General features: G+C 45.2%; 4 protein-coding genes, 1 long non-coding RNA gene and 1 other non-coding gene across 8 annotated transcripts; 4 read left to right on the top strand and 2 right to left on the bottom strand.

Moving 5' to 3' along the window:
- The first annotated feature begins 11,080 nt into the window (after positions 1-11,080).
- ITCH (itchy E3 ubiquitin protein ligase) lies at positions 11,081-54,728 on the top strand. Of its 2 annotated transcripts, none has more exons than XM_069953912.1 (24): positions 11,081-11,199; positions 28,005-28,092; positions 29,774-29,915; positions 31,206-31,330; positions 33,375-33,503; positions 34,458-34,503; positions 36,534-36,685; positions 37,386-37,554; positions 37,802-37,897; positions 38,516-38,690; positions 39,054-39,114; positions 39,231-39,315; positions 46,125-46,253; positions 46,808-46,880; positions 47,057-47,128; positions 48,266-48,354; positions 48,441-48,600; positions 49,598-49,731; positions 50,320-50,460; positions 50,602-50,722; positions 50,815-50,919; positions 51,610-51,706; positions 52,124-52,196; positions 53,178-54,728. In XM_069953912.1, the coding sequence occupies exons 2-24, from the start codon at positions 28,026-28,028 to the stop codon at positions 53,275-53,277; spliced, it is 2,541 nt and encodes an 846-aa protein (XP_069810013.1). In that variant the 5' UTR covers positions 11,081-11,199; positions 28,005-28,025; the 3' UTR covers positions 53,278-54,728. The 2 variants fall into 2 exon arrangements, with proteins under 2 accessions (XP_069810013.1, XP_069810014.1); XM_069953913.1 differs by lacking the exon at positions 11,081-11,199 and adding an exon at positions 16,786-16,885.
- A 5,921-nt stretch (positions 54,729-60,649) lies between these two features.
- Positions 60,650-64,581, top strand: DYNLRB1 (dynein light chain roadblock-type 1). The gene is made up of 4 exons (XM_069951764.1): positions 60,650-60,753; positions 61,244-61,319; positions 62,830-62,997; positions 63,944-64,581. The coding sequence occupies exons 1-4, from the start codon at positions 60,751-60,753 to the stop codon at positions 63,985-63,987; spliced, it is 291 nt and encodes a 96-aa protein (XP_069807865.1). The 5' UTR covers positions 60,650-60,750; the 3' UTR covers positions 63,988-64,581.
- A 14,135-nt stretch (positions 64,582-78,716) lies between these two features.
- On the bottom strand, positions 78,717-78,789 carry TRNAM-CAU (transfer RNA methionine (anticodon CAU)). The gene has a single exon. It is a non-coding gene; the product is annotated as a tRNA-Met (tRNA).
- A 259-nt stretch (positions 78,790-79,048) lies between these two features.
- MAP1LC3A (microtubule associated protein 1 light chain 3 alpha) lies at positions 79,049-87,961 on the top strand. Its single transcript, XM_069952856.1, has 4 exons — positions 79,049-79,279; positions 83,555-83,610; positions 85,769-85,875; positions 86,029-87,961. Exons 1-4 carry the CDS (start codon positions 79,240-79,242, stop codon positions 86,186-86,188), a joined length of 363 nt encoding a protein of 120 aa, XP_069808957.1. The 5' UTR covers positions 79,049-79,239; the 3' UTR covers positions 86,189-87,961.
- Positions 87,962-94,834: 6,873 nt separating this feature from the next.
- Positions 94,835-107,638, bottom strand: PIGU (phosphatidylinositol glycan anchor biosynthesis class U). Its single transcript, XM_069951968.1, has 12 exons — positions 107,468-107,638; positions 106,258-106,322; positions 105,218-105,277; positions 104,333-104,395; positions 102,852-102,961; positions 101,940-102,040; positions 100,878-100,975; positions 100,637-100,791; positions 99,710-99,853; positions 97,655-97,779; positions 97,159-97,301; positions 94,835-96,118 (listed from the first exon to the last, which is right to left on the bottom strand). The coding sequence occupies exons 1-12, from the start codon at positions 107,634-107,636 to the stop codon at positions 96,005-96,007; spliced, it is 1,347 nt and encodes a 448-aa protein (XP_069808069.1). The 5' UTR covers positions 107,637-107,638; the 3' UTR covers positions 94,835-96,004.
- LOC138771949 (uncharacterized) lies at positions 107,406-130,578 on the top strand. 2 transcript variants are annotated; one of them, XR_011359687.1, is made up of 4 exons: positions 107,406-107,755; positions 108,895-109,010; positions 115,975-116,055; positions 130,461-130,578. It is a non-coding gene; the product is annotated as an uncharacterized lncRNA (long non-coding RNA). The 2 variants fall into 2 exon arrangements; XR_011359686.1 differs by lacking the exon at positions 130,461-130,578 and having other exon boundaries at positions 115,975-116,569.
- Positions 130,579-141,893: the final 11,315 nt, after the last annotated feature.

Genomic DNA, 141,893 nt, shown 5'->3' with positions numbered 1-141,893 from the left:
CCTTGAATCCTGCTTTTATTCTGCCAGAGCTGAATAGGCGACGAATTTCAAGCAGAAAACTTTCCTTTTCAATGCCTCGCCTCAAGAGAGACTGTTCTAACGTGTACTGTGCCTTTAAGAAGTTAAAAGATTTGCACCTGTTTAAGTTTATGTGGGACTCTGTGGTTACTCGCACTACACCAGCCTTTAAGGGACGTTTGTTGGTATATCCAGGGGTGGGCACATACTACACCACCGTGACAAGTGCCGCAGCCGCGTTACCTACACCTGGCCTAGCCTCAACACCTGGCTCCGCTGGGTCACCGCATATCAGCAGTCACATTAATATAATAGTCCAGCAATTAAAGGGATAGAGTCATCAGCTGTAATTACACACCAGCTCACAGTTATACAGATTGACTCCATCCGTTATCCTTCCTCTCATCACAATGTACGGCCGCCTATGTACGATGTGAAAAGATTTCTGGAATGTAGTCTGAAGAGAAGGCATGAGCTCGGAAAGAAGTGGAAAGCCAACAGAACAGGAGTGCAGAGGGTTTACGCAGGCCTCCGCCCTCGCCATACTAAGCAGTTCTTCTCCTTCCTTACACGGTGAGTGCCCCTGATTTTTCTCCTCTTTAGTGGATGAAACAAGAGAAAAATATTCTGGACACTCACGTTGCCACACCGCGTCCTGTCTGGAAGGAGACGGCTTTGAAGAAAGACGAATACAGTAACTAACTGGAGCGGGTACAAAGGGGGGGGGGGGCAAAAGAAAGGCACTATTATAATATGGGGGCACAGAGAGGGATGCATTACTTAATGGGGACAAAAAGGGGGCAGTCTCACTTTGTGTGGTAGGCTCAGTGGGGTAATTATTATTGTGGAAGGGCCGATTTGGCCGATTATCGCTTAGTGTAATAGAGACAACGATCAGTCGATGAAACAATCAATTGTTGCTTTAGGCCCGAACCTAAAATCATCGGGCGCCGACCGCGCATGACTACCTGTAATAGTGATGCGCGGCGAGGCCAATTCTGCAAACAGTAGACATGACCTATCCACGCTCCAGGGCTCCTCCTGCGGTCTTCTTCTTCCCGGACTTCCCGGAATAAGCAGACCACAAGAGGAGTCCTGCAGCGTGGATAGGTCATGTCTACTGTTTAAAGGGGTACTCCAGCGGGGGGAATTTTTTTTCTGGGACCGGGGAGGAGGTGGCTGAGGGAAAAAACGTCCACTCATCTTCCCGGTTCCAGCGGCGGGTCCCGCATCGCGGCGCTCCGGTCCCTGGCCGCTTCCTTGGGTCTGACGCGGGCCCGAGACGTGATGTCTCAGGTCCGCTCAGCCAGTCAGTGACGAGGAGGGATCCGTTTCAAGTCCGGACTTCACTGGAGAGGTGAGTGGACGTCGTTTCCTTCAGCCACCTCCTCCCCGGTCCCAGGAAAAAAAGCCCCCCCCCCCAGCTGGAGTACCCCTTTAAGCAAGGACTGCAAGGACATCGGTAACGATGTCCGTGCATCCCTTGCTAAATGATTATCAGGCCGTGTAATAAGCCCAGTAAATCTCGTAGATCAGTGCTCGTTTACCGTATTCATCGGCCCCCATAGGCCCATCTAACAGGACCCTAAGACACAAAAGGGGGCATTAGTACTGTATGAGGCACAAAGGGGTCCCTAGTGGAGATGAGTACTGGAGCATGCCCAAGTCCGATTGTGTGGGATTTGATTACTGGTGACCGAAGAAGTTGGATGCAGCCATAGACCATAGGCTGTATCCATGTTTTCCAGGACTCTCCAGGGCTGCATCCAACTTTTTTCAGCCACCGGTAACCAAATGCCGCACGATCCGACTCCAACATGCTCCAGTTTCTCTCATCTCTATCGTCTTATTCTAAGATGCTGTATATGAATGTGGATTTGTGTGCTGACAGGCGTCTTAGATGTCCTTCATATGTGGTATAATTGCGGTATGGCAGGAAGTGGCCGTAAGTTCAGCACAGAGAGGAACAGGTGGTGCATGAGAGCGGCTTCTTGTGAACTGCACTGTAATCACTTTCCATGATGGTAACTGATCATTATAGGCGACTGCATTATTTATAACATCTATTTATCTAAGTTATTCTATAGATATGCTGTCCCTGATGTGCTGCTAGCTCTGAATCAATAGATCACTTAAAAGACCCAGCAAGTTAGCTGAGAGACATAGATGAGACATAGATGGTCTGAAGCTGGAGGTTTGCATCAGGTCCCCTGACCTCACCATAATGCCGCCCTATGCCATAACTTTCCAAATGTCCTTTACTCTGCCATCCAACACACAACACTATAGCTATCCGACTTAGGCTATGTTCACATAGCGTAAGAGGCCGGCTGTTTCGTGCAGTACTGGCCGGATGATCTTTCGGGCCGCAGTTGATCACAACTTTACACTGCACGCTATGGAGCGAGCGGCTGGATGCGCTCGCTCCATAATGTGCACTGACATGGTTTTCTGCAGCCACAGAAAACTGACATGTCAGTTGTTTGCGGCGCTGCGAGGGATCCCGGACGGAGCGTATACTGTGTTTATGTATATATGTACTATGTGTATACGACGGGATCCCATAGACAGAAAGGTAATGTTTATATTCGTAACAATCACGACCGTTCTATAACGCCCGTGGTTTTACGAAAATATACGTTGTGTGAACTTAGCCTTATATACCATTGTATATACATTCAATGGGCATCAATTCCCAGTTCTGTCTGTATAGGCTGTGCTTAAAGGGGTTCACCAGCATTTTTATTTATTTATTTATTTATTTTTATCTTCCAGTACTTATCAACTGCTGTATGTCCTGCAGGAAGTGGTGTATTCTTTCTAGTCAGACACACTGCTCTCTGCTGCCACCTCTGTCCATGTCAGGAACTGACCAGAGCAGGAGAGGTTTTCTATGGGGATTTGCTGCTGCTCTGGACAGTTCCTGACATGGACAGAGGTGGCAGCAGAGAGCACTGTGTCAGACTGGAAAGAATACACCACTTTCTACAAGACATACAGCAGCTGATAAGTACTGGAAGACTGTAGATTTTTAAATAGAAGTCATTTACAAACCTGTATAACTTTCTGACACCAGTTGATTTAAAAACATTTTTTTCCCCTCCGGATTATCCTTTAACCTTCATGCATCATGGTTGCTACTAACCCATAAAGGTACAATGGTTGGGAAAGCAACAATTGGGTCATTAATCTGAATCTGACCTGAAGCAATATCTCCTTAGAGGAGAGGTGGGGAACCTTGGCTCTCCAGCTGTTGCAAAACTACAACTCCCATCATGCCCGGACAGCCAAAACTAAAGCTTTGGCTGTCCAGGCATGATGGGAGTTGTAGTTTTGCAATAGCTGGAGAGCCAAGGTTCCCTGCCTTAGAGATTGTATGCTATTATGTTCTCCCCACATTCCAAAAACCTATATGAGGATGACTGGCTCCTTATGAAGCTGATGTGCTTCTGCACTACTACCTCTAAATAGGATGATGTTCTATTAGGCCGCAGTACAGAAATCCACAATTCTAAGGGTAAAACAAACAGCCTGCCAACACTGCTTTGAGCTGATAATATGGGAGCATTGCACATTCCTGCCAGAATAGAAAACCCAGCGGAATGAGTGACACCAGTTATCCTGAAGTAACCTGGGATCCTCCACCAATCAGGCCCAGGGGAGTCCTGTCAGCTGTATACTCCCCCTGCAACGTGCCCTGTCCTCGCCTCCTCAACAGCACATGGGGCTTTCTGTGGAAAATCATGGAAACATTGTTTCTTGATAGTTAATATTTGCTTTTCTTCCTTTACTCTCTGGTATCAGCCCTTACAGTAGAGATAGAGGCCTAGTCCCAGGATAGGCATGATAGGATCACCTGACTTCTAAGACCCCTCCGAGCCTAATGGCTGTCTATGCATGATGGGAGTTGTGGTTTTACAACAGCTACAGAACCAAGGTTCCCGATCCCTGCATGCAGTATATGGTAGACGAGGGACCCCTACAACATATATATATATATATATATATATATATATATATATATATACACTGTATAATATCCATACATATGTATACTAAAGCTTTATTTATCAGCCAGACCACTGCTTTTAGATCAGAGAGGTGGTCGGTAACCTAGACAACGAGCTGTCAACAATAGCATGGAAAGATCAGCATATCAGGAGAAGAAGACAAGTTTGCTATATGAATCAATGCTGAAACATATAACTTACTTATATAACTTACAAGTATAACTATGTTAGTTTAGATGGAAATACCTCTTTAGGGTGCGTTCACACCTACAGGATCTGCAGCAGATCTGCAGCAGATTTGATGGTGCAGATTTGATGCTGTGTTCAGTTATTTAAAGGAAATCTGCTGCAGATCTGCAGCAGAAAATCAGCTGCAGATCCTGTAGGTGTGAACGCACCATTAAAGGGGTAACCCAGTAAAAAAAAAAGTTTTCAAATCAATTGGTGTGAGAAAGTTATGTAGATTTGTGAATTACTTCTATTTAAAAAAAATCCCCAATCTTCAGTACTTATCAGCTGCTGTATGTCCTGCAGGAAGTGGTGTATTCTCTCCAGTCTGACACAGTGCTCTCTCCTGCCACCTCTGTCCATGTCAGGAACTGCCCAGAACAGGGGAGGTTTTCTATGGGGATTTGCTACTGCTCTGGACAATTCCTGACATGGACAGAGGTGGCAGCAGAGAGCACTGTGTCAGACTGGACAGAATACACCACTTCCTGCAGGACATACAGCAGCTGATATTTACTGGAAGACTGGAGATTTTTAAATAGAAGTCAATTACAAATCTGTAAAACTTTCTGACACCGGTTGATTTAAAAGAGAAAAAAAAGTCACCAAAGTAACCTTTTAAGTCTTTGTCCATCCTGCAAGTTGCCTGAGTAAATTTTTCATCCTTTTCCTGTAAATGCTGGAGTTGTTCTTGTATTCTGCATTGCTGTTTGCAGTTGTGGTCCATGGATTTCCTCATTCCTCGCCTCCTGGTTCGGTGGCGTTTTGCCAATTGGGTTTGCAGGCATGAAGACATGTATGTTCACGTCTATAGTAGCTGTGACTGTGTTTAATATGCTATGAGATGCCATGCCCAGGGGCTGCTTAATTGTCAGCAGATTCCATTAAAAAAAAAACAAAAAAAAAAAAACAACAGGATAAGCTGGCCTTGAGGGTTGACATACGCCACCATATGTTCAACCTGTGTAATTGCAATGAGGCACAATAGACCTTGAAAAAGGTTCCAACCATTAGATTGTATGTAAGGGACTCTAATTCAAGGGGGATACTGTAATTACTATTGAATTAATAGAGCGGCTACACCCCCATCCAGACTCTGATAATTACCAATTACAGTTCAAGCCGTGTAAAAGAGATTTTCAATACCCCATTCACATACAGAAGGAAAGGCCTAGGCAGAATCCTGGCCATGTTGTGGAATGTTTGTAGATTTTCAACCTTTGCAATAAAGTTTAATGGACAAATATCTATGTGTATCCAGCTTGCTGTTTCATGCTGCTGGAACCACGGGCAGTATGGGATGAACATAGGCGGCCTCACTACAATGCAGAATAGAAAGCAAGGTTTTAAAGGCATATTTCCATCTCCATAACAGATGTAAAGTTATACACTACGTTAGTGCCTATGGCGGCTTACACATCTGGACGCTGAACAGTATATAGAATGTTTAAGAACAACATATGATCCAATTTATTTCAGCAGGACAATGCTAAACCCCATACTGCAGGGGAAAAAACATGGTACACTCTCTTTGATCAAATGGTTTGCTAAGGGTGGAGTATGTACAGTAAGCCCTTGCACCTGCAGGTTGCTGTTGCACTTTTTTTTGTCTTGACTTCCACCCCATAGTGCATCCATCACACAGCATGGCTTCACACAGGCCCTGAACTGACTTGCTTGCTATCCAGACCTTTTTCCAATAGAAAACATAGAAGACATGATAAAAATGAAGAAATATCCAGCAAAGACCACCAAGGTTTGTTGGCAGCCTGTGTTCTGGGAACTTAATGCAAAGGTCAGTGCTCAGGCTGCCAATCTGGCTGGGAAGTGGGCGGAGACAGCATTACTATATTTGTTGCTGTGGCTCCACCCCCATGACTAATTACCCGGTGCTAGGATGGAGGAATAAACATGGATTATTTTTTTTTGGGACACTCAAAATCTGCAGCATGTCTTTTGCCCGTGTGAACATATTCTAAGAGTCCCATTAGATGAAGCGATTTTTAACGATTAACGATGGCAACCGAGATTGTTTATCACTAAGAGTCCTATTACATGGAACCGAAATCGGCCAAATCGTCCTTTTCCAGCCGATTATCGCTCCGTGTAATAAACACAATATTCAGCCAATGACAACGATCATTGTTGATATACAGTAGGTTTGGACCTATAATTGTCAGGCTACGTGTAATAACAGTGCACGGCAGGCAGCTGAAGATTTCCAAACTCTCTAACACACTCTAAACTATACATTACCAATCCATGTTGCAGGGCTCCTGGCCGCGGCCGGTAATTGGCTGAGCGGCCTGTCAGCTGGCCGCTCTGGAGCTGCAGCGCATGGGACCCGGTGAGAAGACAGCAAAAGGAGCCCTGCAGCATGGATAGGTAATATATACAGTTTAAGCAAGGGCTGCAAGGACGTAGGTAACGGGATGTGTAATAGGTCCAGTAAATGAGTGCCGATCTAGCAGATCGGTGGTCGTTTACAGTTATTATCGGGCCCCCATCGGCCCCTGTAATAGGACCCTAACCTGAAATTGTTCACTATATCACACAAAGCGCTAGTTGTTAGTTACGATTGGTACAACAATTGTTTACTCCATCTGATCCCAGCAAAGGAAGGAATTATTTGGAAATACACTGAACGATAAGTGAACGATTAACAATAATTTTAGGGTCAGATATAAGTCAACGATCAACAACACGCAAATGATTTTTCGATCGTTGCCTGCAATTACACAGGACAATTATTGTTTAAATTTGAATGATATAATGATTTTCCGCACAATAATCGTTCCTAAGGAGGTGTCTCTCCACCACAGCTCTCTGCCTTGCTGAGCTTGACCGACAGGTTTCTTCTATTGAAGTGTCGGGTGTTGTGCAACCATTGAATAGACCATCAATAAAAAAAAGGTCCTGGTAATCCCCCCTAGTGATAAAATCTCCCCCCCCCAAAAAATACAAACACACCCCATCCCTGGATCTTAGAGTAAAATATTGTAATTTTAATGTCAGAATAATCTGCTCCCAGATATAAAGTGAGCTGTATTATGAAATATATTCTACCCCTCCCCCCCAAAAAAAATTTCACCATTTTATGTCATTACATGTAACAGTTCCATATATCTTACTTACGGTCGTGTCCCTTCACATAAACACATTATCTAAGCCGTCTGCTTATCTGACTACTACATAACAGATAAGGATTCCACAGATGACATGAGATGTAATGCGGAGCTACCTGCTCTTCCACTTTAGGGTGCGTTCACACGTACAGGATCTGCAGCAGATTTGATGGTGCAGATTTGAAGCTGCAGATTCAAAGCAAATCAATTCTAGGCCATCGAATCTGCTGCAGATCTGCTGCAGATCCTGTACGTGTGAACGCACCCATAGGCTTGGTTCACACTACGTATATTTCAGGCAGTATTTGGTCCTCATGTCAGGTCCTCATAGCAACCAAAACCAGGAGTGGATTGAAAGCACAGAAAGGCTTTGTTCACACAATGTTGTAGTTGAGAGGACGGCCGTCATTTAATGGCAAATATTTGCTGTTATCCTAAAACAGCGTCCGTTGTATTGAAATAATGGCCGTTATTTACTGTTATATGACGGCCATCCACTCAATTTCAACATTGTGTGAACAGAGCCTTTCTGTGTTTTTAATCCACTTCTGGTTTTGGTAGCTATGAGGACCACTATACTGCCTGAAATATACTGTGTGTGAACCCACCCTTAGGGTCCTATTACACGGGCTGATAGGGGCCCAATAACAACTGTAAATGAGCGCCGATCTGCTAGATCGGCGCTCGTTTACTGGGCCTATTACACGGCCCGATAATCATTTAATAAGGGCTGCAAGAACATTGTTACCGATTTCCTTGCAGCCCTATCCACGCTCCAGGGCTGCTGCTGCGGTCCGCTTCTCCCCGGGTCCCGCGCGCTCTAGCTTCAGAACAGTCCCGGCCTGTGATTGGCTGAGCGGCCTGTCAGTTTACACAGAACGCTCTGAAGCTAGAGCGCGTGGGACCGGGGAGAAGCGGACTGCAGCAGCAGCCCTGGAGTGTGGAGAGGTAGTGTATATCGTCAGTCGCTGGCCGCGAACCGCTATTACACGTAGCGGTTCGCGGTCAGCGTCCGACAATTATAGGTTCTAACCTATATCAACGATCAGCCGATGATAACAAACATCGGCTGATCGTTGTCTTTATTACACGGAGCGATAATTGGACGAATTATCGTTCCGTGTGATAGTACTCTTACACTGTGATATGCAAGATATAGAGCACAAGGGCGGTATCTTCCAACAACCACAAAAGAACTGTGAAAGTGGAGGAACACTGCCCTGTCACAGCCCCATCTTATGCATCATGCACACCATATTTCAGCTCCATACAAATTTCAAGCCTTAAAGGGCATGTTACATCAAAGCACCTCTACAGTATTATGGCTCAGTTCATAGGATTTACTGCTCCCAATTCTCTAGCATATATGCAGAACTCCACTTTTATGGTTATCTAGGACTATCCTAAGGATAGGCCATCAATACTGTAGTCCTGTATAATAACCCTTAAGGGTACTCCAGCGAAGATATTTTTCTTTCAAATCAACTTTTGTCAGAAAGTTATACAGAATTGTAAGTCTTCCAGTACTTATCAGCTGGTTGTGGTCACTGAATATAGCTGGGAAGCTGAAAATCGCTTAAGTCCCATTGATGTTAATTCCCATTGATGTTAATGGTAGTTGCAGAGAGAGCATGCTGCCATGAGCACAGCTTTTTAAATAACTCCCCACTAACCTCTTAATCTTTTAAAATCTACAGAAAGATGAATAACCTGGAAGAAATCAACACCCCTTTCTTTACTATAGTCTCCTATATTATAATATATAGTCCACATGATGTCAGGGACTAGGATAATGTACTATGTGCTTTATAGTCATATATAGATTTAGTGGTTGTGGTGGTCTTAATTTTATGGCTTTTCCTCCCCCTTAACTGATTATGGTTGTATTATTATCTTTTGACGAATTGTATTATCTATTATATTATAGTAATCGCAAACACTTATACTAGCAACCATGATTGTTGTTGGTTTATGAACTTGGTAAGCCGTTTGTGATTTGTTTGTGATTGTATTTGTTACCTTTATTTTGCCCTTAAAGTTTATGGATGTATTGTAAGAATCTGCACATTCTATAAAAAGCCGCTCTGTGTAGCTGCCAGATGTGTGGGGGATGCAGGAGACATCTTGTTATCAGGCAAAGGAGGTTCTATTCCCAGGACATTCTCTGATATAGTCTGTAACTTTTAGAACAGACCTTTTCCTTATTGTTTGTTTGACCATATGCCCTTAGTTTACATGTGTAGCGGCTTGTAATGTATGTATACATAGATACCTCTGCCTTTTACCTGATTTTACACTATATGGATACCTCCCAACAGTCCTGGATCCGGTGAGACATTCCCACTTTTGGGGTGATGTCCCACCATCCCTCATGTGTTCTGCTCCCTTGTGTCGGCATGATGCATGATGGTAAATCCTAGCAATAAACCTCATCAAAAGAGAACAACCCTTCTATTTCCCTATGTTAAGGTTTAAAGGGGTACTCTGGCGGGGACCTTTTTTTCACAATCACCAGGGAGGGGGTGGGTGAAAACAATAAAGGCTGGACACCGTTACAGGTCCTGAATGGCTAAGCGGGCCTGCCAACTTTATGTCAAAGACCAAGAAGAAGCTGGAGACCAGAAACCGAAGCAGCAGGATGTGAGTGGCAGCGCTGGAGCCAGGGAGGTAAGTGGATTTTATTGTTTTCACCCACACCTTCTCTGGCGATTCTGAAAAAAGGGGTCCAGGCTGGAATACCCCTTAAGGGTGCGTTCACCTGTACAGGATCTGCAGCAGATTTGATGGCGATATGATTTGCTTTGAATCTGCGCCATCAAATCTGCTGCAGATCCTGTACGTAATGCACCCTTAATGTAAAAACTGACACAAAAATACAGACAATTGTATTTTCTTTGTGAATGTGGCTACTTAAAGAGGAACATTTCCCCGTCTCCGGACGGATCGTCGTTATGGGGGTAGGCAGTGCTCCTAATGGTGCCCCAGTGCTCAAAACGGTCTTACTGGACCATGAAGTAAATGACTAAGTGCACGGGAATGGTGCTGGGGATGAAGGTAAGCGACACACTATCATCCTTGGCGCCTCCTGCAGACTCCTCTAACCTGTTTATAGTTCCCCTTTAAGGAGAAGATTCACCAAGCTGTCTTATAGCATGGGTCTTTGTTGTCCATAGCAACCAGTCCCAGCTTTCATTTCTCATATTGCTCTGGCAAATTAAAAGCTGAGCTCTGTTGGTTGCTATTATCTTACTATAAGAAAGGCAATTAATCTCCCCTTTAAGGGGGGAGATTTATCAAACATGATATAAAGTGAAACTGGCTCAGTTGCCCCTAGCAACCAATCAGATTCCACATTTCATTTTCCAAAGAGCCTGTGAGGAATGAAAAGTGGAATCTGATTGGTTGCTAGGGGCAACTGAGCCAGTCTTACTTTAAACCATGTTTGATAAATCTCCCCCTAAGTGTTTCCTTTCCATTTTACTATTATGACATATTTCTTAACTCCCCCCCCCCCCCCTGCCCCTTTAATTTTCTGAACAAACTTTATTTACATAATTAAGCTCAATAGCTGACGTGACTCCGCATGCGCGGGACTGTACGCCGCGCACGCCTCTTTTCAACAAAAGCTTTATTGCTCCTGGACATTTTAGTGTTGTGAGTATCGGCCCCTTGCGCATGCGCATTACATCATTGTCGTTTCCTCCTTTACACCGGCCGCTGCCATCTTCACCGGGGCGGAAGAGGAGAGTGAAGCGAGTGTCGTCTTGACAGCGCCTCCGGGCCCCGGCTGTGTTGTGTCAGGCGGATTCCCTGGCTTGGTGAGTGTGGCTGGGCACGGAGGTGACGTTTTATCGTGTGGTTATCTGGTTGTGGCTTCGTCTTGTCATGTGGTGGTGTCTGCTGTTATGGTGCTGGGTGTCGTACTACGCAGTGGTGGATTGGCCTCGGATATTGGGAGTCTGGTGATGATACACAGTGCAGCAAGTCGTAAAGTAATTCACCCTATCTGGGAGTTGTAGTTTTGCAGCAGCAGAGGAGTCTTAGGTTGAATATCATTGGTGTAGTGAAGGTCTACCTGTCTATAGTGACATGGAAGTTTACCAGTATAACTTTCCATTCCCAGTATATCCGTATGTACACCAGTGATCGTACTGGTTCTTCTCTCACCCGGGCGGTGGACACTGATAATAAGCCGCCATCAGCTATCGGGGCCCCTCCGCACCCAAATCTGCTGACGCCCATCATTCTGTATCTGTCAAAGCCCAAGGGTTAACCCCTTCATGACAGTAGCCTCGCAATCCTAAAAGGACTGGGTTTGTTTGTCATTTCCCATTCGCCTCCCATGTAGCGGTTCAATGTCTTTCCCTTTTTTTTTTTTATATCATTATTGTGATTTGTTAGGCGCGGTTCACTCTGCGTTTAACGTTCAAATGGTTACTTTTAATGTACACAAAAAAGGTGGCCGCGTTTTTGTGTATGTGGGAAAAAAAATCCATTTTGAATATATATATATATATATATATATATATATATATATATATAGTAAATGGAAAAACAGACCCATATGGATTGCATACAATTGCATCCGTTTTTTTCCCCCCCATACGTTAAACGGACTGCAAAGACGTAGCAGAATAATTTGTTGTGAAAGCTGTGTGAACCTAGTCTTAGGGCCCTAATCCACCGGACGATTATCGTTAAACCGTTTGAATCTAAACGATAATCGTTCGGTTGAAATGCAGTTAACGATTATAGACCGAACGAGAAATCGTTGATCGCTTTATGAGACCTGGACCTATTTTTATCGTTGCTTGTTCGCAAAACGTTCGCATTGAATAAGACGTCGTTCGCAGTAGATACGAACGCAATAGCGAAGAAAAAACGATCGCAAATACGATCATAAGTAACGATTATCGTTCCATGGAAATGAGTGAACGTTTTCAGGTCTTTCGCAATAGCGGCCGTTTGAGATCGTTAATCGTTAACGATTATGCGAACGATAATCGTCCGGTGGAATATGGCCCTTACATCATGTGCCGTACTGCAATCTAATTGTCTCGCTGCCGTAGGGCCGTATTACACAGACAGATTAATCTGACAGATTGAAGCCAAAGCCTGTAATGGATTTGAAAAGAGGAGAAATATCAGTCTTTCCTTTATGATCTGTTTATAGTCTGTTCCTGGCTTTGGCTTCAGAAATCTGTCAGATAAATCTCTCTGTGTAAACACACCCTTAGAGCCCTATTACACGGTACGATTTTCGTGCGAAAAATCAATAATTGTTCTGTTTAATTGCAGGGAACGATCAAAAAAATAGTTCGTATGTCGTTGATCGTTGATTTAGATCTGAACCTAAAATTATCGTTAATCATTCGCTGTAATTCCACATTTTTTCACTAATCGTTCAGTGTAATTGCCCATTGTTTTCCTTAGATCAGAAGGAATAAACGATCGCAATAACGATCGTGTCTAACGACCATCGTTCTGTGTAATATGGTGAACGATTTCAGGTTAACCATAAACAATCTCGTTTGCGATCGTTTATCGTTAGTCGTTAAGCTTTAAAAATCGCTCCGTATAATAGGACCCTTAGTGTAAGTAATAGGTGAAAATGTAAAAAAAAAAAAATATGTATTTCTTTTATTAGTTTTTATTTGCAACTTTCCAGTGCAATAAACAATACATGTAGGTGCCCTAGTTTGTGTTGGCTGCTCAGATACATAATGCGTATAATCCTGGGTGAATGGCGGCTGCGGTGATGGTTTGTTCCTTGTTAGGCTATGTTCTCACTCGGAACGGCCGCAGAAATGATCATCCCGGCCGGTACTGCAGTACCGGCCGGATGATCTTTTCTGCCACTGAATTCGGATGCCGACGCATCAGTGTGCACCCGCATCCGAATTCCCCGCTGCTCACAATGGAGCGTGCGGCCAGAGCCGCATGCTCCATTGTGTGAACTGACAGGGTTTTCAGTGAATAGCAGCTGCAGAAAACTGATAGGATCCCATCTGGAGTGTATACTATGTGTATACACTCCGGCTGCAATTCCCTCAGTGCCAGCACTAGATAAGTTCGGTAGTAATCACAACGTAGCTACAACGGCCGTGATTATTACAAAACTGTTAATTTGTATTTTATTATGTACATTATTTTACTGTTTATTTTGAATTCTCTTTGACTTGTTTTTGTGTTTTATTGACTATTTTATAATGAGGTTTATTTTTTGCTGTGTAGTATATGTTTATGTAGTGTCCTTGGCTGCAGAACATGTTTTGATGCATTTTGCATTATTTGTTTTCTTGTATCCTGTTGTGTAACATAAAACACAAATGCACTGTGAACATACCCGTACGTTGTGTTCAGTAACAGGGGCAGCCGTAACACTAGATAGATTTCTTATGGGAAAAAGTCCACATCCAATCTACATTAAAGAAGCAGTGCAGTGAGCAAAAAAAAAAAAAAAAAAGTGCAACAATTCCATGTAGTGTCTATTCCCCCTTACAGATAAAACCGACCCCCTGTGTTGGCCTGTGAGGCCTGTACTGAGTGGCCCCCTGTACGGCTGCCTCTGATCACCAAGATGAAAACAGAATCTGTCTGTAACCGCCTCTATCTACTCCTATCCGACCTGTTCCTGCTAGATTATATCACCGCCAAACACTCTATGACAACCCCAGTCTGTGGTCCCTATTATTGTGACCGTACACATAAGAGCAAAGGCAGCCAGACGCACCTGGACTGGCGACTATCTTATGGGTGTATGGGGTATGCTAACGCTGGCATCACGTTAGATATCAGCATGCCCCATCCTTTGTTTTCATAGATGATGAGCTGCCACTAGAGCTGTCCAGCAGCAGTTTAGTATATGTCAATGGTTTTTTTTCTTCCCAAGAATATTCCATGTCCCATCGATTTAAATAGGACTCTGTGGTGCAGTGTATATGGCACAGATTTGCACATTATACTAAACAGATGATCCAGCAATTCAGTAAAATAAATATCTTTATTCCAAATTAAAATACAGGCAAATTCAGATTTGCACATACATAGAGATAACTGAACTTGCTAAAAGTCCGAACCCGAACGTTTAGCATTTGTAGCCCGCTGACTGCAGAAGTTGGACGCAGCCCAAGGATTGCCTGGAAATCATGTATATAGTCATAGGCCGTATCCATGTTTCTTAGGACTTCCTGGCGCTGCATACAACTTCTCCATCAAATGCCGAACGTTCGGTTTCACACTTTCGGCAAGTTCATTCATCTCTGTATATTGTTATCATGTATTGGCTAGTGGACGCAGAATATTGGCTGTAAAATAGTGCAGCTATCGGCGATCAAATACGGTGGAGGCTCTGTCTGCATGCAGCAGGAGCAATGGGGGAAACGTACTTGTAACCTATTTAGGAATATATTTATTAAAGTGACCCTCCGGTTTAGGGTAACGTTTATGACCCTATGACACCTTGACTTGAAATTCTCAGAAAGTGGATTTCTGGTGAGTTTGTCTAGGAAAATTTTGCCTTTGAAAAAGAACACGCATCAGAAATATTGTATTGGGAGTCCTGGGCAGTGTTGCTCTGGAAAATCTATAGTATAATATATATCTATATCTTTTCTTTTTTTTTTTTTATTTATAATTTTTTCCTTTTTATTGAATTTGTGCAAATACTTTGCATAACCTGTCAGTCTCGCTGCTTTTGTGGCTTGGGTTTGTAGCAAATGTATGCAAACTCGCAGTGTCTGAGATTGTGGGCAGATTTTGGAGGCAGATAACTAGACCTTTGGTATGTGTACTTTCCTGAATACCGTCACACTGTGTACATACTGTAAGCCGGGGTTACTGTATATAGTTCACTGTACAAGGTGTAACAGTATTGTGTAGAGGCGCGGAGAAGGTGGCAGCCCTGTCGCCTCAATAGTCATCCCATGCAAATCAGATTTGTGTGATTATTTAATATAATAATGTTTATTATTATTATTGTTTTTATTAATATTTATTATTGTTTTTATTAATAATATCTTCATTATTATTATTAATATATATATATATATATATATATATATATATATATATATTTTAATATATATAAATTATTAATTATTTTTTAAATTTTTTTTTTTTTTTTTTTTTTTAAAGAAAGAAAGCTTGAGCTACAAATGTAGATCAAGTGGTGGCGTAGCTTCCTTTTAATAATTGTGTGTGTTATTTGCAGATCTGTTGCATTGGCAGATAACATTAGATCAGACCCAGCACCAGTTTCGGGGGTTTTATTGCTTTCATTACTTTGAACTTTGGAGCGTCTGTACCGGATGATATAAGAGATTTGCCTAAGCAGCAGTTCTGATGACTGTATTGATCCTCCCTGTAGATGGACGACTGTGGAGACCTTTAACCTCCCGGATCACTTCAAGGCTTATATGGAGATTCAAAGAAATTTTTTTTATTTATTTTTTATTTTGCTTTCTCATGTAGTCATCATTACTAGAGAAGAGCAGGGCTCGAGTCCGATCATTCAGCATTTGGTTACCGGTGGCTGAAGAAGTTGGATGCCGCCCAAGGGTAATCCTGAAAAACATGGATACATTCATAGGCCGTAGGTTGTATGCATATTTCCAGGACTCCCTAGGGCGGCATCCAACTTCCTCAGCCCCCGGTAATCAAATGCTGAATGATCGGAAAGTCTGTGACCCCCGCCGGAAGGCACTTTCACCCGAGTTCATGGGGGGGGGGGGGGGGTTAGTAGGGGATTTGGGGAATGGCGAATGTCCGACCCAGCTAATGGGGTGTCCTGCTGGGTGGGGCATCCATCAACTGAGAGCTGGAAGATGCCACTGGGTGCCCCTTGAGCAGGAGACGGTACAGCGCTGGGAGCGATAAATATTCGCCATTTATTATGTCCCCCCCCCCCCCCCTGCCGAACTGAATTTTTGTTGCCCAGCCAGACTTCGATCAACGACACGTGAACGATTTTTCGATGGTCGTCTGAGGTCACACGGAAAGATTATCATCCTGTGTCATAGGGCCCTTAGCCTGGAATATAATCTACTACCAATGGGGGGGGGGGGGGTCACAGTGGTTAGGCATGATGGGAGTTGTAGTTTTGCATATTGTAGCATAGTCTGACGACCGTCATGTTTGTTTGCGGCTGGAATGAATGACATTTTTTTCCTTCCTTGTTACCCGATGGTCTCTTCTATAAGACAAGAATGCAGCTTTTAGCCCGGAGCGGTTGTTTTGTGCCACATAGTTGAGTGAACAGGCAGGAGCCTGCGTGAGGTCTATAAGATCGTCTTTCCAGGGCGTGATCTGCGGCGCTTACCTCATGAGAGCTGCTGGGTTATAGCCATGACAGCAGCGAGGTTTCACTTGTGTCACAGACTCTCGCTCCTTCCTCTCGCTCACAGGTGGAGGGGGGGTTACAGGAATGAAACCAGCAGAGTTTTAGTCCCTTCCGGTATCTTCCTTGTCAGGACGGGGCGTCTTTTAGGAAATGTGCAGCGGCAGGTACGTAGATGAAATGCTCATATTGTGACTCATCGTTGAACTTTGTCAACTTGATAGATCATAAATGTCTGATCCCTGGGGCGGGGGACTCCTCCTGATCACGTGTTCGGAGGTCACATGCTTCTTATTTGAAATGAGAGGTGGTCGAGCATGTGACTAGCATTGTATTCTGCTGTCAATACCATAGAGTTCAATGGTACGGCACCCGACCCTCGGTTATGTTTCCTCAAAGGATTTAATGCAAGGAAGCCATCGAACCTTCAAAATGGTAACTTTTCGAGTAGCTCTCTACTAAAGCAGTATCTGTCCCTTTAAAAAATATTCTTTATATATTGCTGCACTTGTATAGAAAATAATAAAGATGCTATCCACACCACATTCCCCTGGGGTTTCCATATCCTCCACTATACCTACCACTACTTCCAGGTCGTCTCAGTGGTGACAGCACATTCAGCCAATCACTGACTGATACAGGACAGCGCCGCGGTCAGTGACTGGCTAAGGCGAGTTTGTCAGAACTGGCAGCAGGAGCAGAAGACACTGCAGGATGACACTGGGGGAGCGCGCCGAGGTAGGAATAGCATCTTTATTAATGAGTAAAAAAATGGTAAAGGGCTGGAGTACCCCTTTAATGTCTTAGGAGTGATTGGGGGGGGGGGGGGAATATCTGTCTTCTAAAGTCTGTACAGTAGTATTTGAATTATCCCTGTATGATAGGGGTTCTCCTGCTATAATATGGGACTGGTGCCCGCATAGTACCAGGAGGGTGCAGGGAAAAGTCTTTCTCCATCATTGCTTGTGCATGTCAGCAATTATGACACACAGTGTGTATGTGTGTATGTATATATGTATGTATATATGCGCAATACAGGAGAGAAAAGAGCGCTGCACCTCACACCTGTGGCTGATACTAGTGCCTCTCGGCTGCATAAAACATCAGAATTTTGTGTATGAATTGATCAAGCCACACTGCCCCATGTACCGCGTGCAGGTATCTCATACACATGGGTCCACACTGTGCCGGTCAGTGACCACCACCCCCGCAGGTGTGCACAGTCAGGGAAGGGAGGCCATGGAACGGCCCTGCGACCCCCATATCACAGGACCAGACCCAAAAATGCTATGCCATAACCCGGCCAGCACCGCCGGCGGAGAAGGTCACCCCCAAACAGCACGAGTCTGGATGAGGTATTGCGCTCACCATAGCTACTGCAGATAGAATGGGAAAAGACAGGAGGGATTAAAAGCATGTGCACTCAGGTGTCTCCTGCTGGTTGCGGTCATGTGGGTCTCACCAGGAGGAGTGAAAAACACAGAGAAAGAAAGAAAGCAAAATGCAATACAGGAGAGAAAAGAGTGCTGCACCTCACACCTATGGCTGACACTAGTGCCTCTCGGCTGCATAAAAAACATCAGAATTTTGTGTATGTGTAATTTGTGTATTTTGTGTATCAGAAGACCTGCACGTGGTACATGAGGCAATATGGTTTGGCCAAATTATATACTAACTTCTGATGTTGGTTTTAAATGTAGCTGAATAAGCTTTCGTGTCAGCCATGGGTGCGAATATATATAATGACTATTAAAATATATATCTAGTATATTCTCCAGGCAGTACCGCTGTCCACCGGCTCTCTGTACCAGGTAGTGATGGGAGATATTTCCTCTCATTATGAGGCTGCTAGGAAGATGAGAGTGAAGAGCGGTGACCTGGTAACAGGAGCGGCCGGGGCCGATGTCTCTGAGAGACATGCGGAGAGCAAACAGCTGAGCCCTCAGGAACAATATCATATAATACTACTACTACATACTATATACAAGAGACTTAATCCCTGGATAGTTCAGTGGATTTGTGGTTGGCGAAGGATAGATGTCAGGGGGTTGTAGTTAAAGGAGAAGTCCGGCAAAATTTTTTCTTTAAGTATTGTATTCTCCCCCCCCCCCCCCCCCCCCCCCAAAAGTTATACAAATCCCCAATATACACTTATTACGGGAAATGCTTATAAAGTGCTTTTTTTCTCTGCACTTACTACTGCATCAAGGCTTCACTTCCTGGATAACATGATGATGTCACTTCCTGGATAACATGGTGATGTCACGACCCGACTCCCAGTGCTGTGCGGCTGTGGCTGCTGGAGAGGATGATGGCAGAGGGATGCTCAGTGTCCCTCCAGTGCCCTGTGTCCCTCTGCCATCATCCTCTCCAGCAGCCAAAGCCCGCACAGCTCTGGGAGTCGAGTCGTGACATCACCATGTTATCCAGGAAGTGGCGTCACCATGTTATCCAGGAAGTGGCGTCACCATGTTATCCAGGAAGTGGCGTCACCATGTTATCCAGGAAGTGACATCATCATGTTATCCAGGAAGTGAAGCCTTGTTAAGCACCAGTAGTAAGTGCAGGGGAAAAAAAAAAAAGCATTTCCCTTAAGAAGTGTATATCAGTAATTTTTATAACTTTTAGGGGGCAATACAATACTTAAATAAAAACTTTTGCCAGACTTCTCCTTTAATGGTGTATATTCCGAGCAGAGATTAGTTACAAGTGGTGTGCCACAAGGGTCTGTTCTGGGTCCTATTCCTTTTAATATATTTGTAAGTGACATAGGAGAAGGTTTGGTAGGTAAAGTTTGTCTGTTTGCTGACAACACAAAAGTGTGCAATAGGGTTGATATTCCTGGAGGTGTCAGTAATATGGAAAATTATTTAGCTTCGCTAGATACGTGGTCCAAACATTGGAGATTCAAGTTCAGTGTTTCCAAATGTAAAATAATGCACTTGGGGAGGAGGAATCCTATATCCGAGTATCACATCGGCAGTACTGTGTTTGAAAAGACTTCAGAAGAGAAGGATTTAGGAGTAGTGATTTCTGACAGCCTTAAAATGAGTCACCAGTGTAACCAGGCGGTGGGGAAAGCAAATTGTATGGTTGGCTGTATATATATTATGGCATGCTGGGCTGTATATATAATGATATGCTGGGCTGTATGTGTATGTGTGTGTGTGTGTATATATATATATATATATATATATATATATATACACACACACATACACATACAGCCCAGCATATATATATATATATATATATATATATATATATATATTGTATATATCTCTGGAGATCTCACCTAAAAAGGACATTGATAAAATTGAACAGGTCAAAAGACTGCTACAAAAATGATGGAGGGTGTCAGGCATAAACCATACCAAGAAAGACTTAAAGAGGATGTACCATCATTCTCTTTAATTTGACCCACCGATAGAATGCATGGGTACCGGCCGGTGCTCAACCACTGGAGGGGCCCCAATTCCCTCCCCTCTATGACACTGCTCCATTGTTTCTAAAGGAGCCGTGTCATAGAGGGGAGGGAATTCCCTCCCACTGGGGGCGGGCGGGCCCCCCTCCAGTGGTTGAGCACCGGCCAGTACCCAGGCATAGAATGGCGCCGTATATGGGAACCGGGCCGCGGATCGAAAAACGCACAGCGGCACCGGCTTCGCCATGACTGCGCCGTTTTATCGGTGGGTCAAATTAAAGAGGATGTACCTGATAGTACATCCTCTTTAAGGATTTGAATCTGTATAGTCTGGAGGAAAGAAGGTAGAGGGGACATGATTGAAACCTTTATATATGTTACAGGGGGAAGAAGGGAAAGGAGGGACATGATGGAAACCTTTATATATGTTACAGGGGGAAGAAGGGAAAGGAGGGACATGATGGAAACCTTTATATATGTTACTGGGGGAAGAAGGGAAAGGAGGACATGATGGAAACCTTAATATATGTTACAGAAGGAAGAAGGGAAAGGGAGGACATGATGGAAACCTTTATATATGTTACAGAAGGAAGAAGGGAAAGGGAAGACATGAGGAAAACCTTTATATATGTTACAGGAGAAAGAAGGGAAAGGAGGACATGATGGAAACCTTTATATATGTTACAGGGGGAAGAATGGAAAGGAGGGACATGATGGAAACCTTTATATATGTTACAGGGGGAAGAAGGGAAAGGAGGACATGATGGAAACCTTAATATATGTTACAGAAGGAAGAAGGGAAAGGGGGACATGATGGAAACCTTTATATATGTTACAGGAGAAAGAAGGGAAAGGAGGACATGATGGAAACCTTTATATATGTTACAGGGGAAGAAGGGAAAGGAGGGACATGATTGAAACCTTTTAAGTATGTTAAAGGGGACTAAATAAGGGTCAGGAGGGAAGTGTTTTTAGTAAATAAAAACTGAGCTGAAGAACAAGAGGACACAGTGAGAGGTTATCTGGGGGAAAAATCATAAGCAACTTGAGAAAATATTATTTTACTGAAAGAGTAGTAGATACTTGGAACAAACTTCCAGCAGATGTGGTTGGTAAATCGACAATTACAGAATGTAATCCTGCCTGGTATTTATATATATATGTATCCTAAGGTAAGAAAGGAAATACTAAAAGGGCCGACTAGATGGACAATCTTCTATGTTTCTATGTGCTGCCCAAATCCTATCATTTATAATGTATAAAGGACACGTTACCTGTGCTGCCTGCAGCTACTGGGATTAGGTCATCTCTCTGCTTTGTTTTTTATGGGACAAAAAAAATTGTTTGTCCACAGAGAAGACTTATAAAAACTTTCCTCTATTTGCTGTTCTCTTTACTTTATGTGGTGACTTTTCTCCTACTCCTTATAAAGAGGATCAGTCATAGATCAGCCTCATCTGCTGTAATGCCTGACCCCGGCCTCACCCCTAATCCTATTATGCTGATTGTGGACATGTTTGTTTTTCTGTCTTTTTTTATTTATTTATTTTTTTATTTGTGGATACAATTTATTCCTTTATTATATATTTACTACTATCCTGGGTCTATCATGGATCTTGCTCTTTGCTTTAGTTATACTTGTCTGTGACGTGACCCGGCGCTCCGCTGTCACATTGCTATTGGTATCTACACAGATAGCTGATTGATTTTTATTCTTTTTGCAGACGTGCAGCTGTCTATGTATCTGTTTAGACTTTGTACCTGAGATGATTGCGATCCTTAGTTTTGGTACATGGTGCGGTATTGGTAGCAGAGAGGAAATAATGGTGATAGAATGAGTAACTATGGGTTGATTAAAGGGGTACTCCAGAAAGAAAATGTTTTTTTCACATCCACTGGTGTCAAAAAGTTATACAGATTTGTAATTTACTTCCATTTAAAAATCTCCAGTACTTATCAGCGGCTGTATGTCCTGCAGCAAGTGGCGTATTCTTTCCAGTCAGACACAGTGCTCTCTGCTGCCACCTCTGTCCATGTGAGGAACTGTCCAGAGCAGGAGGAGACAGTTGGTGGCAGCAGAGAGCACTGTGTCAGACTGGAAAGAATACACCACTTCCTGCAGGGCATACAGCAGCTAATAAGTACTGGAAGACTGGACATTTTTAAATATGAGAAAATCTATATAAATGACACCAGTTCATTTGACATTTTTGAAGAGTTTCCCTTTAATATTACATATGTGCTACTCTGATCAATTCTGTCCATGTTACTATACCATTCTTATAGCAGAATACACAATTGTGAAGAATAATTCCAGATTTTCTGTCCTCGCCGTAATGGATTGTCTGCTGGGGTTGTACGATTCTGTTCCTTTCCTCTTTATACGTCCACATCCTTCCTGTAGGACATTCCGGTCCCATCTGAAGTCTCTGCCAGTAACTGGAGGACTGGGACCAGTGTGTCTATAGTATTACTCCATAATGGTGATCTGCGTCATTCTCCCATGCATGAGCACAGCATTGCACATGGTACATTGCAGAACTACAATTCCCATCATGCCTGGACAGCCTTTGGCTGTCCAGGCATGATGGGAGTTGTAGTTTTGCAATAGCTGAAAGGTCGCCACTTCCTTCTCCCTGTTCTAACATATGACATCATGGACTGTGTGTATAGTTTGTGTTCTAGATCACCATCACGTTCCTCTGCTCTAGCACCGATTACACCGTCCACGCATGGGACCCGGAGTCACGTTGTGCTTCAAGGGCATTGTTCACCTTCAATTAACATGCCAGGAGCGGGATGGCAGTGCCCATGAGTGTCCTGTTGTCACACCCGCGCCTCTGGATTTTCTGGTTCTCCGTGCTGGCAGAGATGACTTTGCTTTATGGCTTTTAATAACCACAACAGCGCTCCACAGGAAGAGATCTGCGGCTGAGGACGTTGTATAGAAAGTGAAGACCAGCTTTATGGTTACTATTAATATAGAGATATATTAGAGCAAGTATCAGCAAGGCGTACGGCGTATATACTTGTATCACTTCCACATTGCTATTGGGTTCACGTTATTAATTTGCATAAGAAGTTTACTTTTTTCTTAGCCCTTTTTAGGATCCTTCTAGCTTTTCTTTCAGATCCACTGGTCCTTGCAAGTGCCAGAGATTTGTAATTTACTTCTATTAAAAATATCTCTAGTTTTCCACTACTTATCAGCCGCTGTATGTCCTGCAGGAAGTGGTGTATTCTCTCCAGTCTGACACAGTGCTCTCTGCTGCCACCTCTGTCCATGTCAGGAACTGTCCAGAGCAGCAGCAAATCACTATAGAAAACCTCTCCTGCTCTGGACAGAGGTGGCAGCAGAGAGTACTGTGTCAGATTAACACAAATACAGCAGGACATACAGCAGCTGATAAGTAATATAGAAAACTGGAAATTAAGAGGGTGGGGGAAATTGCTAAAAATTCTTTAGAAATATGTTTTACATAAAAACTTGATGTAAACAATACATCATTGATTGGTAACCTGTCCCCATTAAAGGGGTTATCCAGCGCTACAAAAACATGGCCACTTTCCCCCTCTCTTGCCTCCAGGTCAGGTGTGGTTTGCAGTTAAGCTCCATTTACTTCAATGGAACTGAGTTCCAAACCCCACCCAATCTGCAAACAAGAGAGGGGGAAAGTGGCCATGTTTTTGTAGCACTGGATCACCCCTTTAAGGATAAGAATCTATCTTGGTCATGTAGCCCTGCAGCTGTGTGTCACCCTCATCACATGACCAGGACAGGTTCTTATCTACTGGAAGGAAACTATTAAAGTTCCTTTTGATGACTGGAAGCAGAGATCTTGAAATGCAACTTTCGGATTAAAAATAAAAACTACAATTCCCATCATTCCTGGACAGCCAAAACTTTGGCATGATGGGAATCGTAGTTATGAAAGAGCTTTAGAGCCGCACTTTGACATCCCTGGCCTCGATCTATACTCCTCTTTGGCTGGGTGTTGTAGGCTTTGAGAAGTACCCTGGAAGGCCATGTGGTGTGGCGTATCTCCGTCCTTCTGTACATGTGACTCACGCTGGTGTTTTGACAACACTGCGAGTATCCATTTCCATATAGTCTGACATACTTTCCCTGTTGTTACACAAACCTAATGAGAATGAACATCTCAACAGGAAGGCATTCCGACCAGATTCCATCTCCTCCCGGACAGGCCCAGTCACCAGGGAAGGAGTCTGTGTCACCTGTTTACTTCTCTGCCTTCTCTCTATAAAGGTTATACACACCTGAAGGGTCATAGAGGACAGCGGCTATTTACTTTTATGCCCCAAACACCATTGTTTCCTAGTCTGTTCCTGCAAGAATACTGAGTGAAATAGATATTTAAAGGGGTACCCTGGAGATAATTGTGTTAAATTCCCTTGGTGTCAATACTTTGTATAGATTTGTAAATGACTTCTATTAAAAAAATTCCATTCTTCCATTACTTATCAGCTGCTGTATGTCCTGCAGGAAGTGGTGTATTCTCTCCAGTCTGACACAGTGCTCTCTGCTGCCACCTCTGTCCATGTCAGGAACTGTCCAGAGCAGCAGCAAATCCCTATAGAAAACCTCTCCTGCTCTGGGCAGATCCTGACATGGACAGAGGTGGCAGCAGAGAGCACTGTCAGACTGGAGAGAATACACCACGTCCTGCAGGACATACAGCAGCTGGTAAGTACTGGAAGACTAGATATTTCTAAATAGAAGTAATTTACAAATCTGTATAACTTTCTAACACCAGCTGATTTAAAAATATATGTTGCTCCTCCAGAGTATCCCTTTAAGGGTAAGTCATTACCTAGATTTATTTTATTTTTTTTACTTATTATGGACATATACTGAAACATGTTTTTTCTAATTGATTTTGTAAAAATTTTTTATAAACTTTTTTGTGTTTTTAATAGGATTTTTTAGAGTTGTTTTTAACACCATTTAGAGGTATGCTTTTTTGAGCAAGCCCCACGGACAACGGTGCATTGGACCCGTCCCATTGATTTGAAAGGGAAAGCTGTCTGGGCCTTCTCTGTGACTTTTACATAGATTATTCCACAGGGAGGTGGGAGGCTGAGCTGCGAGCTTTCTCTCTTTTCTTTTCTATCCACTAATGTCCATCTTCACTGTACAGATCACTTTACAGCGGCCTCAGCTTAGTGGTAAGAATATAAAAAAGTGCTAAATCTTATAATTATTTTATAATATACCAGGGATGTCAAACTCAGGCTCACCAGCTGTTGCAAAACTACAACTCCCATCATGCCTGGACAGCCAAAGCTAAAGCTTTGGCTGTCCAGGCATGATGGGAGTTGTAGTTTTGTAACAGCTGGAGGGCCTGAGTTTGACACCTGTGATATAGACAGTGGAATGAGAGCTTAGAACAAACAAAAAAAAATTGGCAAAAATTCTTTAAAATAAATTTTTAACTTAAGAACCCAATTGAAACAAAAGTTTGTTGTCTGATGACTTTGTCCCTGTAAACGGACCTGGTTTGTTTTGTAGGTCTAGTAGCCAAGGAAGCTCTTTCATAACCAATCGGGCCTGTCTCGCATACCTGGCAGCCTATGTTGGCCATTTGCTTTTTCTTCCCAGTTTGATGCTGGATTTTTTGGGGTTTACTTTCAAAATTGTAGTTAGATTTCTCCAAATCATCCTCTTAGACGGGCCAATTGCAAGAAGCGCAGATCTCATTGGTTGCCTCTCAATTTTATACGGCTCAGTTAGCTCTCCTTTCCCTGGATGTGTCCCATGCTGGCTGAGCTCCATGGATGAGCCCTGGTTTACTTAATAGTTACTGATACCCTATAATTTATATAATTGTTTGGCTGAACATCAAATGTGAATGTGTGGAAGGGGAGGGGGCTGCAGACAACAGGGAGCAGCCAAGCATATTAAATTTGAACATTTTTTTCTTTAATATCAACTGGTGCCAGAGATTAAAAAATCTCCAGTCTTCCGGTACTTATCAGCTGCTGTATGTTTTACAGGAAGTGGTGTATTCTTTCCAGTCTGACACAGTGCTCTCTGCTGCCACCCCTGTCCATGTCAGGAACTGTCGAGAGCAGGAGAGGTTTCCTATGGGGATTTGCTGCTTTTCTAGACTGTTCCTGACATGGACAGAAGTGGCAGCAGAGAGCACTGTGTCAGACTGGAAGGAATACACTACTTCCTGCAGAACATACAGCAGCTGGTAAGTACTGGAAGACTGGAGATTTTCTAATAGAAGTAAATTACAAATCTCTGGCACTTTCTGGCACCAATTGATTTAAAAGAAACATGTTTTTTTTGGCAAACTCTAGGAGCTCATAGCCCTGTCAAACAAAGCGACACATTTAACTGTATGGTTTCCTAATTAAGAGCGTTTACACTTAAACAGACAACACCCGGTAACACTTCCCCAGGCCGCCAAGCAAAGCTTTTCGATTTCCAGATAGTTTTCGGATGCGCACCTGGAGCTGTCCAGAATTCCAGATGCCCCCATAAGGTCCTATGAGGCATCCGTGCCGAAATTCTGAACTATTAAAGGAGGTCTTATAATTTCTGGGCCTATTTTACAGCACAGACACCTTTCAGAAATAATCCTGAAGGATGTCCGTGCCCAATAGGACCCTGTGGGTCAGGAAATCCATCCTGGTAAGAAATCTCTGAGAGCAGGCTATGAGGGATGACTGTCGGTGGCTTTTCTTCCTCTGTGTACACATACATAAGCGCCATTGATTATTAATGAGTCCATTGAATGGTTTATTAGCTGCTTTGTCCAGGTCTGAGTGCTGCCCTTTCCTTCATTCTCCCTTTTGTTATCTTCGTCATCGACCTTCAGCCCTCGATGTTATATCTGTACATGAAGATTTGTAGCTGCTCCCGGGTAGCGCTGTGTATGCGGAGCACGGCGGGATCATCTTACATCAGGGGTTTGCTTCATGGTAGCCAAGGCTGGCACTCATTCTGCTTCTCTTACATGCCAGGCAGCCATCCCGCTACATTAATATGCATGGCGTGCAGGTGGCAGCGGAGTTAATATTTATTTTATTCGGGTCTTTTTATATTGTAGTCTCACATGACCAGTCCGTTCTGGTTGTACACTTTGCTGTCACACATTTCCAAGCCAATGTCGAGGGTTACATGTTGTTTATTGTACCCTTAACTTCCAGAGTATGCCGACGTGTCTCCTCTGACACCCTGATGGCTTTCTGGCTTGGTAGCCTGCCGGAGTTTTCATTTCAGAAAGTTTTGATCGGGTGCTGAGACCCCCACGATCTGTAGAGGGAGCCAGGAGATGCGCTCTGCTATATACTACTGTCCACATACATTTAAAGGGACACTCCGGAGAGCAAAAAAATCTAATCAACTGATGTCAGGATTTGTAATTAAGGTCTATTTAAAAATCTCCAGTCTTCCAGTACTTATCAGCTGCCGTATATCCTGCAGGAAGTGGTGTATTCTTTCCAGTCTGACACAGTGCTCTCTGCTGCCACCTCTGTCCATGTCAGGAACTGTCCAGAGCAAATCCCCATAGAAAACCTCTCCTGCTCTGGACAGTTCCTGACATGGACAGAGGTAGAGGCAGCAGAGAGCGCTGTGTCAGACTTGAAAGAATAGACCACTTGCTGCAGGACATACAGCAGCTGATAAGTACTGAAAGACTTAAGACTTAGAAGTAATTTCAAAATCTGTATAATTTTCTCTGAAACCAGTCAGAAAATCTAGAGTGCTCCTTTATAGCTGTGTCATATTTGTTATATATTAAAGTATAAGTTAAGTATGAAGTAAGAATAAAGTGGCACTCTGCTGGATCCCTTTGTAATCCTCATGTTGCTGTGTGCTTTACCCGCAGACACAGATCTGAAGAAGGGAGATGGATGGAGGAACACCAAAACCAACATTAAATGGCTTCACCATGAAATCGCAGCTTCAGGTTACTGGTAAGCTATCATGGTTCTGTTACATTGATGATAGTTATGCTTATTATGTTGCTGAAAAGACGATGCATTACATGGAAGCTCCCAAAAAGTTTTTCTTCCAGTCTAGAAAACAAATTTTCACTTTTTAAACTAGCGGCCCTCCTTCATATCAGCTGGTGTCAGAAAGTTACGTAGATTTGTAATTTACTTATAAATCTCCAGTCTTCCAGTACTTATCAGTTACTGTGTGTCCTGCAGGTGTATTCTCCCCAGTCTGACACAGTGCTCTCTGCTGCCACCTCTGTCTATGTCAGGAACTGTCCAGAGCAGCAGCAAATCCCCATAGAAAACCTCTCCCGCTCTGGACAGTTCCTGACATAGACAGAGGTGGCAGCAGAGAGCACTGTGTCAGACTGGAAAGAATACACCACTTCCTGCAGGACTAATATAAAAAAGGAGACTTCCCTTTTATGCTGGTGGGGGAACCAAAAGTAGAAAGTAAGGTCAGTAGACTCCATGAGGGAAACCTCCTCCGGATGTAGTGTCAACACTTTCCAAAACATCCAGGTCTGAGCATCTTGGTGCTTTTCCACCATAAACATTTGCTATTTGTGTAGAGGGAAAACATGTGGTTAGAGTTATAAAATGTGAGCCGGGTAGTAAGCTCCGGTCAGCATGTTAATGCATGATCACAGCTTTCCAGTTAATGACCGATCTGAAGAACACTGGATGTGGGGGTAAATTCCGTTCAGTAGATAGAGCGGGACACACAAGTTTAGAGTGGCAGTGGGTCCCATTGAAATATCTGGTGTAATGTAACGTTACTATGGTTTGCCGTGTTGCGCTCCCCCAGTAGTATAAAGCCCCCCGCTGTGTGCTCCCCCAGTAGTATATAGACCCGTGCTTTGTTCTCCCCAGTAGTATATAGCCCCTCTGTGTGCTCTCCCCCAGTAGTATATAGCCCCTCTGTGCGCTCTCCCCCAGTAGTATATAGCCCCTCTGTGCGCTCTCCCCCAGTAGTATGTAGCTCTCTGTGTGCTCCCCCAGTAGTATATAGCCCCTGTGCGCTCCCCAGTAGTATATAAACCCCCCCTTGGTGCTCCCCAGCATAATATAGCCCCCCTATGCGCTCCCCCAGTAGTAAATAGCACCCCTGCTCGGTGCTCCCCCAGTTATATAGCCCCCCTGTGCCCTCCCTCCCATATAGCATATAACATTAAAAAAAAAAAACACTTATACTCATCTGGGTCCGGCGTCTCCTCTTCTCTTCCCCTCTTGTGGCCGCACTGCAGTGGTCACAAGAGGCTGCTCTCCCCTTGTTCTGGCGCCGACGCTCCAGTGACATCACTCTAGCGCCGAAACCAGAGACGATGGCTCCCTCTCTGTCAGTGCTGCTCCTGCATCGTTACGAGCGCTCATAGTTACTGTGCAGAGGGGAGCTGCGCAGCTCAGTATACAGGTATATTGAGCTGCAGCAGGGGTCCGGACAGCTGGCCTCCGCGGTCCGCTTTCACGCCGCGGGCTGCCAGTTGAGGACCCCTGCTCTAGATGTCTCAGCTGATGGGCGAAGTTGTGAGATTTTAGTGTTTTGCCTCCTCTAGATAAGATGTATTATATCATTTTAAACATTTTACGTTTGAATTTTTTTTTTTTGGAGTGTTGAAGAAAATGTATAACTTTCTTTTTTTCCCCCCAAACCTAGTCATTTCCGCTAAACTGAGAGACAGCAGGAAAAACTGGTTCGGTCCAAGCCCCTACGTGGAAGTGTCGGTGGACGGACAGTCAAAGAAAACAGAAACCCGGAATAACACACACAGTCCTAAATGGAAGCAGCACCTTACTGTGTAAGACCTGAGGCCACAGGCTGGTCACCATGTGCAGTCAGAATCAAGGGACGCTGCCTGATCTATGGTCACTGATGGAGTCTGCCCACCACACCAGCTGTGATTGATAGATATCACCCTGTAATCAGACATGGCTGGTGTGGCAGGGAGAAGCCCCCCAGGGACAATCCTAATGATTGGTGGTTCAGGCAACATAAAAAGTGATGACCGGCTTCAAATTTTTGTCAGATAATCTTTCTGTGTAAATGGACCCTAAGGGCCCTATTAGATGGGGCAATCAATAATATAAACAAGTCTCATTTAGGCTTTACTGAGCCTATTACACGGCTTGATTATTGTTTAGTAAGGGCTACACAGATATTGTTAGCGGTGTCTGTGCAGCCCTCGCCATAAACTGTTCATGCGTTACCTCTCCACACTCCGCACCGCATACTGCATCTTCTCTGAGCTGACTGGCCACTCAGCCAATCACTGTCTGGGACCACCGCGGCCAGTCAGCTCAGAGACGTTGCGGTGCCTGGAAGAGAGCAAAAGGCAGGAAAAGACCGGGAGTGTGGAGAGGTAATGTATGAACAGGCCGCGCATTGCTATTACACACTCGGACGATGGTTTTAGCGCGGATTCTAAAGAAATAATCAACCAATGATCGATGTCTCTGTTACACAAATTGGCCTGATCCATGACAAGCGATCATGTGACTTATTTTAGGGGTTGGGCAAACTGGTGCTTTTTTTTTAACCTACTCAACTTTATTAACTTGTATAAAGCAGTCAGTAGTAAAAACAGATTTACGGAAATACGGATGAAATATGAATGTAAAACTGATATACTACGGATGTCCAATCCGTAATTTTTAGCGGGTTGATTCAGGACTAGAAAATATTACTAAACATGTGAATAAAACCTAATGCTAAAGAAGCAATCCTTTTTTTTTTTTTACTATTATTATTATCGGCTGCCCCATATACTCAGCCGTGAAGATCACTTTCCTGCGGCATCATTCCAGTTCTACAGCACCGTTCAGATCTCACTGGCACCCAAGCGGCCTCTTCTCGGGCTGTCTTGCATTTCGGGAAGCTGAAGGTCGGTGTCTTCAGGTCATCTCTATGATAGAGATGCATTGAAGACACTGATTTCCGCTACTTTGTAAGAAAATAACACCTGAATATATTATTCTCCAACACATACACATGTTGTGTTATTAGCGCTTCACTGTTTGCACTTTTTTTTTCCGTGTCCGTGTAAATGAGCCGGTCTGACTTGTTCTCGGATGTTTCTTCTGTCTTGCAGCATTGTTACCCCTTTCAGTGTGTTAAATTTCCGAGTATGGAGCCACCAGACCTTAAAATCAGATGCCCTCCTTGGCACTGCATCACTGAACCTGCAGGAAACCTTACTTGCTAATAACATGAAGTGTGAGTATACAGCGCATATTCAGGATGTTATTATTGCATTTTATGTGTTAAAGCAGGGGTCCTCAACTGGCGGACCGCGGTCCGAACCCAGACCGCGGAGGCCAGCTGTCCGGACCCCTGGTCAGACCTCCTAACCACCCCGGATCCGGTCCGTCCCGGGGCGGTTAGGAGGTCCCGCTCCCCACCGCACTGCCTCCCGCCCCATAGGCGTACTGTCCTTAGATGTCAGTACGCCTGTGGGGTGGGGCAGTGTCGGTCCGGCCCCCGGCTGATACGCGCTCTCTGGGGATGTCCCGGGGATTCCCCAGCAGAGCGCGCACCACAGACCTCAGTGTACGCTGCCGGCCTGTCCTTCCCGAAAGTGCAGGCCGGTGGCGTACGCTGAGGTCACTGATGCACGCTCTGCTGTGGAATCCTCGGGACATCCCTACAGAGTGCGTATCAGCCGGGGGCCGGACCGACGGGAAGAGAATAAGACAGCCGCAGCGGGGAACGAGGTGCTAGGTGAGTTTTGTTTTTGTTATTTTTTTCCTGTCTGGGGGGCATCTACAAGGGGAGAGCGCACAGGTGGACTATATACTACAGGGGGGACCTCACAGGGGGCTATATACTACTGAGGGGGCTATATACTACTGAGGGGAGCGCACAGGGGGCTATACACTACAGGGGGGACCTCACAGGGGGCTATATACTACTGAGGGGGCTATATACTACTGGGGGGAGTGCACAGGGGGTTATATACTACAGGGGGGACCTCACAGGGGCTATATACTACAGGGGGAAAGCACAAGGGGGGCTATATACTACTGGGGGGGGACCTCACAGGGGGCTATATACTACTGGGGGGAGAGCACAGGGGGGCTATATACTACTGGGGGGAGCTCACAGGGGGCTATATACTACTGGGGGACAGCGCACAGGGGGCTATATACTACAGGGGGAGAGCGCACAGGGGGGCTATATACTACTGGGGGGAGCTCACAGGGGGCTATATTCTACAGGGGGAGAGCGCACGGGGAGGCTATATACTACTGGGGGGAGCTCACAGGGGGCTATATACTACAGGGGGAGAGCGCACAGGGGGGCTATATACTACTGGGGGAGCAACAGGGGCCTATATACTACTGAGGGAGAGCGCACAGGGGGGGGCTATACACTGCTGGGGGAGCAACAGGGGGGCTATATACTACCAGGGCAGTCACCCCCTTTGTACCTAATATCAAAGGCCTGGTGAGAGAGAAAAAATGCCAGTTTTCCCGCTAATAAGCAGCAATTCTGTATATAAATAGTTGAACGTTTGTGACAAAGTATCAAAACACGTTTCCTACTTATGTTCAGCTTGGACCTTCACCTGACAATAGACCCCGGTAAGTGGACCTTCACTAAAAGTTGTTGAGTACCCCTGTGTTAAAGGGACAAGATGGGCTTTCCAGTCCTAGTGCCGTCTATGCCTCACCAGTGCTGCATTCACTTTTTTCACAAGTTCTGTTGGTATTTGTTTGAGTAAGGTTCCTTGAAGTTATCATATGATTGCCCTTGTGACGAAGGTCTCCAGTAACTGCGATAAGATCCCTCTGACTACATGGAAGTGCCTTACCCGTAGGCAGAAGATAACTGTTCAGCTTGTGTCTCACTTCTAGCTTTGTTCTCAGCTGTGTATTGCTAGAGGACTGTTCAGTTAATACATACACTACTCTCATATATTCATAGTATACAAGAGTGAAATGCAGGATGGACTCTGAACTCGGATCCATTTCAAGGGATACTCCCATTTTAAGAAATTTTGTAACCTTTACATCACAAGTTTCAAACTGCTGCCCTCCAACTGTTGCAAAACTACAATTCCCATCATGCCTGGACAGCCAAAGCTAATGCTTTGGCTATCCAGGCATGATGGGAATTGAAGCTTGCCATGAAACCCACCCAAGTTTGCCCTCCCCTTGAAGTCTATCGAGACTACGTTGGCTTTGTCTCTTTAATATATGATCAATGCATTGTACAGAATGGATATTTTGGATGATATTTTGCATGTTATTTATTTCAGTGGAGGAGGTGATAGTGAATTTACAGCTGCAAGGAGACAGAGAGACAGTGGGTGACCTATCAGTGTGTCTGAACGGGTTGCAGGTGGATCCAGAGCTCTTGGCCAATGGAGATGCTGCTAGCTTGTTAGGTAAGATGTAAATCTTTGTTTCTGGAGGTGAAATAATAGTTGGACATTGTTTAAAAAAAAAAAAAAGCAAAGTTAGGGCCCTATTACGCGGACCGATAATCTGTTGAATCAGGCCAATTTGCCACATTATGGGTGCGTTTACACAGACAGATTTATCTGACAGATTTTGGAAGCCAAAGCCAGGAATGGATTTGAAAAGAGGATAGATCCCAGTTTTTCCTTTATGACCTGATCCCTGTTTATAGTCTGTTCCTGGCTTTGGCTTCAAAGATCTGTCAGATAAATCTGTCTGTGTAAACGCACCATATCTCTGTAATAAAGACAATGATAATCAGCTGATTGTGTTTTTTTTTTTTTTTTTTTTCTTGTCATGCCTAAAAATTGCCTATTATTGCATAGTCTGTAATATAATTCAGGACCTGTTGTACTGTGTAAATAGATTGAAGACATGCTATAGTATAATATGTATACGAGAGTGAGAGAATATGAAATATGTATAAGTGACTGTTGTGTTTAAAGATCAGTTTGGAGGCCTATGCTTTCCATTCAGAACAGTCCCATGTGCCATTTCTGTAGTAGAAAGGCCGTATAACATGGCACGATTTTCCAGAGGAAGCAAGTGCCGACCTGTCGGGGTAAGTTCTTGCTTCCCCCCATCGTTCCCAGCTCACTGCCGTTCCTATAACGTGCAAAGGCAGCGGGACATGCCCGCCCGAACGTTCAGGCTGCCTAACCATGCAAAGATCAGCAGACTGCCGCTGACATGATCGGGATCTATCAGCATGTTGAAAGACCAAGATCAGCAAACACTGTGCATGCCTTGCATTACACAAAACGATTATCGCCCTAAATGAGTGGTAAATAGCCAAGTAAGGTGTTTCATATAATAGGGGTCTTAGTCAGTGTGCAGGAAAATTATTATTTATTATTATTTTTTCTTCTTCTCTTGTGTAGCTTCCATTGATAGCTCAAAACTACAGACAGATTCGGCTGCCGCCAGGTGAGTTCTGTGCGTTCATCCCCCCTACGACATAGAATTTGCTTACCGTATCGCCTCTCTGCTACCCGTTGTGCTCATTTCCCCTGCAACATGCTTCCTGCTCCCCCGGCCTGTCCGCTCCGCTCCCCGTCCGCCCCATCGCCATATGCTAGGAGGTGTGCCGCTCTGCTCCCTGTCCTCCTCCGGTCCTGTCCGCGCCGCCATGCGACATGCCTCCTGCTCCCCCAGCCTGTGTGCTCTGCTCACCCAGCCTGTGTGCTCTGCTCCCCCAGCCTGTGTGCTCTGCTCCCCCAGCCTTTGCGCTCTGCTCCCCGTCCGCCCCAACTCTGTATGCCTGCCAGGAGGTGTGCCCCTCTGCTCCCCCGTTGGCCACTGCCGCCAAACATAGAGCTGGGGTGACTCCTTGATCGCTCATTCCATCATTTCCCTAAAAGGGGTCAGTCATTTGATCAAGTCGCTAGGGAAATGATGGAACGGCGGTTCATTTCATCATTTCCTGGGATTTGATCAAATCCCTGGATTCTATTGTTTCACTGCAACATATAGATCGATATACAAGTGGTACCTCTGTTCTCGAACTTAATTGGTTCCGGAAGGCAGTTTGAGAACCAAGCAGTGTCTTCCCATAAGAAATAATGTAAATGGGTTTAATTGGTTCCAGCACCAACCAATAACTACCCAAAATAATCATTTATTACATTGAAAAGTACCCAGTTTTATCCCTACAGTACAGTACAGGGCAGAATAATACTATACCATACAGTGCATTATATACAAGAAATGTTCAACAAAACCAGCAATTATAGTACAATAGTCACTAACTCCTTACTCATCCTTTACTGTATAGAGCCCCCCTCTCCCCAAATCCCTCCACTGTAACAAATGGGAGATGGCGGTGCACTGACTGTACTACTATTGTACTGTATATGCACTCCAGCAGTCTTATACAGTACAGGATGGGAGATGGTGGTGCACTGACTGTACTACTACTGTACTGTATATGCACTCCAGCAGTCTTATACAGTACAGGATGGGAGATGGTGGTGCACTGACTGTACTACTACTGTACTGTATATGCACTCCAGCAATCTTATACAGTACAGGATGGGAGATGGTGGTGCACTGACTGTACTACTACTGTACTGTATATGCACTCCAGCAGTCTTATACAGTACTGTCCTGTATGTGAAGCCTCACCAGTGCTAAACTCACCAGGTACAACCCACCATCCACACTCACAAAAACATTCAGATACCAAGTACTTCAAGACTGGGGGCCCGAAAAGTGTTAGAGAGCCAAAGCAAACTTTCCTTGAAAATACAGTTTGAGAACCGAGGTACCGCTGTATATAGTTGAATGAAAATCCACGGCACTTCCAACTCAGGTGAAAAAAATGTGAAGTTTCTTTTATTCCATGCAAGGTGTAACAAAATTCATAATAGGTGCAGCACAGCAAACAAAAGGTATGACATGACTTTTCAACGGCCTCACAACATCTTTTTTTTTTTTTTTTAAGTATGCTTGCGGCGTGAGGCAGTTGAATCTTTTTTCCTCCTGAATTGGAAGTGCCGTGGTCAGTGGTCACGACCTTTCTACTGGCACCCGATTCAACCTACAATGAGGAGTGACACTTTCTTTTTCAAAAACTGCGCCACCCCTGTCCCCAGGTCATGTGTGGTATTACAGCACAGCCCCATTCACTTCGATGGAACTGAGCTGCAGAACCCCACACCCAAACTGAGGACAGGATAAGGCGGCCATGTTTTTCTAAGCCTAGACAACCCCTTTAAGAGTATTACAGCTGTACAGACCATGTATCTGCTAAGGCATACGGGAATAGAAGACCATATTTTATTTGGTTTGAAAGCCTGTAGTGAACTGAGTAATAATGAAGCAATAGATGAAATCTATGCCCACAACCCTGTAACCCTGTGGTCCCTTTGTATCTCCCAGTTTGAAGGACCACTGATTTGCTGAGCAGTTGTTGTTTTGTTGCTGTGTGGAGATCTTACACCAAACTTGTTTTCCAGTGCTGATAATACAGATGGCACAAGTCCTAGTGAAAACCGCAGATCAAATGGCACAAATTCACCATCTTTGTCCAATGGAGGCTTCAAACCCAGCAGGCCACCTAGACCATCACGGCCACCACCACCTACTCCTCCGAAAACAACCGCCTCAGGTAGGAGGATAAAACATCCACACGCAGTAACTGTAAGCCGAATGTTCTTTCATCTTACAGATTCCACAGATAAATTGGCCAATATCCCTATTGATAAAATTATTGTTTAGATTATAGACAAACTGTACCACCTGTACTCGTCTTCAGTCATCCACTTATTTGCATTTGCCCATTAATCATGAGGATAGAACTAGATGGAAATGTTTGCGGTATAAGGCTTTGTTTACTCAACGTAAGAGACCGGCCGTTCTGTGACCCGGCAGGGTTATGGAACAGCCGGTCTCTGAAAAGATCATCCCGGCCACAGTACCGGCCGGATGATCTTTGCAGGTGCAGGGTTCTGATGCAGGAGCATCTGTGCGCACCCGCATCAGAACTCTCCACTGCACGCTATGGAGCGAGCGGCCGGAGCCACATGCTCCATAGTGTGCACTGACATGGTTTTCTACGGGCGCTATTCGATGAATAGCAGCCGCAGAAAACTGACATGTCAGTTGTTTGCGGCGCCGCTAGCGATCCCGGCTGGAGCATATACCATGTGTATACGCTCCGTCCGGGATCCCATAGACAGCAAGGTAACGTATATTTTTGTAATAATCACGGCTGTTCTACAACGCCCGTGGTTTTACGAAAATATACGTTGTGTGAACATAGCCTAAATACGGATGAGGATATACTAATGATTTTGTCTGTCTTCTAGTCCCTCCTACTTTCAACAACTCAGAGACTGCAGCAAACATGGCGGTCAGCGCACCTGCTTCTGAGACTGAGGCTACGCCTGGTGCCCCTCCTGTGTCCAGACAGATTGTTCCCGTCAACATCGATAGCCAGAGAATCGGAAATGTGAACCAGGGAGCCCTTCCTCCTGGGTATGAAAAGAGAGAGACTGTAGGCGTTATGAAGCAGTGTAGGATTATCCTCTGTAGTTGGGAATATATGAATGTAGGGTATTCATACTGAAGCGTCAGGCTGGGTTTGTCATGTGAGCGGATGAATATTTTGCCATAGCATTTCTGACTATTGTAAAAACTCTAGTAATATTGGGGATGGTTGGGGAAATATGAATTTGTCCTGTGCTGTATAGTTATTATAAGGTTATGCTATCATTTCTCACAGGTGGGAGCAGCGTGTAGATCAGCATGGACGTGTATATTTTGTGGATCATGTAGCAAAAAGGACAACATGGGACAGACCAGAACCTCTTCCCCCTGGGTAAGTATCAGGTTGAAATTCTACGTATTATATGTTAGATCAGCCAAAGCTGTTTGGTAGGTGGCGGTCCAGTAACATATTGGCAGGTTCCCTATAACAAGTGGCCATATGTACATGTAAAGCTTGCTGCACGCAGAGTTTGAGCCTTACATTTCACACACACGTGCTTCAAATGTATTTGTGTGGCTTCCTTTACCCATGGGAGGCCAAATGCATGTCCTCTTGGCTTCTTGTATATCTCAGTATACCTCTCAGTAAGGAGTGACCTCTCTGCAGCCACCATTGATTATGTCAGGATCTGCAGGCCTATCCACGCCCTGGTCCCTGTTTTCCCCGCTCTGATCCGTCAGTGTCACACACAGCAGTATTGATCATGTGTACCATGTATGGTGTATTCTTATTTATTATAATTTAATAATAATAATAATAATAATAATAATAAATTACACAAGGAGGGGAAGCTTGTTCTCAGTGTTGCTGTGTGTGTTCTGCAGCCTGTGCACAGCAACTTAATTGAAGCTATATTATCGTTTTTATGTAGTTTTTATGTCACTAAAATTATCCTCTGAACGTTCTAACCTTTTATAGTTTCAATATAAATAATCCTTTAAATTTTAGGTGGGAGCGCCGTGTAGATAACATGGGGCGAATCTACTATGTAGACCACATAACACGGACAACCACATGGCAGAGGCCAACAATTGAGTCTGTACGGAACTACGAGCAGTGGCAGTTTCAGCGGAACCAGCTACAAGGGGCAATGCAGCAGTTCAACCAGAGGTTCATCTACGGGGTGAGCACCTATTACTTTTTCCCAGGGAAAGCAATGCTTACCTTTTGGCCAAATTTCTTGATAGTAGCGAACAGACACAGAGCTCAACTGCTCCTTTGAAGGTTCGTGAGGGTCTCACCACCTGGACCTTTACCAATCACATCCTCACTGTGACCAAGATTGAGGACCTTCATCCCCCATCCCCCTACTATGATATGTGATACGTTTGTAGAAAGGATAGATACCCTTTAAATGTACCTACTTGTCAGCATTGGTTGGGGTGGGTGGGCTAAAGAGGCATCCTATTGTATACCAGTATTCAAAATTGACATTATGTGATCATTGAGTTTATTATTCACAGCTATTCTGTTTAATTTCTTCCAGAACCAAGATTATAGTCAGAATAAGGAGTATGACCCCTTGGGACCATTACCTGCTGGATGGGGTAAGTATAAAACCATTTTGACCCTTTTCACCTTTGCAAACTACGAAGATAGAGAAGTCGTGATGTTTGCAGTTATTTGACCGTTAGGTGTTTTTGCTTTGTGTGATTTATTACAGAAAAGCGGACAGACGGAAACGGTAGAGTGTATTTTGTGAATCACACAACACGGACAACTCAATGGGAGGATCCAAGAAATCAGGGGTGAGTGTGAGTGGTAAAGGCACAATAATGTCTTCTGTGTGTGAGCGCTATATACATTCTAGACAGCTACAGATCTCCACACACTTGCTGAGTATCCAAATGTTCTCAATGGGGAAAAGTAAATAAGCCCACATAAGCATTAGGCATGATGAAATCTCTCCCCTAACTTCATCATCTGCCATTAGACAGTAGTAAGTAGACCCCCATGCACATTAGATGGTCAGGTTTGACTGACATTACTCTTAAAGACTGTGTCAGTAGGTTTTTGGTGTCCTATCTCAGTGTAGCATAAACCAGTGACAGAGAAGCTGAACAGAATGATGTATCACTTACATTGTTCTGTGCAGCTGATTTGGAGATATCCTCCTGAATAACATGGACAATAAGTAGTCCCTTTCATTATGTGCATGAGCTCAATAGTCCTGGATATTCATGAGATGAAGAAAACTTCATCCTATAGCTGCTGATTGGCAGTTATCTATCTATGCTGTGTATAGGCAGTCAGCTCTTACTCAGCAGCTGGAGGGCGGGGAGAGGGGTGTGGCAAGAATCCTATTCTCCTGCATATTAGGAGAACGGCTGAACAGAATGATTCGTAATACACCGATCTGTTCATTATTTCTGTCACTAGTTGATGCTGCCCTCATTTAAGGCATCATAAAAATAGTCATAGATGGGCAGCCTCTCATAGACTAGCTTGTATCACAATCTCATCTTGGTGTGTATCCTATACTGGCCTTGCCCTCTGCAAGCAAATTCATATGTAAGAACAGGGACTGAAAGACAGAGTTGCGTGGGGCGTGGCCTGACCAGGGATGTGAGCAGCCGCACGCTCAGGAGCTCCTGCCTAGTATCCGGCCATTTATCCTGCCTGCAGCTCGCTAACCGCCTCATTTTGGGGTGAGATCGGAGGGGAATCGTCCCAGCAGCGCTATAGACCGCAACCAGAGATGGTCCACACAAAATCCACCCGCTCCAGAAGCGGAAAAGAAGCCGGGACGGAGACGCCGCATAAACAAAATGGCGCCGCCGGAGGGGAGAAGATGAAGGAGGTTGTGGCGCGCCTGGAGAGATACGCCCGCGGCGCTGAGCATGGGGTGAGTGAGCGGCCCGCTGCGGAGCCAAATATAGAGGGGGACACAGAACACACGGTCCCGGCCTGGCCTGCGGCAGTGTGCGGTCAAGAAGCGGCACCATCCCCCAGCTCCTTACTGTCTGTGAGCTCTGAGTCGGCCATACCACCTGCTGCTGCTGCAGTTAATGAGCCCACCCTGAAAGACGTCTATACAGCAGTCCTGGCTCTGAGCAGCAGTATGGGGACTATCAGGGAGGAAGTCTCCCTTATCAGGCAGGATTTGCGCAAATCTAATGAACGGATCACTGTGGTGGAGACTAGGGTCAGTGATATAGAGGACCAACTACCCCCCATGACAAGGGACATGAAACGAATTGCCCATAATGTATCCCTGCTCATCTCCAAATCTGATGATTTAGAAAATCGGATGCGTAGGAATAACCTGAGATTTATTGGCATTCCTGAAAAGGCAGAAGGGAGGAGCCCGATTGACTTTTGTGAGAAATGGATAAAAGAAAAGTTCCCTGAGAATGTCTTATCACCACTATTTGCTATAGAACGTGCTCATAGAGTGCCATTCCGAGAACCACCACCGGGGGGCCCTCCTAGACCTCTGCTGATGAGAATCCTGCATTTTAAAGATAGAGATTCCATATTGCGTGCTGCAAGGGATCATCCAGACCTGACTATGCATGGGTCCCGCATATCCATTTTTCCAGATTTCTCGATTGAAGTGCAAAAAAGGAGAGCGCAATTCATGGATATCAAACGGAGGCTTAGAGCCCTAAATGTGATCTATTCTATGATATACCCGGCCAAGCTCAGAGTTGTTGCTCTAGGCACCGTCCATTTCTTTGAGGATCCACGGAAGGCCATGGACTGGCTGGATGACAACGAACAACATCTTAAAAGAGCGGCTAGAGAAAACTGAGATATGTTTGTCAAGTGGACGCTCTGCTGCTGATGCCTTCACTTCTGCCATCATTTGCTACCCTGCACCATGCGCACTGTTATGATACCTCCGTAACTACTGATGATGAGCAGACACAGATCACACTATTGCTAAGTTTGCTGTGTAAGGCATCCACTACTGCATTCTGATTACAGCTAGGCAGGATGCTGTACTGTGCAGAAACACAATTGTTTTTTTCCCGACTACTCTGTATAGTTGGATGATAAGTTCTGACGTTATCTCATCTGACCTGGGTTTCTAGGTGCCCCACTGTCTCTTGTTGGAGAGGCGATGTTTTCTTTTTGGTTTCAGTTAAGTTGCTTTCTCGTGCCAAGCTTCGTGTGTTCAAGTTCTTGCATTGCTGTCTCCTGTAGCCATAACCAGTTCTATTTTAAGATTCTGGCTACCATTAACTGGCATAAGGGGCTTAGTGACATCATGCACATATATACACAAACCCACCAATGGTGTATGAGGTGCAGATAGTGGCGTGGAATGTCTGGGGGGTGGGGAATGCAAATAAGAGGTGTGCGGTATTTAATGTACTGAAAGACTTCCTTCCTGGTATTCTCTGTCTGTCTGAGACCCATCTGACTAGGGACACCATGGCAGTTCTCTCCCGGAAATGGGCATCACACATTTATCAATCCACCTATTCCACCCATGCCCGGGGGGTGACTGTCCTGGTTCATAAGAATGTTGTGTTTGCCTGCCATGCTTCATTTATTGATGGGGAGGGGAGATATGTCTGCCTGCACTGTTCCATATATAACCAACCCATTATTTTAGTGGCGCTGTATATCCCACCCCCTTATAATTGCTCCACCCTTAAGAAGATCTTGACCATAATTGCCTCTCTACCCGACCTGCCCACGTTATTTGTTGGTGACTTTAATAACTTCCTGTCGGCTGATCTAGATAAGCACTCGCAAGGCCAGGGCGCTGGTGTAGCCGGTATGACCTCCTTGGCCAAAACCTTAGCGGAAGTGGGACTGAGTGATTTTTGGCGACTCCGAAACCCAGACACTCGCCAATACTCGTGCTATTCCAGTTCATATAAATCCCTGTCCCGCATTGATCTGGCTATAGGTAATGATAGTATGGCCCCTCTAGTGCACTCAGTGACTTATCTACCCCGTAGTATCTCTGATTATTCGCCCCTGCATGTTAAACTTCAATGGGGATCACTGGGATATCGGGGGGGCAACTTATGGCGATTGAATCCCTTCTGGCTCAATCTGGTGGATACGGGTGCTGAGTTAGAAGTAGCACTTACAGAATATTTCCGGATTAACCGGGGTACCGCTACGCAGATTATGGTCTGGGATTGTATGAAAGCATATGTGCGTGGCCTTTACGTGCAACGAATTAGTGCACGTAAGGCCAAAACGAGGGCATTGACGAAAGCTATGCAAGCTAGAGTGACTGAAACTGAGGCAGCGTATGTTGACTCGCCCACTACCACAATGTTGGGGCACTGGGAGGAGGCGCAAAAGGGGCTGAGAGAACACCTGATCTCTGTGGCAGAGGATAAGCGCTTATTCCAGAAGCAGACATATTTTCATGAAGGGGAGAGTGCGGGACATATGCTTGCCATGGTGGTAAAGGCTCAAACTGGCACTTCACACATAGCTAAGTTGGTTGCTCAGGATGGTACGCCCCACACTACTGATGAGGACATATTGAACTGTCTTACTTCCTATTATGAGGACCTCTACTCCTCCAGGCTTGCTGCAGGGGCCAATCACGATATAGACAACTATATAGCGCGTGTCCCATTGCCAACATTAAAGTCAGAACTCAGTAGTCAGCTTGACGAGCCTTTGACACTAGAAGAAATAGTGGCAGCTATACAGTCCCTACCCAATGAGAAGGCACCGGGGGTAGATGGCCTGCCGGGGGAGTTTTATAAACGACATAATGAGTATATTGCCCCTCACTTGTTGGAGACTTTCCAGGCTGCCCTACAGCAGGGAGAGCTTCCCCCGTCCATGAGGGAAGCGATTATAGTTGTATTGCCCAAGCCGGGGAAAAACCCAGAGTATCCGGAATCATACAGGCCGATTTCTTTACTAACAGCGGATGTTAAAATATTAGCGAAAGTACTAGCTAATAGATTGGCCACAGTAATTACTCATTTAATACACCCGGACCAGTCTGGCTTTATGCCTAACCGGTCCACGGCGCACAATTTGCGCAGGCTACATCTGAACTTGCAGGCATACTCCCCGGCGGATACTCCTGCTGCCGTGATCTCACTCGACGCTGCCAAAGCCTTTGACAGCGTCGAGTGGGAGTATTTATGGCGGGTAATGGAACACATGGGGTTTGGGGTGAATTTTGTGAATTGGGTGAAACTCCTATACGCGTGCCCATTGGCGCGTATTAGGACGAATGGTAGGCTGTCACAGAGTTTTAAATTAGCACGGGGGACGAGGCAAGGCTGCCCGTTGTCCCCGCTGCTTTTTGCAATTGCTATAGAGCCGCTTGCGGCCCTTATTAGGACATCGGACGCTATAGTAGGCATTCCGAGGCAGGATGGGGAAGAACGTATCTCACTGTACGCAGATGATATGTTATTGTACTCTGCTGACGTGGCTCGATCCATTGGCCCCATAATGGAAATAATTACTAGTTTTGGTCGTAGGTCGGGCCTCCTAATAAATTGGGACAAGTCTGTGGTTCTTCCTTTGACCCCTTCCTTCCCTATCAGCGCATTATCCTCTGCTCCATTGCGGGTGGTTTCTAGATTCAAATACCTGGGCATTCTAGTCACGGCAAGCCTCAAAGATTATATACCCGATAACCTGCTACCTCTGATGGCTAAGCTGGCCTCAAAGGCGGAGGCATGGGCTAAATTACCTTTGTCAGTGGTGGGGAGAAGTAACTTGCTGAAGATGGTCCTTATGCCGCAGCTGCTGTACGTACTACACAATTCTCCAGTCTGGCTCCCAGCCAAATACTTTAAGCGGATGAACTCCATCTTCAGGGAGGTTATATGGAAAAAGTCGGTGGCAAGGATAAAACTAGAGGTTCTACATCGGGGGAAAGATGACGGGGGACTGGCCATTCCGGACCCATTCTATTATTTTTTGGCAGCACAGCTGCAGCATATTAAAGGGTGGGGGCAGGCTGATGATGTGGGCATAGCGGGACGACTGACATCTGGGCTTACAGGACATGTACCGCCCATAGCGGCAATTGAAGCAAATTGTACTAAACTTCGCAACAAGGTGCTCCCCACATTACTCCTCATGACTAGAGTGTGGACTAGAGTCAAGTCACTTTTGGGTATTCCCAGTCATACAGTCTTTACACCTCTGTGGCGTAATCCAGCCCTTCCAGAGGTATTTAAACTGGAGGGCTTCACCCCGTGGGCTAGAAGGGGGATACGTTTCCTGTCACAGGTATGGAAAGATGGTGCATTGGAGTCCTTTGAGAAGTTGAAGGAGGAATACCTCCTTCCAAACACTATGTTTTATCAATACTTGCAGCTGCGTCACGCTCTGCAGACACAGCATGCGGCCACGCCACTTACTATTGGGACGCATGCTTTGTTGGTAGAGATTGGAGACAGGGGTACACTAAGAGGCACTATATCTCTGGGGTATGACACCTTACTGGCAGCTAGACATGCGGGAGTCCCCTTAGCAGCGAGGGTTAAGTGGGAGGCAGAGGTGGGGCCACTTGATGATGCGCAGTGGAATGAGATACTTTCGCTAACGCCTCTGCTCTCTCTTTGTGAACCACAGCGCATGTCACAGCTGCTCTTGATACACAGAGTGTACCGTACCCCTCTGGTGCTGAAAAAAATCGGATTCAGAACGGATTCTAGATGCCCACGATGTGGGGAGGACGAAGCCCACGTTCTCCACATGTTTTGGTCATGCCGGGAACTTGAGTCCTTTTGGAGGGAGGTGCTGGCTCTCATTAAAAAGGTGTTCGGGCTGGATACTGCTGTGCACCCCAAACAGTGTATTCTGGGACTATTAGATCACCTTAACCTGGATGACTATACGGTGTTGGGAGTACAGCGACTACTGTACCAGGCCAGGAAGACTATAGCTGCCAAATGGATCCAAACTCAGGCCCCCACTATCGCAGAGTATATAAATAAGATGAATGTGGTGATACGCCTGGAAAGGGGGGTGTATCTAAAACGGGGTTGCCCTCGCAAATTTGAAGCAATTTGGGGTAAGTGGGTGGATACACCGGGACTACCATCACGCTCCCTCTTGCAACTCTGTAGAAGCCCTATGCAGGCGTTGGTGGGGACACTATAGCTATCCCGATAACCTGACTGGATGATAATGTAGTTTAGATATAATGCACATGGAGACGGCAGGAGGTATTACGCAATCTGAGAGGTATGGCACGAGGTTTAGTCTCTGGTATTCTTCTTTTTGTGGTTTTTATGTTACTATGGGACCATGAAACTGTTAGTGGAAGAACTTCCTTTTCTTCTACCTCCGGTATTTGCTGTTGACTACATATGAATGGTCCCCGTTTAATGAATAAAATAGAAAAAAGTTAGGAACTGTACCTTCCTGAATGCTACCTGCATGTAACCTCTTGTCATTGTGTCATTAAGAATCTTCTGTATGACTGTGTTACTCATATACTCATATACTGTATTGTACAGATCTTAATAATAAAAAAATTACTTGATTCAGAAAGACAGAGTTGCGTATTTGGAAGCATCATGTATGCTTTTTAATATTCGCAATCATTTGTGCTATGTGGTAACTTGTGTCGCTATCTTTTTGTTGTTGTGCATTTCAGGCAACTGAATGAAAAGCCATTGCCAGAGGGCTGGGAGATGAGGTTTACAGTGGACGGAGTTCCTTATTTTGTAGATCACAATAGAAGAACCACTACTTATATTGATCCTCGAACTGGAAAATCTGCCTTGTGAGTTGTCCGTCGATAATTGGGAGAGCGAGGGCCTCATTCACACATCTGTAATTGCGGATCCGCGACTACAGGCGGCATTATGTATTGCAAGGACCCAGGGATTAGAATGGGTGGTCTGTAATGCAACTATAGTATAATACCGCACAATGACATGCTAGTATTTAGTATTTTTTGCGGCACTGATCACTTAGCTTTTACAGATCTGTAGAAACTACGGATGTGTTAAAGGATCAATACAAATCAATGGGTACTATACTGTTACTGTTATCTGGGTTTAGAAGAATATGGCCACTCCTGTCCTCAGGTTAGGTTTGGGGTTTTGCATCTCAGTTCCATTGAATGGTGCTGGATTGTAATACCATATACAACCTGATGACAGTGGTGGCGCTGTTTTTACGAGATAGTACCTGAGTTTTTTCTAATCCTCGATAACCCCTTTAATAATGACATGTGAATGGGGCCTAATGCTTATCTGACACTTGATTATTTTTATTAGTTTACATTTGTAAGGAGTAGTCACACATTAGTCTCTCTTTTCTCCCCATGTACAGAGAAAACGGCCCACAGATTGCGTATGTGAGGGATTTTAAGGCAAAGGTGCAATACTTCAGGTTCTGGTGTCAGGTGAGTACATGTATTTAGATGGCTGCCTTACTCCCGGATACAGAACTTATACCCTGAAATCTCTTTTGACACTAGCACCGAAAATTCCATGAAAAAGTGGCCTTCTCCGTTTTATTATACACTTGAGCTACTTTAGTATTTTTACTTGTTGATCAATGTCCACTATGTTATTGCAGCAACTCTTCATGCCGCAGCACATCAAGATCACAGTCAACAGGAAAACCTTGTTTGAGGATTCCTTCCAGCAGGTTTGTAATAAACTCCACTTTACGTTGGTCTAAAAAGCAATGTAGTTTGTGTGAATGAATAATTAAAGTTTACTTGTAGTACACACACGGGACTCCACCTTTTAGTTGTCTGACCAATCACAGTAGAGCTGCCTGAAAAACATGGATATGGCCTATGGCTGTAACCATGTTTTCCAGGACTCCCTACGACTGCATTTAACTTCTCCAGATGCCGGAAGTCAAATGCTGAATGTTCGGGTTTGGAGAATGTTGCCGAATTTGAACAGTATGGCACTAGTCTTGATCTCTCTGGAGACAGGTTTCCCAGGCAGAGCAGATTACAGAGAAGGGAGACCTCTCGTGGCCAAGACTTATATTTCAGGGATAAGAAGTCATTTTTGGTTAATGAAGCGATTTACAAAAATGTTAGGTTATTAATCGCATGACTATCACATGGAGTTGGACTATTAACTTAAAGGGGTACTCCGGGCTGGGGTGCTTTTTACTGTATGGCCCGGGAGGGATTGGATATAGATGCTGCCATCCACTTACCTCCTTGGTTCCAGTGCCCGGTCCTTGATCACACCAACCCATTCTCTCATCCCGCTGCCGCTTCCTGGTCTGAGCTGCGGCTTGAGACTAGAGATGAGCGAACTGCGCTGACTTTTCTCCCGAAAGCAGTTTGCTCTCTCATCATGCCTTTGATCCCGGCTGCATAATTGCGCTCACAGGAATATGCTGCCAGGATATTCCAGGGAACTGCTGTTGAATTCCCTGGAATATCCTGGCTGCATATTTGCGGGATCGCAACTATGTGGCCGGGATCAAAGGCATGATGAGAGAGGTCTGACGGTCCGCTCATCTCTACTTGAGACGTGATGTCTTAAGGCAGTTCAGCCTTTCAGCGGCCGAGGCGGGACCCCGCTATGACCTCTCAATGGCTGAGCTGCCTTGAGACGTCATGTCTCAAGCCGCAGCTCAGACCAGGCAGCAGGACGGGAGAACGGGGCGGCACGATCCGAGGCCCGGCACTGGAACCAGGGAGGTAAGTGACCGGCAGCCTCTCCATACCCATGGAGATATCCATACCCTAAAAATAACCCTAGCTCGGAGTACCCCTTTAAGTATACATTTCATTTAATTTCTTGTCTTGTTTAGATAATGAGCTTTAACCCCCAAGACCTGAGGAGAAGACTCTGGATTATCATTCCTGGAGAGGAAGGGCTTGATTATGGAGGTGTCGCAAGGTAACGCCATGACCTTAGCGATGGATTGAAACATGGAAAATTTCATCAGCTCATACATGTATAATATTATTTTCTTTTCTTATCAGGGAATGGTTCTTTCTTCTGTCCCATGAAGTTCTTAACCCCATGTACTGCCTGTTTGAGTATGCAGGAAAAGATAACTACTGCTTGCAAATCAACCCTGCTTCCTATATCAACCCTGACCATCTGCGCTACTTCCGCTTTATCGGCAGGTTCATTGCCATGGTGAGTTTAGCGGTCTCTCCGCTGTGGAGAAGTAGCAGATTTGCATCCCACTTGATAAATTAGGTCCAGGTGTTATATGCCAGGTCTATTTGAGGTTGGAACATTAAATGACACACATGCCTAAATGGCCAGGTCTGTATATTTTTGTACACTTCGTTTACATGCCTGGTTTGGTATCCTTCGCTTTCTCAAGCACAGGGCACCTGGTTAAAGGGAACCTGCTGTGTGCCCGGGAAGCTGCTGCAGGGTTGGTTGATACGTGCTCCTGGGAACCAAATCAGCCCAATTTAGCCGATTGGCTCCCTTTAAATGCTCGAGTCTCCCATTGATTTCAATGGGGTTGGCTACGTGAGTTGAGCACTCGAGCATTGAAAAAACTTGACTTGAGTTACGAGCACTTGGGTATTTATGTGCTTGCTCAACACTACTTTCTATTAAAGTGGGCTTTCTCACTATCTAGGATGTCTTAGTAATATCCTAGAATCTGGCAGGTGCAATTCAGGTTCCAAACCTTTCATATATCAGAGTGGATTTCCCAAGTTCCTAAAGTGTAGTAAGCTGGAAGCACAGACTGATAGATGAAAGGTACCATGTGTCCTCTTAACATAACAGCCATCTAACAGTGCCTGCACTTTGGAACCTGAATTGCAGCTGACAGGTACACTTTAAGTAAACAGGATAGTACTAAGATTTCCTAGAGAGCGGGAAAACCTGCTTTACTATACATGGCACAGAAACATGGCCTTATTCACTTAGAAGGGGCCGTGCCCTTCCCGGCACATAGGACACTGCCCTCCAAGAGAGGACACTGACGCGACCTTTATTCTCTGAACGGCCGGACATCTCAGCAGTCAGACCTCCACTGTTCAGGATTTTCTGGCATATCCTAGCAATAAGCCATATAGTATTCAAAGAGAACGGTGCCCCATTCATCTTCTATTGGCAGGTTAGATATGTGTGCGCCGCATTGGAATAACATCTCATATTTCTTTCTTAGGCTTTATTCCATGGTAAATTTATAGACACTGGTTTCTCCCTGCCATTCTACAAACGCATATTAAATAAGCCGGTGGGGCTGAAGGATTTGGAATCGGTAGACCCTGAGTTCTACAACTCTCTCATCTGGATCAAGTAAGTACCATCTTAGGGTCCATTCACACGTACAGGATCTTTAGTTACATTGATATCTGCAGCAGATTCTGTGTGTGTGAATGGACCCTTCATGTTTTTTGTCACTATGACAATGTTCCTAGGTTCACGTGGGTCAGGGTGCTGCATCCTTACTGCATGGGAAAAAACATAGCCGGGGCATAACTAGAAATAGCAAGTTTTTTATTGGGACCCCTCCCGACTGACCAAAAACCTAAAAAGTGTAGTCATAACCTATAACATGTAACTGCAAGTGCTCGTCAGGAGCGCTTACAGTTATAGGGACGTTTTCAGCACCTACTGTAGGAGGATTGTTTGGCCACCAGGTATTGCAAATGATGAGGCTCAGGGGGTCCAGTGTACTGCAGGAATGGGCCACCAGGCCCTCTGAGGCAGTGGGCCCCATAGCAAGTGCTATGGCTGCTACGGTGGTAATTACGCTCATGCTACAACCATTGCCATAAATATCCTGAAATTTACCATTTTTGATTGAAAATCAATCAATATAAAATAGCATATATTGTTGTTGTTTATGATTATTATTTATTATTAATTTATTTTTCTTTTTAGGGAAAACAATATAGAAGAGTGTGGACTGGAAATGTTCTTCTCGGTAGATAAGGAGCTCCTTGGGGAGGTTAAAAGCCAAGACCTTAAACCAAATGGGAGCAATATCCAGGTGACAGAGGAAAACAAGGAAGAATACATAAGGTAAGATCTATGTCTGATGGCTCGTCTCATCACCAGTGCCGGGCCGCCTCATCTTACTGGTTCACAGATATTACACCAATGTATATTAGGAATTTTATGAATTGCTTGCTGAATGATTTGTGGCTTTCCTGCTTACCTAAGGCTGGTGGCCGAGTGGAGATTATCTCGCGGAGTGGAGGAGCAGACGCAGGCGTTCTTTGAAGGCTTTAATGAAATTCTACCCCAGCAGTACTTGCAGTACTTTGATGCCAAAGAATTGGAAGTAAGTGGAGTATAGCAGAATGCCAGTAAGATGAAGTGTTCTTGTGAGAGAGAGAACATATACATATTGCCTGTCTTCTCCTCCTTCATTAGGTTCTTCTGTGTGGGATGCAGGAAATCGATTTGAATGATTGGCAGCGGAACACAATCTACCGGCACTATACAAGAACCAGCAAGCAAATCGTTTGGTTCTGGCAGGTGAAGATTTTTTTTACTTGTTATTATATTAAAATGCCTTATTTGCTAAAAGTGTTGTTGTGTGTGTGTTTTTTTTTTTTTTTTTTTACTTTTTAGAAACAGTGCCACTCTTTGATATGGCAACTCATTACTTGACTGTATTACTTGGTGTTTTAGTCAGTTAAAGGTACTCCGGCAAAAAGTGTTTTTCTTTTAAACTAACTGGTGTCAGAAAGTTATATAGATTTGTAATTTACAAAAAAAAAAATCTCAAGTCTTCTAGTACCTATCACCTGCTGTATGTCCTGCAGGAAGTGGTGTATTCTTTGCAGTCTGACCCAGTGCTCTCTACTGCCACCTCTTTCCAGAGCAGGAGAGGTTTTCTATGAGGATTTGCTTTTGCTCTGGACAGTTCCTGACATGGACAGAGGTGGCAGCAGAGAGCTCTACTGTGTCAGACTGGAAAGAATACACCACTTCCTGCAGGATATACAGCAGCTGATAAGTACTGGAAGTAAGAGATTTTTAAATAGAATTAAATTGCAAATTTGTATAACTTTCTGACACCAACTGATTTGACAGAAAAATAAAAATAAAACTTTTTGCATATCGTATATACCGTTCCAAATATTGACGCTTTAAATGTTTTTTTTTTTTGTTATTTTGCAAATATGTGTTATTTTTCCTTTATTTTTATTTTTCTTCTTCTAGTTTGTTAAAGAAATTGACAATGAGAAGCGCATGAGACTCCTTCAGTTTGTTACTGGGACTTGCAGATTACCAGTCGGAGGCTTTGCAGATTTAATGGGTATGTAGACTTCGGTAGAGGCTGTAGTGTCTGTGGACGTATGAAACTATTCAGGCAGGTTTGTCATCTCTATTTCCCTCAATGGTTTTGGGCAATTGGTATGACACACGAGAATGCACTTCAGGCCCATTCTTGTGGATAGCCCAAGAAAGTCTACGGTCAGAATAACCCTTTTAGTTCCATCCAGTGATGTGCATATGGTGTCCCTCAGCCATCTCATTCACAAGAAGACCGTAACCATAAGAAGCATGGCTTGTCCAATAATGCTGGTGCTATATTAATTATTGAAATGTAACTAATGTCAGATAATTTCTCTAGTGGTAGTGGATAGGCTGGATAGAGTTTCTAGTGTAATACAAAGCATCTGAATTACATAGTTGCGTTTTTGTATTCTCAATATAATTACTTTCCTCATAGGGAGCAATGGCCCTCAGAAGTTTTGCATTGAGAAGGTTGGGAAAGAAAACTGGCTGCCTAGGAGTCACACATGGTAAATATGTATATGGCATATATATATATGTATAACTATGGATATATCACTACATGACTTATATGGGGAAATATGCAAAAAAAGAAGAGTCTGTGGAGCCTCATTTAAGAGTCTTTAAAACACAGGACTAGGCAGATATCCCTCCGGGAAGGACCCAGCCAAGGGGCGGCTCCTGTAGGGGAACCACCATAACCACCATATTAAGTGGCCCTATAAGTCAATGTAATGATAAGCGATAAACCAAGGCCAGGCATCCATCCATCACACCCCAAAACAGCTGTATATGGGGTAGGTAACATGGTCTTACTGTATGGATGAGTAATGGCCAGACATAGGCAAAGTTTTCAAAAGTTTTTTTTTTTTTTTTGCATAAAATTCACAAACTTGCGACCCACACCTTAAAGTGTCACTGTCATTTCATTTTTTTTACAGTAACTGTAATTGGGTTTATTAGGCAAATATGCCATTATCTGCCTTCATAAGGACTTTCCCCAGGCTCCCCCTGCTCTCTCTCATTCACTGCTCTTTATCAGGAAATCTCGACTCTTTTACATCAGTCAGTCCTGTGTAACCTATGGAGAGGGGAGAGGGGAGAGGGGAGGGGGGACAAGGGAGCAGAGAACATTAGTCGCCAGCAGAGAGCAAAGGATTACACAGTGGGAGCTGTGTGAAAACCGGTATTCAGAGGTCAGAGAGGTCAGTGCTGACTTCAGAGGAGAGAGCCCAGTGATGTAGCTTTAACTTTACTCTTTGTTGTCCTGTTTTGGTGCCTCATCTCTCTCCACCCCTCCCCTCTCCATAGAGAACAATGAGGACAGGGGGGAGAGCTTCAAACTGATTTTTCATGATAAAAATGCATTTTTTGGCTAATAAACCCAATTATAAAGTTTCTTAAAATCGCCTTTACTAACTTAAATGCAAATGCAGCTGCGCTCATCCCTAGTAATGGCGGTGACATCAATTCTGTTTATTTACTTTCAGCTTTAACCGTCTGGATCTTCCACCCTATAAAAGCTTTGAGCAGCTTAAGGAGAAATTGCTGTTTGCAATAGAAGAGACCGAAGGATTTGGCCAAGAGTGAGAAGTCCCGGACATATCCTGCTGGCACAATGTGTGAACACTGCTGATCCCCCCTCCCTGACCTCCTCCATTCTCCAGTTTTTTTTTCTCTCTCAAGGATTCACTCTTCAGTGATGGCATATTGTCTTATAACATTTTCCAAGCTCTTTGTCCTTTTGGGCCTAAGCCTGTCCTTTACACACCTCTATATGTAATATATCACCAGGAGAATCATGGCTCTCTGTATGTACATGTAGCTAAGGCTTTAGTTCTCTTCCAGTCTTCCAGGGATGTGACACTATGCATCCTATGTGGGGATAACATTCACCAGGTTCTGTCCACTTACCAGTGTTATACCACAGGGCACCGGCAGCCCATTGAGCTGTATATAGCCATATTTATTATGCACTAGGGGAGTGTGTCCTGTGGAGTAATGCTCACCGGTAAATTACCCATCATGCTTTTTAATGGAAACAATACCCCAATGTCCTCTAGATATAAGAGGTTTTGCCTATAGGGATGCCGTCTATTTGATGACCGTGCACAGCATGGCATCGAGCCATTTATCTAGTAGAGCCGTCATCCCCATGAGTTTATTATTGCTGTCTGACCAGTCTGTGGTCCTTGTACAGAATAGAAAAGCTCTGTTTAACGTTCACACAAATCATTTTTAAGTTTGTCTGAAATTCCTAATATATGACATAAACACGCACGCTTTCCGTGTCTCGGCGGACCATCGTCTAAATGACTGGAGGTTTAGAGCAAACGTCTTAAGTTCCTAGATCTGTCTGTACTTCGTGTGTGTTCCGTACTCTTGCTCGAGGCTGAAGACCTGCATGCCCTTGACCTGTGTGGTGTCAGTAGATATGGTCTAAGCCTTAGCCCCCCTTGCAGGACGCTATGTTCCCAGCCTGCAGATGTCCTCACTGCTGTGAGTATGTAAAGCGCAGTGACTGGCGGGAAAAAGATGATGATGATGATGATGTAGTAGTAATGGGGAATTAACCACTTGTCCATAGGATACAGGGCACGTCCATCTTTGTGCAGCATCATACAGTTTATATCCAATTACCTCCTGTATTACAGTTCAGAGCAGCGCTCACAATTCTGCCAATTTGTCATTGCAAGCAATCCAAAACCTTGTTGGGTTCACCCTTAAAGGAACACTAAGGTGATAGTCTTTCCCCCACTGGGGTTTGTTTAGCAGTTGAGCTGAACTCCTATAATGCTGAATTCCGGTATAGAGTAAAGAGGGGAATTTGCCATCATGTGAGCCGGGGAGTCATTCGGCAAGAGAAACATTGTAGACTTCAGCTTGCAGAATGGTGATTGTAGATCTGAGCCGTAATATGGCTGTGACAAAGGGCTAGTGCAGGTGGTGTAATACAATGAGTTTACCAAACTATATATAAATTGTAAGAATGGTGTCAGACATACAATGGGGGGAATAAGGATTTGATAAGCTGACGACTTTGCACATTTTCCCACTTTCACAGAATGGTAAGGGGGGTAATATTTATGGTCCGTAACATCACCTCCAAAGATTTTCTATTTTGTTGAGGTGTGGAGACTGGCAACCACTCCAGGACTCTGAAATGCTTCAGAGTCGCTCCTTTAGTTCCGGACTGTGTGTCTCCTCCTTAGTTGTCCCGGCTGTGTGTTTCCTCCTTAGTTGTCCTGTGTGTTTCCTCCTTAGTTGTCCTTTGTGTTTCCTCCTTAGTTGTCTCGGCTGTGTGTTCCCTCCTTAGTTGTCCCGGCTGTGGGTTTCCTCCTTAGTTGTCCCGGCTGTGTGTCTCCTCCTTAGTTGTCCCGGCTGTGTGTTTCCTCCTTAGTTGTCCCGGCTGTGTGTTTCCTCCTTAGTTGTCCCGGCTGTGTGTTTCCTCCTTAGTTGTCCCGGCTGTGGGTCTCCTCCTTAGTTGTCCTGTGTGTTTCCTCCTTAGTTGTCCCGGCTGGGGGTTTCCTCCTTAGTTGTCCCGGCTGTGTGTTTCCTCCTTAGTTGTCCCGGCTGTGTGTTTCCTCCTTAGTTGTCCCGGCTGTGGGTTTCCTCCTTAGTTGTCCCGGCTGTGGGTTTCCTCCTTAGTTGTCCCGGCTGTGTGTTTCCTCCTTAGTTGTCCCGGCTGTGTGTTTCCTCCTTAGTTGTCCCGGCTGTGTGTTTCCTCCTTAGTTGTCCCGGCTGTGTGTTTCCTCCTTAGTTGTCTTGTGTGTTTCCTCCTTAGTTGTCCCGGCTGTGTGTTTCCTCCTTAGTTGTCCCGGCTGTGTGTTTCCTCCTTAGTTGTCCTGTGTGTTTCCTCCTTAGTTGTCCCGGCTGTGTGTTTCCTCCTTAGTTGTCCCGGCTGTGTGTTTCCTCCTTAGTTGTCCCGGCTGTGTGTTTCCTCCTTAGTTGTCCCGGCTGTGGGTCTCCTCCTTAGTTGTCCTGTGTGTTTCCTCCTTAGTTGTCCCGGCTGGGGGTTTCCTCCTTAGTTGTCCCGGCTGTGTGTTTCCTCCTTAGTTGTCCCGGCTGTGTGTTTCCTCCTTAGTTGTCTTGTGTGTTTCCTCCTTAGTTGTCCCGGCTGTGTGTTTCCTCCTTAGTTGTCCCGGCTGTGTGTTTCCTCTGTTTCCTCCTTAGTTGTCCTGTGTGTTTCCTCCTTAGTTGTCCCGGCTGTGTGTTTCCTCCTTAGTTGTCCCGGCTGTGTGTTTCCTCCTTAGTTGTCCCGGCTGTGGGTTTCCTCCTTAGTTGTCCCGGCTGTGTGTCTCCTCCTTAGTTGTCCCGGCTGTGTGTTTCCTCCTTAGTTGTCCCGGCTGTGTGTTTCCTCCTTAGTTGTCCCGGCTGTGTGTTTCCTCCTTAGTTGTCCCGGCTGTGTGGTGGGTTTCCTCCTTAGTTGTCCCGGCTGTGGGTTTCCTCCTTACTTTGTCCCGGCTGTGTGTTTCCTCCTAAGTTGTCCCGGCTGTGGGTTTCGGGTCATTATCATGCGGGAACACCCATAATTGCGCCAACAGTTGTTGCCCTCTAACCAAGCTGCTTGCCTATTTTCCTGTAGCCCATTTCAGCCTTGTGCAGGTCTACAATTTTGTCCATGACTCTCTGATCTTGGTTATGGTGGAGAGTTTGGAGTGTGATTGAGTGTATGGACAGGTGTTTATTATACAGGTAACAAGATCAATAAGGTGCAGGTAATCCAGGTAATGAGGGCAGAGTAGGAGGAGCTTCATTACACACACAAACACCTCTCCACTCTTTGTAGGTGGGAAAACTTGCAAGGTCGGCAGCGTATGAAATCCTTATGCTCCCCACTGTATGCTTCACCTTCACTTTAGATGGGTACAGGGTTATATACTAGAGAAGTACATGATCTGTAGATCAGCAGCAGTAGTGACATACAGCTAGTAATATCTGCTCCTGGAATCCATCAGCAAACTATAGACCAGCCTTTGGCTGTCAGGGCATGATGGGAGTTGTAGTTTTATAAGTTGGAGAGCCATCAGTTGAGGAGCACTGCTGTAGACTGACCTTTATAGTGGCTTCTGGTTATCTGGGACAGGTTGAAAGCCATTGGGCATTCTCCTTGGTGTCTGCGCTCTAGTGGCAGCCTATGACTTGGTTGTAACTGGGGAAATTAGGCTAGTATATGTTAGGAAATGTCATATAATATATTAGTGTTCACTTGGGGTGTACAGGGATATATATAGCCAGAGCATTCCATTCACTTGTGTTCCTTTACACATTTAAAGAGGCACTAAACCTAAGTCAGCCCCTCCCCCTCTACATTACCGGCTGGGAATATACGTCCAAGCAACACGTCCGCTTCCATCTCCGAGCTCCCCGGATGTTTATTGCATCGCTCTCATTTCACAAAACAACTTTGGACATGTCAAAAGGTTTTCGATTGGTCGCGGTTTGGGTGCCGTGACCCCCACTGGGACTATAGAAGACAGGGAGAGAAGCGCTTAGCTGAGCTCTTCTCTACTCTCATCTAGCCATCAGTGGTAACCAAAACTTTTTGGACTTGTCAAAAATTATTATTATTTTTTTTTTTTACAAGAAAGTTTAGTGCTCCCTTAGTAACCTGTGGGTTTTATTTTTTTTCTGTATTTTTACCTCAAACTTTGGAAGTGTAATGTCTGAGCTGTGTGAAAATGACATTAGCGGTAATTGTATATACGGCGGTCCTTCATCTTCCATTCATGTCCTTTCCTTCTGTCACTCTTATGTCTTAACCCCTTACGATTAAGGTGCACAACATCTTACATCTTGAAGCGGTTAGCGTCCTGTGTGTATATCCTTTACAGATCTGATACAGAGGTGCTCTCTGCCCTATATTTTTAACACAAAGTAAAGCTATAATTAATATGGACATCTCCCTAGTTCTATAGGGTAGGCTCCTACAATATTTTTATGATTGAAATAGGAAGACATTATAATTGCTTGTGTATATATATAAATATATATATAAATATGGGGACTTTTGTCCTTTAGGAGGGGCAGGGAGATGGATTTTTTTTTAACTCCTTGCTTGCAAGCTATCTACTTGTGGATGAGGCGTTAAACCCTGGAATCAGAATATTTTTAAGTCCCAGATCCCTCTCCCTGCTCCCCCTTTTTTTTTTTTGTTTCAAATTTTGTCTGATCAAATACAAAGATCTGCTGAGATGATCAGTAAAATTAAAAATATTAAAAATAAAAAAAAAGAATTTTGCTCAGTTGTGTCATTGTGTTTTTTTGTTGGTTTGTGCTGTTACTTTTGCTTTTTGCATTTATAATTAAAGGGAATATCTAGCGTTGGAAAAAACATGGCCGCTTTCTTCCAGAGACAGCACCGCGCTTTTCTCCAGTTCAGGTTTGTTTTGCAATTAAAGGGGTACTCCAGCGGAAACTGTCCAGAGTAGTAACAAATCCCCATAGAAACCTCTCCTGCTCTGGACAGTTCCTGATATGGACAGAGGTGGCAGCAAAACCTGCACCGAAGCTGGAGACCAGAGTTGTGCTGTTTCTGGAAGAAATTGGCCATGTTTTGTAGGATAATAGCCTCATAGCATTACCTCCTGCTTGGATATATATAATCTCCAAGCAGGAGGCAATGCTATTAGGCCACAGGCTTGGCGACACTTATACAACTGCCCTATAACCTACAATTGGAAAAAGGGAGGAGAGTTCCTGACAGGTTCTTCTGGCAGACGCCTGTGTGTCAGCATGCAACAAGGATCAGCTATGTTGCAATCCAACATAATAATAATAATAATAATAATATAATAATAGATCCTTATTTATATGGTTGCAACATTATACAAGAGGAGGGTCACTGCCTGTATGAGTTTACAATCTAAGGGCCCTATTCCACGGGACGATTTTTGTTCAGATTATCGTTAAATCGTTTGAATCTAAACGATAATCGTTTGTTTGAATAGCAGTTAACAATTAACGACCGAACGAGAAATCGTTGATCGTTTAATAAGACCTGGACCTATTTTTATCTCTGTTTGTCCGCAAATTGTTCGCATTGAATAAGATGTCGTTCGCAGTAGTGACAGCGACGACAAGACGATCACAAGAACGATCATAAGTAAGGATTATCGTTCCATGTAAATGGGTGAACGATTTCTGGTCTTTCGCAATAGCGGTCGTTTGGATAGTTTATCGTTAACGATTATGCGAACGATAATCGTCCCGTGGAATAGGGCCCTAAGGCTATATTCACACACCGCGGCCCGCACTACGAATGTGCATCTGTAGTGCTTCGGGCTTCACGGAGCACTACATTCACACTTCATTACCCTTGTGATCTGTGCTGCAAAAAATGGTCCGCAATACATGTCCATTTTTTTGCGGCACGGATCGTGGCCCCGTATACACATACGGATGTGTGAACGGGGCCATCGAATAACATTGGTTTTATGTTCTGTCCGCGATTGTGGACAGAACAACGGATGTGTGAATATAACCTAATACAGTGGTGCCTTGGATTATGAGCATAATTCGTTCCGGGACCGCGGTTGTAATCTAAATTCACTTTTAAACCAAAGCAAATTTTCCCGTAAGAAATCAATAAAAAAAGCAGACAATTGGTTACACGCCTCAAAATAATATTTTTTTTTAATATGAATAACCATTAAAACAGATTAAATAAACAATGAGAAACAGCGGAATATGTGTTATTATAAGTTACTGTACAGTAATGGAGAGGCTGGGAAACACAAGGGCGGACAGAGACTGCAGGAAGGAATGAGCAGGGCAGATGTGGGCACATACATGCAGTACTCTCTGTCCGGGGAGCGAGGGGTTACAGCTATTAGAGAGATTACCTCCACAGTCCTGTCCCCTGATGTAAGCCCCAGCCTGAAGTGGATCTGCCATGATTTGGAAGTTGAGGGAGGCTTTCTGGGCCAGAGTACAGGGCTGTAAACCTCGTTATGCAGACTATTGCCATGTTTATGTTTTGTAAGGACAGCGGACGCTCTCTTGCATGTTCACCCGGCCGATACTGCAGCAAATAGACGTCAATTATTTTTCACTTTACTTTGAACAATAGCTGTGATGTTTACACTATGGCTGTTGTCCCATTCAATTCCATTAAGCACTGTTAGTAAATGACGGACAATGTTCAATCCTCCAACAACGACCGCTGTTTTACAAAAAAAACATACAGTGCGAACATGGTCATATAGTGTATTACAGATGAATTACTATCCATATTCTGTATTTCTGTACAGTAATTACTGATGGGCTCTCCTTTAGGCCCCGTTCAAACTGAGCAAAGGTAGCGGAATTCCGCGACGGAATTGTCCGCCGCGGAATGCCGTTAGCCTCCCGCTCATAATGGGAGTCTATGGGAGGCGCGCGCTCCTGCTCTGTACGCGCTGAAGAATGAACATGTTGCCTCCCATAGACTCCCATTATGAGAGGGAGGCTAACGGCATTCCGCGGCGGACAATTCCGTTGCGGAATTCCGCTACCTTTGCTCAGTGGGAACGGGGCTTTACATAGGAAAATGGAGTACGCTATACATTACACCAAGACTGGGGAACCTTTGGTCCTCCAGCTGTTACAAAACTACAATTCCCATCATGCCTAGACAGCCAGAGGCTGCTCTACATTGTGAATTTTAGGTTAATCAATCAATAAAAATAGCAACAAATCAGATTTGTAGCCATTCTCTTTAAAATGGAAGCCTCAACCTGACAGGTTGCTATGGGCAACGACAATCTATGAGTGAGCGTTACAAAAAAAAAAAAAAAGGTCATCTTTTATGTTAGAAGCATATATATCTCGTTTTTTAATTATAGTCAGACAGTAAAGAATCATTTTTTTATTTTTTTTTTGCAATTTCTGTTACGTAGAATGCGCATGCGTCATGGCTACAACAAGATGGCGCCGACCGTTGGAGACTTTTGTTTCTCAAAGCAGACGCCGCTCAGTCTCCGGGCGTTTCCTGATCACAGGGGTTTGGTCGCTTGGTGACGCCTGGCTGTGCGCATGCGCATTACATTCTAGTGACAGCGGAACTGTAGGGAGGCGGCAGCTATGGTGAGTGATGGCAGGGACCGGGGTGGCTTCTGCCGTTCTGTTCAGCGATAGCAGGAAGTCTCCTATGGTGGGCAGTGTATACCGGGAGACGGTAACCGTGTATTATTGGGGAAAGGGGGTGACGTCACCACCATCACTGGTGCTCAGTGTCAGATGGGAGCTGCTCAGCTGCTATGTATCAGCCATGATGACAGGCACAGACTGTACTAGAGCAGGGTGACTCTCTGCTAATGGATGGGGACCCTTTATCCCTCCAGCTGTAGCAAAACTACATTTCCCATCATGCCTGGACAGCCTTTGGCTGTCCAGGCATGATGGGAAATGTAGTTTTGCCACAGCTGTGATGATGTCCAGGATCCAGCCTGTTCTGTCAGTCAGTGTGATGGGTTTTACCAATAATCCGCTCCGCTGTGATAGAAAGCAGCGGCACGGCCTCCGATTTCATCCTTCCTGATGTTCAGCCGTCATTTTTCCCTCTTGTGTTTTACAGGCGGACGTTGAGGAGACGTTAAAGAGGATCCAGAGCCAGAAGGGCGTACAGGGAATTATTATTGTCAACACAGAAGGTGGGAGGAGTCCTTAAAGGGGTACTCCAGAGAAACTTTTTTTTTTTTATCCTCAAATCAGCTAGTGTCATAAAGTAATTTAGTACTACTTAAAGGGGTACTCCGGACTGGGGTCATTTTTATTGTACGCCCGGGGAAGGGGTGGATATAGAGGCCGCCGGTCACTTACCTCCCCCGTTCCAGCGCCGGGTCCCGGATCGTGCCGCCCCGTTCTCCCGTCCCGCGGCCGTTTCCTGGTCTGAGATGCGGCTTGAGACGTGACGTCTTAAGGCAGCTCAGCCATTCAGTGGTCGTAGCGGAGTCCCGCCTTGGACGCTAAATGGCTGAGCTGCCTTGAGACGTCACTTCTCAAGTCGCATCTCAGACCAGGAAGCGGCCGCGGGACTGGAGAACGGAGCGGCACGATCCGGGACCTGGCGCTGGAACTGGGGAGGTAAGTGACCGATGGCTTCTATATCCATCCCCTCCCCAGCCGTACAATAAATGACTTTAGCCCGGAGTACCTTTTTAAAGAAGCACTCCACTTTTTTTTTTTATCCCTCCCCCCACTGCAGGCTGGCACCTATACTTACCAGTGATGATCAATGTCCCACAGCGCAGCTTCAGTCCAGTCCTACCGCGCCATTCAAATCCTGCGGACACCCAAGTGACCTTTTTGTCGTCTGGCCTGGGGCCAAAAAGGTCAATGTCTCCAATGCATCTCTATGAGAGACCCTGACTTCCAGCCTTCAATATCCCTGGAGAAAGAAGAGGGGTCAGAAGAGCCACGATGTCACCGCACGCAGGATTTGAACAGAGCTGTAGGACCTAAATGAAGCCGCGCCATAGGACGCCGATCATCATTGGTAATTGTATGCACCAGCCTGCAGTGGAGGGGAGGGATAAAAAAAATGTGGACTGCTTCTTTAAAAATCTCCAGTCTTCCCATATTTATCAGCTGCTGTATGTCCTGCAGGAAGTGGTGTATTCTCTCCAGCCTGACACAGTGCTCTCTGCTGCCACCTCTGTCCATGTCAGGAACTGTCCAGAGCAGGAGAGGTTTTCTATGGGGATTTGTTCCTGGCTAAGCGCTTCTCTTACCGCTCTTCCCATCTTCTTGCAGGAGGTGGGCTCCATAGATCTGTAGAATTCCTGAAGGAAGATGGGGAGTGAAGTGCTCAGCTGCGCTCTTTTCTCCGCTCTATCTAGCAATCATTGAGGATTTGAACACCCAGTCCCTGACCAAACAGATATTTAAAGTGATAGTAATGCTTTACTGCCCCTCATGATTGAGATTACAGGTGGTCCTGATTCCTGGGACCCCCACCAATCCCAATTGTCCCCATTAATTATAGAATAAATAGAGCATTGGCCGTGTACTCTGCCCCCCATTCTCAGGATCAGTGGGGGTCCCAGCGTTCAGATGCCTGGTATGCCCTGTACTGTGGATAGGGAATAACCTTTGTTATAATACTCGTTCATTTAGTTTTCATTTTTATTAAGTGTTTTTTTTTTTAATCTTTAATTTCAGGAATTCCCATAAAGAGCACGATGGATAACGCCACCACGGCACAATATGCCGGTCTGATGCATCAGCTAGTGATGAAGGCCAGGAGCTCCGTGCGGGATATCGACCCCCAGAACGATCTGACCTTCCTCAGGGTCCGATCCAAGAAGAATGAGATTATGATTGCTCCAGGTATAGTCACAGCACTAGTGTCCCGGCACAGGAACCTGCAGTATGTCTGACTCCACGTGTGACTGGAAGGTTAGCAAGGCGTTGTCACCTGACCTGATATATACCTCAGAGCCACAGCAAAGATACAGGGCACAGATATCAGGCAGCGGCTTCTCTACCCATCAATCTAACTGGTCAATGGTGGGGTGTGTCAGGTGTCCAGCCATATTGCCAGCAGTAGTCTGACCTCTGGGACCCCTTGCCATCCTTTGACTCTGATAGCGGAGCGCTATACTTGGCTATGTTAAGCCAATCCACAGACAATGAATGGAGCGCCTGCCAGGAAAGATGGGTCTCAGTAGTCAGACTCCTTGTGATCAAACCCTTAGGCTGCATTCACACGTCCAATAAAATCCGCCGTGGTCCAGGATCCGCAACCATGGACAATTTTAGGTACCGTTGATTTAGATCTCAACCTAAAATTATCATTAATCATTCGCTATTCGTTCGCTCATCATTCGCTGTAATTCCACATTCGTTCGCTCAAGCTGCGGCGGGGGGGCTGCCCGGGTGATCGCTGATCGTCCGGGCAGCCCATAGGATACAGCAGCGTCTGCTGCTGACGCTCCTATTCCACGGAGCAACGGCCGCAGATCGCTGCTATATCAGTCGTTTGTCTTTCAACATGTTTGAAAGACAATAGACGCAACGATCAGCCGACATGAACGATGTCTGCTGATCATTGCTGTCAATTCCACGGGACGATTATCGGCCGCAACGACCGATAATCGTTCCATGGGATAGGGCCCTTAGAGTTGGGTTCTCTAAGCCTGTAACAGATCCATCTCACTGCCTGTATCCAGGGTCACTCAGAACACTAGCTGAGCACCAAGGTCGTCCTCTTATGTGCACATCAGATTATGTTACTTTGTAATAATGTTATCATCTTTTTGTGTTTTTCCCCCAGATAAAGACTACATGTTAGTTGTCATCCAGCAGCCATCAGAGTGACCCCCCCTCCCCCGACTAGATCCTGGCCTTCCTCATTCCCATGTTATATTTTCCTCCATGTTGTTTTGGATTCGGCTCCGCTTGGTGTAAAGCTGGAGATGCAGATTGAAGCCGTCAGCTCTTCTTCTTGGTCTGCTCTCCTGGATAGCGCTGCAGGGAGGGACCATATACACCCAGCTGTGATGTCACATCCTAACCAGACCCGTATAGAAAGCCGCTGTATACAGGAACACTAAACTTAGAGGTGAATGAGGAGAGTGAAGAGATCGTCCTGTCCTTGTTAGTTTACAGGAAGGTCTGTGACTCTAGTGGATGTAAGCCGCCTCCTCCAGCCGGTTGCCTTACAGTGAAACTACAGTAGGCGCCATTTCACAAAACGCCAAACGCTCGGTATGTGACTCCTGGTGGCTGGAGACGGTAGATGCCGCCCAAGAGCGTTTGACGTTTTCACCTGCTGTAGTTTCTCTACTTCCATCCAGGTAGGACATGGCTGAGCGCCTGATACATGTGTAGAAGATTTCTTGGTTTTATTGCAACAACACAATAACAGATGAGGAGCCACTTACGGTGCATTTCCTCTGCTTAGTGTTCCTTTAAGGCCCCGTTCCCACTGAGCAAAGCTAGCGGAATTCCGCGACGGAATTGTCCGCCGCGGAATGCCGTTAGCCTCCCGCTCATAATGGGACTCTATGGGAGGTGCGCGCTCCTGCCCTGTCCGCGCTGAAGAATGAACATGTTCATTCTTCAGCGCGTATAGAGCAGCAGCGCGCCTCCCATAGAGTCCCATTATGAGCGGGAGGCTAACGGCATTCCGCGGCGGACAATTCCGTCGCGGAATTCCGCTAGCTTTGCTCAGTGGGAACGGGGCCTAAAGGGGTTTTTCACCAAAAATGTTTTTCGTTCAAATAAACTGGTGACAGAAAGTGCCAGAGATTTGTAATTTCCTTCTGTTAAAAAAAAAAAAAAAATCAGTAGTCTTCCAGTACTTACCAGCTGCTGTATGTCCTGCAGAAAGTGGTGTATTCTTTCCAGTCTGACACAGTGCTCTCTGCTGCCACCTCTGTCCATGTTAGGAACTGTCCAGAGCAGCAGCAAATCCCCATAGAAACAGTTCCTGACATGGACAGAGGTGGCAGCAGAGAGCACTGTGTCAGACTGGAAAGAATACACCACTTCCTGCAGGACATACAGCAGCTGATAAGTACTGGCAGACTTTAGTTTTTTTAATAGAAGTAAATTACAAATCGATATAACTTTATGAAACAAGTTGATTTTGAAAAAAATTTTTTTTTTGTGAACCACCCCTTTCACCCTCTTAGGATTTTATGATGCCATGATTTTTTTCCATCATGTTTTTACAGCAGCCATGATATCACTGTCAGCCATTTTATGTGTTCACCTCTTTGCCAACTCATTGCATTGTTTTTTTTTCACTAGTTGCAGCAAAACCGTGTAATATTTAATCTGCATTAAAACTTGAACAATTCTACTTATTCGGTGGTCTGTGTTGTTTTCTTGTCTTTTTTATAATATATTATTATAGCTGTGTTTGCAGCTCACCCGACAAGGGGAGTGACTTAGCAGATAGGGGCGCGGCTTAACAGATAAGGGGTGTGGCTTAACAGATAAGGGGTGTGACTTAGCAGATAGGGGCGTTTCCCATGTGCCTAAGTATTTCTTCTTCTATGATGCTATTGCTGGACTATTAGTAGAAGGAGCCACATGTCTCCGCTGGACGCTGAGAGGTTATTAACCTTATTTATGGAGGTTATTATCTGTCTGTTCATATGCTGAGAACACGGCGTCAGTGACTCTTCCTATGGGGGGGACACAACCATCCCGGCTGCACAGACTATTCTTATAAGCCCACACTATCTCATTGCTGTCTTTATGGTTTTTGGGGTCATTAGAGTTAATAGGAACCTGCAGCACTGAATTCCATATAGTAATATTACTACATATTATCAGTATCAAGTATACATCAGGAACACGGAACGTGCCATGTGGAAGGCAAGTGTACTCCCAGAAGTACTTGTTTCCTCTCTAGTGTACTCCCAGTATGCGACCAGTTTCCTCTCTAGTGTACTCCCAGTATGCGTCCAGTATCCTCTAGTGTACTCCCAGTATGCGTCCAGTTTCCTTTCTAGTGTACTCCCAGTATGCGACCAGTTTCCTTTCTAGTGTACTCCCAGTATGCGTCCAGTATCCTCTAGTGTACTCCCAGTATGCGACCAGTTTCCTCTCTAGTGTACTCCCAGTATGCGTCCAGTATCCTCTAGTGTACTCCCAGTATGCGACCAGTTTCCTCTCTAGTGTACTCCCAGTATGCGACCAGTTTCCTCTCTAGTGTACTCCCAGTATGCGTCCAGTTTCCGCTCTAGTGTACTCCCAGTATGCGACCAGTTTCCTCTCTAGTGTACTCCCAGTATGCGTCCAGTTCCCTCTCTAGTGTACTCCCAGTATGTGTCCAGTTTCCTCTCTAGTGTATTCCCAGTATGTGTCCAGTTTCCTCTCTAGTGTATTCCCAGTATGCGTCCAGTTTCCTCTCTAGTGTATTCCCAGTATGTGTCCAGTTCCCTCTCTAGTGTACTCCCAGTATGCGTCGTTTCCTCTCTAGTGTACTCCCAGTATGTGTCCAGTTTCCTCTCTAGTGTACTCCCAGTATGCGTCGTTTCCTCTCTAGTGTACTCCCAGTATGCGTTCAGTTTCCTCTCTAGTGTATTCCCAGTATGCGTCCAGTTTCCGCTCTAGTGTACTCCCAGTATGCGACCAGTTTCCTTTCTAGTGTACTCCCAGTATGTGTCCAGTTTCCTCTCTAGTGTACTCCCAGCATGTGTCCAGTTTCCTCTCTAGTGTATTCCCAGTATGCGACCAGTTTCCTCTCTAGTGTACTCCCAGTATGTGTCCAGTTTCCTCTCTAGTGTATTCCCAGTATGCGACCAGTTTCCTCTCTAGTGTACTCCCAGTATGTGTCCAGTTTCCTCTCTAGTGTACTCCCAGTATGTGTCCAGTTTCCTCTCTAGTGTATTCCCAGTATGTGTCCAGTTTCCTCTCTAGTGTATTCCCAGTATGCGTCCAGTTTCCTCTCTAGTGTATTCCCAGTATGTGTCCAGTTCCCTCTCTAGTGTACTCCCAGTATGCGTCGTTTCCTCTCTAGTGTACTCCCAGTATGTGTCCAGTTTCCTCTCTAGTGTACTCCCAGTATGCGTCGTTTCCTCTCTAGTGTACTCCCAGTATGCGTTCAGTTTCCTCTCTAGTGTATTCCCAGTATGCGTCCAGTTTCCGCTCTAGTGTACTCCCAGTATGCGTCCAGTTTCCTCTCTAGTGTACTCCCAGTATGCGTCCAGTATCCTCTAGTGTACTCCCAGTATGCGACCAGTTTCCTCTCTAGTGTACTCCCAGTATGCGTCCAGTTTCCTCTCTAGTGTATTCCCAGTATGCGTCCAGTTTCCTCTCTAGTGTACTCCCAGTATGTGTCCAGTTCCCTCTCTAGTGTATTCCCAGTATGCGACCAGTTTCCTCTCTAGTGTATTCCCAGTATGTGTCCAGTTTCCTCTCTAGTGTATTCCCAGTATGTGTCCAGTTTCCTCTCTAGTGTACTCCCAGTATGCGACCAGTTTCCTCTCTAGTGTATTCCCAGTATGCGTCCAGTTTCCTCTCTAGTGTACTCCCAGTATGCGTCCAGTTTCCTCTCTAGTGTACTCCCAGTATGCGTCCAGTTTCCTCTCTAGTGTACTCCCAGTATGCATCCAGTTTCCTCTCTAGTGTACTCCCAGCATGTGTCCAATTCCCTCTCTAGTGTACTCCCAGAATGTGCGACCAGTTTCCTCTCTAGTGTACTCCCAGTATGTGTCCAGTTTCCTCTCTAGTGAATTCCCAGTATGCGTCCAGTATCCTCTAGTGTACTCCCAGTATGTGTCCAGTTTCCTCTCTAGTGTACTCCCAGTATGCGTCGTTTCCTCTCTAGTGTACTCCCAGTATGTGTCCAGTTTCCTCTCTAGTGTACTCCCAGTATGCGTCGTTTCCTCTCTAGTGTACTCCCAGTATGCGTTCAGTTTCCTCTCTAGTGTATTCCCAGTATGCGTCCAGTTTCCGCTCTAGTGTACTCCCAGTATGCGACCAGTTTCCTTTCTAGTGTACTCCCAGTATGTGTCCAGTTTCCTCTCTAGTGTACTCCCAGCATGTGTCCAGTTTCCTCTCTAGTGTATTCCCAGTATGCGACCAGTTTCCTCTCTAGTGTACTCCCGGTATGTGTCCAGTTTCCTCTCTAGTGTATTCCCAGTATGCGACCAGTTTCCTCTCTAGTGTACTCCCAGTATGTGTCCAGTTTCCTCTCTAGTGTACTCCCAGTATGTGTCCAGTTTCCTCTCTAGTGTATTCCCAGTATGTGTCCAGTTTCCTCTCTAGTGTATTCCCAGTATGCGTCCAGTTTCCTCTCTAGTGTATTCCCAGTATGTGTCCAGTTCCCTCTCTAGTGTACTCCCAGTATGCGTCGTTTCCTCTCTAGTGTACTCCCAGTATGTGTCCAGTTTCCTCTCTAGTGTACTCCCAGTATGCGTCGTTTCCTCTCTAGTGTACTCCCAGTATGCGTTCAGTTTCCTCTCTAGTGTATTCCCAGTATGCGTCCAGTTTCCGCTCTAGTGTACTCCCAGTATGCGTCCAGTTTCCTCTCTAGTGTACTCCCAGTATGCGTCCAGTATCCTCTAGTGTACTCCCAGTATGCGTCCAGTTTCCTCTCTAGTGTATTCCCAGTATGCGTCCAGTTTCCTCTCTAGTGTATTCCCAGTATGCGTCCAGTTTCCTCTCTAGTGTACTCCCAGTATGTGTCCAGTTCCCTCTCTAGTGTATTCCCAGTATGCGACCAGTTTCCTCTCTAGTGTATTCCCAGTATGTGTCCAGTTTCCTCTCTAGTGTATTCCCAGTATGCGTCCAGTTTCCTCTCTAGTGTACTCCCAGTATGCGTCCAGTTTCCTCTCTAGTGTACTCCCAGTATGCGTCCAGTTTCCTCTCTAGTGTACTCCCAGTATGCATCCAGTTTCCTCTCTAGTGTACTCCCAGCATGTGTCCAATTCCCTCTCTAGTGTACTCCCAGAATGTGCGACCAGTTTCCTCTCTAGTGTACTCCCAGTATGTGTCCAGTTTCCTCTCTAGTGAATTCCCAGTATGCGTCCAGTATCCTCTAGTGTACTCGCAGTATGTGTCCAGTTTCCTCTCTAGTGTACTCCCAGTATGCGACCAGTTTCCTCTCTAGTGTATTCCCAGTATGCGTCCAGTTTCCTCTCTAGTGTACTCCCAGAATGTGCGACCAGTTTCCTCTCTAGTGTACTCCCAGTATGTGTCCAGTTTCCTCTCTAGTGTATTCCCAGTATGCGTCCAGTTTTCTCTCTAGTGTACTCCGAGTATGTGTCCAGTTTCCTCTCTAGTGTATTCCCAGTATGCGTCCAGTTTCCTCTCTAGTGTACTCCCAGTATGCGTCCAGTTTCCTCTCTAGTGTATTCCCAGTATGCGTCCAGTTTTCTCTCTAGTGTACTCCCAGTATGTGTCCAGTTTCCTCTCTAGTGTATTCCCAGTATGCGTCCAGTTTCCTCTCTAGTGTACTCCCAGTATGTGTCCAGTTTCCTCTCTAGTGTACTCCCAGTATGCGACCAGTTTCCTCTCTAGTGTACTCCCAGTATGTCCAGTTTCCTCTCTAGTGTACTCCCAGTATGTGTCCAGTTTCCTCTCTAGTGTACTCCCAGTATGTCCAGTTTCCTCTCTAGTGTACTCCCAGTATGTGTCCAGTTCCCTCTCTAGTGTACTCCCAGTATGCGACCAGTTTCCTCTCTAGTGTACTCCCAGTATGCGTCCAGTTTCCTCTCTAGTGTACTCCCAGTATGTGTCCAATTCCCTCTCTAGTGTACTCCCAGTATGTGTCCAGTTTCCTATCCTGTGTATTCCCAGTATGCGTCCAGTTTCCTCTCTAGTGTATTCCCAGTATGCGTCCAGTTTCCTCTCTAGTGTACTCCCAGTATGTGTCCAGTTCCCTCTCTAGTGTACTCCCAGTATGCGACCAGTTTCCTCTCTAGTGTACTCCCAGTATGTGTCCAGTTCCCTCTCTAGTGTACTCCCAGTATGCGACCAGTTTCCTCTCTAGTGTACTCCCAGAAGTACTTGTTTCCTCTCTAGTGTACTCCCAGTATGTGTCCAGTTCCCTCTCTAGTGTACTCCCAGTATGCGACCAGTTTCCTCTCTAGTGTACTCCCAGTATGCGTCCAGTTTCCTCTCTAGTGTATTCCCAGTATGCGTCCAGTTTTCTCTCTAGTGTACTCCCAGTATGTGTCCAGTTTCCTCTCTAGTGTATTCCCAGTATGCGTCCAGTTTCCTCTCTAGTGTACTCCCAGTATGTGTCCAGTTTCCTCTCTAGTGTACTCCCAGTATGCGACCAGTTTCCTCTCTAGTGTACTCCCAGTATGTCCAGTTTCCTCTCTAGTGTACTCCCAGTATGTGTCCAGTTTCCTCTCTAGTGTACTCCCAGTATGTCCAGTTTCCTCTCTAGTGTACTCCCAGTATGTGTCCAGTTCCCTCTCTAGTGTACTCCCAGTATGCGACCAGTTTCCTCTCTAGTGTACTCCCAGTATGCGTCCAGTTTCCTCTCTAGTGTACTCCCAGTATGTGTCCAATTCCCTCTCTAGTGTACTCCCAGTATGTGTCCAGTTTCCTATCCTGTGTATTCCCAGTATGCGTCCAGTTTCCTCTCTAGTGTATTCCCAGTATGCGTCCAGTTTCCTCTCTAGTGTACTCCCAGTATGTGTCCAGTTCCCTCTCTAGTGTACTCCCAGTATGCGACCAGTTTCCTCTCTAGTGTACTCCCAGTATGTGTCCAGTTCCCTCTCTAGTGTACTCCCAGTATGCGACCAGTTTCCTCTCTAGTGTACTCCCAGAAGTACTTGTTTCCTCTCTAGTGTACTCCCAGTATGTGTCCAGTTCCCTCTCTAGTGTACTCCCAGTATGCGTCCAGTTTCCTCTCCTGTGTATTCCCAGTATGTGTCCAGTTTCCTCTCTAGGGTACTCCCAGTATGCGACCAGTTTCCTCTCTAGTGTACTCCCAGAAGTACTTGTTTCCTCTCTAGTGTACTCCCAGTATGCGACCAGTTTCCTCTCTAGTGTACTCCCAGTATGTGTCCAGTTTCCTCTCTAGTGTACTCCCAGTATGTGTCCAGTTTCCTCTCCTGTGTATTCCCAGTATGCGTCCAGTTTCCTCTCTAGTGTACTCCCAGTATGTGTCCAGTTTCCTCTCTAGTGTACTCCCAGTATGTGTCCAGTTTCCTCTCTAGTGTACTCCCAGTATGCGTCCAGTTTCCTCTCTAGTGTATTCCCAGTATGCGTCCAGTCTCCCCTCTAGTGTACTCCCAGTATGCGTCCAGTTTCCTCTCTAGTGTACTCCCAGTATGCGTCCAGTTCCCTCTCTAGTGTACTCCCAGTATGCGTCCAGTTTCCTCTCTAGTGTATTCCCAGTATGCGTCCAGTTTCCTCTCTAGTGTACTCCCAGCATGTGTCCAATTCCCTCTCTAGTGTACTCCCAGTATGCGTCCAGTTCCCTCTCTAGTGTACTCCCAGTATGCGTCCAGTTTCCTCTCTAGTGTACTCCCAGTATGCGTCCAGTTTCCTCTCTAGTGTATTCCCAGTATGCGTCCAGTTTCCTCTCTAGTGTACTCCCAGCATGTGTCCAATTCCCTCTCTAGTGTACTCCCAGTATGTGTCCAGTTTCCTCTCTAGTGTACTCCCAGTATGCGTCCAGTTTCCTCTCCTGTGTATTCCCAGTATGTGTCCAGTTTCCTCTCTAGTGTACTCCCAGAATGTGCGACTAGTTTCCTCTCTAGTGTACTCCCAGTATGTCCAGTTTCCTCTCTAGTGTACTCCCAGTATGTGTCCAGTTTCCTCTCTAGTGTACTCCCAGTATGTGTCCAGTTCCTTCTCTAGTGTACTCCCAGTATGCGACCAGTTTCCTCTCTAGTGTACTCCCAGTATGTGTCCAGTTTCCTCTCTAGTGTACTCCCAGTATGTGTCCAGTTTCCTCTCCTGTGTATTCCCAGTATGCGTCCAGTTACCTCTCTAGTGTACTCCCAGTATGTGTCTAGTTTCCTCTCTAGTGTACTCCCAGTATGCGTCCAGTTTCCTCTCTAGTGTATTCCCAGTATGCGTCCAGTCTCCCCTCTAGTGTACTCCCAGTATGCGTCCAATTCTCTCTCTAGTGTACTCCCAGTATGCGTCCAGTTTCCTCTCTAGTGTACTCCCAGTATGCGTCCAGTTCCCTCTCTAGTGTACTCCCAGTATGCGTCCAGTTTCCTCTCTAGTGTATTCCCAGTATGCGTCCAGTTTCCTCTCTAGTGTACTCCCAGCATGTGTCCAATTCCCTCTCTAGTGTACTCCCAGTATGCGTCCAGTTCCCTCTCTAGTGTACTCCCAGTATGCATCCAGTTTCCTCTCTAGTGTATTCCCAGTATGCGTCCAGTTTCCTCTCTAGTGTACTCCCAGTATGCGTCCAGTTCCCTCTCTAGTGTACTCCCAGTATGCGTCCAGTTTCCTCTCTAGTGTACTCCCAGTATGCGTCCAGTTTCCTCTCTAGTGTATTCCCAGTATGCGTCCAGTTTCCTCTCTAGTGTACTCCCAGCATGTGTCCAATTTCCTCTCTAGTGTACTCCCAGTATGTGTCCAATTCCCTCTCTAGTGTACTCCCAGCATGTGTCCAATTCCCTCTCTAGTGTACTCCCAGCATGTGTCCAATTCCCTCTCTAGTGTACTCCCAGTATGCGTCCAGTTTCCTCTCTAGTATACTCCCAGTATGTGTCCAGTTTCCTCTCTAGTGTACTTACAGTATGTGTCCAGTTTCCTCTCTAGTGTACTCCCAGTATGCGTCCAGTTTCCTCTCTAGTGTACTCCCAGTATGTGTCCAATTCCCTCTCTAGTGTACTCCCAGTATGTGTCCAGTTTCCTATCCTGTGTATTCCCAGCATGCGTCCAGTTTCCTCTCTAGTGTATTCCCAGTATGCGTCCAGTTTCCTCTCTAGTGTACTCCCAGTATGTGTCCAGTTCCCTCTCTAGTGTACTCCCAGTATGCGACCAGTTTCCTCTCTAGTGTACTCCCAGTATGTGTCCAGTTCCCTCTCTAGTGTACTCCCAGTATGCGACCAGTTTCCTCTCTAGTGTACTCCCAGAAGTACTTGTTTCCTCTCTAGTGTACTCCCAGTATGTGTCCAGTTCCCTCTCTAGTGTACTCCCAGTATGCGTCCAGTTTCCTCTCCTGTGTATTCCCAGTATGTGTCCAGTTTCCTCTCTAGGGTACTCCCAGTATGCGACCAGTTTCCTCTCTAGTGTACTCCCAGAAGTACTTGTTTCCTCTCTAGTGTACTCCCAGTATGCGACCAGTTTCCTCTCTAGTGTACTCCCAGTATGTGTCCAGTTTCCTCTCTAGTGTACTCCCAGTATGTGTCCAGTTTCCTCTCCTGTGTATTCCCAGTATGCGTCCAGTTTCCTCTCTAGTGTACTCCCAGTATGTGTCCAGTTTCCTCTCTAGTGTACTCCCAGTATGTGTCCAGTTTCCTCTCTAGTGTACTCCCAGTATGCGTCCAGTTTCCTCTCTAGTGTATTCCCAGTATGCGTCCAGTCTCCCCTCTAGTGTACTCCCAGTATGCGTCGTTTCCTCTCTAGTGTACTCCCAGTATGCGTCCAGTTCCCTCTCTAGTGTACTCCCAGTATGCGTCCAGTTTCCTCTCTAGTGTATTCCCAGTATGCGTCCAGTTTCCTCTCTAGTGTACTCCCAGCATGTGTCCAATTCCCTCTCTAGTGTACTCCCAGTATGCGTCCAGTTCCCTCTCTAGTGTACTCCCAGTATGCGTCCAGTTTCCTCTCTAGTGTACTCCCAGTATGCGTCCAGTTTCCTCTCTAGTGTACTCCCAGTATGCGTCCAGTTTCCTCTCTAGTGTACTCCCAGCATGTGTCCAATTCCCTCTCTAGTGTACTCCCAGTATGTGTCCAGTTTCCTCTCTAGTGTACTCCCAGTATGCGTCCAGTTTCCTCTCCTGTGTATTCCCAGTATGTGTCCAGTTTCCTCTCTAGTGTACTCCCAGTATGTGTCCAGTTCCTTCTCTAGTGTACTCCCAGTATGCGACCAGTTTCCTCTCTAGTGTACTCCCAGTATGTGTCCAGTTTCCTCTCTAGTGTACTCCCAGTATGTGTCCAGTTTCCTCTCCTGTGTATTCCCAGTATGCGTCCAGTTTCCTCTCTAGTGTACTCCCAGTATGTGTCTAGTTTCCTCTCTAGTGTACTCCCAGTATGCGTCCAGTTTCCTCTCTAGTGTATTCCCAGTATGCGTCCAGTCTCCCCTCTAGTGTACTCCCAGTATGCGTCCAATTCTCTCTCTAGTGTACTCCCAGTATGCGTCCAGTTTCCTCTCTAGTGTACTCCCAGTATGCGTCCAGTTCCCTCTCTAGTGTACTCCCAGTATGCGTCCAGTTTCCTCTCTAGTGTATTCCCAGTATGCGTCCAGTTTCCTCTCTAGTGTACTCCCAGCATGTGTCCAATTCCCTCTCTAGTGTACTCCCAGTATGCGTCCAGTTCCCTCTCTAGTGTACTCCCAGTATGCATCCAGTTTCCTCTATAGTGTATTCCCAGTATGCGTCCAGTTTCCTCTCTAGTGTACTCCCAGTATGCGTCCAGTTCCCTCTCTAGTGTACTCCCAGTATGCGTCCAGTTTCCTCTCTAGTGTACTCCCAGTATGCGTCCAGTTTCCTCTCTAGTGTATTCCCAGTATGCGTCCAGTTTCCTCTCTAGTGTACTCCCAGCATGTGTCCAGTTTCCTCTCTAGTGTACTCCCAGTATGCGTCCAGTTTCCTCTCTAGTGTACTCCCAGTATGTGTCCAGTTTCCTCTCTAGTGTACTCCCAGTATGCGTCCAGTTTCCTCTCTAGTGTATTCCCAGTATGCGTCCAGTCTCCCCTCTAGTGTACTCCCAGTATGCGTCGTTTCCTCTCTAGTGTACTCCCAGTATGCGTCCAGTTCCCTCTCTAGTGTACTCCCAGTATGCGTCCAGTTTCCTCTCTAGTGTATTCCCAGTATGCGTCCAGTTTCCTCTCTAGTGTACTCCCAGCATGTGTCCAATTCCCTCTCTAGTGTACTCCCAGTATGCGTCCAGTTCCCTCTCTAGTGTACTCCCAGTATGCGTCCAGTTTCCTCTCTAGTGTACTCCCAGTATGCGTCCAGTTTCCTCTCTAGTGTATTCCCAGTATGCGTCCAGTTTCCTCTCTAGTGTACTCCCAGCATGTGTCCAATTCCCTCTCTAGTGTACTCCCAGTATGTGTCCAGTTTCCTCTCTAGTGTACTCCCAGTATGCGTCCAGTTTCCTCTCCTGTGTATTCCCAGTATGTGTCCAGTTTCCTCTCTAGTGTACTCCCAGTATGTGTCCAGTTCCTTCTCTAGTGTACTCCCAGTATGCGACCAGTTTCCTCTCTAGTGTACTCCCAGTATGTGTCCAGTTTCCTCTCTAGTGTACTCCCAGTATGTGTCCAGTTTCCTCTCCTGTGTATTCCCAGTATGCGTCCAGTTTCCTCTCTAGTGTACTCCCAGTATGTGTCTAGTTTCCTCTCTAGTGTACTCCCAGTATGCGTCCAGTTTCCTCTCTAGTGTATTCCCAGTATGCGTCCAGTCTCCCCTCTAGTGTACTCCCAGTATGCGTCCAATTCCCTCTCTAGTGTACTCCCAGTATGCGTCCAGTTTCCTCTCTAGTGTACTCCCAGTATGCGTCCAGTTCCCTCTCTAGTGTACTCCCAGTATGCGTCCAGTTTCCTCTCTAGTGTATTCCCAGTATGCGTCCAGTTTCCTCTCTAGTGTACTCCCAGCATGTGTCCAATTCCCTCTCTAGTGTACTCCCAGTATGCGTCCAGTTCCCTCTCTAGTGTACTCCCAGTATGCATCCAGTTTCCTCTATAGTGTATTCCCAGTATGCGTCCAGTTTCCTCTCTAGTGTACTCCCAGTATGCGTCCAGTTCCCTCTCTAGTGTACTCCCAGTATGCGTCCAGTTTCCTCTCTAGTGTACTCCCAGTATGCGTCCAGTTTCCTCTCTAGTGTATTCCCAGTATGCGTCCAGTTTCCTCTCTAGTGTACTCCCAGCATGTGTCCAGTTTCCTCTCTAGTGTACTCCCAGTATGTGTCCAGTTTCCTCTCTAGTGTACTCCCAGTATGTGTCCAGTTTCCTCTCTAGTGTATTCCCAGTATGTGTCCAGTTTCCTCTCTAGTGTACTCCCAGTATGTGTCCAATTCCCTCTCTAGTGTACTCCCAGTATGCCGCCATTACATGGTTTGACAACAGATTTCCAAATGGAAAATAAATACTGGCAAAAAAATGCATCCAGATAGAGAAGTAAGGTCACTAAATGACTCCGCATACAGTGATGTCTCATCCTGCTCTCATCAGCCTCGGGGTTTGGCCACAAGAGGGCGCAATCGCTTCTCCTTATACACCCGCTCAGACACAAATCAAATCTTGTGCTGTGTCGCTGAAAAAGCGCCCAATAAACCATCAGAAGTTTTTTCTGGAGTTTTTTTTATTTTAGTGTTAATTACTATAGGTGTTTTTTATCTCTGCCATTTTTTCACGTGATTCCAGATTTTTTTTTTAAATTAAAGAACCAGGGGGAAAAACTCCACTATGCATATAGACATGACGTTTTTTTATTGCTGATTTCACATACGGCAGTTTTTTTTGTTTTTTTTTGCCAAAACCAGAAGTGGATCCAACAGGAACAAGAAGTAAAAGCACAAGTACATGCCCTTCCTTTATATTTTCCAGTATTTGAATCCACTTCTGGATTTGGCGTATAAATCACCACGTGTGAATCCAGCATTTTGGTGTTTTTACATTTTTTTTTTTTTTTTACATTTTTTCTAAAAAGAAAAAAAAAACAACAACAACAAAGCCTCCCATGCTACTTTTGGGTATTGTACCTCTTGGTGAGAAATGAGGATTATTTTATTTTAAAGACATGACTTATCAGGATAAAGAATTATATACTTTCATAGAACGGGTCATTACGGACTTGAATTTTAATTTCAGGGGTGTTGGGGGGGTTCAGAAGACCCCCAGCTGCTATATACACCCATCAGCACCCAGCAATGGTGTCACCAGGCTGCGAGTAAGCTCACACAGTCATGATATGACCGCTGGGCTGAAGGTTCGCTGGACGTGATACAGCCAAGCTCCCGTGTCCCCGACCCATGACTACTCTGCCACCATCAAAGGCCGTGGCCCATGGGTGTAGGTAGGATTCACGGGGCCCCCCTCCCCTACGCACAACACAAAGCACTAATGCACTAATAACCCCCGACCTCTGCAAATTTTCCTTTCCTACTTGTTTGCCAGCTGGAGAACAGAGGTCAGGGGTTATCAGAGCAGTGAAGCAGAGATATCTGTCTTCTGCTTGTTAACCTTTTTTTTGTGGTGCAGCATGTAAGTAAACATTGGGTCACTTACACACTGCAGTACATAGGGGTTAAAGGGGTTATCCAGCGCTACAAAAACATGGCCACTTTCCCCCTACTGTTGTCTCCAGTTTGGGTGGGGTTTTAAAACTCAGTTCCATTGAAGTAAATGGAGCTTAATTGCAATACACACCTGAACTGGAGACAACAGTAGGGGGAAAAGTGGCCATGTTTTTGTAGCGCTGGATAACCCCTTTAAGCAGAAGGACACACGCTCTTACCCTCTCCCCCGGGCCCCCCTCCTGCATGACCCCATAGCAACTGCCTACCCTGCCTCTATGGTAGCTATGCCACTGCCGTGGCCCCTACGTGCTCACTGTAAGAAAAATACATACGGTCAGGCTGAACATAAATACATAATGCAGCAGGCACCCGGCCTGGTAGTGTTAGGGCGCTGATAGGGGCACTTTTTGCACGTTTCGTGCCTATGGATTTGTGGGGCTATAGGTTTGCATTGTGTTTTCCTGTATTCAGTAGCTGTAGGGCGAAAAGATAGTGTGAATGGGGCCTGGAAGAGCCATGGGGGGAGATTTATCAAACTGGTGCAAAGTAGAATTGGCTCAGTTGCACCTAGCAACCAATCAGATCAAACATGGTGTAAAGTGAGACTGGCTCAGTTGCCCCTAGCAACCAATCAGATTCCACTTTTCATTCCTCACAGATTCTTTGGAAAATGAAAGATGGAATCTGATTGGTTGCTAGGGGCAACGGAGCCAGTCTCACTTTACACCATGTTAGATCTGATTGGTTGCTAGGGGCAACTGAGCCAGTTTCACTTTACACCATGTTAGATCTGATTGGTTGCTAGGGGCAACGGAGCCAGTCTCACTTTACACCATGTTAGATCTGATTGGTTGCTAGGGGCAACTGAGCCAGTTTCACTTTACACCATGTTAGATCTGATTGGTTGCTAGGGGCAGTTAAGACAATTCTACACCAGTTTGATAAATCTCCCCCATGGAGTTCGTGCCCCAGGACTGTGTGCCCCAACCTGTTGAAATACAACTCCCATCATGCCTTGTTGCCATCAAGCTGCAGACTGTCAGGGTATGCTGGGATTTGTAGTTCTGCAACACTCCCTTAGAAAAAAGGCTTTAAATAGTAACAGTCGGTGGTTATAAGTAATATTAGCTGCGATCTAGGAGTTTCTATATAACGTGAGATTATTTTGTAGTAAAAAAATATAAAAATAGTGAGGGGAAAAAAAAAAAAACTTGTGCCCCGTGTGAGGATCGAACTCACGACCTTCAGATTATGAGACTGACGCGCTACCTACTGCGCTAACGAGGCTCTGCCATTGCTCCTTGATCTACTGTATGTGAGGGTAAATAGGATGGTCCGTAGTTAATCGATATTAATCGATTCTATCGATCCTGTTTCAGTCACCAGATCCCTATGATCCCTTATCCAGCTGCCCGCGGTAATTTTATCTATCTATCTATCTACCATACAAAGTCTCCGTGAGCTGAGGGCGGAGATCAGGCTGCAGTGTCCCCGTCTGACCTGTAGATGGCGCCTAACGTCTCATTTCAGGAGTCCAGCCACCCCCGGTGATGACGTCATAATGTTTGTCCAGTGTCTCAGCACGGAGTGAGCTCAGAGGCTCGGGGCACAACAGAGCGGGTATAGCGGGCGGCAGAGAGAGGGCATCACTGGGGCAGAGAAGAGAGGAGAAGCTGGGGGAGACCATCTGAACCACCTGCTTGGACTTGAGAGGAGCCGGGACTGGCAGAGGCCAAGATGCCGTCAGAGCGGCCTTTTAAACACAGGAGGAGCTTTGGTGAGTGCCTGATTGTCTGTTATTGTTATTATTATGACGTCACATTGTGACAAATCCAGACCCCCTAGTATATGATGTCACTGATCCTGGCTGTATATGATGATGTCATCAACATCACCACTTTAAGTTTTTTGGAGGGTTTGTTAAGTGTATATAAGGCTGGTAGAGATCGCCATGACATCACGCCGCGTATACGAACTACTTCCCATGGTTAGAATACGTCACGATGACACCTGTTAGCAGGGACAATAGACTTAAAGGGGAACCCCCGACAACATGGAGGTCACGGGGTGGCTGGTAAACAGGTTGGATAATTTGAGTTGTTGCTTGGCGACCGCTTGTGGTGGTCACAGCCAGACCGCCACGTTCTGAAGAGGTCGGCCCGCTATCCCGAAGAAGAGTCTGTTGTTAGTGTCAGTGGCCAACAACAAAGAAAGAAAGATGGCCGCCAGTCCTTAGAGTGTATACACAAGTAATAGAGTCATAGTGATGTCACTATAGTCAGGATATGTATATATATATATATATATATATATATTTATATATATATATATATATATATATATATATATGTCATAGTGATGTCACTATAGTCAGGAAATAAATATATATATATATATATATAGTCATAGTGATGTCACTATAGTCAGGATATATATATATATATATATATATATATATATATAGTCATAGTGATGTCACTATAGTCAGGAAATATATAGCTTGAGAGTGGCGGAGACTGGAGAGTGTATGGGAAAGCCCCTACTTTCTATAGTCCAATATGGAAATCCCCTTTAAGGGAAGACGTGATATTGTCATGTTATAAAACAGGGACGGGGGACCTTCAACCCTCCAGCTGTTGCAAAACTACAATTCCCATCATGCCTGGACAGCCTTCGGCTGTCCAGGCATGATGGGAATTGTAGTTTTGCAACAGCTGGAGAGTTGAAGGTTCCCCATCCCTGTTATATAAGCAGAGCAGATATACATGATCCAGTATAACTTATCGGTGTCCAGTGGGTGGTCCTAACCGTTGTCATATAGGACCACCCCCTGGACTCCTAAGCCCAGACTTCCTATTGGTTTAGTTATACTGCATCATGTATATCAATCTCCTCAGCTCCTCCTGCTCTATAAATTGCTGACATGCGTTTTCAACATGGCGAGGTCCCTTTAAGCGGTAATATATTCAGTAAACAAGACTCTGCACGTGACGACGGTGATCATAGACGTGACGTCACAGATATCTATAGACGCTGGGTTAACATTACATGACGCGGTGATGTGATAACACGTTTGGCATCTTTATAGTCCAGAAATTCTGGTTAATCTGGAATCTTTAGCTCGAAAACAACAATGTTATAACTACATTTCATAGTTACTTTTCGTCGTGTTCGACTTCCTGGATGTTCTTTACCGTTTTTCTATATCTTTACTGTAATCCAGTATATCTGGTGTGTGTATATATATATATATATATATATATATATATATATATATATATATATATATATATATATATATATCAACCCGGTGACCTGCTGGCATACTGTCATAAATATACTGAAGGTCAGACGGCTGATAACAGGTGGTGCTGCCGACGCCGTCACGTGGTGCTTATTGCTTTGTTATTCACATTTTGTTCCCTGGTGGTGTTTCCTGTAATTTAAAGGGGTAGTTAAGCAAAAGTAAAAAATTCTTTCAAATCAGCCCAGAAAGTGCCAGAGATTTGTAATTTACTTCTATAAAAAAAAAAAAAAAAAAAAAATGCCAGTATTTATCAGCTGCTGTATGTCCTGTATGTACCCTTAGGTGCCCCTCCAGTGTGAGCTGCGGCTTCCTTCTTTAAAAATGTCAAAACAGGTGTCTTCTTGTAGAACAATCTGTTGTTCGCGGCTTAGTCTCCGGTTAATCATTTGCAGTATATGTACATTTGTAGCTGGCGGAGATCTCGTGCCCATATTTATCAGTAGGGCTGATACTCCGCGGTGGCATCTTGTCACCATTTGCCACCCTCTGTAGATACCCTGCTTACCAGATGGTGTTCCTTCAAGAGGCCGTCCTGTGTATAGGAAGGGAGGAAGCCCAGACACCCAGTTGCTTTTAAAAACCTGTGGGGCCTAGTGGGTATTTGCTCCCTCTCACATCAGCTCAGTGGTGTGAAGCTAAGCCATGTGGTGGGATCTTGTATTCTAATGGGGATGGGAAAGGGGGGGGTTACCCCATTACAAACACCTGTAAACAGGGACCCTGCCACTTGTAAACAGGGCCCACCATATAGCCGCCTCACGTATACAGTGCCAAGCAAAGAGGCCTCCCTTCTGTAAACAAGGCCTACCAGAGAGGCATCTCTCTTTCTTGTAAACAGTGCCCTCCACAGAGTCTCCCTACTGTAAACATGGCCACCACAGAGGCCTCCCTGCTGTAAACATGGCCACCACAGAGGCCTCCCTGCTGTAAACATGGTCACCACAGAGGCCTCCCTGCTGTAAACAAGGCCTACCAGAGAGGCATCTCTCTCTCTTGTAAACAGTGCCCACCACAGAGTCTCCCTACTGTAAACATGGCCACCACAGAGACCTCCCTCCTGTAAACATGGCCACCACAGAAGCCTCCCTGCTGTAAATATGGCCACCACAGAGGCCTCCCTCCTGTAAACATCGCCACCACAGAGGCCTCCCTGCTGTAAACATAGGCACTAGAGGCATCCCTTCTGTAAACATGGCCACCACAGAGGCCTCCCTCCTGTAAACATGGCCACCAATAAGCCCCCCTCCTGTAAACATGGGCACTACAGAGGTTTCTCTCCTGTAAACATGATCCCCTCATAAAAATGACCACTGAAGAAACCGTCCCCTCATACACAAGGCATACACATCAGAAAGCCCCCCCTCTATAACATGGCCTCCGCAGAGTCTGTCACCACAGACTCCCCCCGCCCTCCATGTATGACTGATCTCCCCCTGTAATCCTGTCCTGGTCCTGCCGCCCTGTACATGGTGCTGTGCAGTCTCCTTAGTGCTGGCCACTGTTTACACCTGAGATAGACACAGAGGAGCGTGGCAGCCATCCAGGACATATCCTTCCTGAGGCCAAACATGAGGCCCTGCTCCCTTCCTCCACACACGGCTATTTTCATCTATGGCCTCCCTGTCTTCTCTGTGACTCTGCTTCTCTTATACAACCCCAGTGACTTGCTTGTATATATATCGCTTCAGGGCTGGAGAGTCACGTTTAACCCTGAAAACAAATACAAGATCCCTTTCAGTATTCTCAAAATTCTATTCAGCCAGGACCTGGGTGACATCCAATATGGCCGCCATTATTCTATGAGGAGAATATATCACTGCAATATCCAGCTACTTGGACTCTGTATGGGGGGCTGTATGTAATTTGTTGTATGTAATGGTGGGACCCTGTCAGGACATGGGGAGGCTGGGAGATCATAGAGTAACCTAATACATCATGGGGCTGGGGGAGGACATTACAGGGAATCTGATCTCTTTTAGGCTGACCATATGGCCATTGTCTCAGCAAAAGGACCAGACACTCATGCAATATGAAGATATTCAATAGTCATTACTGCTCGGAGGGGGGGGGATTTTAGTTGACATCTTGCACGCTGGAGTTTTTCTTTTACTAAATGTGATATGAGAAGGTGACAAGATGGCTCCTGCTCTGTGTGCCGTTATTCAGGTCATATATATATATATATATATATATATATATATATATATATATATATATATATATATATATATGTGTATTTATATGTATATGTGCATATATGTGTATATATATATATATATATATATATATATATATATGTATATATATGTATATGTGTATGTATATGTGTATATATATATATATATATATATATATGTGTGTGTATATATAATATTATGTGTGTGTGTATATAAGACTACAGCCACAATGATGAATCCACCCGCAGCATTTTTGCTACCTCACTGTGAATGGTGCCTTAAAAGTGTCAAATATTTTAATCGATGGGGGTCTGGATGGTGAAGTCCCAACTGATTGTTGGAACCAAGGGGAAAAGTGAACCCCAATGGTTACGTACAGCAGGGATGGGGAACCTTCGACGCTCCAGCCATTGCTATCACCTTCGGCTGTCCAGGCATGATGGGTATTGTAGTTTTGCAACCGCTGGAGGGCTGAAGGTTCCCCGTCCCCGGCCTATAGTCTGACCCTTTTACTGGTTGCACCTTTCTGTAGCCACCACCAATAACCACCTTCTTCTTATGTTTCCAGCTGAAAGATGCGCAGAGGTCCGTCAGATCCGCGAGCAGCATCCCAATAAAATCCCAGTGAGTATCCTACATTAGTAATGGCATTTGGGCCATCACATTTACACCTCATGGACATATGCTGCTCCATTCTATGCGAGTATTCCACTCAAACTTTTGATATGTTGCTGCCCATGGTGAGAGTAACCCTACTAACTCTAACTAATTCCTTCTATACTTGTTATTATCTATTCAGTCTCCTTCCCCCAGTTCTGAGCTGCTTCTTTCTGCTAAAGACACAAAAGTTGTGTGTGAGCTTTTCTCTCTGTCTCTCCCTCCTCCCCCCTCCCTTCTGAGACAGCAGTCCCTGGCAGTCCCTGTAATGCTGGGAGGGATGATAACATCACAACATCAGCAACTTGACCTCAGAATAACCCCTCCAATCATTACAAAGAAGCTACAATGTTGCCGATACAGCCTGTCAGGGATTTGTTTATCAGCCGTCTCAAAAGGGAGGGGGGAGGAGGGAGAGACAGAGAGAAGAGCTCACACACAGACTTTTATGTCTTTAGCAGAAAGAAGCAGCTCAGAACTGGGGGAAGGAGACTGAATATATAATAACAAATATGGAAGGAATTGTTAGTCTCACCATGGGCAGCAACATATCAAAAGTTATGTTTGAGTGGAGTACCCCTTAAATACCTCCAACAGAGTTACAGTTGGCCCCATGGAATCTTATAGGTACCATATTAGCTCAGAGGTTGGCTCTGTATTAAGGCCATATGCTTGGTGCTTTACCCTATTTCATATGTAAGGTTTAACTAATATATAACAAAAAAACAAAAAACCTATACGTGCCTTCCCCGCTCCCCTGCCGCCACCATGCAGCACTTAGGGACAGCGTTGGCACAAGAAATGGCTGCATCACCAATCAATGTTTGCAGTAGTGTCCCACCTCAGCTGCTGAAGTGCTGCTGAGCGGGACCAGGCTGTATGAGAACGGAGGCGGCAGGGGACCAGGCAAGGTGAGTATGGAAATGTTTTTTTTCTATTTTATAGAATTTCTATTTTTATAGAATGTTTTATAGCCAAAGGATTTCATATGACCAAAGTTGTACAATAAAACAGAACAATGGTGCCTGTCTGGTTATGATAAGGGATTTGATATTGGCATAGGTGTGCGGCGGCGGTGGCGGCCCAGAGGCCTTCCTGCATCAGGGAACTGATAGGCGGCGTCACTTTAATATAATAATGGCCGCCTCCGCCGCGTGAGCCTTGTTGTGTTCATGTCACTTTGCTTCCACATGGACCATGTTAACCCCTTAAGCGGTGGCAGCGTTTTTGGTTGCTTTTTTTACAGCTTTATTTTACTACTTTTGATAAATTATTTGCTTTGTGTTTTTGAGGACTTTCACATTAGTTTTTTTTTTTCTCAGTCTCAGTAGGAACATAAACAAGTGACCCTCTGAGCCTTGATCTCTTCTATAATACACTGTAATACTCTTGTATTGTAGTGTATTATGCCTGCCAGGGTCACACTGGCAGAGCCCAATAGGCTTATGTACATGGGAGACCCGCAAACCATTATTAGGCCCCCGCTGCCATGCCAACCAGTTGGCACCCAGTAAACAAGTTGTGGAGTTGCCAGTGGGAGTACAGGCGGAGTGCTCTCCTGCTGATAAACCAACCATTTGCCTTTATCAGTATTGATTACTCCCATCCTGACCATTAAAGTGCAGTGTCAGGCGTATAATACAGAGGGTACTCGTAAGTGATGCCGTAAGCTTCTAAGGCTTCCAGTACTTATTAGCTGCTGTATGCCCAGCAGGAAATGGTGTATTCTTTCCAGGTTGACACAGCGCTCTCTGCTGACACCTCTGTCCATGTCAGGAACTGTCCAGAGCAGGAGAGGTTTTCTATGAGGATTTGCTGCTGCTCTGGACAGTTCCTGACATGGACAGAGGTGGCAGCAGAGAGCACTGTGTCAGACTGGAGAGAATACACCACTTCCTGCAGGACATACAGTAGCTGATAAGCACTGGAAGACTAAATAGAAGTAAATTACAAATCTTTATTTACCAGTTGATTAAAAATAAATAAATATATATATATGTGTGTGTGTGTGTGTGTGTGTGTATATATATATATATATATAGTCACCGGAGTACCTCTTTAACTTGCACTATTAGTCTATCAGTGTATGTACATGGAAGATCTAACGTGCCCTCTCTATATTTAGGTCATCATTGAGAGATACAAGGGAGAAAAGCAGCTTCCAGTGTTGGATAAAACTAAATTCCTGGTCCCGGATCACGTGAACATGAGTGAATTAGTGAAGATCATCAGGTAATGGGGATATTTATGGCATCGGATGAGATATGATGGTGTATACGTATGATAGGCGGCCACATGGACTCATCAGGAAAACACGTAACGCCTCTTTGTTCCCATTGCCGTCGATGGTAACCCGGTGTTCTCTTTATTCTCTCCCCCCTCCAGGCGCCGACTACAGCTGAACCCGACACAAGCCTTTTTTTTGCTGGTGAACCAGAGGAGCATGGTCAGCGTATCCTCCGCCATCTTGGATATATATGAACAGGAGAAGGATGAAGACGGCTTCCTGTATATGGTATACGCCTCCCAGGAGACCTTTGGTTAATGAACCTGCCTCACCCCCCTGTGTGCCCTTGGGTGGGCTGACACACATAGTAAACACCCGGGCACACTAATGTTTGAACACATTTTTCTCTTCTTCACCCTGTTGCACATATATATAGTTACACGGACATTCCACGTGGCACGTCTACAGCCGCTCATATCCCCCCCCCCCCCCCCCATTCCTCCTTCCATGACCTGATCTCATATTTACACGCTACCCTGCATGTGCTAAGGCTTCTACATCATAGACATCTTCTCCTATCACAAGGCTGGGGGAGGGGGACACGTCAGTATGTTCTGTGCAACAAGGACCCTCAGCTCGTCATGTGTCTTGTGGATTTGACAAGTGGCCGCCATTCGAGCTATCCCTTCCCGACCTCTTTTACATACATGTTCCAAGCATCAGCTTTTTGTTTTTGTTTTTTAATCCCCTTTTCGTTGTATTTTTTGGTTTTGTAAGAAGTTGTAGATCAATTTCTTATGGGTTATTCCTGGGTGTGAACATATTACTGCCCACATGAGGTCTTTCTGTGGAATCGTAGGCGACATTACTCGGCATCCTGGTACTTATACAACCACTCTCAACACACAGTAGTTTAAAGGGGTACTCCGGCGAAACGTTCTAACTGGTGTCAGAAAGTTATACAGATTTGTATATTTTTTCTATTTAAAAATCTCCATTTTCCCAGTACTTATCAGCTGCTGTATGTCCTGCAGGAAGTGGCGTATTCTCTCCAGTCTGACACAGTGCTCTCTGCTGCCACCTCTGTCCATGTCAGGAACTGTCCAGAGCAGAAGCAAATCCTTATAGGAAACCTCCAGTTCCAGTGTCCGACTGGAAAGAATACACCACATACAGCAGCTGATAAGTAATGGAAAACTTGAGATTTTTTTTAAGAGAAGTAAATTACAAATCTATATAACTTTCTGACACAAGGTGATTGGTAAACATCCTTTTTTTTTCTACAGTACCCCTTTAAATAATCGGTATAACTAACGTGTATTACAGTGCCGTGTGCGTTCATGGTAGTAAATAGCCAAGACTCTGGGACCACTAGCCTCCCTTGTGGTTGTAGCTAGTGGTTCTAGAATTTTAGGTTTTTGTTTTTTCTTCTATAACAGGGGTAGGGAACCTTGGCTCTCCAGCTGTTGCAAAACTACAACTCCCATCATGCCTGGACAGCTAAATCTTTAGCTTTGACTGTCCAGGCATGATGGGAATTGTAGTTTTGCAACAGCTGGGGAGCCAAGGTTCCCTACCCCTGCTATATAAGAAGCCCATGGCACACAATGTACATCGGTATACCAGTCATGTGTGTACAGGGATGACTGATTTATTCGCCATTTAACATGATGGAGGTCTAAGTCAGCAGTACATGATGAATTGCCAGGGATGACCCCCTTGTATATCGCTATTTTAGGGTTAAACCCCCCAATCTGATTCATTTTATGTGGTTAAAAATTGACGACAAACCTTTTTAGGGGCAAATGCGAATAGTTTTGTACAGGTTCTAACCGTCTTGTTATTTACCTACTCGTCTTACGTTCTCGATCTTTAGTGCTTTTTAACCTGTTGTTTTGCAAACATTTTCCCGTTTTTACGTATGAAATATACGGCGAGCAACATTATAACCAGACTTCTGAATAAATGCAAATTGTATAAAAAGAAGAAAAAAAACTACAAAAATAAAATAAAAATCTATGTATAAAAGCTGATGTGTATATAAAGAGGGATGTTCCATATGTATAAAGATGAATAAAAGTTCCAATGTAATCGAGGTCGTCCAGCGTGGTCTGTAAAATTAGGAAACCTTAGCTGCTTTCTTCTAAAAACAGCGCCACCCCTGTCCTCAGATTCTGTGTAGTATTACAACTCCATTCACTTTCAATGGAACTTGACTGAAATACCAAACACAAACTGAGGACAAAGGGGGCGTTGTTTTAATCCAGGTGGTGTGGTGCTCAAGAGTTCTTTGAATTGTTGTCATGCTCCGCCCTTCCTTAGGCCTAACACTTCCCAGAATGCATCTTGGTGTTATCTCTCTCCCAAGTAGGTGATTCACACGCACCTGACCTTACATTATGTAAAAGAAAACATGGTTCATCACACCAGGCTGTCTTCTTCCATTGCCCCATACATTATGTAGTAGCCATGCTGGATTACTGCAGCTCATATTCCCTGAGCTGCAGTAACCCAGCTTGGCCACCACACAACATAGGCGCTATCTGCTTCATTGTGCATGTCAGCACCTGACAGTGGATCGATGGTCTGCCTGTTTTTAATAAGCAGTCAGATATCCTGAAGACAGGTCATCAAACTCCCTTAAAGGGGTTATGCAGAATATAAAAAAAAAAAAAAAAAGCTACTTTCCTGCAAAAACAGTGCCACCCCTGTCCACAGGTTGTGTTCGGTATTACAATTTAGCTTTATTAATTTTGGAACAAAGTTGCAATATCACACACAAACTGAGGACAGGAGTGGCACTGTTTCTGGAAGAAAGCCGCCATATTTCAAACCTGTACTATCCCTTTAAATAAGTACTACGCTACTACTGCTTGGTATGGCATTGTACATACAGTATAGTGCCAGTCCTGATGCCAGGGTCTCTAAAACAAGGAAAACCACTCAGCTCAGATTTTCTACCAGTCTGAAACTGGTCTAGTGTGACTTTTTTTTTTTTTTTTAAACCTTATAATAATTTTTCCTTGAAGACCCCTAGGCACTTTGTTTTCTAAGAACAATGTGAAGACTGAACTTAAACTTAACGAAGAGAAACCTGAAAGAGCAACATCTACAATTTTATTTTGTTTCAAAGTTACATAGAATTGTATTTAACTTCCATTTTAAAATCTCCAGTCTTATAGTACTTATCAGCTTCTGAATGTCCTGCAGGAAGTGGTGGATTCTTTCCAGTCTGACACAGTGCTCTCTGCTGCCACCTCTGTCCATGTCAGGAACTGTCCAGAGCAGCAGCAAATCCTCATAGAAAACCTCTCCTGCTCTGGACAGTTCCTGACATGGACAGAGGGGGCAGCAGAGAGCACTGTGTCAGACTGGAAAGAATACACCACTTCCTGCAGGACATACAGCAGCTCATTAGTATTGGAAGAGTTGAGGTTTTTAGAAGTTAATTACAAATCTGTATAACTTTTTGTCACCAGTTGATTTAAAAACAATGTTTCTGCAGAGTACCCCTTTAACTATCCAATGAAAAAGACTACGGTGACTACAGCTATCACAAACTGCCACTTCTGTTTGGTTGCAAAAGAGACAACTCACCGCCATGTTGTTTGGAACGTCTTTGAGAAGTTGAAAGACAAGAGGCAAACAGATAGTGTTCCCCTTTATCAGTCAAATTCTAAAGCTATTTCAAGGAAAGGTGTCAAATTACGGCCCTCCAGCTGCTGCAAAACTACAATTCCCATCATGCCTGGACAGCCAAATCTTTAGCTGTCCAGGCATGATGGGAATTGTAGTTTTGCAACAGTTGGAGGGTCACCAATTTGATACCCCTGGATGCAATACCACATCTCTCCACTAGTGGCCACTGCAGGTAAAATGTGGGACTTTTTGCAATTTTCTCCTTATGATTCCATACCGTCAACACGCCAACATCTGATTCACTTTCACATCCCACTTGTTATCCTTTAGGTGGACACCCCCTTGAACTTCATACACCCCACAGCTATTTCCAGGCTAAATACAAGTAGTAACACTATTTTTGTAAAGTGCTGATGGCAAATGCGCTGCAAGACATTCCTGACATAGTGATCAGTGTGTGCTTACAAACATTGCCCAACGTCCTCCCTCTCGTGACCCCCGAGGACAGCGATCACTTTCACGCTGAGGCTGTCATGTGTTCTCTTACCACTGGTCAAGTGACTGACTGAATCCATCCTTGTAATAAAATAAGCAGCCACCAAGATTTTTCTGTTTATGTTGTTCTTTTCCCCAAAATGGCCTCAAGTCATCGCTATATTGGCTCCCACTACTCTGTTTCCCTGAAAATAAGAGCAAAGTTTTTGTTTGGAAGCATGCCCGCGAAACCGGACACCAGGGCATGCAGCTGTGATTCTTTTTAGCCCATCATCGTTTTTCTACCTTCACCGACCAGTGCAGAGCAGCTGCATGCAGGACATGAAGACCAGCACCTGCCACCAACCCCGATGTTCCCTTCTGCACCCGTCATTTTTAAATGTGTAGACAAGGCATCAAGAGGCCCGTCACCTGCTGCCATCCCCATTGTCCCCTACCACCAGATGTAGAACTACACACAGTCTGCCGTTAACCCGTCAACTGCCGCTATACCGTACGCTGTCCCTGCTGTGCTGTACAAGTGTTCTGTGGTGCGCTCCCCCTGGTGGTTGGAAACCGCCATACCATACGCTGTCGCTGCTGTGCTGTGGTGCGCTCCCCCTGGTGGTCGGAAACCGCCATACCATACGCTGTCCCTGCTGTGCTGTATGTAAGCCACAGAGGACATCACTTCGTAAAATGTACACAATCCCTTTAAGGAAATTAGATGTGTCTAGTAGCAGATTCCCTCTTCCCCAGCTGGAGGGCTGAAGGTTCCCCCACCCCCACATTAGAATATTTCCATGATTACCAGTTATTTATAGGTCTATACACAAGAATGAAGAACGACAGTGAAGCCCAATGTCCATTTACAGCTGATTTATTGGAGACCAACTTCCCACAAATAAATAAAATGTACAAAGGAATCAAATAAAAAAGAAAAAAAAAAATAGAAACCATACACATGTATATACTTTATAAAGAGGCAGATGGGCAACGACCAGTGCAAAGGCTGCGGCTTAACCCCATAGTAACCGACCACGGCAATGGCTTCCAAACCGTAAGCAAGTGTTTATGGTTGGAAAGATTCATTTCTCACTATGTTCCCAGATCTCTCGTAATCCACAACGAGATGAGCCGCTGCCAGTCAATGTAAGGACCGAAGAGCTGCTCAGGTTTAACCAATATAAGTGTAATACTGGGTGATGGAGTGCTATGGAAGGGTCCGTACCACTTGCTATGGGGTTAAGTGACCAATAACCAACCAGTATTATGGAAAGAAAAATGAGTAGCAGATAAATGTATTGTGATCTGTGACCCGATCACCATCGCCGTCACCTACTAGAACAAACACAAAAGCCATTATGTACATGGCCACCATCTAAGGCGCCCTTCACACTTCAGGGAAATCTGGAGTTCTTATCAGGAGCCATAGGGTTCTGTTGGGCATGGACACCCTTCAAGATTTTTCCTGAAAGGTGTCAGTGCCGGAAAATAGCCCCATAATATATAGGATGTGTCTTATAATTCCTATAATTATCTGGAATTCCGGCAGGGACTCCCAATAGAACCCTATGGGGGCACCCAGAATTTCTAGACAGCTCTGTAAGCGCATCTGGAAACTGTCTGGAGATCTGGATGCACTGCATAGCAGCCCGGGCAAGTAACTGTCTCTAACTGTATGCGCTCCTAATCAGGAGCACATCCTGTTAAATGCGGTGCTGTGCTTGACAGGGCCGGGAGCCATTGAGGTAGCATTATGCCTCCAGCCACAAGAGACCGCTCTTTCCCCTCCAGCCCTGTGGCACACTAATGCACTCGCGGAAAGCAATGCAGCCCGCAGAAGGTGAGTATGGGGGCCCGATACTTTACTTACTGCAGGAAGGTATCAGTGCTTGTTGGTACAAGTTCTTTTCTGAGTTTTCTCAGCGTCATCAGATCCAAATCACCATCCACATCTACATCCTCACCGAGTTCTGCGTATAAGTACGGACATTGTGGTGGATGGTGAGATGATCACATATTATTGTACAGTCCAGGAGCTTTCTATGTTTCTTCTGGTGGGCGGCCTCCTTTAAACGCCAATACTGTAAAGTCCTTTTAGGCCAAACTGTTACAGCCTCCTCAATGCCAAGTCAAACAGTGCAAATATAGGTAAGAGGATTGCCACAGAAATATGGCTGTGTAGTAAAAAAAAAAAAAAAAAATTATTAGACTAAGCTATTAAAGAGGGGCATTTACACGTTCCGGACGATACGGACCAGACTTTTCAACTCAACACATTATTTATTATTATTGTGTGCATGAGCCCAGTAGTCCTGGATATTCATGAGAAGCAGAAAACCACGCCTAGCAGCTGCTGATTGGCAGTTATCCATCCATTCTGTATATAGGCAGTCAACTGTCAATCAGAGGGCGGGGGGGAGGGGTGTGGCAAGAATCGCATTCTCCTGCATATTAGGAGAACAGCTGAACAGAATGATGTAAGTCATACACCGATCAGTTCAGCATCTCTCTCACTAGTTTATGCTGCCCTCATTTAGGGCAATATAAACCTAGTGACAGGTTCTCTTCAAACTGTTTTGGAGCTCACGGCATCCTAATAAAGTCCGGTCAGTAGCACACGGTCCATGAACTTGTGAATGAAGCCTTAATGTTAATTTTGCCAATATGTCAAAGTTAAAAAAAAAAAAAAAAAAAAAAAACAAATGATTGCTCTCCTGACTAATTCACAGCCAATTGTATTTAATTACTTTTTTTGAAGCTTGGAAATACTTTTAAAGGGGTATTCCCCCCAAAAGCAAAAAAAAAATGTAATGCCCCCAAACCTAGTTATTCTTACTCACCAAGTCCCCCCGAGTATTTTGAGCCGTCTCCCGTCTTTCTAGCTGCTGCCGTTCCTGAGTTGCAAGTTTTTCTAAAACATGGTCTATAATCAAGATAGGAAACTACATTTCCCATCATGCAATGCTTATGTCTGATGATGGCAATGTAGCAGAGCTGAGATGGTGATGGCATACTAGAGCTGAGATGGTGAGACAGTGTAGCAGAGCTGAGATGGTGATGGCATACTAGAGCTGAGATGGTGAGACAGTGTAGCAGAGCTGAGATGGTGATGGCATAGCAGAGCTGAGATGGTGATGGCATAGCAGAGCTGAGATGGTGATGGCATAGCAGAGCTGAGATGGTGAGACAGTGTAGCAGAGCTGAGATGGTGATGGCATAGCAGAGCTGAGATGGTGATGGCATAGCAGAGCTGAGATGGTGATGGCATAGCAGAGCTGAGATGGTGAGAGTGTAGCAGAGCTGAGATGGTGACGGCAGAGCTGAGATGGTGACGGCATAGCAGAGCTGAGATGGTGACGGCAGAGCTGAGATGGTGATGGCATAGCAGAGCTGAGATGGTGATGGCATAGCAGAGCTGAGATGGTGATGGCATAGCAGAGCTGAGATGGTGATGGCATAGCAGAGCTGAGATGGTGATGGCATAGCAGAGCTGAGATGGTGATGGCATAGCAGAGCTGAGATGGTGATGGCATAGCAGAGCTGAGATGGTGATGGCATAGCAGAGCTGAGATGGTGAGAGTGTAGCAGAGCTGAGATGGTGACGGCAGAGCTGAGATGGTGACGGCAGAGCTGAGATGGTGACGGCATAGCAGAGCTGAGATGGTGATGGCATAGCAGAGCTGAGATGGTGATGGCATAGCAGAGCTGAGATGGTGATGGCATAGCAGAGCTGAGATGGTGAGAGTGTAGCAGAGCTGAGATGGTGACGGCAGAGCTGAGATGGTGATGGCATAGCAGAGCTGAGATGGTGATGGCATAGCAGAGCTGAGATGGTGAGAGTGTAGCAGAGCTGAGATGGTGACGGCAGAGCTGAGATGGTGATGGCATAGCAGAGCTGAGATGGTGATGGCATAGCAGAGCGACCGGGGGGGGGGGGGGGGGGGAGGGGCTCAGAGCAGCTGATGGCCGGGGGGGGGTTGGCGGGCGAGCGGCTCAGCGGTATTGATGGAGGAGGGGGGGGGGGGGGGGATGCGGACGAGCGCCTAGCAGCAGGTGACGGGGGACAGTGAGCCGCGGGACCGCGGGGAAGCGCCGCGAGCAATTGAAGGACCGGGGGCGCTTACCCGCGGCTCTCAGCAATTGAAGGAGGGGGTGGGGGGGCGTGCTCTGAACAATTGATGGACGGGGGGGCGGGGGTGAGGGGTGCCGCCAGCAGCCACAAGTGACGGGGGAGATCGAGCCGCGGGGCGTTGCGGCGCTTACCGGCGCCCCCGTGGCTCTCGGCAATTGACGGAGGGGGGGGGGGGGGGTTGGTGCAGGTGAGCGGCTCAGAGCCATTGATGGGGGGTGGGGGGATGCGGGCGAGCGGCTCAGAGCTATTGATTGGGGGGGGGGGGGGGGAGACGGGGGTTCTCGAAGCAATTGACGGAGGGGGAGAGGGAGGGGTGACGGGTCACACAGTCAGGGGGTGAGCTCTGGGGCTGGGGGGGCACACGGTACTGCTGTTAGAGAAGGAGTCAGTGACAGCTGAACTGATTGATCACTGTCTCCCTCTCTAACAGCAGCCACCGCCGTCCACCTTCACTTCAGATTGGCTGGGTTAGAAACACTAACCCAGCCCATTGAAGAGAAGGAGGACACATGATGCCGTCTCGGAGGGTGCGGGCCAGGAGCAGGGAGCCGTGTCGGAGTGGACTGAGAGCTGATGATTCTATGGGGGTGGGGGCACCTAGATAACAGCAAAACTGTGCAGAATCCGTAATAACTTTATATTGAAAAGATGGAAAGCTACGGGTGGGCAACGTATTAATGCAAAAATAATTTTGGGGGGAATACCCCTTTAAAGGGGGTTATTTCCAAGACTTAAAGTTCTCACCTTTCTGATTAGAGGGGCTCCGACTGCAGAGACCACTGAACACCATAACGGAGGTCCCTTGTCCCACTATGGAACGTCTAAAGACAGATGACTGGAGTCCCACAGAGAGTGGATGGAGTAGTCATCAGGACCAGGGGAAAAGGGACCCCTTATTTTTGTGATCGGTGGGGGGGGCCTATTGGTAAAACCATTACTGATCAGCTAGGAATATGTGGACAGGTGAAAAGTAAAAGTCATGAGATAAACCCTTCCATTTACTACAACCCAGAGTTTCACAGTGATTTCGCAGTAATAGCAATATATAACCGTCTAGTAATAATCCTCATTATTTAGAGGGGTTCTCCGGGACTTTAACACTGATGGCCCTCGAGGACCCTGTAGTCGGTGCTGATCAGAAGGGGTCCCATAGGTCTGATCTATGGCAAAGTCCAGGAGAACTCCTGTAATGGCCATGTACCTCGAATCTGACTCCTTCCCGTCTATGTGTGGCTAGTGTCCAGACCAAGGCCAGTCAATATGCGGCCATGAATGCGAGGGCCTATCACACACATACCTGGTTGCTTGTACCCTGAGCTGAGCCGTGTATTGCTTGAATTGATGGGGATTATCACATGGCGTAAAGTACAGCTATACTTATGATCATAAAATAAAAGACTGTTTAGGAAAAGGGTTAAAAAAAAACAAAAACCTGCAGGAGATGGAGTGACAAGACTGCGGCACTGTGTGCACCATATCCGACCCAATGTCCATCCAAACATACTGCATTATACGGAGGCTGCATCGCTCTCCGTAACCACCGGAACTAATTCACATACAAAGTAGAAAGTGGACGCTTGAAACCCATTGGACGCCAGTCATCATCTTAATGGTCTCTTCTCATCAATGCTTCATGCATAGCAGAGGTGGTCACTGCAGCATGTCTGATAGGAGGGAACGGGAAGTTTTCCATGCCGCTTTACCTTGTCAAAAATCACTGAACTGTAAAAAGTATTAATACGCAGTCCCTGTTTGTCCTTTTGGGGATGTGGACGGACAGGCTGGAGGTGGAACAGATAAGCAGTATGTTCCGCAGAGGAGTGCTGCCCCCCATCTCGCCACATCCCGCTCTGTAAACAAACCTTCATGTACCCGTCATGGCTTTACTTCAGGATTAAGGTGGCTTCAGTCCCATCTTTCTTGGTTAGATAGAGGCCATGGTGGAGATGGTACTCTCTCCGTAAGAAGGCATAGAAATAGTCGGACACCAGAAGAATCTGAAGGGGGGAAAAGAATAAAACAAAAGATCATTCAGTAACCTTATCTGTCAGGGGTAAAAGAACAGCTGTATAAAGGTACAAAGCCTGTGCTGGTAAAGGGAGCGTCCGGTCAGGTAAAATACATGTTCAATAATCCCTCCTCCTGAGGACTAACAATATGTTCTATACTTCTTAGCAGTCTCCTTCCCACAGTTCTGAGCCTGCTGCTTTATGGTGAAAACTGTGTGAGCTCTCTCCCTCCCACTCTGAACCCCCTCCCTTCGGGGACACTAATGTAAACACGGTCCCTGGCCGTCTGTCTCTGCACTCTGTAATGCAGGGGGCCCCCCTCGGAGGTCAAGTTGCTGGTGACCTCAAGCTGATTAACCCTCCTGGCATCACAGAGTGCAGAGACTGGGATACTGTTTACACGAGCCATCTCCGAAGGGAGGGGGAGAGGGAGTTCAGAGCGAGAGGGAGAGAACAGCTTACACAAGGATTTCTGTGTCTTGAGCAAAAGGCAGCAGACTCAGAACTGGGGAAAGGTGACTGATATAGTAATAACAAGTGTGGAGCAGATTGTAAGTCTCCAGGAAAGGGGGGGGGGGGGGATTATTGAACACGTATTGCTCCTAACCGGAATACCTCTTCAACCTTCGGAGACCAAAGCACCTTGATGTGTTGTGCTGCAAGTACTCTGGAAAATGGCTGTAAAATACCATAACTAGTAAGGTATGCTGCTCACGTTGGTCCCAACAACCAACCAGGGTGAAGTAGATAGAACAGCAATGCTGATGACCACGTGAATGTAATGCTGCGCTTCCCTGTGTCTATGAATCTACCAAAGGAAGATTGGATAGAAAATAATAGAAAAAAAAGGTTTAACAAAACCCAAGACAATGCGTTTCAGGGGGTTCAATCTCCCTTTAGAGTATTGACCTGAGGAAGGGAGGTTGAATCCCTGAGAAACGTGTAGTGCGACTATTCTAAAGGAAGCATGTTGGTATACTATGACCCATGGGCTACAGATCAAATTACAGAGTAAGAACACCACTCACCTGGGCCACATTAAATGAGAGTGTGATGGCGTAGAAGAAATTAGAGTTGGCGCTACCCGCGTATATCCACAAGTGCCAAAGAACCGGGAAGAGGAGTGAACACACCACCAGCATGCAGGAGACTATGAAGATGTTCCGCAAAACTGCAAGAATGGAAAGACACGGGGAGAGTTACTCTTGTATGAAAGACACTAAGCGGCGCATTCTACCTCACTGTGTGTATTTAGCATTATGACAAGCCACAGCCATACGATCCATGCTGTTATACATAAGGTTACCAGCTTAGAGGTGTAATCTCTGGCTGGCACATTTGTTCCATCTTACTGTCCGTTATGTTGCATATACATTGCAGTCCCATTCATATCAATGTGAGTGCTATCACTATAGGTTGCATATCCTGCCCATCACTGGAGAAATTGATGGCTTCCTAGTGCGGAGTACAGTAATGGCTCCTAGACATCCCATACATACTACTGAGGTGTTCCCAGACACTTACACCTTGACAGATGAGACCACATAGGAAGGAGAGCCATGTAGAGAGCCACGTCCCCCACCGTGGGGTAGGACTTGAAGATGCAGATAATTGCAATCTGTATGAACATCAGGAACACCGGGTGCTCTCTGCAGGAACAAGACACAAAGCTGGCAATGGTGCAATAGAGGAAAACAGCAATATGGTATGACAGGAGATTGGGGTTCCCGTACAGATAAAAGGGGGGTTCTTTATTATATCACTCTGGTTAGAGCTGAGGGTTTCTCCAGTAACAATCGCCAAAGATGAATTCAATAAATCACCTATTGGTTCATTTAGTCTTGTAAAGTTATTCCTCTTTCCGAGTGTTCTGATTTCCCAGAGAAGTCTGGAACGAGGTTCGGGACTGTCTCGTTCCAGGCTTCTAAATAAGACTAAATGAACTTATGCACAAGCCAAAAAGACAGAAATGGCTGCACATCGCACCCATGGCTGACACGAAAGCTTATTCAGCTACATATAAAACCAACATCAGAAGTTAGTATATAATTTGGCCAAACCATATTGCCTCATGTACCACGTGCAGGTTTTCTGATACACATGAGTCCCTAACCAAAAAACATCACTGTGCCGATCAGCGACCACAATCCCCGCAAGACGTGCGCAAGCAGAGAAGGGGGGCCACGGAATGTCCCTGCAACCCCATTGTCACAGGACCAGACCCTAAAGGGCCCCCCCGAACCCCGCAGGCGCCACCGGCGGAAAAAGTGGACGCCAAGCAACACAAATGTGAACAAGCTCTTACCTCTCTCCATTCCTCTGCAGGTAGAATGGGAGAATACTAGGAGACCCTCCCCTTATGTAGACAGGTGCTTCCTGCTAATTTGGATCACATGGGTCTTAAAAAGCACGAGTGCTAGCCACTTTTTCCGCCGGTGGCGCCTGCGGGGTTCGGAGGGGCCCTTTAGGGTCTGGTCCTGTGACAATGGGGTTTCGGGGCCATTCCGTGGCCCCCCTTCTCTGCTTGCGCACGTTTTGCGGGGATTGTGGTCGCTGACTGGCACAGTGATGTTTTTTGGTTAGGGACTCATGTGTATCAGAAGACCTGCACGTGGTACATGAGGCAATATGGTTTGGCCAAATTATATACTAACTTCTGATGTTGGTTTTAAATGTAGCTGAACAGGCTTTCGTGTCAGCCATGGGTGCGATGTGCAGCCATTTCTGTCTTTTTGGCTTGTGCATATTTTATGTATTCTGTCCCTTTTTTCATTGTGGCTAGCACTCGTGCTTTGTAAGACCCATGTGATCCAAATTAGCAGGAAGCACCTGTGTACATAAGGGGAGGATCTCCTAGTACTCTCCCATTCTACCTGCAGAGGAATGGAGAGAGGTAAGAGCTTGTTCACACTTGTGTTGCTTGGCGTCCACTTTTTCCGCCGGTGGCGCCTGCAGGGTTCGGGGGGGCCCTTTAGGGTCTGGTCCTGTGACAATGGGGTTTCTGGGCCATTCCGTGGCCCCCCTTCTCTGCTTGCGCACGTTTTGCGGGGATTGTGGTCGCTGACCGGCACAGTGATGTTTTTTGGTTAGGGACTCATGTGTATCACAAGACCTGCATGTGGTACATGAGGCAATATGGTTTGGCCAAATTATATACTAACTTCTGATGTTGGTTTTAAATGTAGCTGAATAAGCTTTCGTGTCAGCCATGGGTGCGATGTGCAGCCATTTCTGTCTTTTTGGCTAAATGAACTTATGGTTGAGATTTGGGTTGGGCAAATTGTACAGTTAAAAAAAAAAAAAAAGAAAGAAAATGATACTCGCCTACCTCAGTCCACCACAGCTCTTGTTCCAGTGGTGAGAGGTGACTCCTCTGTAGGACCTTCCCAATCAGCCAATCAGTGGGCGCTGCTGTTATCTTGCCTCTGTCAGTGATTGGCCAAGTGGTCAGGGATCTCAGAAGCAGCAAGAAACAGTGCCGGATGTGGGTCCCTGAATGGGAGCTGTAGGGGGACTGGGGTAGGCGAGTTTGTTTGTTTAGTTGTTTTTTTTTTTTTTTTTTTGCCTTTTATTACTTACTTTAACTTAATTGAAAGTGGCACAGTGTAGAAGAACACATTAATCTGAAAGACGCAGACGAAGAATAGGCTGAAGTGTGCGAACATCTCTGCAAAGAAGTACCAGAACAAGCCAATGTTTGGAGTCAAGTCAGGAACGGAAAGTCTAGAAGAGAAGTAAAAAAACGCAGATTGGTCAAAACAAGATGTATAACTCACCATATATACAACCATATATACAACAGTCGCCAACAGCACCGCGCGACATACGTCTGACATACATATACAGTCGAAATGTCACACTGGATACTGGATAAGACTCGCTAAGAACTTATGCCTTACACGGTGCCGCCAATATGTCCCTACATACAGCCTATATTCTTGTAGAGCGATACAGACTGATCCCCTCTAGATAACAGGCACTGGGATGTAGAGAATAGGCCGGTGTATTGCAGACAGCCTACCGATGCACTATAGGCTGTCCATAGCTACAGGTCCATAGCTACAGTATGTGTCAATGAGGCCTAAGGTTTGCTGTAGGTGCTTTGCTTTCTCCCTCAGCCCAGGTGATTCTTTGGTGCAAACTGCCTTTGTGTGATTTCTTGTGTGATCTACAGCCTGAGTGAGCTGCCCTTCAGGTATCCTCTCCCACCTGTCCAGTCTTTTCTGCGATGTATAACCCCTCAACGACATTGTCTTTAAAACAGAAAAAAAAGGGAACAGAGGAGCAGATTGCTGTCAAAAACAGACATAGATTCTCTGAAGAGGGAGGATAACCAGGTGAAATATCTTACATAGGCTATGCAGAAGCTAAATGGTAGGAAATTTTTAATGAAGACTGTCGAGAGCAGTAGAGGTGTTCCGTGAAGAATACACAACTTCTTGCAGGACATACAGCAGCTGATAAGTACTGGAACATGTTCAAATAACACCTATAAATCAGACTTACATAAAGCCATAAATGGAGTGTATGAAATCCCAGGAGTTTAACAAGAAGAAAGAATGGCAAATCAAGATGGTCAAGCAGCCCAGGTAAAGGGAGGAATACTGGCAGGTCAAAAGCCAGAAGCTGGAACTGGATATCCTCACCGGAATAAACTCTTTCTGAGGAGGGAAAAAGGGAAGAAGATACATGAGACCTTTCTGATCCCAGCAGACGTTACTATAGGCTTATAACTGTAATAAAGTACCTGTAGCAGATATAAGAGAGCGGCGGGGAACAAGGTAATGGGGTACAGAGACTGGTAGGTGGCTAATGACAGGAACACTGCACTGAGGAGCGGGCTACCTAAGGAAAAACCAGGACAACATAAGTAAAGTATGCAGGGAAGACCGTAGTACTTATTATTAAAGGGGTATTCCACTCAAACATAACTTTTTATAAGTTGCTGCCCATAGTGAGACTAATTTCATACTTATTACCAATTCAGCCTCCTTACCCCAGTTCTGAGCAGCTGCATTCTGCTGAAAACACAAAAATCTGCGTGTGAGCTTTTCTCTCCCTCCTCTTCTAAGAAACAAGTCCCCAGCAGGCAACTCTGTAATGCTGGGAGGGATAATCACAGGGAGTTCATCAGCAACTTGAGCTCAGAATAACCCTCCCAGCATTACAAAGAAGCTACAATGTTGCAGATAAAGCCTGCCAGGGGCTAGTTTATATCAGCCATGTCAGAAGGGAGGGGGGAGGAGGGGGAGATGGAAAGAGAAAAACTCACACACAGATTTTTGTGGCTTCAGCAGAAAAGCAGCTGAGAACTGGGGGAAGGAGACTGAATAGGTAATAAGTATGGAAGAATTGTTAGTCTCACCATTGTTAGTCTCAGCAACATATCAAAAGTTATGTTTGAGTGGAATACCCCTTTAATGGTAGCTGAACAAAGAGATAGGGAACCTCTCGCCCTCCAGCTGTTGCAAAACTACAACTCCCATTATGCCTGGACAGCCTTCGGCTGTCCAGGCATTATGGGAATTGTAGTTTTGCAACAGCTGGAGGGCTGAAAGTTCCCCATCCCTGCTCTAAACCCCCCCCCCAATCCCCTAGCTATGCCATGAACACTTGCTTGGATATCTACCATACATTCACCGCCATACTGTCAAAGGACTTATACAGTAATGCTATTCTGACTATAAAAGGGACAGACAAACCAGTACAAACATATAAAACATCACCACCAAATACTATTGGCTGAATCTCTACATGAAACAAGAACTTGTACTTGATACCGGATGGTTATTATAAGACCAGGACTCACCTTTCACTGTAGCCAGGATAAACAGAGCGATAATGGCGTTATTGATGGCGCAGGTAGACTTGGCCACACAGGACAGAACGGTGTACGGGTTCAGCAAATAGCTGCGGAGAGAAGAAAGTGACATCTAGAAGCCATAAGTAGTAAAACTGCACAGTACAGTCACTAAGAAAAAAACTTGACTAGTCACAGATTTGTCAAAGACTTCAAGTGATCACTAGAATGAGTGGGAGAAGCACTCAGCGTCTCGCTCCTCCTGCTCCATAGACTTCTACAATGAGAAGACGCAGAGAGAGATGCACTTAGCTGAGCCCTTCTCCCTGCTAATTCTAGTGATCAGTGTAGTATACTTCACAGAGCACTGAGCGCTGCAGAAAGCAGCAGGGATCGCGGCGGTTTAGAGTCGCAGCGCGGCCCCTCTCTGAACTCACCTAGCTGCGCCATGACGTACAAGGTACGTCATGGGTTGTTAAGCGGTTAAAGTATCAAAACTTTTGTCTCTAATTTTTTACTCTTTTTCAAATCAGCTGGTGTCAGAAGGTGCCAGAGATTTGTAACTTACTTCTATTAAAAAAATCTCCAGTCTTCCAGTACTTATCAGCTGCTGTATGTCCTGCAGGAAGTGGTGTATTCTCTCCAGTCTGAAACAGTGCTCTCTGCTGCCACCTCTGTCCATGTCAGGAACTGTCCAGAGCAGCAGCAAATCCCCATAGGAAACCTCTCCTGCTCTGGACAGTTCCTGACATGGACAGAGGTGGCAGCAGAGAGCACTGTGTCAGACTGGAAAGAATACACAACTTCCTGCAGGACATACAGAAACTGATAAGTACTAGAATAATGTATATTTTTTATTTTAAAAAAAACTTTTTTTTTTTTTTTTGCTAGAGTTCTCCCTTAAAGCCCATAAACACTTACAATAGTGCCACCTTTAGTGGAATATAGTACATTTCTGTCGGCACTCGGAGAAGTTCCTGGGCTCCGGCGGCATACTTGTTCAGCTCCAGGTAGAGTTTCTGCTGTTTGAACTGTGGAGATGGAACCAAGAAGGATTGTTTGTACATAGAGCGGGAGGAACAAGAAGAGCTGATATACTCAGCACCAGGGATACACCGCATACAAAGTCAGTAGAAAGTCAGTGACCTGAGGTTCAAAGTGAATGATTCTGACTATATACTCCTGTGTGTCTGCATAGCTGTACTGGGCTCGGCACAAGTGTATACAAAGGCTTACTGGCTTATATTATGCCGAAGGGGACATACCACCCCTTTCATGCTGCCTGAACTGTGAGTCATGAGGGCCGTCATCGTGGCTTCTTCCCGTCCTACTGGCCTTGTCCGATTGATCTCTTTCTATACCCAAATTGGCTGGCGAGGGGACAAAGTCACTGGAGACCACCCTGATGACTTATGATTCGGGCAGCATGAAAGTAATAACAGGTTCCTGTCAAGGAGATTGCTACTGCCTGCCACGCCTCACATTAAATTGTCAACTAACCACTATCCTTGGAGCCCCTCCAATCGGCTGGGTATCCCCATATACTCTTATAGACAGTTTATAATTTTTTATCTTGGGATTTTCATCACAGCTAATATAGTTATACTCGTAGGACTCATCCAGTTAAGTATTTTTGCACATACCTTATGGTGCATTTACACAGGCAGATTTATCTGACAGGTTTTGGAAGCCAAAACCAGGAATGGATTTGAAAAGAGGAGAAATCTCAGTCTTTTCTTTATGACCCGTTCTCTGTTTATGGTCTATTCCTGGCTTTGGCTTCAAAAATCTGTCAGATAAATCTGCCTGTGTAAACGCACTATTACTTTTATCCAATTTGTCTCCTCCTAATACACAGCTCTTTCCCTCCCATTGCTGACAGATCACTGTCTAGGTTACCAACCACCACTCTGCTCTATAAGCAGTGGTCTGGCTGATTATATATAGCTATACATATTTATATCTATTATATGGTACCTATACACTATATATCTGAACAACTATGTTATGTCTACATATCCATCAGTCTGATCACTGCTTTCAGAGCAGAGCTGTGATTGGTAACCTAGACAACAAGCTTTCAAAAATGTGAGGCAAAGATCAGCATAGCAGGAGGAGGAGACAGGTTTGATAAATGATTGTATTTGTAATAATATATAACATGATGAATCCTACAAGTATAAATATGTTAGTATAGATGAGAATACCCCTTAGGGTGCGTTCACACCTACAGGATCCAGCTGTGTTCAGTTATTTAAATGAAATTTGCTGCGGATCCGCAGGAGAATATACGCTGCAGATCCGGTAAGTGTGAACGTACCCTTAAAGTGTGGGTGATGATGTCATTCATGGTCACACCTGTTACAGGTCACGTACAAAGCACACATACACACAAGACTTACCAACACTTTGTTATATTCCTGAACTGCCAAATAAAGTGCAACGGCAGTGAGTGCATCTGTTATCTGCGGAGGAGAAGAGAGAAACATATCACTGCCTGCACCGCCATACAGGTCACAGAGATTACAGCCTATGAGCATGTTCACACTCAGCAAATATGGCAGAATTCCACGGCGGAGCTCTCCTGCAGTGAGTGAATGGAAGGGCACGGGCACGTCCGCTTCCTCCCCTCTCAGCTCAAAGAAGTGACATGTCACCTCCTCGAGCGGAGAGCCGCAGCAGCGGAGGAGCACGTGCTCTCCTATAGAGGGCCAATGGCACACTGAGACAGGCGGGGTTCCGCCTAATTTGCTAAGTGTAAACATAGCCTTAAAGGGGTAGTCCACCAAAAAATTTTTTCTTTCAAATCAACTGCTACCATGAAGAGCCAGAGATTTGTAATTTACTTCTATTAAAAAATCTCAAGCCTTCCAGTACTTATCAGCTGCTGTATGCCCAACAGGAAGTTGTATTATTTCCAGTCTGGAGAGCAGGAGAGGTTTTCTATGGGGATTTGCTCCTGCTTTGGACAGTTCCTGACATAGACAGAGGAGGCAACAGAGAGCACTGGGTCAGACAGGAAAGAAAACACCACTTCCTGCTGGACACACAGCAGCTGATAAGTACTGGAAGACTTAAAAATTTTTAATAGAAGTGAATTACAAATCTCTGGCACTTTATGGCACCAGTTGATTTGAAAGAAAAAAATTTTGGGTGGACTACCCCTTTAAATGACAAATATAGCCGGCAGCCTATGGACAGGGCAGTCACTGCTTCTGGGGTGCGGGGAGGGGTATAACCCCCTTTTTAAATCCATTTTAAGTGTCTCCTTCAAGTAGCCAACTCACCATGAAAACGATCTCTGAGTAGTCTACGAGGAAATGGAAGAGATAAACAATAAGCGGTGTCTGCGGAGAGAAAACATTAGCAGAATTAGGACGGAGCTTCTGATAACTTCATCAGTAATTTCCCCCAGAAAACCTATATTTAACCCCTTAGAGCTGCAGCTAGTTTGGGCTTTAGTGACCAAGCTAAATTTTCAAAATCTGTCTCCCTTTATGCGGTTATCACGCCGTTATATGCTCGCCATTCTGAGGTGGTTTTTTCATGACATATTAGGGGATATTTATCAAACATGGTGTAAAGTGAGACTGGCTCAGTCGCCCCTAGCAACCAATCAGATTCCACCTTTCATTTTCCATAGAGTCTGTGAGGAATGAAAGGTGGAATCTGATTGGTTGCTAGGGGCAACGGAACCAGTTTCACTTTACACCATGTTTCATAAATCTCCCCCATTGTACTTTATATTAGGGGCGAAATTTAGTCACTATCATGTTATTTTTTGTGTGTATCAAAATATCATTAAAAATTATTTATTTTTCCTGTGTTTTTTTTTTTTAATATGAAACATACGTTATTCAGCATGCGGTAAAAATAACATAATTATTGTATTCTCTGGGTCACTGTTTGCACCAAATTTGCAGTTTTTTTTTCTATTACCACTTAGAATCTATCTTCCTGAAAACCGAGGATAAAAACTGTCGCCAAATCGCAGGATCTATAGCGTTCTTATATTTTGCGCGACAGAGCTGGTTTTGGGAAGATCTGTCGTTTTTATTGATACCAAGTTTCACGTATATATGATGTATTTTCTAAAGCGGATTGATAACATACAGCTATTCTGGGGCTGTTTTTTCTATTTTGTTTTACAGCGTGTGTCGCACAGTATAATTAACCCCTTCAGCTAACGCTTCGGCCGTCCAGGCATGGTGGGAATGGTAGTTTTGCACCAGATGGAGGGCAGAAGATTCCCCGTTCCTGCTTTAGAGTGCGGCAGCCATTATACAAAGACGTGACAGTGAAGAGGAGAAATGGTACGGGCGCTCACTTCATGGAAGACGTCTCCTGAGTAAGGGGAAACATCGAGGTCCAGCAGAGCCATCCCCTCCACAACTGCAGAAGAAACAGGAGATAGATAAGTGCACAGTCCACCACTTACAAAACTACGACCCCATTCACACTCAATAACCCTGGTCCATGCTTGGCGGCTGTGTGCTGCAGAGCAGACCTCACAACTCAGCGTCATTCATTAGGATGCTGAATAATATGTGAAGTCTCCTCGCTCCTGTACTGACAGGGCTGTGTCAGTACAGCAGCACAAAGATTTAAAGGGTGCCTCTCATGTCTCATGTCAGAGGTTTGTATCATGGGGGGGTCCGGGTGCTGAGACCCCGCCATCCCTAGAATGAAGGGGCAGAAGCGCTCTGCCCCTTCATCCCCACTCTCACTGGTAGGAATAACAATGGAAAACTATGGCCAATAGACGGGATTGCTAGAAGTTCCAGTATAATCCGTCTACTACTATTTTATGAGTGAGAGCGGAGATGAAGGGGATAGTTGGGGGTCTCAGCACCCAGACCCCACCAATACAAACTTCTCACGTCTCTAGAACATGTCACAAGTTTGTTGAAATGACAGGTACGCTTTAAAGGGGTACTCTGGCAACTTTATTTTTTTCCAAATCAACTGGTGTCAGTAAGTTATACAGATTTGTAATTTACTTCTATTTAAAAATCTCCAGTCTTCCAGTACTTATCAGCTGCTGTATGCCCTACAGGAAGTAGTGTATTCTTTCCAGTCTGACACAGTTCTCTGTCCATGTCAGAAACTGTATTTGCTGTTCCTGACATGGACAGAGGTGTCAGACTGGAGAGAATAGACCACTTCCTGCAGAGCATACAGCAGCTGACAAGTACTGGAAGACTGGAGATTTTTAAATGATGGGAGGGGGGGTAGTATTGCAGCAGCCATGTCCTCAACTCATACTGCTTTATTATTTTCATAGTATAATTCAAAAGGTTATCTTGCCGTCCAGCTGTCGCAAAACTACAATTCCCATCATGCCTAGACAGCCAAAGCAAAGCTTTGGCTGTCTAGGCATGATGGGAATTGTAGTTTTGCGACAGCTGGGAGGCTGACAGCTTTACAGCATAGAGATGATACACCGGTAATTACAGCCCAGAGCCCACCACTCCCTATCCGCTGCCCCATCCTCATCCATTCCCCCAGCACATGGCCGCCGCCCTCCTCCTCCTCACCTCTCTTCCATGAGTTGAGGGGAGACACAACCTCCACCCGCTCGGAGATGAAGGCAGCCAGGCTGGAGCGAAACAAGATAGCCCTGACCGTAACTGCCACCAGCACCACCAGCACCAAAGGCGCCGCCATGTTTCCAGAGCAGGCTGCTCGGACAGCGCGGAGACTCATGGGGGAACATGGGGCTTGTAGTCCTGGAGTCGCAGCGCAAACAAGGCCAGCGCGAGAGGCGAAACTACAACAACCACAATTCCAAGCGAGACGGTTCTGCTCTCTTCCGGGACTGAAGTGTAAACTACGGCTAGCGACTAGGGACAATATTGTTACAAACGCGCAGCTGTTCACCTATGGTCTAGTATTTGTGCCTTCTGAGGTCATTTACATGCAAAAAACTTATAGGAGACACAGTCATAGAGTTCTGCATCTACAGTAGGCGTTGTTTTCTGTCAGTATAGAAGTATTTATTAGGGTTTATGATATGTTTTCAGTTAAACCTTGAGGCTTATTCACACCCATGCATTTTTTTTTTTATAAAAATGGAAAATGGTTCGTGGGTTTTCTTTGAGAAGAAATGCCAGTCCCTTATGGCCTGTGGGCGTAAACACATATACACTGACATATATAGAGCCGCTCAGGCGTTGCCGTTACCAAGGCAACCATATAATGTCAAAGTATTGCATGGGTCCCATGAATTAGAACATGACCCATGCCTGTGCCTTGCTATATCCTGACTTCTTGCTCCGTCCTCTTAGGCCTGATGGGGCTCACAAGGGAAATCTGGATGTCCAGTCAGTAATGTCTCTGTATACGTGCATGGACAGGCACAGGCCCCATTGACTTCAATGGCCTGGACATAGTCATCTTGTCACTATATTGGAGTAAGATGAGGCAATGTGTCACATATCGGCAGGGGGCATGGCAGAAGGATCATTACAAAGGGGCTTTGGCTACCATGGCCGCCATTAGATTTCTTTCCTTGGCATATGCCAAAAGAAACTTCAGAACAGGCCTCCTACTGTAGAAGATACTCTCATTAGAGATAAGCGAACCGGCCGAGGTTCGGATGAACCTGAACTCTCGGCTTCTGACTGCCGCTGTCTGCCCGCTCCATGGAGAGGGTGGATACAGCCGGAGGGCCGCCTGGAAAACTGGTATACAGCCATAGCCATAGGCTGTATCCCAGTTTTCCAGGCGGCCTTCTGGCTGTATCCACCCTCTCCACGGAGCGGACAGACGGCGGGAATCAGAAGCTGAAAGTTCAGGTTCATACGAACCTCGGCCGGTTCGCTCATCTCTAATTCTGATCGGCCGATACCTGAACATGGATCACCGTGTCTAGCAACAAACAGTGATCATGTGTAATGCAGGAAACAACATACACGTCACATCAAGGTAGCTTATGCTTTTTTTTTTTTTTTTTTTTTTTCAGATTAGAGATGAGCGCAACTGGAGCATACTGGAATCCCAGTGTTCGGCATTTGATTACGGTGGCTGAAGAAGTTGGATGCAGTCCTAGGGAGTCCGGGAAAACATGGATACAGACAGGTTGGAAAGATGTCCGCCATTTTTATGTAGTGGGAGCGTAGCCATGAGGCGGAATTGAAGGTGCAGGCAGGGGTTGAGGGGAAAATAATAAAGAATCTATGTGCACCACACTGTGCCTACCGGCCCTTTACCTTCTGTCTCCCTCACCTTACCTTGGAGTGGAGTGTAACCCCCCGCGGACAGGCTCCTCTAGCCCTATGTACCAGTCTTTCATTTACCTTATTCATGTAACGTGTTTTGATCTTGTAATTTTCCTGTTTGTCACCCCTTATCGCTTGTATAGCTCTGGAATCAAGGGTCCTTTAGGCACAAATCTTGGTGAAAAGGCAGGTGCAGGCTCACAGGTTAGCTGGATATAGAGCAGGGATGGGGAACCTTCGGCCCTCCACCTGTGGCAAAACTACAATTCCCATCATGCCTGGACAGCCAGGGGCTGGAGGCAGGAACAAGACGGGGCCGGAGTGCGGCACCGCTGTGGCCGGCCGTACGCAGCTACTGTGCCGGGTGATGTCACAGTAGCTGCGTCTCGGCAGTACATGGGGCGGGGAATACGTAGTGGGGTCAGGCCGCACTGTAAGGCCGCGAGGCTGTTTTGGAGGCTTGCATGTGGCCACATACTTTTCTGTATGCGGCCACGTGTCAGCGACTATGGCTACGCGTGTCAGTGCTGGCTGTAGTCTGATCATTTGGCATTTGATTACCAGTGGCTGAAGCAGTTGGATGATGCCAAAGGGAGTCCTGGAAATCATGGATACAACCATCGTCCATAGGCTGTTTCCATGTTTTCCAGGACTCCCTAGGGCGTCAGCCACTGGAAGTCGATTGCCGAGCGTTCGGGTTTGGAGATTGCTGCCAATCCTGAACAGTTCGGCAAGTCCGCTGAGTACTATTTCAAAATGACCACATGAGGGGGTAGAAGCCCTTCCCCTTCCTTCTGCCACCAGTGTACTTCCTGCTCCTACTAAGGACTGAGACAAGAGGAAGGGAGAACCTGGTGCGGGAGATGCCTGGGATTTTTTGTTCCTTACCTGAGTGACCAGGAATTGTCGGGGACAGCCTCCTTCTTTCCTATGGATGGCTAGTCAGTGACCTGGGTCACCCAGGTTAATTTCTCTGAAAGATTTGGTTTTCAATACCCTAACAAATCCTTATCATAAACTAGACTGAAAAGAATCACTGAGAAACAATTTTTTAGTTGCTACCGTATTACCTCAACTGGATTTCAAGTCATTTCCATTAGAGTTCCTTTTCTCACAGTTTTATGAGACCACTGTATCCTGAAACTAGACCCATGTTTTCATCCTAAGGTTGTCTTAAAGGGGTTTGTCAAGAAAAAATCATAATTAGCCATGTCGGTGTTGTGGGTGACATGTCAGTAATGTATACTTACCTGTCCTGCCCCCAGTTGTTGCTGGATCCTGGGCTGCCCGCTCTATGTCGCTTTCAGTTATTTCATAACATCGGCTGATGTCCCGTTCCCTTAGACTCTATGCTGATCTGCCATTTCCAGTGGGAACAGGACATCATCACAGTGGCACAGAGTGAGCAGCCTGGGACCTGGCAATGGCAGGGGAGCAGGACAGGTAAGTATACATTAATGAAATGTCACCTGCAGCAACACCAGTATGGCCAAATATGAATTTTTCCCTTTCAATTTCCATAGATTTGAAGACACAGTTTCACTTTTTTTTGCACCCCAAAATATTCGGGACAAGAATCTATGTAAACCATGGATGATACTGCAAGGGCGGGAGGGTTTTTTGGATGATACTGCAAGAGCGGGAGGGTTTTTTGGATGATACTGCAAGGGCGGGAGGGTTTTTTTTCACTAGGGAGGGGGTGGAGGAAAGCAACGACATCCATTCACCTCATCGGTTCCAGCGCTGGGACCCCCCATCATGCTGCTCCGGTCCCTGGCCGCTTCCTGGTCTATCACGTGGCTTGAGATGTGATCAGCCTTGAAAGATTGAAAGATCACATCTCAAGCCGTGTCATAGAGCGGGAAGCGGCCAGGGACCGAGTACTAGAACCAGAGAGCTAAGTGGATGTCATTGCTTTCATCCAACCCCTCCCTGGCCATATTAAAATACGCCCTCCCGCCCAGAGTACCCCTTTAAAAAGAATTTCAAACGGCAGGGGGAAATATACCCCTCACCTCTCCATGTGCCTTTGCAGTGTTGGCTGCCGTTCCGGGACCCCCTTACGGCTCTGGGATCTCCTTCACTGCTGGCGCCACAAACCGGTTGATGGACTGTCCGCTTAGCCAGTCAGTGACTGGTGCAATCCATTAGCCGGGTCAGGCATTTCCCCCCCAAGTCGTGACATCATTGGCGTCTAAGTAATGAATGATTGTTATGTTCCATCCTGCCCCTGACCCTGGACTTCTCCAATGATGTAATGACATCTTGAAGAGCTGTGAGACTGACCTGTAGGTGGCGCCAAGTGTCTTTTAGGAATCTCTGGTGAACCCGCCAGTGCTTTTTAACAATTGGTACAAATATTTAAATGTGCACCCCCCTCCTCAGATAAGGGGTAAGCTGTCTATGTGCCCAGATATTGCAGGGAAGGGGCGCTCCCCACACCTGTTTATAATAAGAATTACTTTTAATTTACATATTGCTAACATTCTCTGCAGCGCGGTATAAAGACTCCTATTAACCCATTGTTATGTGTTTGGAGTTTCTCCGCTGTGATAAAGTGACTCTCCAGGCAGGACAGGGTTAACTTCAGCCCTTAAAAATGTTTTCATTTAACGCTAATCATCCTAATAACCGGAAGCGCGAGTGCGTAGGTTGCTATGGTGAAAGATGTCGTCATAGCGGGATTTCCATTTCTTTTCATCCAGGAAAACCGCTGATTAGTTTTGAAGAAATCGCAGTGTTAAAATAAATAATGACAAAATACGTAAAATACCTGGAAACATTATAATTCACTGTGTTTTAACCCTGTGCACCTATTACCAGCTTCCCTGTAAGTTATCCTAAAGTCCTCCGCAATCACAGTCACAATACTTAGTGCGCTCTACCGCTTCTGCCGATAACAATTAGTTAAAAGGGTACTCCGGATATATATATATATATATATATATATATATATATATATATATGAATGAACTGGGGTCAGGAAGTTATATAGATTTGTAATTTACATCTATATAAAAAACTCCAGTCTTCCAGTACTTATCAGCTGCTATATGTCCTGCAGGAAGTGGCATATTCTCTCCAGTGTGACACAGTGCTCTCTGCTGCCACCTCTGTCCATGTCAGGAACTGCCCAGAGCAGGAGCAAATCCTCATAGAAAACCTCTCCTGCTCTGGACAATTCCTGATACAGACAGGGAGCACTGTGACAGACTGGAGGGAATACACCACTTCCTGCAGGACATACAGCAGCTGATTGACTGGAGATTTTTTAAATAGAAGTAAATTGCAAATCTGTAACATTCCACACCAGTTAATTTTAAAGCATTTTTTTCCCTCTGGAGTACCCCTTTAAGCAATCAGAGAATTTCTTCCTTCACTTTAACACTATACTTTAATGGCCACTAAAATGCTGTTGGTAAAAAAAAGAAAAAAAAAGTGTCCATGATGTAACAACAGCCCAGATAGTCACTTATGAGAATATTATTATCGCTCATTACTAGGAATATTGGCATTTTTGTTAATGACAGAACAATAAACCAGATAGAACTATCTTTGCCTTCAAAGTACATTATAAAGTCGAGCAAACAAAGCAAAGCAGCAAAAGCAAACAGCACGGTGCAAGCTAAGCAGTGACCATTGATCTCATGGTTATCTAAAGATGGACAGTTGGCTAAAATAGCGGGAAGGCTGATAAGCAATGGATTACTGATATGTCCTATGCTGAAACTGAGCCAGCTGGCCTTAGCGGTCATGTGTCATACTCTCTGCTCTGTCTTTTTTATACTTTCAAACCATTTTAGGGGGGGGGGGACAACAATCAAAAATGGAATTTCTACATAAGTACCTTTTAAAGTGTACCTGTTGTTTAAATTTTTTTTTGCAGAAATCAATAGTACAGGCGATTTAAAGAAACATTGTAAATCAGCCAAAAAATGCATTTTTATCATGAAAAAGCAGTTTGAAGCTCTCCCCTTGTCTTCATTGTTCTCTATGGAGAGGGGAGGGGTGGAGGGAGATGAGGCACCAAAGAGTTAATTTACAGCTACATCACCGGGCTATCTCCTCTGAAGTCAGCACTGACCTGTCTGACCTCTGAACACCAGCTTTCACACAGCTCCCACTCAGGGCTGTATGAACAGCTGCTGCCGCCCTAGGCACTAAACCTTAAGACGCCCCATCTTCACGCACCTATTGGCGTTACCAGACCTGACCAATACCACCATACCCCCCACCCCCCCTGGAAAAGACACCAGATTTACTGGCAAGTCTGAACGGGAGGCGGGAAACTAAAAAAATAAAAACAAAAAAATTAGTTTTTTCTGTCCCCCTGCTCCCTGGTGCTGCCCCCCTGCAAGGTGCTGCCCTAGGCACAGGACCACGGGTGCCTAATGGTAAATACGGCCCTGCTCCCACTGTGTAATCCTTTGTTCTCTGCTCTCTGCTGCCGACTACTGTCCCCCCTCCCCTCTCCATAAAACAGACAGGGCCCGACTGATGTAAAAGAATCTAGATTTCGTGATAATGAGCAGTGAATGAGAGAGAGGAGGGAGGGGGGCTGGGGAAAGTCTTTTTAAATGCAGGTAATGGTATATTTGCCTAATAAACCCAATTACAAAGTTAAAATCGCCTGGACTATTGATTTCTGGAAAAAATAAATGAAACGACAGTGACACTTTAAACTGAACCTGTCACCCTGGCACGTGGGACAAAACTCACCCAACACCCTTACTACTAGAGTACTATAGCACAGCATCCAGACCTGACCAGAAGAGGCCAGAGTACTAGAGCACAGCATCCAGACCTGACCAGAAGAGGCCAGCGTACTAGAGCACAGCATCCAGACCTGACCAGAAGAGGCCAGCGTACTAGAGCACAGCATCCAGACCTGACCAGAAGAGGCCAGAGTACTAGAGCACAGCATCCAGACCTGACCAGAAGAGGCCAGAGTACTAGAGCACAGCATCCAGACCTGACCAGAAGAGGCCAGAGTACTAGAGCACAGCATCCAGACCTGACCAGAAGAGGCCAGAGTACTAGAGCACAGCATCCAGACCTGACCAGAAGAGGCCAGCATACTAGAGCACAGCATCCAGACCTGACCAGAAGAGGCCAGAGTACTAGAGCACAGCATCCAGACCTGACCGGAAAAGGCCAGAGTACTAGAGCACAGCATCCAGACCTGACCGGAAGAGGCCAGAGTACTAGAGCACAGCATCCAGACCTGACCAGAAGAAGCCAGAGTACTAGAGCACAGGATCCAGACCTGACCAGAAGAGGCCAGCGTACTAGAGCACAGCATCCAGACCTGACCAGAAGAGGCCAGAGTACTAGAGCACAGCATCCAGACCTGACCAGAAGAGGCCAGCGTACTAGAGCACAGCATCCAGACCTGACCAGAAGAGGCCAGACTACTAGAGCACAGCATCCAGACCTGACCAGAAGAGGCCAGCATACTAGAGCACAGCATCCAAACCTGACCAGAAGAGCCCAGAGTACTAGAGCACAGCATCCAGACCTGACCGGAAGAGGCCAGAGTACTAGAGCACAGCATCCAGACCTGACCGGAAGAGGCCAGACTACTAGAGCACAGCATCCAGACCTGACCAGAAGTGGCCAGAGTACTAGAGCACAGCGGGAGCCTGGAGATGTGGGTATTACCGACGGTGGGGGTAATGCTGACAGTTCATGATGGTAGTTGTTGTCATGAGACCTGGGTATATTTAATCCGTCACAGCAATTTGCTATCCTGATATGGTCCCTTCTTTCATGGATCCCATTGCAGTTTCAGGCTTTGTTAGGCTACATTGACACATTTTATAGTTTTTCTGGACTATATATGATGTCAGCAGTCATCCACAATCAACCCAAAAAATTATCCGCATACTTTTTGTGGATCAGCGAAGAAGGGGAAGGTGATAGGGATGGTTTCATATGATTACTCATCCATATTATTTTAGGGATTTGCAGACGTTACAGATGTTTCTTCCGTAAAAATTATAGATCCGCAAAAAATTGCTGATGCTCCTATAGACTTCAATAGGAGAATCTGTAATTACGCTCCATGCCGTAGCTTGTCAGCAGTTTTGCGGATTGTGGATCTCTAAATACAAACAGTGTGAGCAGCCCCTTCGAAATCAATGGGCCCAAAATTTTGGATCCGCAATTACAAAGAAAACTACTGAAGGTGTGAGTTTCTCCTGTCGGCCCGTATAGCATGTGACCATAGACAATGACGGGTTCCTGAATAATACATGTATGATGTTATATAACTGATTGCACTGACTGTCACCCATACGTGACCTCCCAGACCAGAAGTGTATAACGTGATCATATAACAGGGCTGCTAGACACATCATACATAACTCTCCGTCTGTGCCAGATCCCTGACTCAGAGGAAGGATATCTGTGCCCAGCTGCCAGTCACTGCCACCCCGCCGGCTGGTGGATGCCATCCCACTCAGTCACATGTTTTGATGTCATTATAGGATGTCCGAGCTCTTCACATCATCTTTGTTTTTTTTTCATTCCTTTTGCCAGGTAGCCATTATGTAAGAGGTGACATCATGCTGTGGCCTCTGTATGATTCATCCCATTTTATATCATCTTATCCTGTCTTTATCCATCATTCGGACCCCGCTGACCTCATTCCGTCACACGGCTCAGTATTGCACTACACGGTCTCCCTGTCACTTGGGGTCACGGCACAAGAAAGCCTAACATATCTAACATAATCTGATGGCGACATGTCATGAAATGCTCGAATCCTGTATAATATGTATTCAATAGGATGATGATTCCTGCTGTATGTTTTCTGCCTTCAGATCCTCTGGGACGACCTACAGCAGTCTGAACTCTTGGGGTCGGCCTCGCGTCTCTCCATGGAAGCATCATCTGCCCTAAAGGTCGGTCACGAATTATATACAGACCGCAGTGGTTTTGGAGAAATAGTTTTATCAAAGAGGATTATGTGATTTTAACCATTGTATCAGAGCTGCAATACCTGACATATACAACCACTTTCAACCTCTTAAGGACGGAGCCAATTTAGATTTTTGCGTTTTTGTTTTCTCCTTGTGTTTAAAAGGCCATAGCACTTTCCTTTTTGCCACCTAGAAACCCACATGAGCTATTATTTTTTGCGTCTCTAATTGTACTTTGCAATGACAGGCTGAATTTTTGTATAAAGTACACTGCGAAACCAGAAAAAAATTCAATGTGTGGCAAAATTGATTTATTTGGGGGGTATTTGTTTTTACGCCATTCACCCTGGGGTAAAATAAACTTGTTATGCATGTTCCTCAAGTCGTTTCGATTACAACGATATATAACATGTATAACTTTTATATTGGCTACAAGCGGCACCTGGGATCGCGGCGATTCAGAGTGGGACGCATGAGGTACGGGTACGTCATGCATCCTTAAAGAGTCACTGTCGTATTTTTTTTTTTTGCAGAAATCAATAGTCCAGGCGATTTTAAGAAACTTTGTAATTGGGTTTATTAGCCAAATCTGCCATTATCTGCATGTAAAAAGCCTTTTCCCAGGTCCCCCCCTCCTTCCTCTTTTTCATCCACTCTGAAAAATCTGAAAATTGTGACTTGTTGCAGGAGACGTCCCCTGTCTGCTCTAGGGAGAGGGGAGGGGGGAGGAGGAAGGAGGGAGTTAGCCGGCAGCAGAAAGCAGATAACAGAGGATTACAGGCACGGAGCTGGGTGACAGCTGTAATCCGAGCTCAGACAGGTCACTGGTGACTGTCCCAGGAGATAACGGGTGAGGGATTTGTAGATTAACTCTTTGTTGTCCTGTTTTGGTCTTTTCTTTAGCTCTCTCCATAGGAGAACAATGAAGACAGGGGGGAGAGCTTCAAACTGCTTTTTCATGATAAAAATGCATTTTTCGGATAATAAACCCAATTACAAAGTTTCTTAAAATCGCCTGGACTATTGATTTCTGCAAAAAAAAAATTCACGACAGTGACACTTTAAGAGGTTAAAGGGGTAGAAAAAAAAAGATTTTTTTTTAATCAACTGGTGCCAGAAAGTTATACAGATTTGTAAATTACTTCTATTAAAAAAAATCTCTTCCAGTCTTCCAGGAAGTGGTGTATTCTTTCCAGTCTGACACAGTCAGTGTTTCCTTTAATCTGCGTGGCAGCTCAGCTTAAAGGGAAGCTCCTCTCACTGCTGCCGGCTGCCCGCCCAGTGGCACAAAACTTTGTCCCCCTAAATGTAAAGTGAGTGGCAGTGCGTACCATATAGGCATTGCCACTCACTACTGTACAGGAGCAGGAAATCCGGAGGGAGATCCCTGCTCCTGTACGTACATTTCATAGCGTACTACATAATGTACGTATAGAAGCTGGGACTCCCTTCCCCCATACACAAGATTGGCGCACGTCTTTCTTCTGTGGGCAACGCGTGATGACGTAATTTCATCACACGTCACCTGTAGGAAAAGGCCTGCAAGCCACAGAGACTACAGGAGGATGAGGCCGGACAGCGTTGGAACAAAAGACAGGTGAGTGGGATTTTTGTTTAACTTGCACTATGCACAGACGGGGGGGGGGGGGGGGGGGGGGGGGGGATATTGTTTATTATGCTAGGTGTATCCAAGGGGGAGGAGGGGAGTTATACGAGGTGTATCCAAGGGGGAGGAGGGGAGTTATACTGGGTGTATCCAAGGGGGAGGAGGGGAGTTATACGAGGTGTATCCAAGGGGGAGGAGGGGAGTTATACGAGGTGTATCCAAGGGGAGGAGGGGAGTTATATGAGGTGTATCCTAGGGGGAGCAGGGGAGTTATACTGGGTGTATCCAAGGGGGAGGAGGGGAGTTATACTGGGTGTATCCAAGGGGGAGGAGGGGAGTTATATGAGGTGTATCCAAGGGGGAGGAGGGGAGTTATACGAGGTGTATCCTAGGGGGAGGAGGGGAGTTATACTGGGTGTATCCAAGGGGGAGGAGGGGAGTTATATGAGGTGTATCCTAGGGGGAGCAGGGGAGTTATACTGGGTGTATCCAAGGGGGAGGAGTTATACGAGGTGTATCCAAGGGGGAGGAGAGGAGTTATACGAGGTGTATCCTAGGGGGAGGAGGGGAGTTATACTGGGTGTATCCAAGGGGGAGGAGGGGAGTTATACGAGGTGTATCCTAGGGGGAGGAGGGGAGTTATACTGGGTGTATCCCAGGGGGAGGAGGGGAGTTATACTGGGTGTATCCAAGGGGGAGGAGGGGAGTTATACGAGGTGTATCCTAGGGGGAGGAGGGGAGTTATACTAGGTGTATCCAAGGGGGAGGAGGGGAGTTATACTAGGTGTATCCTAGTGGGAGGAGGGGAGTTATACTAGGTGTATCCTAGGGGGAGGAGGGGAGTTATACTGGGTGTATCCAAGGGGGAGGAGGGGAGTTATACGAGGTGTATCCTAGGGGCAGGAGGGGAGTTATACTGGGTGTATCCAAGGGGAAGGAGGGGAGTTATACGAGGTGTATCCAAGGGGGAGGAGGGGAGTTATACGAGGTGTATCCAAGGGGGAGGAGGGGAGTTATACTAGGTGCAATGAAGGGGGAGTTTAATTTAAAGAAAAATAAAAATCATGGGAGTACCCCTTCAAGGTCCTTTTAAACAAGGAGATGATTGGCTGTCCAGTCCAGTGATGGCTCGATTCCGCAAATGAGCTTCTATTGTATTACTGTCAAACATTAGGACTTTGGAAAACACTGGAAGTTGAGAATTAGAACACACTGCCAATGGATTTCTTGTACAAGTCTTCCCCAATCCAGTGATTTGTAAAAGTTTCATTTACAGGGCACTGAGCTGCTTCTCTGTATTGTCCGCTATTTGATGGTAGTGAAAGGGTGAATGTCGGCATTAATGTTTCATGTGTTTCTCTTCCGTCGCATAATGAAGAATAAATGACTCAGGTGTATTATGCAGAAAGCTTCTCCTCTGCTCCCCCTCTGACATACAGTATACCATAACTAAGCCCTTCAGAGGGATAAAGGACCTGACTCATTAACAAGAAAATCTATTCCTTCAAGGAGATTGCCCTACAAAGGCTTCATAGACCTCCTGCGGAAACACAGTAGTCTGCCTTAGGCCTGTGGTATATATATATATATATATATATATATATATATATATATATATATACATGTATATAGTACTGACCTCCTCAGATTGGCCGGGGAGGGGGGGGGGGTTAGGTCCCCTAAAGCCAAACCTCTGCACCTCAGCTTCAGTCTCCATCTTCACTATACAACTCATTGTGTGAGTGGCTATAGTACATTTATGTGTCTTCCTGTTTGTTGATTTCTTAAAGGGGTACTTTAGAGAAAAAAAATGTTTTCAAATCAACTGCTGTCAGAAGGTATATCCTGCAGGAAGTGTTGTATTCTTTCCAGTCTGACACAGTGCTCTCTGCTGCCACCTCTGTCCATGTCAGGAACTGTCCAGAGCAGCAGCAAGTCCCCGTAGAAACCCTCTCCTGCTCTGGACAGTTCCTGACATGGACAGAGGTGGCAGCAGAGAGCACTGTGTCAGACTGGAGAGAATACACCACTTACTGCAGGACATACAGCAGCTGATAAGTACTGGAAGTAAATAGAAGAAATTAACAAATCTGTATGAGTTTTTGACCTGAGTGACACCTTTCTATCGAGACGAATGGAAATTTCTGTAGTAAGAGCATGTATTGTATTTAATGACATGTTTAGTTTTGCTTGTGAAGCTTAGTAATACATTTATATAATTCTCTCTCTAACTTTGTTACTACACCTCCCTTTTTACTATTTGGTTGACTGTCCTCACTTTTCCCTGGGTAGGAGGGCATTTCAGGAAGGGATGTGAGCGAGTATAAGGGACAGGAATGAGTCTTGGGGGGGGGGGGGGGGGGTATTAGGCTGAGGGGGGCAGGAATCAGGGGGGTGGGGGCAGGTATAGTAAGGTTGGTGACCTTTTGATTGGTGAGTGGCAGCATGTGATCCAATGTGTAGTCAGCTTATGAATATTTTAACGTTCCGGACTTTATTGTTAGGAAGATCATTAATTACTGTAATAACATCTGGATGACGAGTTCTCAGCAACTAGAAATGACACCGTAAGTAATAAATCGTCTGACTCATTAATCTGATTTATAGCATGCACCTGCATATGACTATTGTTATTGTTTTTGTATTGTTTTTTTAGGTCACATGATCTTTGATGAGCCACCATGGGCAGGAGAGAAGAGGGGATGCCCTCAGTCATGTAGCACTATCAGATGGGCGATCAGTGCATAGAGTCTGCCACAGACAGACTCTATGCAGTGATCGCAGATAATACTGATCAATGCAACATAGCAATGATCAGTGTCAGAAATCTAATGTAAAAATGTTAAAGTCCCCTTAAGGGACTTAAAGGGTTATCCAATGCTACAAAACATGGCTACTTTTTCCCCTCTCTTGTCTCCAGATTAGATGGGGTTTTAAACTCAGTTCCATTGAAGTAAATGGAGCTTATTTGCAAACCACACCTGAACTGGAGACAAGAGACGGGGAAAAGTGGCCATGTTTTTGTAGCGCTGGATAACCCCTTTAAAGGGAATGAGTCAGCCAGCCGTGCCGTGGTCTGCTCAGGAGCTTTATACAGTGCTCCAGGGAACCATATCAGCCCATTTGGGCCAATTGGTTCCATTTAAAAAGCCCCTCCCCCATAGCCCCTTCCCCAATAAAAGTTTCAATTACCCCCTTTTTCCATTTTATAAATAAAACACACAAAAATAAATAAACGTATTATATACTGTAACGTGCATAATTGTCCGATCTATTAAAGTAAAACAATATTATTCCCGTACGGTGAACTGTGTAAACAAAAAGCGGTAAAAAACGCCAGGATTGATGACTTATTACATTTTATATGAAAAAAATAAAAATAAAACGTGATCAGTACATCCGATCTACACAGATACTAATAAAAACTAGAGATCATGGCGCAAAAAATGATGCATCATACAGTCCGGTAGGTGAAAAAATAAAAGTGCTATAGGAGTCACCATAGGGCCAATGTAATCACACCTATTTACAAAAAAAAATCTGTTAAAAAAGAACAGTACACTGCATCTGGCTGTATTCAGACTGACCTATACAATAAAGATATCATGTCAGTTTTACCATAAAGTGCATTACGTAAACATGAACCCCCCCCAAAAAAATTTGCAGAATTGTATTTTCTCCCCCAATTTCACCCCATAAATGATATTTTGGGGGTTTCTTTATAAATTTATGGTACATTGAAAGGTGCCATTACAAAGTAAGCCTGTTCCTGAAAAAAACAAGCCCTCACATGGCCCTGTAGCTGGAGAAATAAAAGAGTTATAGCTCTTAGAAGGAGTGGAGAAAAAAATTAAAATGCAAAACTGAAATTTGTCGCAGTCCTTAAAGGGGTTGTCCAGGGATTTTTTAATAACCTAGCATTGCATTGACCTCTGTTGGTGCTGTATATTTTACACTTTATTTAGAGCTTATTGTGTTCTCAGGCTCAGTCACATGACCACTCTGCCTGGGTTTTCTTTACTTCCTGTGATGTCACATTTCCTTTCTGTTTCCTGTTCCTGCCAGTAAGGGAACAGGGAGTCATCAGGTGGGTGGGGTTATGCATCCACACTGATTTAGCCCCACCCCTGTAGGAGGAGCTAACATTTGAGCCCAGTAGAAACTGCAGCAGTTAGGCTGTATTCCCACGTTCCGTGTTCCCAACGAAACACGGACGTGGAATGCCTGTAACGGAGTCTCCCCCGCCGGACAGCATCTGTGATAAAATGCTGGGAGCGGGGGCAACTGTACTGATATGCGCCGCACTGTAATAAAGCAGCCGTGCGGCGCTGTCATTACAGTGCGGCGCATATCAGTGGTTCTAAGACAGACATTTCCTGCCTATGGGTACAGTGGGTGGAGCTAGATTCAGAGAGAAGGGGGCGGAGCTACCTCTCAAATGTTGGACAACCTCTTTATGGTCATTTGGAGTTCTGTCCTTAAGGGGTTAAGGATTAAATCTAGTCTGTAGTCTTAGGGTCCTATTCCACGGGCCGAGCAGGGCCCGATCAACAATGTAAACGAGCGTCGATCTGCTAGATTGCCGCTCCTTTACTGGGCCTATTCCACGGCCCGATGATCGTTGAGCGAGGGCTGCAAGGACATCGTTACCGATGTCCTTGCAGCCCTTGCAGCATCATACATTACCTGTCCAGGCTTCTTCTCCGCGCTGTCTTCATCCCAGGGTCCCGCGCGCTCTATCTTCAGAATGGCCGGTCAGCTGACAGGCCACCAGTGGCGTAGCTACCATAGAGGCAGGGTAGGCAGTTGCTATGGGGCCTGTGCAGGAGGGGGGCCCGGGAGAGAAGGTAAGAGTGTTTGTCCTTCTGCTTAACCCTTTATGTACTGCAGTGTGTAAGTGACCCAGTGTTTACTTACATACTGCAACACAAAAAATGTGCAGTGTTTGTGTTGTGCGTAGGGGAGGGGGGGCCCTTAAAATGTTTTGCTATGGGGCCCTGTGAATCCTAGCTACGCCCCTGCAGGCCACACTTAGCCAATCACAGGCTGCGGCGATCCCGGCCTGTGATTGGCTGAGCGCTCCGTCAGCTGACCGTCCATTCTGAAGATAGAGCGCGGCCAAATGGGGCCGATCCGGCCGATTATCGTTACTGTGGAATAGGGCCCTCAGCACAGAAAGGAAAGAGGGGACATGATAGAAACCTTTATATATATATATATATATATATATATATATATATATATATATACTGTATATATATATATATATATATATATATAACAGGAAGAAGAAGGGAAAGGGAGTACATAATGGAAACCTTTATATATGTTACAGGAGGAAGAAGGGAAAAGGGGGGACATGATGGAAACCTTTATATATGTTACAGGAGGAAGAAGGGAAAGGGAGGACATGATGGAAAGCTTTATATATGTTACAGGAGGAAGAAGGGAAAGGGAGGACATGATGGAAACCTTTCTATATGTTACAGGCAGGGGCGGATTAACTTTACCATAGGCCCCGGGCTGATCACCAAGCCTGGGCCCCTCCACCTCACTGTAACTATGGCAGCACTACCCTGGTGTTCATAGTACAGGTCATGATGTCCTGATTTGTGCAAAATTGCCATAAAAAACAGTGATTTTTTGCAAATCATGGCAGAAGTGTAGCCAGGAGACAGTACACCACTGAAAGTATAAGTCTTTTTGGGTGGTCATGGGCCCCCCAGGAGCTCAGGGCCCCGGGCTGCTGCCAGAAACGCCCCTATTATAATCCACTACTGGTTACAGGAGGGAAAAAGCGAAAGGAGAACATGATGGAAAACATTATATATGTTACAGGAGGAAGAAGGGAAAGGGGGACATGATGGAAACCTTTATATATGTTACAGGGGGAAGAAGGGAAAGGCAGGACCTGATAGAAACCTTTATATATGTAACAGGGGGAAGAAGGGAAAGGCAGGACCTGATAGAAACCTTTATATATGTTACAGGAGGAAGAAGGGAAAGGGAGGACATGATGGAAAACTTTATATATGTTACTGGGGGAAGAAGGGAAAGGGAGGACAAGATGGAAACCTTTATATATGTTACAGGAGGAAGGAAAGAGGGGACATGATGGAAATCTTTATATATGTTACAGGGGGAGGAAGGGAAAGGGAGGACATGATGGAAACCTTTATATATGTTACAGGAGGAAGAAGGGAAAGGAGGACATGATGGAAACCTTCATATATGTTACAGGGGGAAGAAGGGAAAGGGAGGACATGATGGAAACCTTTATATATGTTACAGGAGGAAGGAAAGAGGGGACATGATGGAAATCTTTATATATGTTACAGGGGGAGGAAGGGAAAGGGAGGACATGATGGAAAGCTTTATATATAGAAAAAGGCAAAATAGGTCAGCACTTCCAATAAAAGTTCGTTCTTTATTTCTTACTCCATTAAAAATGAACAAAAAGGCAGATACAAAAATAGAAAATACACATCTGACGCGTTTCTGGCTATACGCCCTTAATCATAGATGACATGTACAAAGGTATGGTGGGATAAATATAGGGGAAATACGCACATACTCCCTCCCACATCACACCTGAATCACATTATTTTCTCATAGACATTTAAAGTGAAAGACATGGAAAAACGCACATGGAAAAGTGCACAGTGCCACATGACAAAAGTAAAAAATTACAAAAGTACAAAACACACCATATATCTTAATAATTCATAATTAGATCCAGTCTATGATTTAGTCCTTTTGGAGATGAAGAATCCAACATGAGGATCCAGTATCCTTCACGATTTAAAAGTTTCTGCTTTCTATCACCTCCACGATCCGGGCGAAATACTCTCCCTATACCCATAATGGAAAGTGATGAACTATCTCCTGCATGGACTAGAGAAAAATGCTTAGCCACATTTGATGGATTTTTGACGTTCATGTGTGTAGCACCATAAATATGTTCACGTAAACGGTCTTTTAACCTACGGCTAGTGCAACCTACATAACCCATTTCACATGTAGTACAAAAAACATAATAAATTAACCAAGTGGTATTACAGTTCACGTAAACAAGGTAGACAATACAGAACATAAAATTAAAAGTTACGTGAACTGTAATACCACTTGGTTAATTTATTATGTTTTTTGTACTACATGTGAAATGGGTTATGTAGGTTGCACTAGCCGTAGGTTAAAAGACCGTTTACGTGAACATATTTATGGTGCTACACACATGAACGTCAAAAATCCATCAAATGTGGCTAAGCATTTTTCTCTAGTCCATGCAGGAGATATTTCATCACTTTCCATTATGGGTATAGAGAGAGTATTTCGCCCGGATCGTGGAGGTGATAGAAAGCAGAAACTTTTAAATCGTGAAGGATACTGGATCCTCATGTTGGATTCTTCATCTCCAAAAGGACTAAATCATAGACTGGATCTAATTATGAATTATTAAGATATATGGTGTGTTTTGTACTTTTGTAATTTTTGTAATTTTTTACTTTTGTCATGTGGCACTGTGCACTTTATGTGCGTTTTTCCATGTCTTTCACTTTAAATGTCTATGAGAAAATAATGTGATTCAGGTGTGATGTGGGAGGGAGTATGTGCGTATTTCCCCTATATTTATCCCACCATACCTTTGTACATGTCATCTATGATTAAGGGCGTATAGCCAGAAACGCGTCAGATGTGTATTTTCTATTTTTGTATCTGCCTTTTTGTTCATTTTTAATGGAGTAAGAAATAAAGAACGAACTTTTATTGGAAGTGCTGACCTATTTTGCCTTTTTCCATATCCTTCGATTTTTGGTCGTGCACTGGCTGGGTGAGCTGACTCTACTAATTACGTTAAAGCTTTATATATGTTATAGGAGGAAGAAGGGAAAGGAGGGACATGATGGAAACCTTTATATATGTTACAGGAGGAAGAAGGGAAAGTGGGACATGATGGAAACCTTTATATATGTTACAGGAGGAAGAAGGGAAAGGAGGGACATGATGGAAACCTTTATATATGTTATAGGAGGAAGAAGGGAAAGGAGGGACATGATGGAAACCTTTATATATGTTACAGGGGGAAGAAGGGAAAGGGGGGACATGATGGAAATCTTTATATATGTTATAGGAGGAAGAAGGGAAAGGTCAGATACAACATGACAAAATATTACTTTACTGAAAGAGTAGTAGATGCTTAGAACAAACTTCAGATGTGTCAGTTATCTGCCTGGTATATACATGTATCTATCCTAAGATAATAAGAAAGCTCACCCCAGCGCTCTTCCTCCTTCATCATAGTGAGATGGCAGTGACGAAATATGGACACTCTCTCCTGCTCTTTCTGGTTATGGCAGCAAGGGCATGTATACCTCTGTATTGGAAGCGCACGGTTCCTCCCTCTCTATCCCTTTGAGTAAATAAAGTCAATGACCTGATGAGAATGGAAGATCTGACCTGCTCACTCCAAAATTCTAATGGCCCTATTTCATGGGCCGTCTAGAGGAGCAAATGAGCGCTCTCAGCACTCGTTTGCTCCTTATTCCCCGCTCGCTGCCGCCGCTATTCAACGCGGCTGCAGCAAGCGGGTGAGTATGGGAGGGGCAGCGGGGAGGGGTGGTGGGGCTGCCCGGGCAATCGCTGATCATCCAGGCAGCCCATAGGATACAGCAGCGTCTGCTCCTATTCAACAGAGCGATGGCAGCAGATCGTTGCTGTATCAGTCGCTTGTTTTTCAACATGTACAATGAACAATGTCGGCTGATCGTTGCACTCTATTCCACGGGACGATTATCGTCCGTAGCGGCTGATTTCGGCTGAATACGGACGATAATTGTTCCGTGAAATAGGGCCTTAAGTCTCACTTCACCCAAATGTGGCTCGCTTGGATGGAGTTCAAAGACACTGCCGAGTATGGCACTCTACAGGCTGGGGACTCTCATGTCCGGCAGTCCACCTGAATTGTGGATGCCTACTGGCTGGCGAATACTGGCTGTATTCTGGGTACCTGTTCCCCTCTCTTCCATCCCCTCCCTTTTTTTCTTCTTCTTTTATACTACCCCCCTCATTCTACTTTTGCTTTTTTTCTATGTCCACTCAAGGTGCCCACCATTGGGCTTTAACCAACCTTTTCTAGTTTGAGTTTGTTGGTTGAAAAAGCAGCAGAGACAGGCGGTGTCTCACCCCATGGACTGGGCATTTTTACTTGTCCTATTATATGCATATGTTCTGCCATTTTTGGTTTTAGACTCCTATTTCACGGGCCAATGGGGGCCCGATCAATAATGTAAACGAGCGCCGATCTGTTAGATCGGCGCTCATTTACTGGGCCTATTCGTTTAGCGACGGCTGCAGGGACATAGTTACCGATGTCATTGCAGCCCTTGTTTAAACACCATACATTACCTAACCATGTTGCAGGTCTTCTCCTGCGCTCCTTCTGCCTCCCGGTCCCGCGCGCAGCAGCAGCAGCAGCTTCGGTCCGGCCTGTCTGAGCTGACAGACTGCTCAGCCAATCACTAGCCGCAGCGGTCCTGGCCAGTGATTGGCTGAGTGGTCTGTAAGCTAAGACAGGCCGCACCGAAACTGCTGCTGCGCGCGGGACCAGGAGGGAAAAGGAGCAAATGAGAAGACCTGCAACATGGTTAGGTAATGTATGGTGCTGGTGAAATCGGCGGCCGCCCGCCACGCATCGCCATTCCACGCAGCGATGCGCGGTCGGTGCCCGATGATTTTAAGTTTGAACCTAAATAAACGATCATCCGATCACACGATCATTGGCTGATCGTTGTCTCTATTCCACAGAGCGATAATTGGCCAAATCGGCCCGATTTGGCTGATTATCGCTCGGTGGAATAGGCCCCTTACACTGTGTCTGTGCTTTACACCTTGTTTTCCTTGCTCTCGGATTACATTATTGGGGGTGCGTCCCCGTATCCTGTCTATGTCTGCAGGAAATGTGGTTCTGATAAATAAAGAATTTATATTATATATATATATATAAAAAAAGATAAGAAAGGAAATAATAATTTTTTTGCTGACAATCTTCTATGTTTTTGGGCACCTTAAGGGGTATTCTAACTTTAGAAATTTGTGCCCTAACCACAGGATAGGGATGACTTGTGGTCAGACTCTCTCTGGTCTACAGGTTATTCTGTATCCCGTGTATAGGGGATAATATGCTGGAGTGAGAGTTCCCCTTTAAGCCTCTCGCTGTAGTTTCTATTTCCATGGTATGTTTGGTGTAATGAGATGAACCTTTCTCATTCCCCACAATGAGATTGTACATCTCTGCCCATTGTTGTGAGATTCTTATCATTTCGTTAATTGAAGAGAAACCTACTTGGAATTGGATGTAAGTATTTTTATAACATTCAATTTTCTTCCTCTTTGCATCATTTGAAGTTCCCTCATTCCGGCGAGGAGTTGTGCACTCCTGTATATAAAGAGCGTCTCCGCCAGGATAATTAAACCGTAAGAAGGAGAAGAGGCGCTTTCATCTCGGCTTCATAATAACACTAGATGGTTTTATCGCCAGGCCTCAATTATGTGTCCATTTTGTTTTCTTATGCGTCCCCTCCTTTTACTATTTTTCACCCAAATTATAAAGCTTTTAACAAAGACATTTTGAAGATTTTCCTTTTTTATATAAAGTGAAGTTCTTTAGAGCGCAGTCTTCAGAAACTCTCAGACTTTGAAGGATGCAATAGTTTTCCATTCACTTTATGCTTATGCAGGTTTTTAAGTGATATTCTACCCCCTAAAACTTCCACAGGATAGGGGATAAGTATCTAATCCTAAGGGGTCTCCAATATGGGGCCCAGACTCTCTGTTCTGTATGGAGCAGTGGACAGTTCCTGACATGGACAGAGGTGGCAGCAGAGAGCACTATGTCAGACTGGAAAGAATACACCTCTTCCTGCAGGACATACAGCAGCTGATAAGTACTGAAAGACTAGAGATTTTTAAATAGAAGTATATCTCAAATCTATATAACTTTCTGACACCGGCTGATATGAAAGATTTTTTTTACCCCTTAAATCCCCCTTTAGTGCCTGTTGTAAGGGGTATTTTTAGATAGGCTTTACATGTTACTTCTTTGTGTGGGAGTATATTCAGCATCAAAATCCAGCTGGATTCATTCATAGAAAAACATTAAAGAAAAAAAAAAATAATTTTAAAGAGAACATTTTTTTTTGCGTAATCTAATCTTTTTTATTTCACATTTAAAAAGAAATATTACAGCTATTTAAAAAAGGGGACACTGACATAGACAAGGCTGATAGGGAAATCTTTCTAGAACCCTAAAACATATGACACTAAATTATATGTACAGTAGGGAGTGCTCCCCCCTTCATGTTGTGTCCAGGGTATTTTTTTATTGCAATGCACCCATGTGTCATTTCATCTGTGAGGAGCAGCTCACTGTCTAGTAGGGTGTGGGGTCATCTACACCGATAAGGCCACATCTCCATTATCTGTGTAGTTTCTGTGTTAAGAATTTGTAAAGGACCAACAATGATGGTCACATGACCATGAACTTACAGGTCCTTTCCCTAGAAAACAATACAACCTATTGTGGAGAGTGCAGGGTGGGGGCTGCTTTGGTGGAACAGAAGTGGTGACCAACACTCTCTATTCCACCTCCAGCATCTCCTGGGCAGAGGACAGAGCTCCTGACCCCACTCTACTTCATGGCTATACTACAAATAGAGGAGGGGGGGGGGGTAAATAATAGAAAGATTACCTACAAAGGGACTACATGGGGATATTACCTATTTGGGGGTAACTGCCAGAGAGATGCCTAAGGGCCAGTTACATAGAATTCCGCCGCGGAATCTCGCCAGCCTCCCTGTCATACAGGCAGTCTATGGGAGGGCTCGCACACCTCCTCTCTCCTTGCCTCTCCGCCGCAGAATTCCGCCAGTTTTACTCCGTATGAACTGGCCCTAACAGGCGGATACTATCTACTGTTGGGTGGGGGCTAAAATCCAGGGGGAATACCTATAGGAGGATACTACCTTTGTATTGTGGATTTATTTTGTAATGGTATGGGGGTATTAGGGCCCTATTACACAAAGTGATAATAGGCCGAATCAGGCTGATTAATAGACAGAATGATCAGCTGATGAAACGATCATCGGCTGATCATTTCTTTAGGTCCTGATCTAAAATCATTGGGCAGAGGGCGCACATCTCTACGTGTAATAGCGACCGACGGCTGTCTTTCCCGCTTTCTGCAGCTCTGCCTTCTGTTCTGGCCTTTGCCCTGCCAGGCCGCCGGCCGCTCAGCCAATCACTGGTCATGACAGGCCGCCGGCCGCTCAGCCAATCACTGGTCATGACAGGCCGCCGGCCGCTCAGCCAATCACTTGCCGAGACAGCCCAGGGCCACTCTGCCAATCACTGGTCATGACAGGCCGCCGGCCGCCCAGCCAATCACTTGCTGAGACAGCCCAGGGCCACTCTGCCAATCACTGGTCATGACAGGCCGCCGGCAGCTCAGCCAATCACTGGTCATGCCAGGCCGCCGGCCGCTCAGCCAATCACTTGCCAAGACAGGCCTGGGCCACTCTGCCAATCACTGGTCATGACAGGCTGCCAGCCCCTCGGCCAATCACTCGCCTAGGGAGTCCTGGAAAACATGGATCCAGCCTATGGTGTGACTGGTGAAGCCCTGCTCTACCCCAACCTATCCCCCAGAATAAACAGAACACACTGCCGAATCCATATTGTTTTTTATCATGTCTACAATGTATGATTATGGATTTTTTCACTCCAGCTACATCTAACCACATCAACCTCACAATTCAGAGAATCCATATGTGTGTTCTACACAACAGAAAAATGACAGCAGAGAACAACAAAGAAGCCGCTTCATCAGACCTCGTAACTACAAGATTGGGGACCTTTTCATCTTTTCTAAAAGATGCATCACACAAAAAATAAAAAAAAACTTTTTTGTATTCTACTTTTTGTAGATGGCTTTTTTTGTGACTTATAGGCTAGGTTCACATTGCTTAAAAAGAAATAAAAAAACAGACTTGCTCCATTTGTTATTTATGGATAGCCTACTCTATCTTTGCCTTATGTATGTGTGTATTATTTTTTGTTGATAAATGGGGAAAAAAATTCAATACAAATCAGTTAAAAAAAAATAAACTGTTATAATACGTCCGTATTTTCAAGGTAATAATGCCATTGAAGTCAATAAACAATGCACAGACCGTATAGAATGACGGCCGTATTCATATAATGTACATGCTCAGTATTTACCACCTGCTTCTCCAAAATACAGCCTTTTTTTTCATCTGTTCACACAATCTTTTATTTCCACTCAAAACTCTTTCAACCTAACCAGCCACTTACCAGCTGCTCCGAGACAATACAAACTAACATCAATAATTTATATCAAGTGACAATGTACTGAATAATAACCTATTATCTCTTAAAGAGCACTTATACCACAATACAGGGAATAGCACACGCTGCACCACTTTATAGGCTAAATGCTGTTCAGTGGAGTCGGTCAGGCTGGACAAACAATGATTAAATAAAAATAGTGGACATAAGCAGAATAATATTACATTGTTACTTAGTTAAAGGGGTTATCCAGCACTAGAAAAACATGGCCACTTTTCCCCTCTCTTGTCTCCAGATTGGGTGGGGTTTGAAACTCAGTTCCATTGAAGTAAATGGAGCTTAATTGCAAACCCCACCTGAGCTGGAGACAAGAGAGGGGGAAAAGTGGCCATGTTTTTGTAGCGCTGGATAACACCTTTAAACTCCATTCACTTCAATGGAACTAAGTGGCAAGCCCCACCCAAACTTGAGACAAGAGCGGTGCTGTCTCTGAAAGAAAGTGGCCATGTTTTTGTAGCGCTGAATAACTCCTTTAATAAGGTTAAAAAAGTCCATCAGAGAAACCCTACTGTGTTGATCCAGAGGAAGGGAAAAACCCCTATGAGGCAAATGCCAATTGCCCCATCACAGGGAGAAAATTCCTTCCTGACTCCAATGGCAATTAGAATAATCCCTGCATCAACGTATCACCGGAAATCTAATGCCCATAACTTGGAATATTATATTTTTCAAGAAAAGCACCCAGGCCTCCCTTGATATATTGATATATTCTATTCTATATTATAATGTGGGGATAAGTTCCAGGATAACTTGGTATTTATGTAAATTCTGGGCTAAGTAGTCAAGTGGGTGGTCCTACTCAGCTCTCCATGTAGTGTCCCAGCAGAGGTGCCACTAAGTTTCCTATGCACATGGGCAAAGTAACTCACAAAAGGGATGAAGGAGAGGTGTGTTGTTTGTTTTTCCCCACTAGGTGTCACTACTGTATTTCTTGTATATCTTGTAGTATGCACAGCTGAAGGAAGCATTCTTAACTGTATTGTGTTGTGTTATCTTGTCACAGGTGCAGGTCTGTTTTCCCTCTTTTTCTACCCTATCACCTCCCCTCTCTCTCTCACACACACACAGCCCCACCAATCCTACACTAGCTAAGGTAACCCTATAAAAATGAGCTAGTTCCTGGTGGGAGGATTTTTTCTTAGTGTTACAGTGGAGAGAGCATGACATAGAGAGAGATTTATTTTATTGCAGTTAACTACCGATAGCATGCAGTGCTAGACTCTCAGGAGGGAGGACGTCCTCTGAAGCAAACCTTGTCCACACCAGGGATATCTTCTACACTACATAGGGCAGTATACCTGGAGTTAGGTACTGACCCCAGTAGGACAAAGCAGTAGTTCAGCCTATGTATCCTACTGCAATGCATGGCTCTTCAGGGAAACCCAGTGCAGGGACCTGGGACCTCGTACTACCCTAGCAGGACGGATATCCCGACGCTAAAGGACATAAGGCAGTCAGTTCAGAGTTAACTATACGTGAGTACGTGAGTTTGGTACTGACCCCAGTTGAACAAAGCAGCAGTTCAACCTACATATCCTACTGCATTGTACGGCTATTCTGCTCAACCCAGAGCAGGGACCTGGGACCTCATACTACCCTAGCAGGACGGGTATCCTGACACTATAGGACATAAGGCAGTCAGATCAGAGTTAACTATACATGAGTATGAGTAGCTTCTTCTTCTGTACTTTTACCTTCAACCACCGCTATCTCCGCAGAGTACACTGCTACATTGGACAGGGCCATCAAGATGCTCCTCTGCTCTATCTTGCTATCACAACTTCTCTTAGTACCTACTGCCTGCACCTGTACTTACCAAAAGTGTATTATTCTGTATTGCACTAAAGTTTCTACAAGTAAACCAAGTTATTCTGGTAAAGCCACTGGACTCCAGTCTGTTATTCTGCACCCACACCTACACACCAGTTCACGCTTAGGCTATCCAACCCTCGACCACAGTGCCCATTTGTCCGGGGGTGGGTTCTAATACCACTCCTGGTCACCATGAGAAGTGCCCAAGCTGCCACAACACTACACAGCTACCCCGTCATACAGCACTCATATACACAGCTAGCTGTCAATCACTGACTAGAACCACCCACTTGACAATTTAGTAGCTATTTAAAACTCAATGCCCCGCCCTTTGAAGGGGTAAGAGTTTGATTCTGGAGCAGTTCCAGTATATTATATTGATTTCATGTCAATACTAACTGATGGCTGGGGTGATAGCATCCAGGTACATTGAAGGGATCTGTGTACAGTTATATTGTATATGTGCCATTTGCCAGTTTACATCTTTTTTTATAGTATACTTTGTACAGCTTTATATTACATTTTACTCCCCCTCTCCCTCTTTGGTAAATTGTACCATTGCATACAAATAATTTCTTCCTCCCACATCCATTCTGTGGGCTAACATATACAGTTTATATTGATGTCATGTCTACCTAGCCGGTGTGGAGTGTAGGTGGTGAGCGGGATAGTTAACCCTGTCATTTCATGAATTACATGATCAGGAGGAAAGAATAGTAGTCAGGTAGCAATCTCCTCTACAAGACATGCCGTGATGTGGTGCTATAGCAATAACCCTCTCCTCCACCATGATAGATGATCTGTGTATTAGGCCCCGTTCCCACTGAGCAAAACTAGCGGAATTCCATGTTCATTCTTCAGCGCGGACAGGGCAGGAGCGCGCACCTCCCATAGACTCCCATTATGAGCGGGAGGCTAACGGCATTTCGCGGCGGACAATTCCGCTAGTTTTGCTCAGTGAGAACGGGGCCTTAGAGAGCAAAGTGGTGTTTCCGAAACTCCAACCTCCCTATAAGGGGTACTCCGATGAAAAAAAAAATTAAAATGAGCTGGTGTCAGAATATACGGATGGTTATACAGATTAGTAATTTACTTCTATTTAAAAAAAAATCTCCAGCCTTCCAGTACTTATCAGTTGCTGTATGTCCTGCAGGATGTGGTGTATGATCTCCAGTCTGACACAGTGCTCTTTGCTGCCACCTCTGTCCATGTCAGGAACTGTCCAGAGCAGGAGAGGTTTTCTATGGGGATTTGCCTCTGCTCTGGACAGTTCCTGCCATGGACAGAGGTGGCAGCAGAGAGCACTGTGTCAGACTGGAAAGAATACACCACTTCCTGCAGGACATACAGCCGCTGATAAGTACTGGAAGTCTGGAGATTTTTTTTAATGGAAGTAAATTACAAATCTCTGTCTCGTTAGCTGAAGATAAGCAAGTATAAAAGGAAGTGTAAAATTGTACTGCTCTGAATGCGCCCCGGCGGCAGGTACCCTTTAAGTAAGTAACATCTCTATATGCACACTTATACAAAGATAGCTGTCAATCACTCAGAAGGACCGCCCACTTGACGGCTCAGCCCAGAACAAACAGAAATTTACAAGAATAAATGACAAATTATTCTGGAACTTCTCACAAAACCATTAGCCGGTTGAGTTCCTCCACTGAACCGTAGAGAACCCTGGGGTTCTGTGGTCGCTGGATGAAAACCGCTGATCTAGAACATGGATAAACATCCTATCCGATTGCAAAATGTAATAGTGATTTCAACATGTTTTGACGTTTTCTTGTATTTATTTTATTCCTAGTAAGTAATCTAGAAATCCCCACAGGAATCAATCCTCTCGTAGCTTGTACTGTAAGAGTTTATTAATAGTGCCGTTCCCGCTGTGCTCCTAACAGTATGGGCGGGATGCGGGAACATTACAGAGACACAGAACGCTACCAATGAGCGGCTGTCCTGGAAATCCTGCTGCGCTAAACAAGATCATTTTAGCTTTTTTTTGTGTATATTTCCCGACATGTTTCCCCAGCACAGTTTGATGTTCATCGCGGTCAAGAGTTTATGAGCCGGGTCGTGTCACCTCCAGCTGATTCCGACTCGGCAGCATTGAACGGCTTGCCGCAAGAAGATTTCACTTCACTCCAAAAGGCTTAAAGTGGAAGATATTCCCAGAAATGTTATTGCGATGCAATTTGTCAGCGCTGGCCGAGTTTGTTCCTTGGTGAAGTCCATCGAACGGGCCCACACACACTCAGTACTGAAAACAGATCAGAAAATCTTTATCCCTAAGCTATTCATACTTAGGGTGGTATTACACGGGCCGATGGGGACCCGATAATAACTGTAAACGAGCGCGATCTGCTAAATCGGCGCTCGTTTACTGGGGCTATTCCACGGCCCAATTATCGTTTAACAAGGGCTGCACAGACATCGTTACTGATGTCCTTGCAGCCCTTGCTTAAACTGTATACATTACCTATCCATGGTCCAGGGCTCCTCTTGCGGTATCCTTCTCCCCGGGTCCCACGCGTTGCCGCTTCAGAGCGGCCTGTGGCACAGTACAAGAGGTGGAGACAGTGGGCACAGTACATGAGGGGACACAGTGGCACAGTACAAGAGGTGAAGGCAGTGGGCACAGTACAAGAGGTGGAGGCAGTGGGCAGAGTACATGAGGGGACACAGTGGCACAGTACAAGAGGTGAAGGCAGTGGGCACAGTACAAGAGGTGGAGGCAGTGGGCACAGTACAAAAGGTGGAGGCAGTGGGCAGAATACATGAGGGGACACGGTGGCACAGTACAAGAGGTGGAGGCAGTGGGCACAGTACAAGAGGTGGAGGCAGTGGGCACAGTACAAAAGGTGGAGGCAGTGGGCAGAATACATGAGGGGACACGGTGGCACAGTACAAGAGGTGGAGGCAGTGGGCACAGTACAGGAGGGGACACAGTGGCACAGTACATGAGGTGGAGGCCGTGACACAGATGCACCAGGGCCCATCAGCCTTTAGCTACGCCCCTGAATGGCCGTCAAGAGGTTAAATATTATGTAAACTCGCTATATAAACCTTCAGAAGCTATAAGCAAAATGGAAATAATGGTCTAATTACTAGTTAATTTCCGACATGAAATGGCATGTTTCTAGGATATTAAGATATCTGTAATTATCCTATGTCGGTACCTGTAATTGGAGCCATCATCTCTCAGCTGAATACTTCTTTTGGCATTAATTAAAAGAATAAAATCCACTCCACAGCACATTGTAACCTAAGCATGAGGGTTACCTCTCCAGCTGAGAGCCCGGAACATGGGCATAGCAGGTCACAGGCAACAAGTATTAAAGGGGCACTCCAGTATTGCCGGGCAGGGGGTGCATGAAAACAGATATGCGCCACGCTGTAATAAAGCAGCCGCGCGGTGCTGTCATTACAGCGCGACACATATCTGTAATGTTCCCCCGCTCCCAGCATCTAATTACAGATGCCACCCGGGCGGGGGAGAAGTCCGTTACAGGTATTCCATGTCCGTGTTCCGGAACATGTGAATGCAGCCTAAGAAGTGACAATATTCTGCCAGAATTGTACTGTAGATACTCAATATATGTACTCAAGTACTGGACATATATGACCGCCTTCTACACCACCAGCTCGGAGACGGCCATGTAGAGTAGTCCTAGGTCTCTGTGTCTAGGTTGCGTAGATTCCCCCTGTGGACGAGCGTTGTCAGTAAGATACGTCGGCACTTAGCAGCTTTGCCTTACTGGGGATCAGTCCCTCTGCCTCTCTTTTAGGGGGTGACTGTCCTGAAGATCCACGGTGTAGACAAGGGTGTCCCAACCCATGGTTACCCCAGTTCTAAGGCTTAGCACTGAATAATAGTGAGTTCAGTCTCTCTTAAGAAAAACAGCTTCCTTTCTCTCTCCTGACTAGAACAAGACTGACTGCACAGAAAATCCCTATACTATATAGTGTCATGTGACAGGAAGAGAGAAGAATAGAGAAAAGGACCGGGTAGAGTGTCTTGCACCTTTGATTGGCTAAACATAGACAAAGCCGAACCTTGGCACTACAGCTGTACACAGGAGAGAGTGTGACACCTAGTGGCTGGAGCAGAAAATAAAAGCTCCCAGCTCTTGGTGTGGCACCTGGGCAGTAAAAAGCTCAGAGTACCCCTTTAACTTCTTAACAAATGAAATACTGCCCCATAGACATATATGAACTATTATAGTACCAGTACCATTATATAATGGTACTATTATATATTAGTACCATTAATATAGTTGTTACATTAGTGCTGGGTGCTGGCCTTAAAAATGTCCCCTCAATGCCGATGCTCCCCGGATTTTTGTAGAGATGCAATGCCTCCCCCTAAATCTTCTTTCATATAAACTGCTCTCAGAATGTTATATATATTTGTAATTTACTTCTATTTAAAAATCTCCAGTCTTCCCATCCTTTACAGCTGCTGTATGTCCTGCAGGAAGTGGTGTAATCTTTCTAGTCTGACACAGTGCTCTCTGCCGCCACCTCTGTCCATGTCAGGAACTGTCCAGAGCAGGAGAGGTTTTCTATGGGGATTTGCTGCTGCTCTGGACAGTTCCTGACATGGACAGAGGTGGCAGCAGAGAGGACTGTGTCAGGCTGGAAAGAATACACCACTTTCTGCAGGACATACAGCAGCTGATAAGGATGGGAAGACTTGACATTTTTGAATAGAAGTAAGTGACAAATCTGTATAACTTTTTGACACCAGCTGATTTTAAAGAAAAAGATTTTTGCTGGATAATCCCTTTAAATTCGGCGGATGCAGAGGCAAACCCCCGTCCTACCCTTCTCCACCCCTCCCTGCCCCTGTGTCAAAATTAATTTGCAAAACACACATGTGCGAATAGATTCATTCACATTAATAGATTATAGATAATAGATTATTCACATTCATAAATGTCCCCTTAGTGTCTAATAGTCAATGCTCCCTGAGGAAGCATCTATAATGCAAAACACGTCGGTTATGCATTATTATTCAGGTCGGTACTTTGTGGCATCACATATGAAGAAGCAGATGTGACTTTTCTTATGATGGTTTTTATATCTGTTCATGTGTCACCTGGTGCATTTAGGCCGTATCGCTGTTCATACTTGGATGTTTACATTATGGTCATTGTAGTAATGTGTCTTTTGTAAGAATAGGATGTATGTACAGGCTGGGGTCAGGGCAGCCATAATTCTTGTAATACAGGAAATGAGCAGCAGGGCAGGAACAGAAAACACATATCACAATATTGTCTTTGCTGTCAGGAACCTTTCCATTCAGGGGAGAAATGTTTAAGGAGGAGTATAACCACAAAGCATTGTGGGAGAAAGATCTGCTGTATTCCCTCTGACAGCCAGCACATACTCACCCTAGGGATGTCCAGTAAATGATTTTATTGAAAGAGTAGTAGATGCTTGGAACAAACTCCCAGCAGAGGTGGTAAGTAAATCCACAGTAAGTGAATTTAAACCTGCCAGGGATAAACCTATAACAAAAAAATTCAATCAGCTGGTGTCAGAAAGTGAAACAGATATATAATTTACTACTATTTAAAAATCTCCAGTCTTCCAGTACTTATTAGCTGCTGTATGTCCTGCAGGAAGTGGTGTATTCTTTGTAGTGCTCTCTGCTGTCACCTATGTCAGGAACTGTCCAGAGCAGGAGAGGTTTTCTATGGGGATTTGCTGCTGCTCTGGACAGTTCCTGACATGGACAGAGGTGGCAGCAGAGAGCACTGTGTCAGACTGGAAAGAATACACTACTTGCTGCAGGACATACAGCAGCTGATAAGTACTGGAAGATGTTTAAATAGAAGTAAATTACAAATCTATATAACTTTCTGCTACCAGTTAATTTAAAAGTAGATTTTTTTTTTTCACGCTGGAGTACTTCTTTAAGAAAGCATGACACCAAGCCTTTCCAGAAGTGTCCTGCAGCTGCCATATTTTGGGATCGTGGGAATAACTTTTTGCTTGTGCCGTGTCCCCGACGTCTTGCAGACTACACATAGGGATCGGCACTGAAGGCTTTACATGCCTTTTTCTTATGAATTTGATCTTTTTTAGCGCAGACACAGCTGACTCATCTAATGATAGCGTCCATTACATAATTCTACAGGACTGTAAGTGTCTGTGTTATCTAGTATCATGTAATGTAATAATATGGGCGGGAGGGCGGAGGGGGATCTATTACGCAGGTACCGTAGCGGTGGTTCTCGCGTCCTATAAACAACTCTACTTAGAAATAATCATCCTTCCTGCTTCCACACATAGTAGTGAGGCAGAAGGGGATGTTTTTGCCCGGGTACAAAGGTTATCCGACATTAATAAAAGTACAGCGGATGTTGGTGAAATCCTTATCTGTCAACCATTGTGCAAGTCTGTTTGCTGAATATGGGCCCTACTCTAATACGTGGAATTACACTATAGTGAGTCACACACTCACCGCCGCCTTATAAATAACTGTCCTGTGTATCACGCAGCAGAAAATGGCCGCCCGTCCGTCCATGGCTGGTGTCAGGTATTAGAAATCAGCAAGGCTAAAGATGGCGGGATACATGACGTCAGTCACAATGGAGACGGACTCCAAACTATGGACCGAAAGAGGGAAAATGCTATCAGTCAGAACCTAATGAGGACATGAATGTTAGCCGTAGAGTAAAAGATCAATACTAAAAAATAATCAATATCACTACATACAGGGGGAGATTGATCAAACATGGTGTAAAGTCAAACTGGCTCAGTTGCCCCTAGCAACCAATCAGATTCCACTTCTCATTTTCCAAAGAGTCTGTGAGGAATGAAAGGTGGAATCTGATTGGTTGCTAGGGGCAACTGAGCCAGTTTCACTTTACGCCATGTTTGATAAATCTCCCCCATAGTGTATAAAACAATGAGTGAACAGGTAAGGCCGGGTTCACACTGTGTTTTTGCAATACGTTTAATGCGTTTAATCCGTTTTGATGCGTTTTCCCATTGACTTCCATTATAAAATGAAAAGGATCAAAACGCATGATTTTTTTTCGAGTTGAGTTATATTGGGTCTATTACATACACTTCTGTTCGGCCGTCAGTATTAAAGGGGCACTCTGAAGAAGAAAAATTTTTTTAAAATCAACCGGTGTCAGAAAGTTATACAGATTTGTAAATTACTTCTATTAAGAAATGTCCAGTCTTCCAGTACTTATCAGCTGCTGTATGTCCTGCAGGAAGTGATGTATGCTCTCCAGTCTGATACAGTGCTCTCTGCTGCCACCTGCTGCTGCTGCTCTCTGTCCATGTCAGGAGCAAATCCGCATAGAAAACCTCTCCTGCTCTGGACAGTTCCTGACAAGGACATTCAGCAGCTGATAAGTACTGAAAGACTAAAGATTTTTTAATAGAAGTAATTTACAAATCTGTATAACTTTTTGCCACCAGCTTATTAAAAAAACAAAGTTTTTCCTGTCCTGGAAAACTTGGTAACATCAGGCCTAAAGAAAAATCACTGACCCATTTGTTCTCTGAGAGATGAGCCGCTGCCAGAGCTGCCTGGTTGCGGCTTATTTCTCCCAATAGAGAACCCAAGGACACTCGACCATGCCTAAGTGGCACTAATACATTTTTTGAAGGGCATCAAGTACTCAGATGATAAAACATTTCTGACATGCAGAATATATACACAAAACAGCCACTAATTCTGCGCTGGCTCTGGCCCCTTTTACATATATACTTTATATTGTTACTGAGCCAACCTTTCTTTATACCCTTATATCTGACTGTAGATGCATACCAGCATTCTATTGCATTGGCACAAACCAAATTCTCGGCCTTTTCAGTGACCCGGAGAGGTGATGTAAATGGGACCTTCCTACAAGACAATCCTTCCAGTTTCAATTCAGTTTGCAAAAATACTCTAATAGCAGAAGGTTTGTCATCTAGAATAAAACACATAGCTCTGGACCTTGGCCACAACAGTTTGGAATGAGAGAGAATTCGCTTGGCATTGAAATAAGGAACGTGCCCTCCACATGGTACAAGATGTTAAAACCCGAATGAATAGAGAAAAGGGAGGAACAAGGAAAAATCGAAAGATGACATTTTTTAGGAACCTTGACGCAGTTTGTGGGCTTATACACTTTGATAAAAATAAAATTAACACCTGATGTTAGAAGTGTATAGTGAGAAACCAGAGTGATCAGTGATAAGTATATGGATGTGCTACCATGTCTGTATATAGTGCTGAGAAGAAGAGCGATCAGTGATAAGTATATGGATGTGCGGCCATGTCTGTATATAGTGCTGAGAAGAAGATAGATCAGTGATCAGTATATGGATGTGCGGCCATGTCTGTATATAGTGCTGAGAAGAAGAGCGATCAGTGATAAGTATATGGATGTGCTACCATGTCTGTATATAGTGCTGAGAAGAAGAGCGATCAGTGATCAGTATATGGATGTGCGGCCATGTGTGTATATAGTGCTGAAAAGCAGATAGATCAGTGATAAGTATATGGATGTGCTACCATGTCTGTATATAGTGCTGAGAAGCCGATAGATCAGTGATAAGTATATGGATGTGCTACCATGTCTGTATATAGTGCTGAGAAGAAGAGCGATCAGTGATAAGTATATGGATGTGCTACCATGTCTGTATATAGTGCTGAGAAGAAGAGCGATCAGTGATCAGTATATGGATGTGCGGCCATGTCTGTATATAGTGAGAAGCAGAGAGATCAGTGATAAGTATATGGATGTGCTACCATGTCTGTATATAGTGCTGAGAAGCCGATAGATCAGTGATAAGTATATGGATGTGCTACCATGTCTGTATATAGTGCTGAGAAGCAGAGTGATCAGTAATCAGTATATGGATGTGCGGCCATGTCTGTATATAGTGCTGAGAAGAAGAGCGATCAGTGATAAGTATATGGATGTGCTACCATGTCTGTATATAGTGCTGAGAAGCAGATAGATCA

The sequence above is a fragment of the Dendropsophus ebraccatus genome, chromosome 14 (genome assembly GCF_027789765.1).
Source record: "Dendropsophus ebraccatus isolate aDenEbr1 chromosome 14, aDenEbr1.pat, whole genome shotgun sequence".
Classification (NCBI taxonomy): domain Eukaryota; kingdom Metazoa; phylum Chordata; class Amphibia; order Anura; family Hylidae; genus Dendropsophus; species Dendropsophus ebraccatus.
This window is presented reverse-complemented; position numbering and strand designations above follow the sequence as displayed.

Bases quoted from the DNA above. Each gene is read 5' to 3' on its own strand.
- PIGU (XM_069951968.1), bottom strand. From the start codon at position 107,636: ATGAGTCTCCGCGCTGTCCGAGCAGCCTGCTCTGGAAACATGGCGGCG. The intron at 102,962-104,332 runs GTAAGTCTTGTG...CCATCTCCACAG, and splicing joins AGGAATATAACAAAGTGTTG to TTCAAACAGCAGAAACTCTA. The intron at 100,976-101,939 runs GTGAGTCCTGGT...GTTTTTCCTTAG, and splicing joins TATCCTGGCTACAGTGAAAG to GTAGCCCGCTCCTCAGTGCA.
- MAP1LC3A (XM_069952856.1), top strand. From the start codon at position 79,240: ATGCCGTCAGAGCGGCCTTTTAAACACAGGAGGAGCTTTG. The intron at 83,611-85,768 runs GTGAGTATCCTA...CTCTATATTTAG, and splicing joins AGCATCCCAATAAAATCCCA to GTCATCATTGAGAGATACAA. The intron at 85,876-86,028 runs GTAATGGGGATA...TCCCCCCTCCAG, and splicing joins GAATTAGTGAAGATCATCAG to GCGCCGACTACAGCTGAACC.
- ITCH (XM_069953912.1), top strand. From the start codon at position 28,026: ATGGATGGAGGAACACCAAAACCAACATTAAATGGCTTCACCATGAAA. The intron at 33,504-34,457 runs GTAAGATGTAAA...TCTCTTGTGTAG, and splicing joins AGATGCTGCTAGCTTGTTAG to CTTCCATTGATAGCTCAAAA. The intron at 50,723-50,814 runs GTAAGTGGAGTA...CTCCTTCATTAG, and splicing joins TTGATGCCAAAGAATTGGAA to GTTCTTCTGTGTGGGATGCA.
- DYNLRB1 (XM_069951764.1), top strand. The intron at 61,320-62,829 runs GTGGGAGGAGTC...CTTTAATTTCAG, and splicing joins TATTATTGTCAACACAGAAG to GAATTCCCATAAAGAGCACG. The intron at 62,998-63,943 runs GTATAGTCACAG...TTTTTCCCCCAG, and splicing joins TGAGATTATGATTGCTCCAG to ATAAAGACTACATGTTAGTT.